This window comes from Bombus vancouverensis, chromosome 2 (genome assembly GCF_051014615.1).
Source record: "Bombus vancouverensis nearcticus chromosome 2, iyBomVanc1_principal, whole genome shotgun sequence".
Taxonomy (NCBI): Eukaryota; Metazoa; Arthropoda; class Insecta; order Hymenoptera; family Apidae; genus Bombus; species Bombus vancouverensis.
The window spans coordinates 8,043,087-8,179,884 of record NC_134912.1 but is presented as its reverse complement, the minus strand read 5'-3'; the positions used below and the strand labels follow the sequence as shown (position 1 = coordinate 8,179,884).

General features: G+C 39.3%; 3 protein-coding genes and 1 long non-coding RNA gene across 4 annotated transcripts; 2 read left to right on the top strand and 2 right to left on the bottom strand.

Moving 5' to 3' along the window:
* Positions 1–89,490: 89,490 nt before the first annotated feature.
* pck (Claudin superfamily protein pickel) lies at positions 89,491–90,898 on the top strand. The gene is made up of 4 exons (XM_033350460.2): positions 89,491–89,811; positions 89,874–89,940; positions 90,086–90,423; positions 90,493–90,898. The coding sequence occupies exons 1-4, from the start codon at positions 89,775–89,777 to the stop codon at positions 90,753–90,755; spliced, it is 705 nt and encodes a 234-aa protein (XP_033206351.1). The 5' UTR covers positions 89,491–89,774; the 3' UTR covers positions 90,756–90,898.
* Positions 90,899–90,974: 76 nt separating this feature from the next.
* Positions 90,975–91,536, bottom strand: LOC143303669 (uncharacterized). Its single transcript, XR_013060190.1, has 2 exons — positions 91,410–91,536; positions 90,975–91,319 (listed from the first exon to the last, which is right to left on the bottom strand). It is a non-coding gene; the product is annotated as an uncharacterized LOC143303669 (long non-coding RNA).
* A 42-nt stretch (positions 91,537–91,578) lies between these two features.
* Positions 91,579–94,600, top strand: Kdsr (3-ketodihydrosphingosine reductase). Its single transcript, XM_033350457.2, has 4 exons — positions 91,579–92,283; positions 92,484–92,913; positions 92,990–93,231; positions 93,300–94,600. Exons 1-4 carry the CDS (start codon positions 92,167–92,169, stop codon positions 93,510–93,512), a joined length of 1,002 nt encoding a protein of 333 aa, XP_033206348.2. The 5' UTR covers positions 91,579–92,166; the 3' UTR covers positions 93,513–94,600.
* Positions 94,601–94,787: 187 nt separating this feature from the next.
* On the bottom strand, positions 94,788–118,424 carry LOC117166473 (neurotrimin). Its single transcript, XM_033350459.2, has 5 exons — positions 117,746–118,424; positions 109,174–109,325; positions 104,602–104,812; positions 103,187–103,483; positions 94,788–102,368 (listed from the first exon to the last, which is right to left on the bottom strand). The coding sequence occupies exons 1-5, from the start codon at positions 117,813–117,815 to the stop codon at positions 102,184–102,186; spliced, it is 915 nt and encodes a 304-aa protein (XP_033206350.1). The 5' UTR covers positions 117,816–118,424; the 3' UTR covers positions 94,788–102,183.
* Between the last annotated feature and the right edge of the window lie 18,374 nt (positions 118,425–136,798).

Below are 136,798 nucleotides of genomic sequence, written 5' to 3'. Positions count from 1 at the left end.
GTTCCGACATATCGCGGCAGAGTCGGCGTCATCGTTCCTCACGATCGTCATCTTCGTCAGATAGGTCACTGCACGTGTGACGTGCGCTGCTTTGCAACGTTCACGGCGCACGCGTACACGTTGTTTCGTGTTCTCGCTCCAATTTCGCACTTATTACCCACCGATAACGCCGTCGCGACCATCGCTGTCTCGACTTTCGTTCGTTTCAGCGGACGAACAAACACATCATTCGTGGCAATGCGTTCGCCATCATCTCCAGCCACTTTCGCTAACGTTCGTCGAGTCGATCCAAAGTTAGAGCAGAAGAGATCGCGACGAGTCGATTCGTTCTTCCGTTGCGTCGAGCCGCGTGCTAAGGGTGACGATTGCCGTTTTTGTTCTCAAGGAGACAGCTTTTCGCTAATCGAGGTTGTACGTTAATCTTCCTCCTTGACCGTGTACCATCGATTATAGAGTATCGATCAGACGCTAGACCAGAAGGGTAGCGAGATTTGCAGTGCCATACGTGAATCAAAAGTTGTTCGCTATGTTCTTCTACCAATAAATGTCGATTTCGACTAGCTGCTATGTTGTTCTACGATGGGAAGATTAGTTTAGCGATGGTGTTCATTCTTATCCGGGCATTTTTTTCCACGCGATTCACCCACCGCACGCGCCAATCAATCGTTTCTTCGATGAGTCGTTCAGCAGGAGGAGAGACCGCCCGATCTTCTTATTAATCGGTTGAAGTGGGATAGTTTGGAAGCAGAATGATGAAAATGATCGCGTAGCATTTTTCCGGGGTGTTCTTTCTCCGCGAGACGCGAAACACGGACATTGTCTGGCCCCGCAGTTCCTTTTTCACTTAACGTCGAATCGTTTTCAGTGATATTAGTCAATGATGTGTCAGACGTACAAAGTATTGTACACTTGCGGTGTGATTATGTTCCCCTGTTTATCTTCCTAATTCGACTTTAATTCTATTTTACGCGTTTTTAAGTTGTTTATGCGGTTTTGAAAGAATTATTATGAGTAAATTACGTAAATGCCATTAGAAGAGTGATATATATATATATATATATATATATATATATATATATATATACACATATATATATACATATATATACATATATATACATATATACATATATATATACATATATATATATATATATATGTATATACAGTATATATATTTTTTTATAGATATCGCGTGTGACGTGTTATTTTATTGTTATTTATTCTGTTTGTCGTTGTCTTATGTGGAGCTAATGAAATATTATTTTTTTATCGAGTTAACAAACAGAAAAAGCGACAAAATTTACTAAAATCGAAACATTGGAACATTATCAGTCGTTTTGTTAACCGTATTCTTAAAAAGTTCGTTTACTTCATACGATTTTTCTTTACTTTACTCCTTTTTTCTCTTCTCGCGTGTTCGTTTCCGCGTTTCTCGCGAGTAAAAACGTCTAATCGCGACGTTGCGTAATCTCTCGCGGACCTCTCCCCGTATGATCTCTGTTGCTGTTTTTCAACTTCGCTACCGACAGTTTACGACCGTCCCGGGGCGCCGCCGCTTTCCTTCTATGGAAGTGGTTTTATCAGATCGATAAAACGCGACCAGTCTGACACATTTCATCGGCACCAAATCGTGATGGATCACGGACAGAGACACATTCAGGAATATCAAACTTGTCGGTGGATCGTTGCTCGCGGTGTGTATCTCTCGTTCAAAGACGAATCACGCGACCATTTCACGATTTACTTCTTGCTTCCCGTGGAAATCGATAAAGCAGGAAATCGTGGCGTTGTCCCTTCGAACGCAACGCTGGTAAACCCTCGTGGCGGCTTCGCCGCGATCTGAGTGACAGGGCATGCTGTGTATTCTTTGTAGCGCGTTCTTTGTAGGAGGCATTTACCGCGTTTTAACGTAACGAGTAATAAAACGTCGTCTAAGGTTAACTAATATCGTAATAATCGTATTAAAGCGTAACGTATAATGATTATTGATATAGCCATTGGCTGTGACCGATAACTGCCATTTTCGTAAAAAAAAAAGAAAAAAAAAGAAACAAAGACGAGAGAAATAAGACGGGAAGTTGTTTTAAACGGGTCTGCGAACACAGACGTCGGCGATCTCACTGTCGCCGTGTCGTGAGAATACCAGTACTGTGCGCGGACACGTGCTCACACCATACACACGCACACACACACGCACGAACACATCTACACGTACGAACACACACGAACACGTTAATGAAACGGATACACGCGATTGGGTCGCCATGTCGAGATAAACGCGAGAATTTCGGTTTCGAGGAACGAGACGACGAGGAAACCGGGGGGGATTTGGTGAAACGATAACGGGGGACGATATGACGATGGCGAAAATGAGATACGAGAACTACTAGGAAGGATCCGGAATCGTCGGTTTTTCCCGGAGTTGTAGCGATCAAAGGAGAATTTCGGTGCGAGATAGGAAAACAGCTCTGGCAAGATAGAGACGCTTTCAGAAAGATGGTTGTTCAACGGAATAAGGTTCGAATTGACGCGGAGAAAGGGTGAAACGACGCGAGTATCGAGCAATTGCGAGAGAGAGAGAGAGAGAGAGAGAGAGAGAGAGAGAGAGAACACGTACACCCACACGACGATACATATCTCAAAGAATAATAACTAAACGTAAGGGAGATTAAATAAACGTTAATAGATGACAGAGTAATAAGGAAATCTAGCCACTGAGGAGAAAAAAAAAACTTCGATGAAGGCGGATGAAAACGGATTATAAATTAATTATAGGTATATCGAGACGTATATATATATATAAAATATATATATATATTATATATATATATAATATATAATATATATATATAATATATATATATATAAATATTATAGAAACAGAGAGAAAGAGAGTGAAAGAAAGAGAGAGAGAGAGAGAAAGAAAAATAGATGATCGTTGTTGCTTAATTTGTCCGTATTTACTATATTATTATATTCTATTAAATAGCTATATATTTGATTATTAATTATTATTAATTATATTATTAATATTATTATCATTGAAATCATTATTATTATTGGTCTATATATAGTATGTATGCATATATTTCATATCTATTTCTGTACTTGCGCATAGTGGTTCGCTGGATCGGTTTAAAGCTTGGCACGGATTTATATTTTTTGTTTGCCGTTTAGTTGAAACGCTGTTTAAAGATTGTTTTATCCCTTTAGAACAACTACTATCGATCAATCGCAGCCGATAGAGATTCTACTCTCAGTTACATAACGAACTGAATTTTTCCTCGCGAAAACCAAACTTCGTCGCTGCGACACTTTCTTCTTCTATTTTCCTTTATATTCTTCTATTGCGCTCTAACCTGGTTATTGCCTTGTTTTCGATCGTTCTCCATCTTTTTCATCTCCCTTCGTGCGCTGTGCAAGCTGTCGATCAACGATGGATAATGATTGGATATGAGTGAGATCGTTCGAATATATCTAATATATTATATATATATATTATGTATTATAGATACTATATACACGCGTTTGTATTATCGCGGAGAGGAATAAAAACAGAAAGGATGCACGTTCGAGGATACGAAGACGCGCAGCTCACTGTATTATTCTATATGGATCGATATAAATGGCGCGGTAGTACGTCGATCATATCGCACTCGAGTTCTCGAACGTGCCACCGCACAATTACTTATCCGAACTACTTACTGGTCTACTTAATTGTCGTAAAGGACGAACGAAAGCGTAGCTGTGCTCAGTTTACTGCGTTCGCAATCGTTGCACGCGCGCATCACCGTCGATCCATCGAGATATCACGTAGCGGGCGTAGCCATTTCAGTTTCCACAGCGACTCCGTTCGTCTTGCGTTCGTGTCAAATCTGTTTGCGCGCGTTTGCACAAATTATAATTTATTTTTGTTACCGTATGTATTGCGCTGCGAGTAAAGGAAATAATTGTTATACGCAAAGATTAGATTCAGTGGTAGATTAGAGAGTGTTCGTTTATTCCCAGCGAGTCTTGTCCAATATGAATAAATTTAAGTTGGTCAATTTGCTACAAGTTGATATTGTTGCGAACTATGGCTACGAAGTTATTGAAGAGGTTATATGGAAGCTAGATGCAAATAGAATATAGTCACGTAATTATAATGTGAACAAATTATGTTCTTCAGAAACGGACAGATACAAAGAGCGGTCACTGAGCTTTGCAATTATCTGTCGGTAAAGGAAAGATAAACGAAGGATGAAGAATAACGAACACACGTAAACAGATTCAGATTGGCGTAGAGACGATCGAACGAGGACGATCGCGGGGGAATGTCGAAAGGGTTAAACATGGTGAAACAGAAAAACATTGTGAATTCTGGAAACAATGATTCTTCGATGGATCGTCGAAATCTCGTGCATATCGATCCTCGTTCTTTTCGACTTTTATTTTGTTCGTTTGTGTTCCTATATATGTAATCTCAAGTTTTCTTATATTAATTTTTTATCCTCGTCTACCTTTTCATTTTATAATCTCTATATCCTAAGGAAAACTATATTTTGTTTTAGACATGAATTATTTAAAACTAGTTTTAAGAACAATGAAAGAGAGAACGCTTGTGTGTTCGCGAGAAAACAAGGGCGCGCAGTTTTCATGTAGATGCAACGAGTTACGATACGGCTTTCCTTTCTTCGCCAGGGGGAGAGGCGTTTTTTTTAGGCAATAGGGGTGTGCGTGTGCATCAATGGCGTGCGTGTGATCATTTGAGGAAGGATTTTCCTCGTGAACGCGACGCGATCCGAGCGTGGCAACCGCTCCAAAAACTAGAGAATCAGTATTTCAAAAATCTCTATAGTATATATATAAATGTAAATGTATATTGTAATATTAATATTATATTATTAAGAACAGTGTCGTGTGTAACGTTGAAACTCAGTATGTTTCCTCGTTAACTCGAGAGAGATCGACATAAGACCGAAAAGGCTGCGAAAACGCGTGTCGAGAATGAAAATCGATATACGAGACTGCGGCAAAGCGCGAAGAGAATAAGATTGCGACGTATTACCTGTAATAATATTTTATCTTTTTTTTTTTTCTACTGACAGACCGAAAAGACAGGCGACAAAAGGCGGATGAAATTGAATTAATGTACGAAGAAAAAGGGGATTACCGTGAAATTACGACGTAGAATTATATCCGTAGTTGGAATAGGGTGGGAAGTAAGACGGGGGTGGGTTTGTTAGAAGCAAAAAGAGAAGAAAGTAATTAATTATCGAAACAAATCAGAAATTCATTGAAAAAGAGAAGAATATTTTCCAGTGATCGTATTGCTGAGATGCATGTAAACGTATAGCGCATTATCATAGTTGTCCCATTATTACGATTACGATATACATATTATCTATATATTATAGATTATATATATTGAATGTTGTGCTTAGTATTCTTTCGAGATCCTCTGCGAGGCGACGAGCGAGGGGAAAAGGGAGAGAGATAAAGAAGTAAAAAGAAAAAAGTCGATTACGGAAACAAGAATCTTAATATATGTAGCGAAAAGTATTTTATATCCGATATTTTATTAACGTCACGATATTTATCAGCATTATTATTATTATTATTATTATTATTATTATTATTATTATTATTACTATTATTATCATGATCATTATAATTACTATTATTATTAATATGATATTCAACTATCGATATACAGTATCTATTCTTAATTAGAGAAATGAGAAATTAAATCGAAGAAATCGTGTATTTTCGTCGGGCACTGGAGAGCGTGAAAGTGCTACCGGCTTGGCCGGGGACTGTGTCAGATGGACTTGGTGATTATATTTTCGAAATCTTTTCTTCACCGGTGTCTCTGTTCAGCTCCGATTGCGGTCATAAACACGATTTAGAGCTCGAGCATCGAACAATCCCTTGAATGCGTGCACTCTGTTCTCGCGGTCTCTTTCTTATATGATAGTCTGTATATATAGTCTGGTCCAGGTTTTCTGCCAGTCAGGTAATCGAAACAGAAAAGAACTAAAAACCAAAAGTTCTCGGGAAACGAACGGGAAGAAGTGTCGCTCGCGTCTCCTGTCACGTTTTTACATCCAACTTCCGGCTATTCCGCCCTTTTTCCTCGTTTTTCCTCTACGTTGATTGCATCGGCCGCCCCCTTCCCGTTCTTCTTCGACCCTCGTGTCTCGTTCAGTTTCTTCAACGAAACTTCCTTGTTGCTCTTCGGAGGATCCTTCAAAATAGAAAGTTGTTGGACTTCGAGCGAGGAAGTGACGATTCTTCTGGTTCGTCGCACGATACACACGTATTCCTACCTCTGTATCCTCTTCTCCTCGACTTCTTCGTGATCCAGATGGCGGCATATAGATCTACTGTCTAAGCACCCGCGTTAGGAAGAAAAGGTACGAATTGTAGAGCGGATAGACGGAAAAGAAAGAGAAACGGTGGAATCGCTCGCACCCTTCGATGATGACGAGTCAGTCTGGGCATTACGGTTTCGCGAGTCCAGATGATTTTCGGACAGGCTCGCGTATATCAGAGAAAAAGAGAGGAAAGGGAGGGAGAATAGGGAATGGTTAAAGCAAGATGCTTGGTGAAACGACGACGAAGCATGTCGCGTATTGACGGGCCACGGGAATCGGTCGCCCCGCTCCGACGATAGCTATAATTAATCCCGTAACGACGTTAACCGAACCAGCAATAATCCATTTGCGACTCGATGCGCCGTGGCCGACGAGAGGCACGGAGGGATTCGCTTCCGTCAGCGAGTTGCGATCGAAACGATCCGGCTAAAGCTGATCGAACCGATTCCCTCTGGTGGTCGCTCGTTTCTCCACAAATTTACCGGCGTTTGCGTGTTCCGGTCGTCGTCGTCGTCATCATCGTGCAACGTCAACGATTGATATTACGATACAATATGCCTGACCATCCGCTACCGCCTACCGTCGTACCGAGAACGAACTATATACACATAACCGCAGGATACACGACATTATATCATGTACATCATTATATGCATATACACACGCGTAACATATACACGGATCTCACCATACCGCAGCATACCGAACCGTATTGAAATAGAACGAAAATTCTAAAAAATTATTGTATGTAACATCGGTAATATATTATATCAATAACGATCACCGCTATTATCCATCGCGTAATCTGAATACGTAATTGTAAACGTGTTTTCTTTTTTCGTAATGAACAGGGCCGAGAGTGAGACAGAGGGTGAGGTTCATAACGAAAGCTATTTTTGACAGCATGCAAGGTTCGCATGGAGAGGTAGAGGGGGAGAGGAAGGCTTTTTTGGATGAAAGGGAACAAGGAAATTAATCTCCCGGGAAGAGTGTATGTGTCTGCGAGTGAAACTGAATGAATGAAACAAAAAAAAAAAATATATATATATATATAAATATATATAATAGAGAAGCTACGAGTTTATTATTTTCTATATTTTTTTATGTAATTTTACGGACATGCGATAATATATTACTATTATTATTATTATTATTAATTTTATTATTATTATTAATATTATGAATATTTTAATATATAATATGATTTTCATATATCGTGTACTTATGTTTTCTTTCCTGTGTTCTTGTCTGGTTGTTTATAAACGCTTTGTGTTTGATTGATTATCGTTGTATCAACATGAAATATAAATAAATTTGTCACATTGAAAAAAATAAAATAATTAGAATTATAAAACGAGCAAGACATAAGATATTTATATATGAATATATTATATACATATATACATATATAAAATAATATATATATATACATATATATATATAACCACGTAGTCGTTCATAGATAATTTTTTCATTCGGTTCTCCCGCGTTGATTCGTTGGTGATGCGATCATTTTCTATTATTATCTTTGTAATATCGCAATCAAATGGAAGAAGCGGAAAGTGATATACAAAAAAAAAAGAGAAAGAAAAGAGGGAAAAAGCAAAATCAAACACATGTCAGACGCGACAACCTGACCATCCTGTTTTTTAATTATTAAAGCAAATATATTTTATAATTATTAATATACCATTACGATTATAATTATCAGTACTATTAAGTTTATCGCTATCATTACAATATATATATTATATATATTATTATCATCACCGATATTATATAGTTATTAACTACGCATACTATTATCAATTAACGCCTGCGATTATTAAAACTATCGAGTAACGATTATAATTGTTCACGATAAGGACACGGATCCAAGCTACTTATCGAAATGCATATTTTATCCCGTAATATATTTTTGTCGGATGATTTTTTATATTTATATAATATATATACATATATATAATATATATTATATTATTATATTGTGAAAAGAAAAAAGAAAAAGGTTGAAGACGAAGCATTTTTGAGAAATAATCTTGTAACACGATGTCGCGAGTGCCCGGAGACGTTGGATGTCGTATTTTTTCATAATTTACATCGCGGACATCCCCGTCGACTGCCAATCCTACTTCCAAAATTGTTTATTTTTATACGATGCGAATAGAAACTTGTGTTGAAGTATCCTGTTCTTTTGATTAGAACGTGGCTGGACACGTCGTGTGCTTTTCCTTTGTATCAAATTCGATCTTGCGAATGACGTCGGTTATCCGCGATCTCTTCGACAAGAGGGAGAAGAAGTAAGAGGAAAGAATAATAGAACGAAATCGATATTTCTGTGGTCTAAATGTAAGAAGTAATACCTACGAAGCGGTATCCGATATTTTATTAAACGAGAAAAGAGTAGGAAGGGTTCGAAAATGAGAAAAAAAAAAAAAAAGAAAGAAAGTACGAAACGAAGAAAGCAACACGTACACATGCATTACACCTACTGGAAACGAGTTTAATAAAATGTTACGTGATTTTTATACATCGACTGTTAATTTCTCATTTTTTCTTTTCGTGTGATTTGCGTTTCCCGAACCGTTCACGGTTGCGTTTCTCATTTCTCCTCTCTCATTCTTATTTTCTGTCCATATTTATCTTATTTCTGCGTTTGAAATCGTTTTTTAATAAGTGCATAGAATTAAATTGAACGTGGAAATTCACGATTACGATAATGTATCTATTATTTTTATTTATTTTATTTCCTTTCTTGCAATTTCCATCTGCGTTTGTCAGTTTCTCCTTTTTTCATTTCAGACTGTTTAAACGCACCGTTTCGAACTTTATTAATCATCCAAGTGCATTAAATCTCGGACATCGTTAATCATCACTGTCGAGGATAAGGGAATTATGGTCACGTGGGTTCCGCATTCGATGACGCGGTGGGGTCGCGTGTCCGCATCTAATTAGAAAATCACATTAACCTTTCGTTGCTTCCGTCTATATTCTTCACAGTTGGTCGTTCATCTTGTGTACTTTCCAAACAGAATGTCAATTTTCAAACATCATTTATTAATCTACTGCCTCTAAAGAACGAAGAACGTCTATCTATTTATATCATCGTTTTCTTCAAACAATCTCAACCACCTCTGTTTAAGCTCCATTAATTACGTTCAGCTATTATCAAGTTAACATCGTGAAAAAGCGAAGAAATCGCCGCGTGGCTTCTGACATGGTCGTCACGGTCCTGGGGGTTGCGTGTCCACGATTAATTAAAAATCGCACGTCAACCTTTCCTTTTTTCCATTTAAAAGCCCAGTCGTTTCTAACGCGTAAAATCACCTACCAGTTTTAACTTAATTAATCACAGATACGTATTTAATATCTTTCTCGATTTCTAAACTGAATTTCATCAAACTTTTACTTCTCTATAATCTTTTGATTTTAATAACTCTCTTTTAAGTTTTATCGATTATTTACACGTTTATGTTAGGTTAAGTTTATCTTACGTTTGCGTATATTAACTTCATAGGATAGCATCGTGGAGTTGTAAAGATGCCGGTGCCACGTGGTATCCGTGTTGATCGCGACGGTCCTGGGGGTCGCGTGTCCTCACCGACCAATGACCGGACGCACGGTACAGGAGCGTGCCGTGAAAATCTGGCCATGCTACCACGGCCCCCGGCGCGATTCGGCCGCAAGGGCTGTTGCCCGTTGGGATGGCAACGTCGCATTGCAGCGTTGGGGCTGCGGTCGATGCCGCCGTCGTGACGGTGGCGGCATGTCAGGGTGCGAGGTTGCCGTTCTTCGACACGTTCGCTATCTTTTTCTTTCTCTTCTCATTCCGTTCCCTTCTCTGTATCTCTGTATATCTTTCGTACAAAAAATCTCCGATTTGGAAGGACCAACATCGATCGTCTCCGATCTTTTCCTTTTTGTGTCGGGTGTAACGGGACAGGTCAGAAGGACAGGTAGTTCGAAACAACCGTACAGTCAGGATAAACCGTCGAAATCGAGAGTTATTAATAACCGTGTCTCGAAGCGGTGTGTTTGACCTCGACGAGTTTGAAAGTAGGTAGCTTACACTCTGAAACGATGCCAAGGAGACTCGCTTACTCTATTCGACATTCGTGTAATACATTTATTTTTTCCTGGTGGATCGGTTTTGGGTTTACATCGGTAACCGAACGTTACATTGGTGGCGAGAAAGAGAATGAGAAAAAGGGAAAGAGAAAGAGAGAGAGAGAGATAGAGAAATCGGGATCGTCTCGGTTGTTTTTACCTATCAGGCAGAGAAAAAACTCGAGAGGAATCGATCTCTCTCTCAGTCTTCAATCTGTTGCTGCTAGCTTTTCTCGAAAGCTCTTCGACGCGGCTTCGATCCTTTGTTCAGGCAACAACCCTTTTCGTAACAACACACACGCCGGTTGCCAGTTCATTCTCCGGTCGAGCCACCGAGTTTGTTCGACAAAAACGAGACAGCGCGGCTATACGCGCGCGTTCGAGGCCCCCCCGATGGCCGCGCCATTGTCCTAGCTCAGGGCCGGGAGCCTCGACGAACACGAGTAGACCACGCAGAAAGACCTGGCCGCAAAAATAGCCCGATTCATACAGGGTGAGTCGAACTCGGTGCGACGGTAGCTGCACTCTTCCGGCAAACTCGACCGGCTGCCGTGCCATGCCGCGCGACTCGCCCCTTCGCTCTGGCTTTTCCCTCTTTCTCACTTTGCCACCCTCGAGCTTCGACTTTCTGCTCTCTTTCCTTCTCTCTCTCTCTCGACAGCCTCCGTTGCTCCGCAGTAGATCGATAACGGCGACCATGCTCTCGCCTCTCGTACTCTGATATATGTAGAAGCCGGCACACGTTGCTGGAAAATCGCAGAGAACGCTGCCAGGGGTTGGAAGGAAAAGAGATGCATATAGAGGAGAGAAGGGAACGTAAGATATACGGTTCTAGCATCTCGAGGCCACTCTCTCAGGGCTGTAGACGGCTGTTCGCCGTGCCCAGGTTTCTTACTCTTTTTGTCTATAAGTTTCCTTCGTCCATCTTCTCCGAGATTCGGGATATCGTCGAATCGGTGAATTTCGTTCGAGGTCATGAGAAAAGCGGTTGAGCGTGACGTTGAGGTAACGGTCTCGTTACGTAAGGGGCGATGTATCTTCATTGTTAGAAGCGCTATTAGGATTATGACGGGTTAATCTCGTTATATGACGCGTGAAAATTCAGTACCGTGTTGTTTTATAATTAGACTACGGACGTTTCTGTAAATTCGTACTTTTAGAATTGATTTGTTTCGTTAGATATTAAAAAGAGTACTATACTTTGAATATTTTATACATCCTCGCATACTAAATCCTCATATATTTGAATCTTCTATAAACGCGTAAACATCCAAAGACTGTTGGTAATCATGATGATAAGATAGATTTGTGGTTGGATTACAATCTCGAGAATACATGACATACCTGATATGTTTTCTTCTAACATAAAGCTATGAGATTGATATATCATTTTTGTTATAAAGTTGGAATAATGAAGCTTGTTCATATGAATTGTTTCATTCGCCGCATTTCGTTTCACACATAGATATTTCATAAAGGCAGATTCACAACTATCGGTGATTATACTTTCCAGAGAGAGAGGGAGAAACAAAGACAGAAAGAGAGAGAGAGAGAAAGGGAGAGAGAGAGAAAGGGAGGGAGAGAGAGAAAAAGGGAGAGAGAGAGAGAAAGGGAGAGAGAGAGAGAGAGAATATCCCCGTATGAATATACCAAACCGTTCTTTTCAACCGGTTTGTTGCATTCAAGGGTCGAAGAAGAGCGTATATCGAATATCTAATATTAACCGACAAAAAAGGGGGGAAAATATATTGAATTTTTAATATTAAACAACAGAAAAGAAAGAAGGAATCTATATCTGGCTGTCAGACGGAGGTCGTGGTTGTATAAAAATTGGGTTGTTCATAGCGAAATTAAACGCAAAGTATTTTTATAGAATTAGCTGTTAAACAATTTCCGTTTGCTATCTTTCTTTATTCACCAACAAGATTTATTCATCGAGTAGATTTTACGCATTTTACCTTAAATGCGTCAACATGTGTCGTTTACTGGTCAGTATTTCATCATTTAATAGAAATTCCTAATAAATACAATACAAGCGACATATACTTTATGATAAACACCACGAATTTACCGAACAACCGAATAGATCTTATGGTATCTTTCGATGAATCTCGATTTTTGTACGTAGCTCGTTGCCACGAGGGTCATAGGACGGGGTAAAGATCCTTCGACCTCTGTATCCGTGTCAACCGTTCGTTCTCTCTTCTTCTCCTTCCTGCACGACGAATCTTCCCCATCTCCATCATCGGGACACGGGACCTCGTTAGAATGCAGACGCGTCCAGGAGTTTAAGCCTGGTTTTCAAGGTCGGTACTGGCGGGTCAGCGTCACGACGCGGTTCCATGGCGCTGATCTGGATCGTGCGACGATCCAGGGTGAAGCCTTAAAACGACCATGGCTCTCTCGTGGTGAAACCAATGATCGTGCCGCGATCTCTAAGATACCTTACAGCCGGATACACTTTTAACGTTTTAACTGCCACGCTTTATCGGTAGAACTTATTTTTATTACGGACTTCGGTGCGCACGAGATTCTCTCTGCCGTTTGGAAAAGCAAATCGCGCGAGCGATATCGTGTTCACCTTTCACACGTTCCCGCGTTTCCACGTTTATTTTTTCAAACGATCGCGTGGCTTCGAATCGTTTCTCTTCTTCTTTATTGTCCTTTGGTCTATCTTGTTTTCAGTCGTTTTCATGTTCTTCTTGCAAATGGATAGGAGAATTCTGTGCTTCAGTGGAGATAATATGAAATGACAGATGGTGACGGTTTGGATATTTGGCAACTAAAGTACGTTCGATGGGATTCGCGCAATTGGAAGAATTTTATTTGTTTTATTCTATCAATGAAGATTACTAGGTATTATAATTATTTTTTTTATTTACTGCGAAAACTCGTCCGCATATGGACATTCTATCATTGACTATAGAAACTCGTCTATATATATCCATGTTGAAACTTATCTATTCATCTATGTTACCTCATGTCTTTAATTTAATATCTTTCTACTAACGGCTTCATAAAAGGTAGCAATAAAATACACACAAACAATATAGTTCGTTTCAACCAAAAATTGTCTTCTATTCTAAAATGGATGACTTCTAATAGAAAACGTGTAACAAGAAGGTCTATTGTTTATCTAACCGGATACTACAATTTAAAAAATGTACGAATCTGAATGAATATTGTATTCTCACAGCATCTTCGTTAGTTCACCCCATTCGATTTAACGATTCTCCAATTAATTCAAGCACTTCATAATTCTTCCTCCACTCGTTTCTCTTCTTTTTTCCATCTTTCACAATCTCCCTTCAACTTCCAACGCTTACTCGCGTCTCCCTTTTCACATCACTGTAGCCATTATCCACAACCCGTATATCGTTCCCTTACGTAACACTCGCTATACCGTGTCCTCTAATTCCTCCCTGTAAATCTTATTCCTTGCTCAACTCTCTCATTCAAATTACGATTCCTTTAATGTTTCATCTCTCTTTGTTCTCCACATCTTCACATTCATTCGTTATAGATTTTGACGCGTCATTTTTCTCTTTCTTTCTTCGAGTTCTCCTTTAAGGGTGCGAAGTGTTCCACGACGACGACGACTCACAAAATACATATACGTATATATAGGTTGTAACTGTTTTGCGCGACTATAGTAAACGCTGCGTATTGCCTTCCTGCTCGCTCCTGCACAGCTTTATTTCTCTCTTTCTTTTCACCCAGGTCCCCCTTTTCTTCTGTCGTTGTTACTCTCCCACTTCTCTCGCTCTGTCCGTCGATTCTCTTTCTCGCTTCTCTTTCGGTCGATAGCTCGTGGGGGTGGTGGAGACGCGGCGACGCCCTGCCAGACCACCCCCTTACAACTTCCCCAGTGATTCTCAATCTCGATCAGATTGACGTTTTATCGGATCGACGTTTACATGGCGATACAAATAACTCTAAATATCGCGTACGTTTCATCTGAATGAAATATTCCATTTCTTTCGTCTCGACCGCCCTTCGAAGATGGTTCTTTTCATTTCGAGAATGGACCTGCTTCTTGCCTTTTTTGTGTCTTTTAGATTGTCCACATGCACAAAACTATTACGATCAACGACTTTCTTATAATTAGATATAAATTTTCGTTTGGTTGGAAACCGTGCGGGAGGAAAGTTTGAACGTCGTAGTTCGTTACCGAGCTAACGTGGACGCTCTCCGAAGCGAGCGTCTAATGGGGAACGTTTGTAAAACGTATCGATGTCTAGGGTGCATTTATTAGTTGAGAGCGTGAGGCTCGTCGCCAACAGTGGTTCTCATTTATTAGTAATTTATTTCGGGGAATATGCGTTCGTGTAATCGTGATCGAATAATGCGTACGTTGATAGCGTTCCATATTCGTTAAAACATTTTTAAATGGTTTCCGTATGTTATAGTTTCTCTATGCTTTCGTTCAGTCGATTCCCAAAAGGGAGAATCAATTGAACTATGGAAATTTAGCGATTTAAACGCAACTAATGTCTTTCATGGGAATAATTAAAGATGTTATAGGTGTCTTTCTGTATTTTTTGGCACCTGGATTTTTTTTTACCGATCATTGAATACTCATTTCGTAGTTTGACATCGCGTATTTACGGTTCTGTAAGTGTTTAACGATGTGCAATGTTTACGAAGCAAACGACCGAGCATTTTTTTTTTATGGCGCAGATGCTAGTGAACGTTGAACGAACGGAAAGAGGGTTGCCCACCCCCGTCCGCATCCACCCCACCGAAGATAAATCGATGCTTTTTTTCTGACTTGCCATAATTAATCTTCGTGTTGCACGGTTCGTGTGATCGGCAGTGTCGATGAAACGATTCGAAAACAAGCCGCAGTTTCTTCGCCTGTCTCCTTCTTTACAGATTTAATTTATCAACTTCTTGCGTAAGTTTAACCTTATATATTTTTATATTTTATACTTCTCATGTGTAATTTCATTTCAGTCTCAGTTTGACGTTCGACTCGTTTGAATTTCCCGCGTCCAACAATCGTTCGCCGAAACGAGTCGATTCATTCGTCATGAACCTGTCTGCACTCCTGACCGTGTGATTGTTCAAATTCCGTGAAAGAAAGAATAAGAAAAAGAAGAAAGAGAAGAGATATATATAGAGAAAGAGAGCTATACATATACGAGGAAGGAAAAAAAAAAGAAATACAAACGACTTAATCGAACGATAAGATCAGTGGGGATGACGATCTTGACGATCCGTCTCGATCGATTTCGAACGTTTGAATATTCACGAGCATTATTAGGTATATTAGTTAGATTACGAATACGCGAACTCGTTTTTAATTGCGTAGAATTAATCGCAGGTGGTTCGGAGCCAACAAAAAAAAAAAGAGAAAAATAAAACAAAACAGAGAAAATAAGAAATTCGTAAAAAAATGTAGCTGGCAGAGAGGCGTATGCCAGAGATATCTGAAAGGTGCGAGGGAAAAGAGGATGAAGAATAAATTTAATATTAAGCAAATGCATAAATATATTAAAAATGAATATATGAATATAAATATAAAGCAAATATATATATATAAAAAAAAATTACATATTATGTATGTAAATTATAAGGCGCGTATTACATAGATATTTATATATATATATATTATATATTATATATATATATTATTATTACATCATGATTATTATTATTATTATAGTATAGAGCCGTGACCTCTGGTGAAAATGAGGTTTTTTCTATTTTATTATGATAACGATCCTAGACGATAGAATACATTTTTGTCTATGCGACGTGTTTTCGAGAAAGATAGAGAGAGCGAGAGAGAGAGAGAGAGAGAAAGTGTGTGTATAAGATGCAAAAGAGAGGAACGTACGTATATATAAATATATATATCAAATAATTATATTTGTCGGAGTAATTAAACGAGATGGGACACACGAACACGAGCGTGTAGACGACGAGACGCGCAATACCGTGCAATTGACACAAACAGCTAATAGAAGCATGCACACATACATACACATACACACACACATTCATATACATGCATCCACGCGGGCAGTTGAAAAATGTACACGTAAAACACGAGAACGAGGAAAAACACGCGCATTCACGTTTATATGTAACATGTATCGATTCAAGTGTATCTGTATATACATATTACATATATTATTATATACACATACTGCGTAAATAATCACAGTCGTTTGGAGAAGAGAGAAAGTGGCGTGGGGGATCGAGAAGGAGGACTTTAAAAAAACAAAACAAAAAAAAAAATAGATGATGCGAAAACGAGAAGCGGAGAATATTTAAGGAGAGAAGAGAGACACGCGCGATATTAATCGAGCAAATTAATCGAAACTCGAATGGCTCGGAAAGGTGGTGTAAAATGGGGAGAATGAGAGACACCGAGTACGTGATTTAAAAAAAAAAAAAAGAAAAGAGTAATTAATTAATTTTATACTTTCTCGTGAACGTTGCGAAATGCTCAAACAAAACAAAACAAAGCATAAGAAAACAAATAAAATGACAAAAAAAAAAAAGATGAGAGGAGAAGTAAGAGTGAAAAGGTGGAAGCAGAAGTAGATCTTATCGATCGTGATTAACGAACTGGCGCGTATGGCTCATTTGAATGTTGGACATGTGATTCACGTTGGGCTCAAATCGATCGGTCGAGGATCGTCGGTGTGCTCGAGGAGCGTTTCGACGAATGGCGCATGAATAAAGTAACAGAAGAGCGACAAGAATGAATAAATGAAACGTATAAGAGAACGAAACGATAACCGCGACGGCGACAAGACCAAATTTAATAATTAACAAAGCTTCGTTCTGTGAAAGTTGCATTCAAACAAAGTTGCAACAAAGTTAGAGGAAAACCGATGATTTATCGTTTCAACGGCAATAAATAAAGATGCAAAGTAGAAACACGTATGTAACTGCGAATATATAAATGTGGAAATATGTCTCGTAAAAGTCTGCGAACAAAGAACGAAGGAATCGCGTGACTCTTGAACGAACGCGTTGCTAACGATCGTTCAGCTGTGATCGCCGAAATCTGTCGACACAACATACGCACAAAAGAAAACCTCCGCGGGCAAACGGTGAACGAATGAGGTGATAACGGTGTTCCAGATCAAACAGCGTACAATAGTTTATGATAGAAAGGGCTGGCTAAAGAAATGTTCGTCGAATCATTCCTGGGTACACCGGTGATTCGAGATGTAGGTGAATAGAGGTGAGTGAGGAGAAGGAAGACAGTCAGAGAGAAAGGAGAACGAAAGATGAAATAGAAGAAAGGAACTAAAAGATATGGTATGGTGGAATTAGACGAAGAAGAGAAGAAGGGAGGAGAGGAACGGAGGAGAAGATGAGAAAAAAAATTATTAATACAAAAATATTAATACCTAAATGCCCGGTTTATTTTTATATTTATTTTTCGATCTATGAAACGTTATAAAAGTTTAAAAGTAATATTTAAATCTAAATATATATGACGATAAATATTATATACTTACGCTCTGTGTATGATATATAAATATATATATGATTATTAATTACTATGATTATTATTATTATGATTATGATTATTACTTATTGTAATGATAATAATAACAACAAAGAGAGGAAAAAAGAAGCAACACGAACAACGGATGGTTAAACATTATCCAGGACTGTACCGTATTATTACTAACCGGTACGATGCCATGTGAGCAGGTTGATATTAAAAAATGAAAGAAAAGAAAAAGACAAAAAAAAAAAAGAAAAGAGGGGAAGAAGAAGAAATAACGCGTAACCTTCCTCATAAATGGAAACACATGCCCTGCTATACCATCCCCCCCGTAAAAACAAGTCTACCAATTCCCTTTATTGATTCGTAATAACCCCTCTAAATGCGTAAGTTCGTAAGAGACATCGACCCGCTCGTGTAACATTCCCGACATTAAGAAGAAAAAAAGAAAAGAAAACGAAAAGAAAATTGTACCGTAGAATTAAAGAATCCTAGTTGCTGTAAAACAAAATCATAAACATCTATATGTATGTGTATATATATATATATTTATATATTTATGTATATATATAAACACACATATAAACATATACATATATATTTATATCAATGTAGCGTGGTTAATCTTTTAAAAGAAAGACGCGTATAGTGAGACATCATAGGTTTTTAATTCACGTAAAGACTATTAGGTGGACGTGTTTTCAGTGATCGGTCAGTAGCATCATAGCAATAAAGAGGAAAGATAAAGGCTTTATCGAATCAAAGAATCGAATCGAAATGGGACTCGTCCGATCCGTTGGGGAAAATCGTCGGTTTTCTAATCAGTCGCCTTGTATAATATCGATATTAGTTTACAATACTATTGCAACAGCTCGACGATTCTTTCTGTTCACTTTAGATTAACCGTATTTGGTTTATGATTCGAAATTTTAACTTGAAATTAACAATTTATATAAGATCTGTAGTTGCTTATTTCGCGGAATGTTGCAATAAATTTCGCACACTCACAAGTTGATATTTTGAAATTTTCACTTTTAAATTTCTAAGCTTCTCGAAGTTTCTAAGTTTCCATGGCAGTGAAAATTCACACGGCTATAAATCCCAACTCGATATTCAAAATTGTAATACCTGCTTCGTCGTCTTTTAAATTTTCCGTATTTTCGATCTGTGAAAACCTTGTTCGTCCCAAATTTCGTCGATCTCGGTCGTGGAAAGTCTCGCGGGCCCACGCCGGGACGCGCTCTTTTTCCCGATTCGGGAAAATCCTGTAGTCATTAGTCGGACGACGGTCGATCCGGCGATTACCGGGTCGTGGCCGGTTTCGCTGCACAACGAGCGAAGTCAGCCGTGAAACGAGCGGCGACGGATAGCCCCGATGGGAACACGATGGCGGAACGAGGCCGGAACGGCAGGAATTCGTTTACCGATAAATCCGTTCGTCGTTGCCAGAACTGGATGACGGCCGAATGGCTAACAAATCGCAGCATTCTCGGTATTCGGCACACACTTTTACGCCACTCGACTCGATTTCCGTGCCGTGGCTCGCGTATCCTTCTAGCGGATCGAACGCTCTAACTGGCCCGCAACAACGAGGATTAAAGAAGAAAAAAGAGGCGAATAAACCGAATGGAAGAAGAACATAGGATACGGGAGGAACGATTCGTTTCATTCACAAGAAGATGCTACTAGACTGAAGTGACCACGATGAAACGTCCCGTGCTATTCGATAATCCAGTGAAATAAAAATAAAAAGAGAAAAAAATCGAAAAAAAAAGGAAAGGCAACGGAGAACGAAAGATGACGGTAACGGGGAAAAGGGAGAAAGGTAGTAAAGGGATAGAGAGGGAGGAAATATGCCACGTAACTGCCCAACGCTCCTATAGCCTAGTTACTTAAGTAAGACCGCGTGTACGACGAACGAGAGACGCTGACAGATCCGTTATATTTCGTATTCGCTAATCGAGTGTGTAAGGGACAGAGGGTGAGAAGGTGGTAAGAGGAAAGTAGGGCAGCGCGATGGTCTCGCGGTGAACGGTGGCGCGCGTCGACCTACCCTCGGTGCTGGAGGCGAAAAATAAAAAAAAGAAAAAAGAAAGAAATAGAGAGAATATGAAACGGAGGAAAACGAGGAAAATAAGGACAAACGGGATGGCCGTTGGAAGTTGGAGGTAACGATGAATGGTGAAACGATAGAGGCATAGAGGAAGGAACAATGAGAATGCATCGGCGTGTATGACGGCGAACGGACGTTCAACCGAGATGAATCGCGACGCGGAACCTTTAGATCGGCACACGACTCTCCCCGAGTAACGTCGTGGCCCGCTATAGAGTAGAACTCGAGAATTTTCATATTCCCGGATCGCTCGCTCGCTCACTCATTTTCGCACTCGACTACCTAATGAACGTAATGGCTAAACGTAACGATCGATTTCGCGCTGATATAAGGTGATATACACACGTAAAATACATAGTATATATATATATATATATATTTAACGTTATCTTGTATATATATATTTATTTACATACGTATATGATATATGGTACATGAATATATGATATTACGCGCATAGCTTTTCGACTGATTATCGTAACGATAAAACACACTTTGAAGGGACGAGAAGTAGATACACAGACACGTATACACACGTATGCACATATATGCACGCGAAAAGAGGCAGAACACATACAAGACAAGAGAAACACACCACCCTTGTACGCGTTTCGAGTGGAACGCAAACAAGTACACGTTTCATCCCCTTATTCGGTCCTCCGTGTGTCGGTTGTGTCGCACGAAATCTCTTTTTTCTTTTTTTTTTTTTTCGTTCGTCGTCGCGAGGGTGTTCCATGAGATCGAGATCCTTGCTTGTTGCTGTTGACTCACGGTTAATCGGCGGATAAACGTATGCCAGGAAGCTGTTTGCGAAGTACGTGGAACTTCGTTCGCGTCTACGTATGTCGGGGTATTGATTTTTCAGTCGGTAGTCGAGTATTTTAAGACGTGAAGAAAAGAGTAGAAACTTAGCGTGTAAACTTACGAAAAAGGCAGGTGGTTTTTGTTCTTGTCTCCGCGGAAATCTTAGCGTATTTTCGTCCGGATACGAATAATGGCAGGAAGCTCCGAATGTTTGGAAAAAAATGGGAATATACTGATTTAGAGCTGCAATGTTCTAGGTTTCTTCTCATATCTCTGCTATTAAACTATCTACTCGATGGCTAATATTTAGTAATATCTTTCAATTGATACCTGAAGATCACAGGTGGAAAATATGATTTTTTTTTTATAGAAGAACAATCTTAAAATTCAGTGCGTTGTCGATCAATTGCATATCAAAGCTATTTTTTCCTTTGATTTTGCGATTAACTACGCGTTTTTATCTTCTCCGATATTTAAAAGATATAATAAGTGTTATAAATAATATAAGTAAGTATTAATAAGTTAGTTAGACAGACTAATAACTTTTATATTTACCAAATGCTATAAAGTCAAGAGAAATAATTTATCAGATTTTCTTAATGTGATCTTCATTTATAATTAATAACGAGACTTTGCCGTAGTTTTATATAAACGAATTCAAATTACCAACAAAAAGTCTACCATCATAGTCTAGTAATTATACTGTATCTATAATTCTTCGGCGTAATACCCAGGTTATTTATTGAAAAATCAATCGAAGTGATGCGTGTTAAGAGCCCCATTTGTCTGTAGGATATTTGCCATTTTAGCGTCAAACGCAGATGGCGATGATCGTTGGCGCCGCTCGAACAATTTCCGCGCATCCGGACCAATATCGAGAAGTATTATTCAAATAAGTTCCAATAGACGAAACGTTCGAATAACGACAATATATATTTTTCTAATAAAAAGTACCATCGATAGTGTGCGCCACACTCGACATTGCCAATTAATCCGTATACTAAGGTTTGAATGGGAGAATCGAGAGAAATTGATTAATTAAACCATTGTCTTCTTCGTGATATTAAATCACGATTCATATTTTTGCATACAGTTTCTATATCGAAGGCCACAAGTGAAAAACATAATAAGACACATTTCTCATTTTTTTTTTTTATAGACAGATATAGAAAAATATTAGTAATATTAATCATATAGACTAACTTACTACTATTTGTTGCTTACAAAATATCGTGGATTTGTTATTTATTTTCACAAATTTAAACCTCCGAATCTATCAAAATACTTCATCAACATTTTTCATATCGGAATGTTCCTTTTTCGCCATTAAGTGATACAAAAGTCAGAAAATTAACAAAAATAGATTAGATTATTAAAAATAATATATATATATAATACTCGAAATATAATATCCTTTACAATCTTTAGTAAATAAAACAATTTTCTATGTAACTTCCACTTTTTCTTCTCTATCTTATTTCTATATATCTTTATACTTATCATACTTTTCTCATGTGGTCTTCGATATAAATTCGAATTTATAGAATCGATGCATTAATGGGCGATTTAATGGTAAACTCGTTGAAAAGGAACATCATACCTCACTGAACGTATGGTTTCCGTGAGAATGGTATAATTTCAGCAGGATCTCGTTTATCCACAAATTATCGTTCGGCGGCACGCGTTTCGAGTGATTTTCATCAGGAGAACGGATTTTCACGATGCGCGCGGATTGGCTGCCGTTCGAGCGGCTCCAATTAGTCTCGCTGTTTAATGGTCGACGCCGGAGAGACTCTGTTTATTAATTGCCGTCTCGTTCTCCGCGATTTCTGCTTATATAAAAATCGAGGGGGCTATCGGATTATATTTTTACGCGAGTAAACTTGTTACGCGGTAAAAAAAATCCCATCGCAGGTTGATCGTTTGTAAGTCCGTCGCCAGCTCGTCGGTCAATCGATCGAGCTCCTCGATTCTAATCTCTGCGGCGATATCGTATTTTAATATGTATCGTAGGTGATTTGAGAATAAAGTTTCAGTTTGTTTAGAAATAAGTAGGCTGCCGCAAGGGTGTATCTTGAGGAATACGGTTATTTATAAAAACGGGAAACTTTGCGCAAATGGTGTTACACGTGGGAAAAATATCTGTAAATTAATACATTATATATAGAAACATTTTATATGTAGAAATTTCAGTACTTGAGGATCAAAACATTCGGATGTTGAAAGATAAAAAATGTAAAAGTTTAAGTATTTAAAAATTATAATATCTGAAGATTTGAGCACTTGAATATTAGAAAATTTAAAAATTCTAATAATTAAACAAATCTTGGACTCTTTAGTTTGTTTACTTCAAGCTATCAGTTTAATATATATAATTCTTTTACTAGTAGCAGAGAAGCAGTAAAATTTACCAATTAGTTCTCATTGTTGAAATCGTGCTTGCCAATTCATCAGTTTTCGATTCATCGGAAAATTCATTTTACCGACCCTTTACACTGGAATTTGCCTGACCAAGGTTACGGAGAAGTCGCGAATCTGACGAATTTCCACAGGATTTCGAAACTAATTGACCGGCAGAGTCGGTTACAAAAGCTCGAGCTTGAAAATCTGCGGAGCTCCTAAATCTGCACCGGCAAAGAACTAAGAGGATTCTAGTTTCACCCCCGTAATATCGCCACACAAAGAATTTAATGCTATTATTTCTGCTACCGGTTATCATTTCCACCAGTCACGCCATTAAGGCATTCTCGCTCAAACTTTTTTACACAAGGTTCAACGTACTCTATCGATGAGGAGGATCTAACGAGCACCATTTCCGCAAAGTGTCGTCATTAATTTCGATCTAGATTCTCCTGCTTTTCGTCCAAGGTATCTCGACGTTGATATGATGGAATTCGAGTAAATTCACTGGCGGTTCTCTTAATAAGACGATAATTTGTGAAGGCTCGTCGACTTCAATCAAGATTATACGTTCCCAATCGTTATTTTCATACTTTTCTTAATTTTCATCGCCAAGTGTACTTAAACCGTAATTCGAGCATAAACCACGATAAACCGAACTTGAGATTTCATTCCGCCGCTTTAAAACATGAATTTTCCAAATGAAAAGCAATAACACAATGGGACAACATACCATACGTCAAGACATCGACGAACAAGGATCGACGAATTTTGCGACACGTTTCCCGGTAGACAGCACCGATTAAGGCCTAAGAAGAGAAAAACATCCACACATGCGCGTGCGGGCCGACACACGTATGGATACATAAATGACACAATAAAGAAAAGACGATGATGTAACGCTATCAATTATAACAGTACAGAGTATAACGATACAGAATACAGAATACAGAACGATACGAATAGGTAGGCGCACACACATACACTCACGCACATACACGTATAAACAGGCGTACACACAACATACACACGTAAAAGCAGAATATAAGAAGTATATATAATAAAGAATATAAACATTAATGACATTTAATACGCTAATAATCAACCATCTTTACATACGTTACATGGTGTCATCGTTTACCACTTATCTAACGAATTTCCCTTCATGAATGTTCCCCCTGTTCTCCCTTCATCCCCCCTACCCTCCCCGCCAATCTCAATTGACACGGAAAGGCGAGACTTTTCAGTCACCCACATCCTCGTCTGCCTAAAAAAAAAAAAGAAATAAAAAATCCCACGTCGCCCGTCCTTTCCCACACACGCATCATTCTCCACGTGACGTTTTATTCATCGGCCAAGACGAGCCGAGAGAGTTTGCGTCTTCAATACGGAATTTCAAAGCAATAAAAGTAAAGATGAGACTACTTAGGAGTAGGCGAACCATGTATGAATGTTGTGTTTTACGCGAGAGGAGGGATGAAAAGGGGCGGAAAAATGGTAATGGAGAAAGAAAACGATGAGAAGGAAAAGGTGGATAAAGAAAAGACGGAGAAGAGAAAAGAGAAGTGGAACGAAAGTCAGAGAAACAGGCAGATATTTCACTCAATTTGATCGTTTGACGGCGAGTGAATGATGCGTACCATTGCGGGTTGCCCACGTAGACGACGATCGACGTAGATCGCGCGCCTAAACGCGGAAAGGAATTCCTCGTTTTTTTCCCTTTCCTTTACCCCTCACCACCCCTCCCCCAATATTCCTACCCTCCCTTTCCCCGTTTGTCGTTCCCTTCTCGTTTCCCCGTCGAAGCAATCGAAATCGCCCGATCTTCCACAGCGACCCTAATTCCCCGAGGCTCTCCGCGTTTCTCTCCACCGGATTGCGGCTACGCGGGACCGACGTCGATCTCGAATCGCGACGCAGATTGACGAACGTCGCGTGTTCTCTTGCTTTCAGCCGAGCTAACGATCCGCTCTATACGAATGGAATCCACGCTGGTTCACGTAGGACGGAACGCAATGGAGATTTACTTTACAGATCAGATTCACCCTCTTGGTAGCCGATCACGAACGAAACGCGAGGATCCTTGAGAGTGTCTCTGAATTCTTTAGTAAAGCGTCGGGATAATTTGGTATTTGGATTCGTGGAGGCAGTTTAAAGGAATTGTAAAGGCTTTTCTCGCATACGGGAAGAAGTGTTAAGGCTTGTTTAGACTAGTCAGGTTGTTTGAATTCAAATGGCTTAATTCTGTATGGAACCGCGGTGTCGCTTTATGTTAAAACGAACAAATTAAAATTTATGCGAGGATTGTATCTGTTACTTTTTTCAAATTCTCTCCGAGATTGCGTAAAACGGTATAAAATTTTAAAGGTGGTATAAAATGGTTACAGTTTATGGATGCCGTATTAAACTAAGTATAAAAGAAATTTTGTCATATGTACAGCGAATTACAAACGAGTCGATAAAAGAGCATGTTCTCTTTTTTTTTAAGTGATTTTCTTTCACTATTACCGATATTTTAACGAGCTCCGTCTTCTTTGACATTAATTCAGACGACGTCAATTCAGCATTTGAAATCAGTTCGCTTGAATTCAAGCTATTTAATTCGAGCAAATTAAACTTTTACGAACACAAACTTGAATCGAAGTTACAATAGAACTCCATTTATTGGAATGAAATTTCAGTTAGTGTCTGACTAAATGTACATCTATCGATCGAATCTATTTATCTATATAACATAGAAAATTTCTGATCTTCTGTTATGTAAACTGTCCGTTTTCCAATGACATCATATAAATAATTCTACTGTGCTTGAATTTAACCAACTTGATTAACCTGAACCAGACTTTAACACGATTCATCGATCCCCAGATATTGAAAGCTATTTCGAGCACCATAATTCCGCGACAATCGATTCTACGTAGCCGCAATCTTCCTTATCTGGCCGTTCTTTCACACGCATATAAGATGTCTCGTCGTGCATCCCCTGTCAATTTCCGGTCGTACCGCGAAATAACCCCCTATAGCGATCGAGTCTTTGGAGCTTCTTATACTTCCCTCGAAAAACGATCTACTTCCTTGTAATATCATCGCCGTTTTGAAGGCGATAGGAATGCAGAGAGGGAGAATTTCGACGACTCGTTGGATGTCGTAGTTCCGTACGACTACTCTAGAACGTTCGTGTTCCGAGATATTTATACTTGAACAACATTTGTGTTCTAGAAATATCCGTATCGTGAAATGTCTTTGTTCGTCGTGATGTATCTGTCTTTGTAACCGCGATTGCTCGCGAATATTCTTAATATATTCGTGTTCGCGGAACATCCACGTTATCGGGATGTTCTCGAAAAGTATTTACTTTCGATGAATGCATGAATCATCGAAAAACGTATATGTACGGAGAATATTCATGTTGCAAGGATATATCCACGCTCGAAGTTAATATTCGCCTATAAAGCGTACGTTCATGTTTAAATGACCAATTTCACTTTACCGAGATCTTGTCGTTTAAAAGATATACACACTCAAGTGGCGCATACATATGTATATCCACATTCCAAGGATACTGACTTTCGAAAGAACATTCAGATTCATAATATATGTCCTTTTAAACGATACCTAGGTTCGAGAGTCTCGTTTAAGAGATACCTAGGAGATACTTAGATCCGAGAACACAGTATTCTCGTTACAGGACGTTCTAGACGCCGCCGTATGGACGCCCGAGAGAAGTGGATTGCGACGCGGAGGCGATCGCGAACAATCGTGCGAGAGGTTAGGGAAAAATGCAGGTGTAAACCGCCGCAGGCAACGATAACAGAAAGACAATCGTGGACAGCAGCATCGTCATCGAACTAAATTGCTCCTCTCTTTCAGAATATATAAATGTATACGTACATTGAACGTGTACGTATCTGCAGTGCTGAACGAAGGTATTGGCACAGATTTTTATGTGAAATTCTGTGTAAACTGTGAAACCTATAATTCTTCATTTACGGTTTCTGTAGAACTATCGAGTCTATAAGTTTAAGTATATATCACAATTGATAACGATGAGTAATAAAAGATGCATAATGTACTGTCTTCGTGGAAACTATGGGATTTTAAGGATTATAAAATCAAGATTAAAATTTGCCTAGATTCGCTTTGGTAGAGGGATAGAGCCGGAAAAATAATGATTCTGGAGTTCATATAAAAACTAGAGGGAAAGCGACAGAAGCAGATAAAGTTAGAACGTTTTAGTTTCTCGTAACAATGATTAAAAATGAAGATTCTAGGTAAAATATTTAAATGAATTATTTTATTGTGTCTGAGGAAATCGCAGTCATTAACTGTTTTTCATCCCTGTTTCTTATATTTTACAAAGGAATTAAAGAATTTCTTACAAATTTACGTAGCAGTTTACAAGGAAATCTGGTCTGTGCCAATACTGTTTGTTATTCAGTGATGATTGCGTTTGTCCGATACTTCCTGTTTTCGTCGAGAAGATCTGATCGCACACGCGTAACGCGGCTATAGACTGGAACTGGATAGATTACTATTATAACGATTGCCGTAATATTTTTATAATTTCTCGGGAAATAATGTCGGCGAAAAGAGAAAGCGCGAGAAAAGAAAATGATTTAAAAAGTACGGATTCAAAATGGAATAAAGTGCAGAGAGAGAGAGAGAGAGAAAGAGAGAGAAAGAGATGAAAGGAACGAAAGGAGATCGGAAAGAAGGAAAAAGTGAAGGACGGAGAGAATTTTCGTGTGCACGTGTGCGCGTAAGGGGAAGAAAGAATGTGGAGAGAAAAAGAGAGTTTGTATATTAGAAGCGTGAACGTACTTTACGTAATTATATGATGTATATTTAACGAGTAAGCCGAGAGCGAGGCATCGGGATATTTTGTAAAATTTCTTAGTGATCGATTTTCTCGCGAAGAGAGTTTAAACAAAATAAACAGAAAAAAAACGAGATAAAAGAAAGAAGAAGACGAAGAAAAAACAGAAAATGCACACGTACACGTATATACACGTACATATACACGTACACGTAAAAAAAGAGAATAAGAAGAAAAGAAAACAAGGAGAACATTGAAACGAGTCGTCATAGGTACTTCGTAAAAAGTTGCATAAAATTGCATATCCTGCCTGTAATAACGTATATGTGTTAATTTGAATGATTGTGTCGTATATCGATTATATATTTATATATTGCTTTATGTATGTAGGATATATATATATATGTATGTTTATACATATATATATATATAATAATAATAATAATATATTGAAAGAAAATATATATTATCTTCTACAATACGGTGTAATTTTTCATTTCGTTCGCCACGTCTGACTGATGCAATCTGTTTCTCTCAATACGTTTCCGACGCAATATCTTGTATCTAGTCGAAGTTTCTTCGCTTGTCGATTATTCGACACAACTCATCTACGATGTTAGTAATTCTGATGCAGTTCAATTTTGGGCTATTATCATATACTGAAGTATCGATTTTAGTAATCGAGCAAAACTTCCACCGTTGCCTGCGATGCATCGTTGACCGCCACATGTGGATTCTACATGATCTATAACCACATTTTCATCACCAAACACGATTATCAGCTAAATGGAAGGGATACATTTGGAAATATTTAACGTTATCGATCGAACTTTACTCTGTGGTTCGATGAATATCTTAAAATAGTAAATAGATACTTTGTAGTGGGAAACATTTGAAAGCTTCCTGTATCTTTTATTTAATATAATGATTCCTTTCATAATTATTTTACAAATTAAGTGTGTCTTTAACATCCTATCATATACTGCGCTTCGATATCAGCAGTGCGCAACAAAATTCACTTAGCAGCTCTCGTAGTAAATAATTCTATGATTTCGATTAGTTAGAAAATAGAAATCGCTCGAAAGAATCGACATTGTGGCTGGCCAAGTTCATCAGACTGCAAACGCATCGAGATTACGTCCCGAAGTCGAAATGCGGTACGGCCGGACGATAAGGACGGCAAACACACGACGATAAAAGCATCGATACGACAATACGCGACACGGACGGTGTTTATAACACGTTCCCCAAGAGAACTTCGTGGACGACCATATCAAAACTCTCTGTGATCAACGAAGACTGATCGTCCGTTTCCGCTAAAAAAAAGAAAAACGAAAAAAATTTAAGGAGCAAAAGAAAAAGAGAAGAAGACGAAATGGATTTAAGACCGATTTCGAGATGCCGTGGCGACGCACAATTTTTCGTAACGAGCACGAGCCTCGTGGCTCTACTTAACACGTAGCGTTAATAGGATGACGTAATTAGGAAGTCGAGAAGTAATGATAGCGTTTCGAAGAAGCTGCACACGATTCTCTCTTTTTATCGATTTTCTTCGTCTCCTCTTCGGTTTCTTATCTTTATTTTTCTCTTTCGCTGCCCTTGCTTGCGACTCTTGCTTCTCTCGATGGTTGTAACGAGAAAATGGGAGGGCGAGTGACAGACAGGGGGTTGAAGGATGAAACGATGAAAAGAAAGAGAACGAAAATTCGCCGTATACTTGGAACGTGTGTAACACGTAAACGTGAGAGAGGTTCGAAGCAAGTATTCTACTTTTGCGTAGAGAGATATTAAAATAGATACGTACTTGTCTAACGAAAGAGCCAAGATTTAAATAATTACGACATATTAAACGAAACTATACGAGTTTACAAATATATAAATATATATATATGATTATTAAAAAAAAAAGTATATATGTATATGAAGTGAAAAATGAATATACATATAATATATATAATATATATTTATGAAGAGATGGTATATATCGTAACATAAAAATACACTCGTTTATGTAACAGCGATTTATACATAAAATCGTACGTATATATAAAGAGAATATAACTTGTGTATAAATCTCTGTGATTATTTATTACACAGGATGTCCTATTTTAATCTTTCCAATTATATCCCAAAGCATTGGTTATCGTGAAAAATGTTTCAAGTAAAATTTATTGTGTTTCAATGGGTACAACTTGTCTAGATAGGCAACTTATCTAAGTGGACGTGTCATTGAAATTTCACGCTGATTGTTGCCTTTTTAAGTGAAATTATATATTTTTTTCATACACCAATCGATACATTTTTAAATTCTCTACAAAAAAGTGTTAGGTACCTCTGTCGAAAAATGTTTAGTTTAAAATATATTTTAACTTTAATCTTGTAAAACTTATCGCGTGAGAGACAAAGAAAGATAACGCAGTACTTTTATGATCATGTTCTTTTTATCTTTCATACACTCAACTTGACGAAATTAACGTTGAAATATCTTTTTAACTAAACGTTTTTAAATATAAGTACCTTAATACTTTTTTTTGTAGAGAATTAAAAACTACACCGAACAATGTATGAAAAATGTATAGCTCTATTTAAAAAAGCCAAGGTCGTCTTGAAATCTCGTGGTCATCATAAGATGGACATATGCCGAAACATAACAAGTTTTATTCGAAATATTTTTCCCGATAACGAATACTTTGACAGATAATTGCATGGAAAGACTAACATAAGACATCCTGTATATTCATAACGTAATACGTATAATTCGTACGAAGCGTAAAACTATAAAATATTAATACATTCCATAGATAATAGCGTATCCCTAATTTTCCGACTTTATTATGAAAGAACCTAAATATTGTATTTATAGAAACTGTGGATAGTATGTGGATTAACATGGACTCCGTTCGTTTCACGTGACACGATTTCATTCAATTTCACGAGGCATTTACTGCCTTCTGTTCCACAATTGGAACGATTCCGCTCGAGATCTCGGATCGCGAAGGAATCGTTCGTTCGACAATTTCCTACAACAGGTTCCCACCTTGCGAAACAACAAACGGCTCACGATCGAGGGAATTACGTGCAAAACGACAAAGCAAAACACGGAGAAAAGGTAGGAAAACTGAGCGGCATATAATTTAGCCTCGCGTAAAGGTTGGTCGATGGGTACGCTCGAATTAAGAGTTCTCGTCTCGTTCATTAGAAATTAAGAATCTTCGCTATTTTTACGAATTTAAAACGCAAGACTCGAAGACGCGCGCCGTTTCAACCCCATTTTGCAGCGTATTCCCTCGTATTCCGATCGTCGAGTCATATCTTATAATCCCGCATTAGTTTTACATTTTCTTATTCTTATTACTAAGTTGACGAATATGGAATTTCGTTTCCTCGAAATGAAGAAATTTGACGTGCTGTTAAGTTTCGTACTATCGTCAAATTGATAAATTTAATACGAAAAGGATTTATGACAAAAACACGAGAACTCCATTATCGGCTATCATGAATAATCAGAACGTTCATACGATTTTCTTACGTTGGTTTGAGTTTGGAATGTGTGACGTGAATGCGGCTGGAAATGTAAATTCAGCGTTTCGGAAATGTCTCGAAAACTTCTTCCGCTCCACTTGGATAAATATCTAACGCAACATTATTTTAAGAAGAAGGCGCGGAGAAAGCGAAGAAAAGTTCTTGAAATTTAGAACTAAATTATTAAATCGTTGGAAAACTATATCGATTCATGTAGAAATTACTTTTAATATGTTAAATATGTTAAATTTAAATATGTGATGCAATTAACACTAACTTTATTGTAGAATTCACATAATATTGAACAAACTAATATTTCGTATCCACCAATTTAATATATGTCACTCGAAATTTTCATTATATTATTTTCTCCTCCTCTCGATTTTCATAGATACTTCATCTTTTCGGAATTTTCATTTGGTTCGCGAAAGACAAAGGCTCTGCTTTTACGGCGTTGTGCGAATCGATTTCAGTTGTTCGTTGATTTCCAATCTATCCACCACCATGCTCGTCTCCCGTATATCAGCATAAATCGTCCGAGAATCCTGGCGGACTACCATTGCCGCGACCAACCCCTCGAGCACACCCTCGTCGCGACCAGCCAGACGCATGAATCTTCCCTCTATTCGTTTATCTCACAGAAACGAACAGTAAGAATTCTTTTTCATGACACGACTTCGCTTCGTGCTGCAATTGGGTGTAATTCTAAATACGGGAAAAAGAGGGAAAAATTGAGAGAAATATTTTTTCTCAGGCTAGAGGGTATAATAAAATCTTGTTTATCTATCAAAGTAAGATTCTGAAGAAATTAATTATCTTCAGAGATATTGAGGTTTTAGGAATTTAATACAACGATATAGAGACAAATTTAGTTTTGGAAGATGCTTCAATGGGAATACGTGAAAACGATGATCGATTTACACTGAGTTGGTTCTACTCTATAAGAATCAAACAGTAAAATAATTCGTAAAACATAAAATTACTGTGAAAGGTAGATAAAGCAGCTTATATGTTATTTTATTAACATAAAACGAATAGATGTTTTACAAAAGTCTATCATACAAATTAGTTATACAATAAGAATTTTCCTTATTTGAAAATTAAATATACATAGCTTCGATTTAACTTGATAAAATTCTAGAATCAATAAAATGCTAACCAAATCCTTTAAGCTTCATTTTGTAATTACAATGTTACAAATAGCATACGTTAACGTAAATTGACTGAAAAAGAATTGCGAAATTTCAAAGAAATATCGTACTGACGCAACGTTGGCCCTTAATAAGTTAATAACAAAAAGGAAATCCGCGTAAACGTAATCGTGCTCGATTCCACGATCGGCAAACATAGTCGGAATCGTCCGAAATCGCCGAAGGGAATGTAGGAATCGAATGAAACTTCTGGAACGTGGTTGGGAACCACATAATCGAAGGGCCTGCATCCTCAGCCCGATCTGTTCGTCTCTGTTATAATACAGATTCCTATACGCGTGATAAATGTATTACGTCTACACATACAAGCATATATATTTTCTTGAATCGTCAGTTCCTGAGTCTGAGAGAAAGAAAGAGAAATTGGAAAGGAAAAAGGGAGAAGAAAGGAAGAAAAGAAAATTCGAACGGGTGACTAAAGCTGGAGGGTCTGGTTTCTGAAAGGTTCTTTACCTGGTGGGTTCCTTTGCTTTTCAAGTTCCTTCATCTACCCGTTCATTCGCCTCGCGTTTGTTAATTCGTCGTTCATTACCGTTAACGAGAGGTTATCGCTTTTCAGAGCTTGCCATAGCAGTCTATCGCATCGGTTGAAGTGCATTCGAGAATCTTGCGCGTATCCAACTGCACGAAACGAAGAATCAAAAGTCTCTGTCGATTCTGCGTTATTTGCACATAGCAATCAGAGCGTTTTATAAAGTTTAACATTTTTCTGTTATTACAAATTTATTCAAATTCTTGGTATAAAATTACGGGAACACGTTATGAGTTCAATTATCAAACCATTTTATCATTTCCATTTGCAAATTAATTTCCCTACCTCTGAGTTATAAAATCTCTGTGATCTAGAAACCCGTTAAAATGTTTTAATAAAAATTTTTCTTCCAGAACGTGGGAAGCCATATTTGGCACGTCCTTATACCTCGAATTTGCAGATATTAAACGTGATATTAAATCTTCGTGATACAGAATTTGGTTAAAATTTTATGATAATCCTCCTGGAAACTCGAGTATCATTTTCGCATGCCTTTACGTGTAGAGCTTGTGGATAGATTGGACTAATATTCTCCGTTTCCACTGTTACTGCCGCAGTATTGCAATTGGTTTATGCTTTTGGTTTCCATTCTTCCGCCGTTCTCGTAATCTTCTAGAAATTTGCACATATTGAAGATTAAATACCAATTAAGAAACTGGATAACTAAAAAATCTGATAGAATTTATAAAACCAACTAACAGTGTTTTTTTAATCCTCTAATCGAACCGTATTCGTGAAACTTTCAGCCTGTAATGTCGATCGGTACTTGTTATTCGATGCTTTTAAAATGATTCCGTACGGCCATTGTGTAATTTGATTTCTTCCTGTAAATCCTATTTTTTCTCTGTTTTGGTCGAACAATGCGCGCACCGCACGAAAAAGTCGCAGATTGAGTTTCCAACGAAACAAACTTCCAGAGACTCGTAAAATTCGCATTTGTTTTTTTATAGAAACAGGAGAAAGAGATTTGTAGACGCGCTCTAGCAAAAGCTGATTTAATTTCCTGGAGAATAGGAAAGCGTGCGAGAATATGAAATTCTGAGGATATGTATATAATAACAATGTTTATGGTGTTGCCGAATACACAACGTTACCAGCCATATAAATAGAATTCTCGAATTGATCTAACACCAGTGAAGAGGCTAGAATGGCGAAAGTAGAGCGCGATGAGGATGCGAGAGATCGTGATTAATTTTTCTGTCTCGCGTACTCCAACTAGAAAGCAATTTTATTAATAATCATTTTGACATTTTTCTCCGAAATTCGATATCACGTAGCAATAAGCCTAATTTACATTGCGTATGATCTGATCGTTCAAACACAACCAAACATTTAAATAAAGATTATGCTCATCCGCGAACTCAATCGCAAGGAATCAATCCTTTTCTTCTTTCAGATCCACTCGTGAAATAGAATTAAAGGAGAAAATAATCGAGCCAGAGATATTTCGATTTTTTCATATTCCTCTGTACTCGTAAGCGTGAAACCTAGGAGGCTTCAATCCGTATTAAATTAATCGATTTTTGCTCAGCACCGTTAGGATCGATCATATTATAAAATGTGGTCGCTAGAGATAAAAATAATAAGAAGAAACACACACACATACACACACACACACACAAGAAGAAAAGTAGAAAAAAGAACAAATATAGGAGAGAGAATAGACGAAAGCAATGGCGCGCAGAGTACTTTGCCGTATCCGAGCTTCGCTTATCACCAACATTGGCTAATTAGCGAGCGCTAGCTGGACGGGAGTATTCTCCCGCGATTACGTCGAACTCACCCTCTTCCTGTTTCTCTTCGCCAGTTCAGAAAGAGCAACGATGTACACCTGCGATACACACGTGTGTGCGTACCTCTATATATGTATGTAGGTGTATGGTTGTGTACACCTACGTATATATAGGATGCGTGTATAAAAGAGAGAAGCAGATAATGGTTGTACAAGATGGAAGCCAATAACGTACGTAACAAAACAAAGGTAATTAAATAACTGGACTGAGTGGTAGTAAACATCGGGAGAAAGCAACGAGTGTGGAAGGGGTGGAATGAGAGGAGAGAAGAAAATGAAAACACGCAAACGAATACTCGGAGAAATCGCAGTCACAAAGACGGTGCCAAACGCAGAACGCGATTCTTATATGTTTTAAAAGGAGAAAAGCGTTCGAAAAAGTGGTGATCATCGTAGAAACGCGGGGGCAAGCCGGCTCGCGGACACATGCACACATTTGCACGCACACGTACCAACGAGAGTGAGACGCGATATCATAATCGAACACGCACACGCGACTGCGTTTTGCTCGCGCGTTCAACGAACCCCGTGAGAATCAAACGAGCAGTAGGTCTGGGGAGGAAAGTGGTCGGAAAACGTAGAGAATTCGTCGGGGAGGGAAGTTCGACGTTGAAACTGAAATTTTAACACTATTATTTTTCGGTAAATGTATAGGCAGTTACAATATTTAGATTCGAAAGTTTATGCTGTCGATGCGAAAGGTTTCGCGTAGGAAGAAAAAATAATTGTATTTTTTGTATTTTTGAATGAGAATGTTCGAACAAAGTATTATGGGTTTCACATTATCGAATTTTCATCCCCGACGCTTCTATATCCATAGCCTAAATTAGCCGATCATCTTCGAGGAAGCGATCAATCGGTTTAACAGGTTGTCGTGAATTTTGCAATATGTATACTCCTAAACAAAAACCGAAAAATACATCTATATGATTATATACATATAAATCTATATAAAAGTAAATAAATAAATATATATATATATAATACGTACACATACTTTCGATACCTGTGTGTCCACGTTCTATCGTATCCGTTTTCGTAAAAAAATAAAAGAATGCAACACGCATACACGTACGTATCTATTCGCATGTATACACGTTGCATACACGCGTATATGTATGCGTCTGTGTTTCCAAAACACACCGGCATAATTATACACACGATAATTGTTATTATCTAATACGTAATTATTATATATTATATATATAGATCATATATATATTCTTATATATACATGTGGGTGTATATGCATAAAAGCAACCAAAAGAAAAAAAAACAAAAAAAAAAAATAGAAGAAAAGAAGGAACAAGAACGTGTGAGTGAAAGAAAGCAAAGAAACAGAAACTGAAAAAGGGAAAGAAAAATAAATATGTATATACGAATGCGTTCGCGTGACATGAATGTTTCTTTAATTTTATCGTGCAAATTCGTTCGCCTCAGCCATACGAGTCCCTCGATGATCGCGAGGATTGACATTATCTACGATGACAATGTCATACGTACGTAGTCTCGAACCGCGAGTTCGTACAGCGCGCATCCACAACTAAGCTCGATGAAACAATAATATCGATATTTGAGCCATTGGCGCGTGCCGTGACCTTTGAACCGATGACACGTGCCACCGACCTCCAGGTGCGACCGCACTTGCTCGCAACTTCGCCAATACACCTGTCGAGACCGGTGCATCGTATACACGAACATACGTTGTGCAGGTCAGGAGCGTTTGGTGCCGAAACGTCAGCATTGGCCTATTAACACGTTCCGCGTGCATTGGCCGAATTTTAACTCCTCACCGCGACCAATAAAATTAGAAATATTCTCCAACGTGTTTTCTTCTTTATTCGTTGAATAGGTAGTTTGTTCTAAAATAAAATAACTTTTTGTCAGAGAAGATGATAAGAATTTCAGTATTATTTAAGAATTTAATTATGTTTGATATACTTTATTTGCTGCGAGCAATTGCGATTGTTATACCTGCAATGTGAATATCATCACTTGGTAAAGGGTTAAGTTCCAATGAACAAATTATATCAAAATATTTATTCAAACAAAAATTGGGCTTATATTAAATTCCTATTAATTCATGTTCTTCTTCGTAATTAAAGAAAATTTTACGTTTTTAGAGGAACGCAGTGACTTTTGAAAGTTTATATGGCGTGGAACGTGTTAAAAACGCGCATCATTTTGTCGCACCGATAGAAAATTGATCGACTCAGTTTTCCTGCGTTTCGTTCAGAGAGAATTAAAATTCGAACTCGTAGATATCATTTCGAAATGTCAATCTGGCATGTCATATCGACGTGATTTGGGCGATATTCAATATAGCAGGAGTCGTTGGCATTTTATTCGGACTCTGCAGTTGATATTTTATTCCAAGTGATCGAGACTATTGCGTAGCTATTTTCGAAATGGAATATTGAAATCGCTTTTGTCGGCATTGTATTATTTTTTAGTTCGATGTACGAAATTTCTTCTTTTCATTTCATATATTTACTTTTGCAAACTATAAAGCGAGAAGTTTGCGAAACTGTAAAAAGAAAATTTTTCCCAAGAAATAGAATTTCGAAATAAAAAAATATAGAGAAAAGAGCAAACATTTTTGTGTAACATATGGAACGTTTATCTGTGAATGTATCAGAGTCTTCATCCACCTGGTACAATCATAACATAATTGCATCAAAATATATGTCGTATGCCTGCGGTATAATTAACACAAAATTGAATGTCTATTTATGCTCTTTCCTTGCACATCCTTCCTTCGAAACAACGCTAGACATTGTTCACAATATTTTCTTCACAACAGTACATCTCAGTAACACGCAGGAAATACAAATAATTTCCCTTTACAAATTCAAGATCGCAGTAATAATATTATTTTTTAAAACTACTTTCCATTTACTTAATTCAGATACTTACTTGCTTGATACTTACTTTACTGAAATACTGATTTTCATTACCAACTTTCGAAATTTTAAGATAACAAATATTCTATAAAATCCAAAATAATAATATCTGTCTTTTAAAGTACCTCGAATACAAAACTACTTTGCTGAAGAGCAGACTCTACTCTAGCCGAAGAGGACAGACATTCCATGTGTTACGCTCACATAGAATCTCTCTACGCTATATTTAATACTCTAAAACCAAACACACACGTTTCCCATTAAATAGCTTGGACTTGTATGTCGTAACGTGATCAGCGATTGAATACACCCTCATGATAGGCTCTTGTTACGAGCCATATACACGAAACGCATTTCGCATGCCCTAGAATGGGAGTGTTCGAATAAACGCTCTTCCATTTCGAGGGTTCGATCGTAAGGCGGAGTAGAAAGATTGCTTTTGATCGCGCGCTTCGAATTATACGTCTGGAGCCGATCAATTTTTTATTTATCGTCGTTGCTCGTATTCCCGCGCTCTATCGGTATTTTCCATCTGTAGTGGAAAGCACTTGCGCTTATTTATCTTTGAAAACTCGTCCAGGGGGCTGTGTGCGTGCTGTGTGCGATCGAATGCTATTTTACTTTTTATTAAAGAAAATTCTACGGTCTTGATTGTAAAAAGAAATTGGGCTCGACCGCTGCTCGAGGATGGTGAACGCAGGTAGAAGGACGATATTACCCCGTTTTAAGGCCGACATTCACATCGCGAGTCTACACACGAGAAATCTATTTTTGCAATATTATCACCATTGTACCAGGCATCTCGACGAAAGGAGGTATACATCAGGGGCGGCGATCCCTTCGGGGAGTCACTCTGGGAGAGCACGTTGGATGGGGCGTTCACCCTCGTAGAATCCTCGAGCAGCAAAAGTTTGCGTCGAAATCGGGCCTGAACGTATTTCTAGCTCGATTCTAATCAGCTTGATTAACTTCTTATTTGTATCGTTTAAGAAATACAATATTAACCAAGCTTATCTTCATCTATACTTTGAAAAATGCCCTCCTTTTCTCATATTAAACTTGGGGAGGAGGAGGATTCTTTTTAAGAACATCGAAATAATGGTGTATCGTTTGCGAAGGAGTGTATTTCACCAAGTTTTTCTTAATATTTCTATTATACATGTAACATTAAAACGTCACTTGCAACACATACGTCTTCCTTATTATCCTAAACGTGTAAAATTTCGTCTGAAATATTCTGTTGTATGTTTACAAAAATTCATTTCTTATATGTCTGTCTTAAGAAATTGCATTAATATTTAAAGTTCATGTGATTCTATGTCAAACAAATTCACCGAAAGTTCATGGCAAATGTAGTCAGGTCTGTTCGGGCGAAGCACGTCGCGCAGATCGCGCGAGCGGTGGAGGCAGGTCAGTTCCGACGAGCAGCGCTCCTCTATCGATCACTTCCGGGCAAGAGGAAGAGCACTCCAGACTCGTTACGCGGCAAGCCTGATTTTTTAATCAGCTTTAATCATCTTTCACAGTATCATTCGCCGATAGAAATCGACAAAATCCCTTCGATCGAGGACGTGTTCTATTTCCACGAATCGATACGAAAACTTTTGTCGAAATTTTGCAACATCATCCTTGTTCGATTATCAAGTTGCTGTTTTCATGTTATAAAATGATGGATGTAGAAATTAATTCGGTAGCTTTACATTGAATTAATTTCCTTTTACACTTGTCCTGCTTTACGAGAATATTTGAATATTTATATTTACATTTTATATTTATATTTTTCAAACTTGTTCCACGTTTCTTGCGTGTCTAAAAATGCTAATGTAATTTCTTAAAAGAGATCTACGTGTTTTCCAATACTTTCACGAATCTTTACATATTTTTCTCCAATTTTGGAATTTTAAAGTACCTACCAATCCTATCATACGTAAAACACAACATAAATGCGAGAGTGAGGCAAAGATCATTTTCTATTTGAACAAATTAGCGCCAATCCGAAAAAAGCCGATAAATAAACGATATAATGGAACAAAGGCAGCCAATTAATTTCTATCTAATACTTCGAATTCGAACGAAGGCATCCTCGATCGTCGAAGACATGAAAATCACGAGCATGAGTCATCGAACAATTGAACTTAACTGCTCGAAATATTTCAATTTGATTGTCGCGCTTGCCTGTGTCACGCGACGTTTCGCTAATTCGACGGTTTGGTTCTCCATCGAAGGGAATCGAGCGGGCGTCTCGACGTCTGGACGCTGCTCGTGGTGGAACTTGCGCGCGCGTGCCATCGTCCCGGTGACGGTTCGTCGTGCAAAACGTGTTCCACGAGACGGTTCGTCGCCGTCGTTAAAAAAGTTGTTATTTAAGCCATGCATGTGTGCGTATGCTCGAGCGTGCATGAAGCATGGACAGGGCGCTTGACGATGATCAGTATGAGCAACGGTGGCGATTCGCGTATGCTAAACGTCCCATGCACGCGGTGTGTGTGCATTCCTTACAATTAAACATCAAAAGCTATCGAGATAGGAAAGGAAATGGAAGGAGTGTATGTGTGCATGACAATGTGGCTATAAGAGGAATGTGTGTATGAGTGAGAAAAAGGCAAAGTGTAACACAGTTAATCCCAATCTATCAGGGTTTCACGTATGTCTAACGATACGGAAGAGGATAAGATAAATAAAAATGAATAAATATATAGATATATAATTAAAGAATAAATTTACATACATACATACGCACCCACTTATATATGTATATATATTACAAAATATATTATATTAATAAATAATACCATATCTGATGAACGTCTGGTCGATATTCTTTCCTGTCTTTTTCTCCTTATTTGTATCGAAATTCGATATCGCCACTGTGAAAGCAGTATCACAGCCTCGATGTTTTTATCGAGTTATTTATTATAGGGTTGCCGAGAAAATTATACTTTTTTTAGAATAATACGGAGAAACAAACTTTCGAAGAAAGCCTTTAATTGATAATCTTCAAACGGAGATATTACGTACTCTTCAGTTTTAATTCATTTGTCCCTATTCTTCTTTCAATATAGTTATATAGCATTATAATTTAAAAATTGGCTTTCATTTATTCCTCGATTCCAATCGGAATTGAATCAACGATATTTATTGCTATCAATGATCAGAAAGAAGATCAGCAGCAAGAACCACTGTTCGGGGTGCAACAAACTTACCGGTTGGCAGGGTTGAAGCACCCGCCACGGTGGCTGTTACATTTCAACCGTGGAGAACCACTGGCCCGGCGGATTCGGTGCAACAAACGACCTGCCAGACAGCGGGGGTTGCAGGACGACGTAGGAGGGTCGGTTGGAAGTACAGCGGGTAGTTTCGGAGGGATGAAGAGTGACTCTTTCCATTTCTCTTCTACCAACGCTCAGTTCATCCCTCTCACTTATTCCGCATCTCCTATTTCCATCCCTCTCGTGGCTACCCTTTCTTCTCTTTCTTTTCTGCATCTTCTCTTTCCCGATATATCAACGTCTCCCTTACACCCTCTCTCTGTCCAGAGTTTCTCTCGTTCTCCACTCCACGCTCTCCTCTGTTACTCTTTCTTTTCCATTCTGTGTACCTCGTCGTCCCACTTCCTCTTCCTATCATAGCCTGTCTCTCTCTCTCTCTCTCTCACTCTCTCTCACTCACCCCCTTCGATTCTGCATTCGTGTGCCCATTGCCGTCGGTGAACGCGAATCTCTGTCTGGTCTGCTAGAGCGGAGGTTTCGTCGTCATGACAACGAACCCAGGAAACCCAGCCACTCTCTCACACCCTCTCTCGTATCTTCCGCTTCTCTCTCTTCCCCGTTCTACCTCGTGCCCACGACCTCTGCATCCTACTCCCCGCCCCACCTCTCAGCTACACCGATTCTCTTCTCCCGCCCCCGACCGCGATATCACCACCACAATCAGCGGCCGCCTCCCATCTACGCTCTCTGTCTACGTCTCGCTCCGTGTAACCGTGTTTTCGCGTGTCTATCCCTTATGTACGCAACCGTAGCGCTGGCGCGCGCGTATTGCCCTCGTACACGACCTCCTCTACGTGAATGCAAGGGAACGACGTGGTCGCCGTCGTCCCGGCGATGTCGTGGTGTCGGTGTTCCACAAGGATGTGTGGGTTCGTCGCTGGCTAGGACCGTTGTGCGTGTGTACCGGTGTGCGCGCAACTCTGCAGACTGCCGCCCGGTTCATCCACCTCCTCCACATCCTGCTCCCAGGCTGCTGCACCCCCGCCCACGAAGTCTGGCGGAGGGTGGCCGGTGCACGCAACCCTGCGCTACGCCGGGTCGAATGTGCGTGCTCGAAGAACGAGACCCGGTGTCTACGCTACGGGGAAATATCGAGCGGATTGTCCGGCTGATCGTCACAAAAAATGCTTTTCACGGGGATCGAACTCAACACCGATCGAATCTGCTGGTTCAGGGAATACGCTCGAGGATGCGATGCTTCGCGAAGGTCGTGGACCGCGACAGGTTGTTGACACTTCGCGGCGTAGATACCTTTTGCAAGGATCAGCTTGCTCGTTTGTTTTGAGATCGTGGCATTGAGGTGATTAAGAAATTGGTTGTTTGAAAGATTTTAGGAGGATCTATGGCGTCTTTGGAGATAAAGAAAACGGCATGTGATGAGACGGTATATTTTAATGATACAGTTACCATAAGATATTATATACCCTCATTTTCCAATGAAACGCTTTCTTATCAAATTCTATATTTCACTTTTATAATATCAAATTTCTGCAATCGTGTAAATGTTATAATAAATAAAATGGTGCAATTTTGTTCAGCCATTATATGCGTTCGTTATAATTTTAATTGATTCGGTCGTTGATATAATAACATCGATTTAAATCATAGTAAACTCATCAGCCCAAATATTTGAACAATTGCGCTCTCGATTTATATAGAATTAAATTCCGTTAAATTACTAACGCAAGCTCTTATTTTGCCTAATTGACTTCGCTTTCAACTTAGTTTTACGGAAGATTGTACCATTGTAATGAATCAAGATTATTACCAAATTAATCCTATTATTTTAACCCACTTATTCTTCAATTACAAAAACCATCTGCAACCTACCACACCGCAAATCCTTGCCAGTCGCGATTAATCTAGAAGAACGTTGAATGTCGCGTCTAAGCTGCGCAACTAACGTCCCGCAGAATTATATAATTTTCTGATCAGGCAGTCCGACCGGTCCCTAATCAGACTCCGCGACGAGGATACATTTACCACGGGGGTGGTTCGCGTCTGCCGGAATCTCCCTCGTCTATCCATCGTAGCAGCCCCTCAACCTGTTTACACACAGTCGCCAGTCTCGTGGTGACGGTGCTGAGACCAGAGGGGTAGATCGGCATTGTTCGAGATTCCGCTCTTTTTATTTACGTTCCGCCGTTTCGTCGCGCTGCCCATTGAAATAATCGCAGAAAACTTTCGCATTGTCCGTTCCACGACTCTGCCTTCCCAGGACGATCGCGTCCCTTTTCGTTTCGCTGTTACCCTTTCCACCGTCTCTCTCGCTCTCGATACCAGTCCCACCCTTGTCGCGCGTCTCTTTCTGGCCTTCGATGTTTCTACCCCCTCCTATGATTCGCCATTCACCGACCTCCGTGCGGTTCATCCACCTTCGCTGCCGGGTTATCCGCGTCGCTCTCGATGCTTCTGGCACTCTCTGTCTGTGTCGGTGAGTGCCCTCTCGAAAAGAGGGTGGCTCCGTCCTATTTTGCGGATCCGCATCCGAAAACCGCAGTCGTTCGGGAGGGTGAGAGGGAAGAGAAGAGAAGATGCAACTTCCAACTCCTTCTTTTCTATATGTACATATATATATGTGTGTGTGTGTGTGTGTATATGTATGTATATATATATATATATGCTTCTCTTTGGCCATCTTAAAGCTCACAGTAGTTTGGTTCGTTTTCTTTGTCCACGTTTCTTTTAGTACAGAGATATCCAGTATCGGTGATAACGTGCACATGACCAATTATGTTTCATCTATAGCCGTGCTGAATTCCCTTTGTTCGTTTGCATATGCCACCCGTGTATCGATTAGGGAACTAACGGCCGTTTCTATACGCACGCTGCATGGATGTTACAATTCGATTATAATTATTATTTATATATCTGAAGGGGAATGGACGTTTATTTTTGGGATGTTTTGAACAAGGAGCGTGAAAACATGAAAAAGGAACGGGTACTGTGAAGTGGATATATGACGAATCGCACTTTATTTTGTTGGAACAAAGCTTCAGACGCGCGGATTTTGGGCGAATGCCAAGCAGCAATTTGTACGCCGGCCATTTTTGACGGGTTTTAGTGCAGTTTTAAGTAAGGAACCGTGTGTTTCCTTGCATGCGGTTGACGCCAATTTTTACACGAAACTTTAGACGTCAGCGCTGTTAGCAACGATAGTTTTATAAATATTATTTTCTATAGCTTCATGATATGTACGATATTAAATTAATTGCTATGTATATGGTAGATATATGATACTGTTAAATGCAATTTAACTCTTGTTAACTCATGTTCGATGATACGTATACGCAACATTGCACTTCAGTAAATCGTTAATCAACTGAACGATAAATGTATTCATCTTTGATCAAATTGTATTTCCGAATTTTTCTCTGCACGACCATCCGAAAAAATAAATTTATACTATTAGTAATTAATAAAAGAAACAATTTTTTTGCGGATTAAACGAAAATTCAGCAAGGAACAATTTAAGCAAGCGTGGAAAATTTGCCATTATGAAAGCAATTTTCATATGCGCTTCCAATTCGATTAACAGGACCTTCTTGCACGATTAAACCTCGTTTCTTTATATTTAAAACTTCATCAACTTATATCACTTACTCTTAAAAAACACATCTTTGTGTGTAACAAATCGTTTAATCGTAAACTGACATTAAAGCTAGGAAATTAACGAAAATATACACATCATGTTTCTTCCTATAATCTTTAATTTTGAATTTTCAAAGAAAGATAAATACGCGTAAACGAGCACCTAATGTAGAGGCCATCGCATTAGCTTACTACCCGAGGATATCGACAGTTCAGGTATGCTTGAGATTAATTAGCACGTGCACGAAATGCAGATGTGCCGTTAAAAGAGCCGCTAATCGTAACTGTGATTTAATGTAAACGCATAAGCCACCCCATCGCGACGTTCGCTGCGTAGTCGATGTTTTCGCGGTTAATTACCCGGGGAAATGCGTAAACTGACTGGTCGATCGCGTTTGATCCGCCGCGACTTGACCATTCATCTCGTCCACTTTAATATTTCCAGGTATTGTCGACAGACGAGTTTCGTTTCGAAAATGTAAATGAAAGACGAATGACCGCCGCAGGCCGATCTAATTACGCTGTCGGGCGTTATTAAGTGGCGAGAACACACGCGACATTATATTCGCGGCGCATTGAAGCCCGACGCCCGTCGATAGATGTAATTAATAATCGTCACTATCAGCGTTTAATCGATTGATTTAATCGTGCGTATCGATGGAAACTTCGTTTTAGAGCGACGTACGCCTCCTTTCCTTTTCAATCGTTAATGAACACCGGAGGCCGTGTTTGTTGCATGCATTCAAATCGATTTTCAATTATCGAAGTTAGCGATTTTAGAGAGAAAAGGTGTGTATTTCTCGAGTTAACGAACTTTCATTTAACATCCGAGCGGCTCAAATGAAATTCAGTAATATTCGAAGACTTCAATTAAAAATCAAATAACGAAAAATATATATAAAACATAAGAACTAATAAACGATCCACACAATACGATTTCACGTCCCGATTCGTGTTTCCGTTCTTAATAAGCGTTCCATTCTATTAAGAAATTACTCAGCTCATCGATCGCCGATTCTCCGTGCGTTACACACGTAATTCCGGTGTACTTCGGGAAGCAGCGCGGTTCGCAAATATCACGTGATACAATAGCCGGTGCGAGCGAATGCGAGATGAACGTTCGCGGTAGCAGTTGTCGATATTATGTCTGCGAACGGGAACAACGGAGACAGGTAACATCGAGGCTGATAGAGTAACAAAGAGGAATATCAATGATAGAAGGAAGGAGAAGGAGGCAACAGAATGGCAGTTAGTGGAAAAGTGATACGAAATGGTGAACCAGAGTAACAGAGAGAAAGAGACGTGTCCACTGTATGGAGAAGAAGGAAGAACGGTGGAAATCGAGAGAGAAAAGCCACTGGATAGAACAGAGAGTGGCCAGGCAGTGTCAGTATCCAGGCATTCGCCGGCATCCCCCGTATCCCTTTGCATCCTCCTTCAGCTGCAACCACCCCTCTTCCAGCTTCTGGTTGCTCCTCTTTCTCCCGTGCAGCGGCATCAGCAACGGCAACATCAGCCGACGGCGGCGTTACATGCGCAGCAACCTCCTTTTTCAACCATCGAACTAAAGGGAGCTTTCACGCTGGGCCCTCGGTTTACAGCACAGCCGCCTATGGGCTACATCGTCGCGCTCGCGGCCAGCCACCGAGTACGACGAACTGCCGGCTGCACTACGCGCTGTTCCAGGTGCAATATCGACCAGCGTTCGTTCCACCTTCGATCGCGACACCAACGTGCCTTCGCCGCCTCTGACGCTTCGCGCCTCGCTGACGCGCGATCCCTGGCCGACGCGCGCCACGCAGTGTATTAACCCTTTGCGCTCGTGTTCGGCTCTGATACGGATACTAGTTAGAATTTGTTTACAATTTTGTTTTTTTATTTTGCAAATAGTAGCTTGTATAAGTTTATTAAAACTTGTATAAGTTTATTAAAAAGTTGCGAAACTTAGGTATGCACCTTCCTGTATGTATAATACGTAAGACAATTCACTTGGAGTATCATCTTTTCAAAAACTCATCAAAAAACGAAGCAAATGATAAAAATCGTCAAAACGACCTTTAAATGGTATTCTTTCAAAAGACAAATATCATTGACTTCTATTTAAATACCCATAACGATACCCATAAACGATTTTTACAGGCGAATAATATTCTAATTAAGAATCCCTAAAGATGTAGCAAGTAAAAAAGAAATAAAAATATATTAGATAATAAAAAATAATCAAAATTATGTCTTTTTTCCAGTCAAATAGCCATTCTAAGACACAATGCACGGCGGAGAAGCTCAACGACTTGCTCCTCCAGGAGACGATCGAGTAAATCAGCCACCGAGTTCGAGTAAATCTTTGTCTCCATCGCGGTGTGGAAACGTAAGATCGCTGGTCAGCCAGGGTTATAAATGGCAAGTTCGTATCGAAGCGTGATTGCTTGAAAGAGAATGAGAATGGTTTCTTTGCTTTTCATTGTGTGTACTTTGTTGAGTGGAGGAGAGAATAAAATCACGTAGAAGAATAATATTGACTGTTTGTGGTGAAATAAATGTTAGAAATACGACTGCAGCGGATGTTCAATCATAACTAGAAGGTCCATCGTTTTTAGAACTGTAGAGGTTGCTGGGTTAATTACGAAGTTCATTTTGACAGGGAGATCCCTTGGTTATTAAGAAGGTAAATTGTCTCAGTGTAATTGTCTTGATATTAAATCTGAATACTATTGCTAATCAAACGATTATTGGACTAGCATCGTAATCGCAACTAATTCAATTTGTATCAGAAATGGTTCACAATCTTTCTTATTTAACATCGAGAACACATTAATTTTCGTACTCTTCGTAAAACGTGGTTTCCAATATCATCTTATTCTTCCGATCAAATAGAACGAAAGGAAATGAAAATTTGTTAACTAAGCTTGTTCAGAAAGAAATACACAAACCACGTCCGTAAATTTGTAGCTTATTGAGATCTACCAGATCCCTTGGATACTTTGTTCAACTCTTAAGCTGCCTCGACCGCCGCCCCAATAGCAAAGTCGTAGGTTCACCGTTTCGAACTTCAAATTGACTTTCGAACTTTGAGTGGAAAATGAAACGTTTCTGCATTTCGAAAGCTCCTAACCTGCACTTTTACGATACTTCCTCTTCTCAATATTCCCTGACCTGGCCGCTTTTCGATCATGCTTATTTCCACGTTAATATAGCAAACTAGCTTATTATCTTACAGTCTCATATCTTTATAATTCCCATTGTTTACATAAAACTTACTTACTTATAAATACTTTTCCAACCTGTTAATCGAGGAAGACGATTTAACTTGTCAGTCGTGTTAATAATCGCTTGCACAGAATAATGTCTCTCTTTGCACATCTCCTATTTAAATTTCCTTTGTAACAGGTATCACCTCATTTCTGTTAAAAGTAAATTCTATCGTATTTACATCTTTAAGATTTGATTGACGATGTACTAACTGAGCCTGATTTTTCTGCATTAACTTCATCAACTTCGACTCTATAATTATAGAAATTTATAATTAATAGACTAACTATATATATAGTATATATATTATAATTGTAGACAATATATATATTACATATATTATAATTATAGATAATATATACATAGTTTAAAAAATGTTTAATATATTAAAAGGTAAGATTCCACAAGGAAATATTACGTTAAAAGCATAAGTCGTCTGTTACGAACACAATACCGTGATGCCGACTGAAGACGTTTCGCAATTCGTCCACTATGCATTGAGATCGGTATAACCCAATAACGAACGTCTGTGAGAAACGTTTCAATCAATGGATACCAAGTCGTACAAAACAGCAACGAGTCTTTCTGTCCGTGAAATCGACGGAACATCGGCAGCCGTGAAACGTATTCCAGTAGAGAATGCTTGTTCGATGTTGCGGAAGGTATTTACGATGAATTGAACGTCGCATCTGTCAGCATGAAATATACTTCTGCCGTTGCGTACGAGCCTCGACAGGTGCTATAAACACGTTCCCCTTGGTTCAGGTGCGACGTGCATCGTTGTCGTCCCCTTGATCGCGATCATCATCAACCCGGACCGACGCGATGAGCTCTTACTTCGCTTCGCGAGGCCACAACCCGATTCAAGCAACCACATCGCCGATATTCCACCGATGATTTACGCTAATGCACTTGCCGCATAGTTTGACAGTATCGGATATACGCCCACCGCGTGTAATCTATGACTTTCTTAGTTCCAACGAGACGATACTACTGGGGATTTTGCGTGGTCGCCTACGAAACCCGGTTGAAATAATTTACACCGCGAATCGAGTTATTTTCTGCGGTTGAAAATCATTTCCGATTCCCAATGATGTGATGGATGTGATTTGCTTTCATATCTTTTATGGTGTATATTATTTTTACGTAACAAAGGAAATGATTTTGCTCTTTGACTAATAAACACGTAGATTAACCTTTTCAGAGATAAATGGTCTTTGGAAATGAACGTATCTGAAGAATTTAATGGAATGAGTATTTTGTTATCGGCTCTTCGTATTTGTTTAATGTTATCTCGTTTAGTAATTCTGTCAACGAAAATGAAATCTATGAATGTTTGATATTATACGACACAGAAGATGAAGTGTTATACCAAAGAATAATAAAATGTTATATCAAACTTATTGGAACTGTAATCTACGGTTTAGATATCTTTCTTACATGATATTGTTCGAAAGAACTCAAATGAATGCCATTTCTCCTTCAAAATTCATAGATGAAACGATATTATGATTTCACGTGTCGACAAAAGAATAATAATAACAGAACGCATATTAAATCACCCTGCGTATATATATGTTTTGTATTCTATTTGAGTAATATGTGTCTAACCAATTCACTGAAATGGTTAATCTCCTTTGAAATATATATTCATCTGCTACCAATATATCAATACAAATTTCTGTTAACGTAGAAGATACCAGTAGAAAGCAGGATTAAAAATTCAACTGAAGTTAAATGTCTGTTGTTTCTCTTACTCGATTCGCATGGACATTGATTTAGGACTTTTCGAAGTTCCGTTCACAAAGCGCCATACATCTTCGTTTAATTTTAAAAGCCGGACCTCGCGATACCTACCACGAGATTCGATCAGAAAGTTTACCTCAGAAATTTCGTTCTGTATATGTAACTTTTACTAACAACATAAAATTACGCATCAGGAATTTGTTACATAAGAATCCGTGTTGCATTTCGAGGCAACGAAATTTCATAACGTTTTCGTAATGCTCGATGCTCGATATCCTGCTCCAAATAAAATAATCATAAGAAACGCCGCAAACCCGTTTCGATATCGGCGAAACAATAAAACTGGCGTCGTTCGGCCTGTCGTGGCTGTCGTTTTGCGTACAAAAGAAACAGTAGAAATGCGAATAAAATTCTCGTGACTATCGTACGATTAATTCTTACCATTAATCCAAATACCTACTGCCTCTTTAACCTATCTAGAAAGCTGTTACTGCAATTTTCCGATTTTTCCTGATAAAAAGTATAAAATTAAAAAAAAAAAGAAAAAACAAAGCAAAATAAAAAACGTACGTGTTTTTTCCTCTGAACCACAACATCCTGTCCTATCTCACGCTCATAGCGTGACTCACGGTACACATATACTATTAATTATAAAGCGGTAAGTCTACCATCGCGACGACGAGCTCTCGACTTCGTTACAAAATTAATTATCCTCTTTTCTGGTTTTCGCGACGTTCTTATTTATAGCCTGGCAATTAAGAAGCTCTCGTACAGGCTGAATTCGATGCTGCAGTCACGTAATGGGTTAACATCGTCGTGCGAGACGCAACGTTTTCAACCCTTCGCTATCTTCTACCATCGGACCGTTCACCAAAGTCTACGTTTAGTGAAAACGTAGTGGATCACCGGCGTGAACCCTTGCGTCTCAACTCCTCCCCTATAACGGAACGTTCCAAGGGCAGACTGCTGAATATTTCAAGGGGCAATTTCAACCCTCGCCCCCGGCTACGTTCCCCGCGACAAAGACAATGAAATTAATAGGCGCTGCCTCTCGCCGATCGTCTTTCTTCCTTCGATTCGCAAACGCGTTTCTCCAGCGAGAAACCTTTTAGCGAATCGATGACTCGATACTCAAAGGGAACGAGGTTGGCCCCAGTGTGCGCTCTTTCTTCGTATGGCGAGGCTTAATTCGATCGGTCGATGATTCCCGAGCGAGCGCTTTATTTTCGACTGGCGACAAAGGTCGTCGCTTTCAGTGCAAAGCGACCTGTCAAAGAGGTTTCCGATACTCGTGTTTCTTTCGTCGATGAAGCTGCATGATGCTGACGAAGGAATCGAGCTTTGCGGCTGATAGCTAGAACATGTTTCGAGGTAAAGTGGCAATTAGTACGCACGGCAAATAGGAGACGCGTGTATTAGCGGCGTCTCTTGTGTCATTGCGATTCCTTCCCTCGAGATTCTAGCTTTCTGGGAAATTTAATCAAAACGTTCGGAGAATTCAGCGTTCGTAGCTTACCGTCGCGTGAAACGGTCTGGAAGAGGCTATTAATACAAAATATGTTTGGTTTACGTGTTAAAATGGAGTATTTCGATTAAGAGGGAGAGGGCTGGTTGGAAAGTTTGCTTCGTCGAAATAATTGTCATTTGTCTCCGGAAATAACCCTGGAACTAATTACGACTTTCCGAACGCTGTTTACTTTCCCTGCTAATTAGTTCCATCCTCTCGCCAACGAGATTGGAATTCCGGGCAAATAGGCTAAAAAATAAATTAAGAACAGTTTTTGCCAGCCGAATCACCGCATGCAAAGAAGCTGCAGCGAAAGAACGTTAGTTCTGAATAATTTAGCGGATGAGTAGTAAAAAATTGAGATTCGTGAAGGGACCGGTCGAATATTTTCCATCCGACCATTAAAAATCGCGCTAGTGTTAATACGTTTCGTATAAATGAGTTCAATAGGAGTCAGCAAAGCTCGAAACATTCGAATCGTTGGAAATCGACCGAATTTACATCGCTTGGTATTTGGGTTTCGCGAATATTAGATTTTGCAGCCGCAGCGATGTTACAAAGGTAATTAAATGGCGAGCCATTGAAGTATTAAACTCCTTGTATATCATGTGTTAGAGAAAAGCGAATTATCGTATAGACTAATGAAAGAATAGATATGAGCAAAGTTTATTGTAACTAAGAGTATCTATTACAAATTGTAGTATTTAAAATGAAGAATGTGATATTTCACTGAAGAATCTTATGTCTTTGTTTGCGACAGAATTCTAGTACACAGTATGTTAAATATTGTTAGAATATATTGCAGTACATTTATATAGATTTTATATTGCACCAGAATATTTGAACACTAAAATTTAAGAAAGAAGACGAAAATTATGCAGCGATGTTATTATACGTACTTGAAGGTTTGTAGATGTTATAAAACGATTCTCAATGTAAATTTAAGAATATTAAATTAAAAAGATATTTAATATCGTTCTGTTTCTGATTTCCGAGAAAAAGCACACTACAACATTGTTAATTATCAATTATTTCAAAGTGCTAAGGATCTGAGAATTAAAGTTCATGAAAGCGTATACTATACTACTTCCAGGAATTCCAGCTTGGTTGTATAAGAGCTCTCGGAACATTGTCAGTAAGTATTCTCTTTTAAATTTCAAAAACCTTGCGCCACGTTAAAAGCTTTGTCTCGGCCAATTAAACAGTAGTGCATCATATTTACATATTAATACCTGCAACTATAATTCAAAAGCGCAGTGTAACGTCCACGTGTCATGACTTCATTTATCAAAACAATTCTTAAAATAACATACACCGTATTAACAAATTACAACTTTTACTTCGTCCTGCTTTTCAGCAACACACAACAATTATGTTGGTAATTTTCAACTTCTGCGAACACAAATATAGCAGTATCGTGTGAAACTTCCTCAGTATCGAGACCTAAAAAAACATAAACTGGGTGCGTCAATTATTATATCGACCCTCTTAGAAGCCGAATTGATCAACTTTTCTTTTTATTAACTTCCTGATTTTATTACATAAGTGCATGAATAATATTCAGTTATCAAAAAGACAAATGATTTATTTCCATAAGTTGATCGTATCAATAATGGTAAATTCTAATTTAAGTATTCCCTACTTTTCCCTATATCATCAATTTTTACGAGTTTTCAAACACATTCGTTTCATCAATCAAAATTTTCATACTCTTATTACGTACTATGTTTTTACTTACATTTATATTAGATATCCTATTACGCCTTCTATGTCATTTGTTATTAACGATTCCATAAATTGGATAAAAATTTCTGAACTATTTAATTTCGCTTTAGACCAAAAATTGTATAGTTACCAACATACATTTGAAGAGCACAGACGAAGAACGTGACAAGTCACACTTTCTACTAGTTTTATAATTCGCTTTAAGTTCAAAATTCAGTATGTTATCAATTCATCCTATGATATCAAAACTTTCTTTTCACTTTGCTTGATTTTGTATTTTTACATTCTCTTCATAATTGAAACGATATTACTTGTCACGACGTTAAAATATTAAAAGATATTCAAATATTGAACACATCAAATCCTTCCTTTTTTTACCGTTTTCCAATATTGTGAACTTTATCGTTCCACGAAAGTTCGTGCCTGCCTTGCAATACTTTCGAATTAACTACGTATCTATAGGTGATTTTCGCGAATGTAGACGTCGAGCATCGAACATCGGCGTGCAACGAAAGGCGACGTGTAGAACAACGCCGGACGTGTGTAGAAAAGGCAGAGACATATAAGAAAACGTGATGGGAAAACGGCGTGTGAAATAACGCTGGCCGACTGGAGGAAGGGTTGCAGAAAGACCAGGGGTGCCGGTTGCAGCTAAGGAAGGTGGGGATAATAAGAAGCAGGTGGTGGCGCGTGCTCGTTTATACAGACGGCGCTCATGCCACGTGGGAGCGATGGGGGAACCGGAAAGAAGAGGGTGCCACGAGAGACAGAACGGAACGAAGAAAGAGAGGAGTGGAAGGAGGGAGACGTTGGCCACCAAGACGAGCACCAGAAACCGAATGGAAGAAGAAAACGACGTTGCTCGACGGCTGTGCCAGCGTATAATACACTTTTTCCCGCGTCGGCCGACGAAATTGAGCCACGAGCCGGTCCAACGTCGGCCACTCGCGTTTTCTTGCAACCGTCCCTCTTTCCTCGGTTCCACTCGTTCGGTCTGATTTCAGTCTACAGTCCGGTTTTTGCATGGGAGGAGATGGATGTAGCTTGGAATTGTTCTCGAATTGTTCTGCGATTTTTGATGGGCAGGACGCGACGCAACGACTTTTCCAAGTTTTGATGAATTGATCGGATTCTTTTAAGCAAAAATTCCGCATCCTTTGTTTTTGCTGTTGTAAGTGTAGATTTTATACAGAAGCAACATTTATTTATAGATCGAAAAGCAGAGGAAAGGGATGGTGCAACAATGATGCTATTTCTTTGCCTTGGATTCTGTTAGATATTGTTTGCATTATCCTCAGACGACAGATTTTGGGGAACTTAATCATTTGGTTTTGTAAGTTGATCGGTAGTCGCTAGACAGCGGGAGTTTCTGGATTCATGGGAAATTTAAGAGTATAAAAGAATTGTACAAAATTTACATAAGGACAGAAATGTAAAAAATATTCATTGTAAAATATTTGTTATAATACTTAGTAAACGAGAAAAATTATTATGTGGCATTTGTTTCTCTGTTTATGTTCATAAAAATATGAGTTTGCAAAAACGTTTATAATTTGCACAAGTTATATGGAAATCTCACGTTTAACGTTAATCGTGTTCCTGTATAAAAAAAATCGAAAAATTAACAAGTAGAGAAATTGAGGGACCCGAGTATCCAAAAGATGCAGCTATAATATTATTCTCAGAGATTTCAGTTAACGTACAATCTGTTAATGGTAAAAGCTCGGTTTGTAAAACTCTGATATTTCCTCAGCGTGGGAAGAATAGAAACTGTTAAAAATTTACGACGAGAATGAAGCATATATGTTGATAAGCATACGTAATACCGCTGTTGAATAATGAAAAGCAACAGCGAAAGAATGACGGCGAGTCGAGTAGGATGATGCAAGGGAATTTAACGTGACACCTGCTTTTTACCCGCATGTAGCCCGCGTTGTTCTTCCTGTCACGGTACTAAAATGTAAAGAGGAAGGAACAAGTAGACGTCTTAAAAGAAAAATATAAATAAACGCAATCTATAATATCAAATCTATCTATTCGAAACATCTTATCTCCTGTATCATTAGCGTCTATCAATAATACTAGCGCACCACCTGTAATAATTCCTAGTAATTATCAACCCAGAATCCAGTCTTCAGTCTGCAGTCTGAAATTCATCGATATCATAAACGAAACAAAGGCTCGACACAAGCTTCATTTTCAGTCGTCGATTAAAAATTCGCCCAAGAGCTTCGCCCGCGGCCATTTAGCGCAGTTCGTATCCGGTATTAAGAAATGAAGCGGGTACCACGCGTCAGCCGTGCCCCGTGCTGTCGAAGAAAAGCACACTAATAATAGTAATGAAAGAAGCAGAAGGCAGAGAGGGAGGTAGTGCAAGAAAAATGCAGCACCTGCCGGTGCACCCGCATGCAGGAGGCCAACGGTGCGCCTCTTCTCGAGGAAAAAGAGAGAAGAAGATCATCCAGATGAAAGAAGCCAGGAAGAGAAGAGAAAGAGAAGAGAAAGAGAGAGAAAGGTAGGCCTTCGAGCAGATAGGCGAATCCCTTTTGGATCCTCGAAACGGGTCCTGTCCGTCCAAAAAGGAACGAAGAAGAGCAGGTGTTACGGCCGCCTGGCAGCTGCCTCCCACCTGGGACTTGCCACGATCTGGCTTTGCCTTTTCCGTTTGCCTTGTTGTTGTTGTTGTTGTTGTTGTTGTTGTTGCTGCTGCTGCTGTTGCTGTTACTGCATTGCCCTTGTTGTTGTCGCTGTTACCGCAACATTGTTACGTTAGCGTTGGTTCACGTGTTACGTGCGTTACGTACTTAAAAGACGTGGTGTTGGAGCCACGTTTGCGCAAACCTTGTAATTCGGCCGCCACCTGGTTGATGTCGCTGGCCTGGCACGTCCTTAACCCTCCTCACGCACGAAATTTCTACCTCACGTCGGAAGTTACACGTGATCCAATTGCTTAACTGCATGGATAGAGGCGAACACGCGTTTAGACGGTGGATTTTAAGTAGGCATTTAGGAATGCAGATAAAAAGTTGTTTGGAGCGGAAAGGGGTTGATCGAGGTGTACCACAGGTGTATATAGTTATATGAGATGGGTAGATGTGAGGAAGGAGTTAAACGATTTTCGTTGGAAGGGAAAGATTGCATAGTTGGCTACTAATTGGATACACGTGGTTTGGCGATATGAAGATTGAGGTGTGAAGCATATGGGTTTGGTATCTCTGGTTTTGGGTGGCGCGGTGAGACGATCGTTTGAATAGGATTACGAGTAAGCCTTCGAGAGTGGATTCTCAAGAAAGGTAATATAGTGAACGAGTATAGAATTAGTTTGTTATATTAAATTGGAATAATTTTCGTCGATATGATTATTTTTATATTACCAATTATTTGATAATAACGTCGTTTCGAAGATCAACTGTAATTCGACGAAGGAAATTCTATTCTTCGGAAATATATATAAAATATATATAAAAGCTATGCAACATAATTTTTACCGATTTAACAATTTGAAAAGATTACTACCTCATCAAGGTGATAAAATTTTACGGTGTACGTCTTATTTCGCGTGTGTCGAGACTGAAGACAGTTATTTCGACGATAATAGCGTCGACGTGTCGTAAACATACCGCTGCCATTTTCACGCGCGAGATTCGCGTGAACGTCGCGACGTCTTAAGAAATGTTACGCAATGAAACGCGTCAAATTCGAATTTGACACGCGCTACGTTGTAAATCAGCTGGAATTTCAAGGTTCTTGGTGGTTTTTCAGCCAGACGACGCCCTGTAGCGTTCAAGAACGAACTTGAACCAAGAATCGATCCAACTAAATCGGTAAGCGAGAAACTCTGTCTGTTCGCTTTTCAATATTTCAGCGTGGACAACTTCATAAATTTTCCACGTTCGTTTTGCCAACCGTGAACAAATTGCCATTCGTCCACTCTGTCGTAGCGTTTCATTTTATTTTTCCATTCGTTTTGCAGGAAAAAAATAACGGTTTTCTAATTTGCGGAGAAGTCGTATCGCGGTTTCGCGGCTAAAATTTCGATCGGTTTCGGGAATGTGTTTTAATGGGTGTGCGCCACCGCAATTCCAATCGGGCGATTCTTTTCGCCGGAAGTACCGAAACGAATGTCGGTTTGGCGGTGATCACGCGCCATGTAGTTTTTGTTAGCGTCCGCGAACGTCAAATTGATGAACCGTTATCGACGAATTCACGCGACCAAATTATTCGTAATGAACGATCAAGATTCGCTCAATGTTTTCAAAACTACCGCGATATCGCGAAACTTTTGTTTGGGTAAACCCAAATGAAGCTGAAGAGCGAAAATTTGAATAGATACGATTTTTATGGAAATAAGCTTGATGCTTGTTACGCTGGTAATTGACTTAAGAGGATTTGTTTGTGGTTCAATGATACTCGTTCATGTGGTAGTATGCATACGGGAGATACATAAAAATATGAGATAGATAAAAATAAGATAGAGAAGAAATTCTTAACATGTATGATAAATTATATAATATGTAGCAACCTTATACCGTAGTATGATTTTTTATTCTCTTATTATCAACTACGTACTCTTTTATTCAAGGATAACGATTCTTACGATAATAACGATGCTTTTCCATTATAAAATTGCGAATGTTGTAAAGTTGGAAGAAGAATCGTGTAATCGTGTAATGACCTTCGAGCAATTCAAGGTCGGAAGAAACAACAACTCCAGTTGGCTGTTGATGTCATAAACTTTGCACGTGTCATGCAAATGAAGTACAGAATGAGATTCCCTGGCTCTTCTAAATTACTTCTATTCTCTGGCGAATTTCCCGATGTGAGATATTTAAAAGTTTCTGTGCGTGCATACGCTCAACCTACTTCTTTTCCATTGCGTCGTCGTCGATATTAAAACCGAAAAACCAGTATTTTATTTGAACAAAACAAAATAAAAAAGAAGGGACGAAAAAGCAAAGCCAACACCGAACTAAACAATTTTACGAGACAATAAGAGATATTTCTTTTTTTTCCTTTTTTTTTTTCAAACGTTCGATCCTCGATAAAACAAAATGTAACTATTTCACATGTGCCTTGAGATATCCCGCATATCCGCCGACACATTTAAATATTTGCCAGTATTTTACCCTCCCTGTCGCGTCCTCCTCCATCTCGTAAGCGTTTACGAGACAGACAAGCTTTTTCCATGGTAAACGAGATCCTACACCGTTTACAAAACCTGTCGTCTCTCTTGTGCACGACGACGACGATGAAACAGCGTCGCCCATTCCGTTAGACAATGAGGGAAAAACGTTTCAACCGTCAGATCGTTACAATGCATTTTCATCTTCGCGCGATACATTTTTCATCGGCGTTATCGCCTCGAAAATCCTGTCCTATTGTTGATGCGCCATCTCGCTTAGGCGGAAACGTAGCCGTCCCTCCCGAGAAATTCACCGATGCGCGCACCGGTTCACCATTCTGCCATTATACGTCGTCCATAAAACTGATGAAATCTCGTGACAGGACACTCTTCCATATCGCGCTGTTCAAACAAATATGCGTGTGCAGTGTGCATTGAAAGGTGACAATTAATCTCTCTCTGTTCGGGCTAACGGATTCGCTCACGGTCGTGAGATCGTGTAAATGTTATTAATTCTTGCCTGATCGATGAAATCCAGCTGTGTTTCATGTGGATAATTGTGTGCCTCTTAAGGCGCGTTTACATCGTCAGAAGAAACAACAGGAATTCTTCAGTGTTTTCGTACTTTATTTTAGATTGAGACACACGCGGAAGAACAAACGCGACTGAGGATTTGAAAATATATTTGAAATTAGAATTAGTTGTTTTCCTCGTTTTTCTTTAATTACCAATTTTTTCTGCTAATGACAGTATTTTGCATCTGTTGGTTATTAGTAAGAAAATTGTCCTTTCTTTAACGTTGAATTAATAAAGTGATTTGACGGAGATTATAACGCCTTTTAACTAATTTAAGCTAATTTTTGTATCCTATCAATTATGCAAATTTGGTACATTTGAATTTATCCATCTGGAGCAACTACGTGTTACAGATTGAAACATCTATATGGTTTTGTAATTTCACAAATAAAGTTTGGATTTTGTCTTAAAGAGAAGCGAATTAATATAATATTTGTCTTAATATAATATAATATTTGTCTTAAAGGGAATAGAATTTTTACAGAACAATTTTCTATAGCAGCATCCATGTGACCAACGTACTACCAGCATCGGTATGTCTTTGATCAGTTAAGTAATTACTATAGTAACAAGGTTTCGAAAAGCACTTTCAAAAAGACAAATCACGTACACGGAAGTTTCAAACTGTTCCTATACGCGTATAGTGTATGCGTTGCAACACGATTTCAACCTCAAATGGTTCGCGTGCCTTGCCTGTGTACTCTCAGCGTGTGTAACACGTGTGGAAACTCGCCTTAACGGGCAACAATCCAGGAACTCGATACGCCATCGACGTCCCTCTGAATCGTATACAAAATCGCACGCTTCCGATTAATTCCTATAACCGCTAATTAAAAATATCCCTTCCCTTAAACTCAATTTTTATCCGACAGGATCTCGAAGTACAAGGAAGAACCGTACACTGGATAAGAAGAATGTTCGTATCGGAGGTTGAACGAGTCTGAATATGCATACTCGCGGACGTGGATATAGAAGTCCTTAATGTACTTTCGATGCTAGTAACAGCATGGAAAAGAAAAGACGCGATTCTTCGAGAGGCTTCCTCTTAGCGTACGCTAAAGACACCACGATTCTGCTGCAACCTTCGCCAATCGAACACTATCTCCGTCGTATTTAATTTCTTCCCTTCCAAAGCTCCGTATAACTTATACGATTTTCATGTAAATGCGACTAGGTAATGAATAATATTTAGTGGCGCTCGGCAAAATAAATATTCATGTTTACGCGTGGCTCTTGCGCATCTATTTATGCGGGAGCGCCGGTTTGACGATGTTGTCCGTGCGCTGGCGTGGTCGCGCGCGCGTACGCGCAATTATTATAGAGGATGACACACGGATCGTATCGAATATGCGTCGGGCCACGTATACGTGTAACCAAGTATCGACATGGTGTATACGAGGACTTGTAACAACGGTGTTCTCGTGCACGTGCACACACAGCTCCGTCTGTTTGCGCGCGGATCTGCTTGCTCAGTGTTCATTTGCGTATCGATACGTTTACGCGAGCACACAGACCTGCACGGCAACTGCGTCCATGTGTACTTAAAGCTGTATGAATAATTCTTGCGACTTCTAGCGTTATTTAGTAGAGACGCGTAAGCTTCGAATTCGTGGTGTCGCATAGCGCGTGTGTGTCTTCGATTGATCGGCGGATTTGCATTTATTGGCATTTGATAGGTTTTATATTTTAAAGACGATGTGAGCGACGGGTCGATTCAGGTAGAAGAACGAACAAGAAAAAGTTTGAACTGGATGGCTTAATTGGTCGAGGCGAAAGAGATACAGGTTTCAAATTTCTAACTAGATTGGTATATTGGTTTCTCTTTCGGTCTTATTTCTTTAGGAAAAAAGAAATGATTGGAAAGTTGTTGGAACATTAGCTTTTACGGACGGATAAATCGTATTGCTTCGTTTTATTTCCTTGTTTTTATTTGCTTGAGAAGGTTTCAAACTTTGTAATACAGAGTAACTTACAGATTGTACAAGTATACAAATATTCGTATCTTATCATATTTTATCGCTTTATTGTTGTTTCTTTTTTCAATGTATATCATCAACAAGAGCAACATTATTGTAACAATGTTATTTACCGGATATCGCATTAACGCGAAGAACTGTAATCTCATAAGGAAAGAGAATATTTTGGTTGCAAAAGACTAATTAATCACCTACAAAGTAAATTATAAAACAAAATTTGCAACTTCTACAAATTGACATATATATACCATAATTAAATATTACCATAATTGTGCATATCTCTCGTTAATAAATTTATCTTAGTTCATTAATGTTATTTACGTTTTATTCCTTGCTGTATTAATTATTACACGCGAATTTTACACGTACAGTATTATATATTCCATGAATTATGAAAAATTTTAATAATCCATTTACTTTGAATCGTTCATAATTTATGAACCTTCAGATTGTTTGCAATCAAGCTTCCTGGTATATAAAGTTTCGATAACAGCGTATTTATCAAAGCCGCACCTTTGTAGCAAAGCGATATTACTGTATATTGTGGGGCAAACTTTTCCATCGATATTAATAAATCACTGAATATTCTTTTACGCCGTCTCTTGCGAAAAATCAATTAAACACAAATAAATATTTCCATTTTAGTTGCAGTGTTTCGCTTCAACCGATAACATTTAGGTATACTATCGTTCTGTAAAATGCAGAGGCTCACAAAAATATTCGAATACATATGAAAACCTTTTCTGAATATATTTTATCAATGTATGTTTTACGAAACATTTTGAAACTTCATTAAGGTTGTAATGGGACCCGATTACTACGGTTATATTGCTAAAATTTGGAACAGATCTGAAAATGCATATAAAAGCTACAAGATATTTAATATCAGTAGTAAGTACATATTTCGTAGAGATCGCAAAAGTGTTTAAACAATCCAATTATTCGTCATATTAATAAGCCTGAATATTAAATGGGATCATCTTCAAATATTTACTCGATGTTCAAAATGGCTATTATATTACACAGTATACTAATTTTATATTAAAAGTATATTTGTAATAAATATCTTGCAATTTCCATGTACATTTTCATATGTTTCAAACTCTGCCAATATAATCATAACAGTCATATCTAATTACAGCACTGATGAAATTATTTGTATAATATAACGAATAAAATGAATATATTTATATCACACATACGATACATACATAAAAATGTTCCGCGGTAAATATTCAAATACTTACGTGAGCCATTGTACGCTGTAAAATTATTCCATTACATAATGTAAACTGGAAAACTGATGAGCAGAAATTTAATCATGCAAAAAATTAACGACGTGATATAATATCAACATCCCATATTTGTTAATCAATTTTCCAAATTAACTTTCCTACGTCCATTTATGTAATTAATAAATATATAGTTGAACGTTGAAGAGTAAATGTGCTTTACGTTACGTTCTCAGCTTCTGTTCCACGAATCTTCGGCTCTTCGATAACAATCTGTTATAATGTAATAATGTCATATCCCGAAGATGAGCAGTGGAGGCCGGAAAGGCGAGATGCAGCCAGTCAGCTTCCAGAAAAGGTACGCGCAGTCGCGTGTAAATCTTTGGCGCGTGAACCGGTAGGGTTGTATTAATTATTTTGCGGGCATCGCTCGGTCCCCGGATACACAGACTTCGATTTATAGGAAACGGAGTAAGAGAGTTCCTATGTTTAGAATCTAATTAATGGGGCATGGTGTTGCGCCACGTGAGATATTAGCTCGATTGGAATATATATTTCCAGTTGCGTTTATGTTGCCGCCATTCGTTTCGCTTTATAATTCCGTTATTCGATCTGACTTAAGCCTGCTCCGTTCGTTTCTTCAATTTGACGATCTTAAGATAAAATATTTATTCTATATGGTAGTGGAAATCCAATAAACAATAAACGTCAGGTTCTTAATTAATTTCCACGTACAAAAACAAAAGATTACAATGCTGTCTGAAGAAAAACCTATAGATCTATCTTCTTGTCGAATAGCTGAGTTATTACGAAATTTGTATTTATTTGACAAATGTAGAAAGGATTATAATTATCAATTCAGACGTAGCTAATATTTTAAAACATAGAAGTAAAATTTGCGAAAAGGTTTTATTCTATTTATCGTTTTATCTTATTTTACTGTTTCTTAGGAAGTTTCTCATTTATTTCAAAACAAAATGATTAAAATAAATCGATTTAAATAAAAGTGGCAAGACGAAACCAAACTGAAAATGGTAACATATCTCAATAGCAGAAAATATAATCTAAAAACTGTGTTACCTGTTAACCCAGGTCACGCATGATGAAGGATACACTAGACGTATCGAATAGGACTTGTAATATTCCCTTTTCTCCTTCCATGTTTTTTGTTTTAATATGTAAAAAATATCAGCCACAAGAGTTTCCAGGTTTTGGTTACAAATCTTTTTTCCAACGTAATAATATACTTTCGTTCGGCAGATTCCTGCCATTCAGGGACGAAACTACGTTCCCGAATGTTTCGCTGGCTGATCGTTCCGACAGGCGGTCGAACTTCGTTTGTCGGGACGAAAAAGAAACAGGAAGAGGGAAGAGAAAGAAGAGATCGTTGAGGAAATGGGTTTCATGCTCCGCGAAATTCGAAACTGGCCTCGAGAAGGCGGCCACTAGTTTCTTTTCTTTTTTCATTGGGCTTATAGTTTTAATGGACTGTTCGTTTTGTATTCGAAGACTTTGGTCCGACATCTAGGTTTTAATAATTACCGACGTGCACTATCCTAACCTTTGACCGTGAAAAAGATCGTACCATAATCATAACTATAATAGGGTTTTATGTATTAGGTTGTCGGAAAAATTTCTTTCGTTTTATGAGGAAATAATAGACGCACAATGTTTTTTGTTTTATATTATTTTGTAGAATTACGTACGATCCATTTTGTTCGGTTGAGATAAACACCGTGACATTTCACAGACTCGGTTTCACGTTTCTATGAAGGTGCACTGTTGTAAAAAACACGTTTACGAAAAAAAGACACTTTTCCCACAACCTAATATTTGTGTTGTAAACAGATTCCGCGATCATTGATTTGATAGAGTAATAATTATTACTAAATAGTGAAATTATTGCTATGAGATGATTATTATGTTATAAATCATACAGATACATCGTGATTACTAATTGCGTTATGTTACGGGATGTATGGCTGAATGTGTATGGATAATTATTGGATATCAAGCAAATAATTTTAAATGTTTTGACAAAGGTTTGTTCGTGAAAATATATAGGGTGTTATTAGTTAGTTTGAAAAATATAGAACATCTTGGATTTCGATTAATTACTACTAATAAATATGTGTTTAATTATACGCATTTGAAATTTAAATGTCTTGTAAAGTATTTTGCGTTACAAAAGAATCACTGATAAATAAAATCGATCTCTTTCACGGGTTATATCTATTTGATTACGAAGTTTGTTAAATGTAAATGGCGAAATCAAAAATTTGTAGCGTGTCTATTACGCTTAGGATTAATTGAAATCTTCTGTTCCGAAAACGAAATTCAAAAAATTAATTAAATACTATTGTAAATATATGTACATACATACACATTCAATGTATTTTTTCCTACAGAATTACGTCCGCTGGTTTGATAACATTCATATTAAAATATCATATTTCTATCCAAATACATACCGTTGCTGCGATAGCTGTATTGTTTTTTCTCCAAATTTTATAAATATCAATCTAAAACGATCGTTGCAATATCAATCTTTATATTTATTGTTCCCACGGCAGATCAAATAAATCATCGTAACCGGCAAAAATCGTTCCCTGTTCCCAGCAGAAGAAATAAAACAAAATAAAAATGTTCACACTCCGTTCTAGAAATTATTAAAAAAATATCAATCCACGGAACGTAAACTGCAAGAAGTAACGCTTGTGAAAGCAATTGGTGACAACTTTACGGCGTACTTAGAGTGTTACCGCACGAACCACGACTGTTGCTAAATTTTATCGACCGAACAGGAGCACGAGACGGCGTGTGAACGACGCTTCGAATAATCCGTGGAAGTTCAAACTTCGTGAAGTTGGTACGTTTCCCTTGGAGGCAAAATGAGGCGAACAAAGGGAACGAACGAAAACGATGCCCTCAGAAATTGTGGGTTCCTTCTTGTTGCTCGATTGAAGAAAGAGTCTGCCGCCACGGGAATACTGGCTGAGCCTCCGGCGACGAAGTCCTGTGGCTAAGACAAACCCGAAACTCTTCTCGGGCTTCGTTGCTACTTCGAGGCTTTCTTCCAAATCCTGCGCAAACACGAGAAACATGCAGGCAACCAACATCGATTGGGATTAAACGGCGCATTAACCGCAGCTAATTTCGTTTCCACGTGATCTGAGGTAACGGCGGTTCCTTAAGTCAGAGTTTCTCTTATTAAAATATTTCGTTTCCTTTGGTTTGGCATTTTTATAGAAAATTTTTTTTGTGAATTTTACTCGGATTGATATACATGTAGATATATTTCGGTGTTTTTGTATAATTAATTGTGATTTCTTGTTTTTAACATTGAAAATTCTTATAATTTAGAAAAAAATAGTTTCCAAGATCTTTAGATCTTCGATCTAAACTCGTTTCGTTGTTTCTAATATATTGTAACTAACGGAATAAAATTTTCCAATGCAGTGAAGCAAGAACGAGGAAGGCCGTAGACAAAACCTATAAACCCGAAACGTGACACCGTAATTGTTTAAACCGGGCTCGTTCACATGCACCAAAGCGTGCATATACATGTACACCAAAAGATAGAAGAAAAAGTTCTATCCTGAACTATCTATTTGTTGGGTAAAATAAAAATAAGGTAAAAAGTAGTAAAACGTGGTAAAAAAAAAGTAGTACAAAGTATTGAATAACAATACAAATATTTACATCTCTATAAATTACCACCACATTGTCTCGTCGATATACGGTAACTATTTTTTTATTTACACGTAGCCTTGTTTTCGAATAGAGCGTTTTTTAAATTAGCTTCTATCGTCCATTTTCATAATATTCAACTTTTGTTGACATACTCGTATGAGTGTACTTCCAAATGATGCAAAATTTAATATACTTGGACCTAATTAATTAGTACGTAAATGGTGCACTGAATACAATGCTGCGCAATTTTTATAGCCACTATATTTCATACAACACGAACCGAAAGCAACACGACTACTACATACATGTGATTCGGCCAGCTGCTGAAAGGGGTTATAAAACCAAAAATATCATTTACATCATGCCGCTACCAGGCAAAAAGAGAGACAAATATAAAAAAAAAGAACACCAAGTATGTTAAAATAAACGGCCGCGCGTAGAAGATAAGGATCGATGCTCGATCAACCTGGTAACGATAAGACACGCAAAGGTTCGCCGGTAGACGCGTGGCCGCTTTCCTCCTCTTTCCAATCCCATGTCCTTGAAAATCGTCCGCATGGCGTACGCGATGTGACCGCTGGCATTCATCGTCGGTTCGCATCGTCGTTGGCGACGGTGTCGTCGTCGTTGTCGTCGTTCCTCTCGCGTGCTTGCATGCCGGTGCATTCGCGCGAAACGTACAAACGGACGAACTCACGAACCCGGGTGTACACCGTGAACGCGCTTGTGTGCACACACGCGTACGAGAAACGCGGGCACGGACAAGCGCGAGGTAGGTGTACTCCACCTGCACCGCGTACGCGCGTTTATTATCCCATATCGATGCGTGTGCATGTGCGGATCGAGCGAGAGACAGACGCACCGATGACTCGGAGGGAGAAAGAAAGGAGGGTAGAGAGGGAGAGGAAAGGGAGCGAGAGGAACCGTGAGAGGAATCGAGAGAGCAAGATCATGAGCGGGGTGGAGAGAGCGCATGGAAGGTTGGATCGTTCGCTGCCGGTAGCAACGACCCTGGATGCATCGACTCCTGGGGTTGTTGGGTGGTAAGGGTGGTGGATAGAGCGAGAGGAACTCGTCGGTAGGAACGGTAAGAGGAACGGAGAAGGGTAGACGTAGATAGCAGAGAGACTAGGGGAGTCACCCTTTGTCTTCTGTCTTTCTCTCACCCCTTAACCAACCCCACTGTGTCCAGAATCCGGTCTTTTTCTAGCTACCCTCTCCGTTCTCTCTGTTTCCCTTTCTCGCTTCCTCCCTGTCACATGTACGCACACCAATACACGGACTCTTGCCAATCTGCGTTCCTCTCTGTTCCTCTCCGGTCGTCTCCCTCTCTGCCAGCTCTTCGGCTCTCCACGCTATTGATCCCGCAGCATCCACCGCGAAATAACGACGTACGCCCCTGTATGCTTCTCTTCTCTTTTCTCTTCATCTTCGGCTTTCTTCTTTCTCTTTGCGCCCGTTCACCGGCCAATCTCATCGAGAATCAGATGAGGAACGAGTAACGAGCAACGTATCGTCGCGTGGTGGCTACCACCGACGCGACGCCGCGCTGTCTTCCCTCGCGCGGTTCTCTTTCCCGAAGCTTCGAACATACAGGGAGGGAGTTTGCCGGCCGGACGGGAACACGTTGAACTCGACACGGTTTCGAGTCGTCTGCGAAAACGAGGAAAGTTCGGGACGTACGCGCGCTGCCTGGGTATTCCCGGTCGTCGACACGACCGCCGGTGTTCCCCGGGGATCCACGCTCCATAACCATGCTTCTCCGGAAACTGTCCGCTACTGATTCCGGCTCGCAATTTCCTAGATCAGACGGTTGGTTTCGCCAGCGAAATCTGCTGAAACGAGACTGACGTCGAAGGATGGAGGAATCGATGCTCCTCGGTGCTTTATAGAGAATCGATATTCGCTTGGAAAAATAGATTGGTTGGTAATAAGAGCGAATGTTTATGCATTTGATGGGAATTCAATGGTATAAGAATACACAGAATTTATGTAATATGCTAAACTATGCAAAATATCGAGAGGAAAGTATTTGTTAGAATATTTAGAGAAAATGTGAATCGTTATTTAAATTCCATTTCTGTGCTTCTTGTAAAAATTTGAATTTATGGTCTGCTTTGTACATTTATAGCAACTAATATTTAGTCTTTTTTTAAATTATGTAATAGTTTTAGATTTTGAAATTCAGGGTAGAAATAGAGGGCATTAATAAATTTAAAAGCGTCATAACGATGGTGCAAAAAGTGTAATTGCAATGAGTTCTTCACAACTTCGCTTTATTTTCTCTCTCGCACATTTAATGAAAATTACGCTTCTGACAAATACTACAGATTAGCGGCGTCCCATGTGACGTGGAACATGTTTCAATATTTAGTTACACAGTATGTTTGATTACAGGAAAATTGTTTACTTCATTTTTAAGTGAACCAATATAACGCGAATTTCTCCTTGAACGTCTATTCGAATCATTGTATTGGATATTAAAATAAGATATCTTAAACAAAATGTTCATAATAATAGTTTGTAATGTAAATATCATAGTCATGAGATGATACGAAGAACTGTAACAATTAGTGACAAAGACAAGATCACTGATTGCTGGACTTTAATCTCATAATGAGGTTAAGTCTTTGTGGACGAAGCGGTACCTGTAGTACCTTACAATCAGGTAATTTTGATTGAATGACACTTTAAGTCATCCTCTGTCTCTACCGACAAGTGAATCTCTGAGAGGTATTAACGCTTTTATCCGAATACTTTTGAAAGTGTACACTATCTTGAAACTAGGCACTCGAATGTTTAACCAGTGTTACTGGCACTGTTCTCGAATTTTACTAGACCTTAAAAGGTTCAAAATGGGAGAAAATCAATCTGAATTCATTTTCACTACAATATAGTATATATCTTTGTATATTCATAAAAGTTCTATTAGCAGAAAGGAAAGGAATTAATGAGGAAGCGTCGCTTAAGAATGGATACGAATAAGAATCTGTATTTGACTTGCAAATGCTAGACACATATGCTTCTATTCTCCTCGATATTTATCATATATCGATAAAATATTCTATGATATTTGCGCGGTTCATGAACGATTCATGCGCGATATTTATAGAGTAGAACTGCACTTAATGAAATGGAATTTTAATTGTGTCTGACTAAATGCATTTTTACCGATTAAATCTACTTATCTAAACATGAATTCCTGGTATGTAAACGGAAAATCACAGATAATGAGGAGAATCAATGAACTTCAATTATATAAAAATATAGAACTGTTTGCTCTCTGATGAGTGCAGACAGGTAAAATTCTGCCGTAAAAATATAAATTGACCGTGACACTCTGTATATAGCCTAATCTACCATAGCGTAATATAAGTAACAAAATACAATAACTTTTAAAATAATTCTCTTACAATCACTCCCATTGCAGGAAGCAATTTATAAATTAGTTTTCTGGGCCAATTTCATTTCCCATAATTTCTTCAGAAGCCATAAATTTCCGCGAAGAACTTTATAACCACGGCATCGAAGTGAAATTAAGCGAACAGGAGATTGCATTCCATTTCCAATGCCAAGGATACCGGAAAACTCTACTCGTCAAACAACAAGCGCTCGTTCTCGAATTATTTAAAGCTCCTTTCCCACACAGGCTTCCGCGTACCTCGAATCACACCCTCGAAGCGACGAGCGGAACATGCATCTCTTTGTCGATGACTACCGGCCGAGGTATAAATCAGCCGGACGCGTATCCTTTTCACCGCTCGGAGCGTTTACTTTGTAAATAGTTCGGCGCGAGGGAACGCGATCGAAAGGCGAGGAATGCCGCGTCTCACGTCTACCAGTCACGTCCGCGAGCTCATTATCCTAGCCTGATCGCCCGGTCGCCGTTGAATTCCCGGCAATATTTCTCGTTCGCCTCGCGTGGATGACGATAATCGTCGGTAATTTCTTCTATCCTCCCTGCGGCCTGTCCTGCCCGCCCAATAAGACGACCTTTTCACCAATACGTGTGTATAGGAGCGCGTATTCCTTCTGCTCACCCATTTATCCTGAAGAAGACGAATGTCGACCGACGTCGCGCACACGGATCTTCGAAACAAGGGTTGAAAAAGCAGAAGGGGAGGAGAACGATTTTCCGGAACGAATTCTCGCGGTCGAGCAAACGACAGTTTCGTGATTTCGTGGGCCAGCCACGATGCGGTTAGGCCGTTGTTGGACTGGCAGAGAAATGGAAAAAGAAACGTGGAAATAGCGGAACACCGAGAGAAATAAAACGAAGGAAGAAAGAGAAGAGAGCCAGCCGAGCGTGGAATAATTTTTGAGCCTCGGTCGACTACCCCGAGCCCGACCGTTGACAAATTAGCATAACAGGGAATCGACCCAACCGGCGGAGTCAACCCCCACTGGAAACCCCCTGCCAGGTCGTCTCAAGTGCTAGTTATATAGGCATCGGTGGAAGCCAACATCCGACATTTAACGTTCGAAACCGCGACAAAGGTTCCCGTTTGCACCAACCGACTTCGTTCGTGACTGTCGCCAGACTTGGCGAATTGAATTATTTTAGGCCGGCATTTTGATCTTTGACGCTTATCGCCTGTCGATACTGGTTGGTTTGCGGATCTAGATTACAGGATCTACCTCCGAGACTACAGAGATCACAGACCGTTATGCAAGCTCTGAGAATCGACAGTTCTGCGATTTCTGCTTGTAAAGATGTTTAGTTAGGGAAAGCGGATAGAGTTTCTAGGATTAGGTAATGGAATAATGAAGCTTCGTGCTTTGCCTGCGGATAATATGTCATTTATTACCATGTCTAAATGTCGAGGAAATTGTTATAATGGCTTGTTCAGCGAAAGGTTGGACGTTTAAGTATTTGAACACTTACCATGGAAAAGTTCAATGTCTGTATTGTATATGTTGTACGAAACATTTTGAAATTTCATTAGTACCGGAATGAGATTTTATTGGTAACATTTGAAGGCAATCTGAAGATGTATGTGGAAATTGCGAGATATTTATTGCAAATATATATTTAGTAAAAAGTTCGTATACACTTAACAAGCGTTTGATATAACCCTACGGAATATCGAGGTTTATTAACACTTTGACTGCCCCGTTGGTCATATATGACTGGTCATGGTTTTTCTTGTGACACCACGGTGGTCATTGATGACCGGAGCGCTTGAACTTCTTACAATTGTAAAAATTGTATATGAAAATTGACAGTTAGGGCATTTTGAATATAACCGATAAATAGAAGATACTTTGAAACAAAAAGTGCCTCATTGAACAATTAAACATTTTTATTAGAACATCAATAAAAAAAAAAAAAAATGAGAACAAATCTTGCATCTAACGATGCACTGTGTTTGCATCCAAATCTTTGAGGGGTAATGTACGAATATTATTACAAACACAGCTTAAAAAATAATCGTAAATACTGTTTTATAATCATATATATAATTGAAGTTAGAAGTGTGCACATACTTTACTATTATATATAGAATGAGCAAATACTGTTTACTAATATCTTCTACACATTTCAACAATATATTACGACCAAATAACGAATGCGAATGGTTTGTTGAAATAAACGAAGCCTTGTTATAATATGTCGTTATCAATTGTTACCAAAGCGCCACGATGGTCACCCGTGACCATCAATAAGATAAACGGTCCATTGGGGAAGAATGTTGTCTTACATCATCAATTTATTATTATTTTGCCATTATATGCTTTGAATAATAAAAATACTCCCGTGGCGTTCTGAGCGAAACATGTAATTTCGACGTGGCAGTCAAAGTGTTAATATACTTGTATTAAATACCTTGTAATTTCTGTATATATTTTCGGGTTCGTTTCAAATTTTACCAATTTATTATTATTCTAGATAATTAATATTGCAAACAAATTTGAAAATCTAATTTGTAAGCATAACTTTCGAAGCTTCTGATAAAGATAGGATTCTACAATTAATTCTACTATAGAATTCTACAAAATAAAATAGTCTGAATTGTGAATGAAAAATTTTTACGCTTAGGTTTCCTAGACCTTTATGCTATTTTGACGCGAAGTTTTGATCGCGGCGCGAAAAGGATGACATTTAATCGAAAAACCAACGACTCTTTCTACTATTCCCCTTTGGTGGAAAAAGCAACTCCACAAAACGAGACCTACTTTTCCCAAGAACGATTCTACGTCACGCAGTTTTATTTTTGCGCATGCCTTTCTTTCGAGTTAGACCGACAAAAAGCGACAGCCGTTTTCAGGGTCGACCACGAACGATTCCGAGAGGGTAGCGACCCGAGGGGTTGAAGAACCCGCGTGGACCACCGCGTTGCGACCGATACTGCGCCACTCTGAGATCCTAATCTGCCGATTAGGTGGATGCGTTGTGAAAGCATCGCTGAAAATTGAATGAACGCGTCCATCAATAAAGTTGAAAGCACTCGCTAGGCTTAAATCAAGCGTAAGAAGATTTATAATTTAGTTTCGATATTATCGTTCGTTTTCTTTCTTTTTTTTTTTAAAATAACCGATATCCAACATATAAACTGGATTGTATCTTAAGAGACTTTCACGATTGCTATGTCTGATGATTGTGAATGTTTATGCAAATTCAGGTTCTTACATATACAGCTACACTAAGGAAAGAGTCTTTTCATCTTGTAAATATTATGAACACCTTATTTATATATATCGTCTACTTTGCATATTTAAATTTCCTATAAATATATAAAATGCAAATGACTAATTGAAAATTCGTAATGATGAATCAATCTCGGATTAATAGGTATTTTCTTTAGAAATATAGATATCATCAAATTTATTCTCGATTGAAATAAAAAAATATATACAGAAATAAGGGATATGTATCTCAATAGTGAAATTATTATATCGAAGATATTGACGAATTAATCGCCCGGTTAATTCGTTCTCATTTCAACACAAGAATTTAATTAACCTAAATGCCAAAAAGAATGTTCTCGCCTGTACATTTCCGTTATACGATCGAGAACATATTGCAGAGATAATGAAATATCTGGCGATAAATACCGAATTTCGAAAGAATGTTCGATTCTCGTATAAACGCTAAATCGTAGGAAAAATTTCAACAAGCAGAGTAGATTCATTATTGCCAGACGTTGGAGCGCGGAGCGGTTCGAACATTTCGGTGAGCGTCATCCGTCCGTACGATTGCTATTCTACAAAGTGGCGACCCTCGTGCACAGGGCCGTAACTCTGTAAACAAACGCAGCACGCGCGATTAACGATATCGTGATCGTTGTGCGGCGTGCGCGTCCGTTATTAAAACGGCCACCGTCCCGCCATTAACGTTTAATTACCAATGAATAATAATCGACTTTCCAGACGACTAGCCGGAGCACGGGGACCCGTTCCATTTACCAGCCACCTTTGCAGTTGCCACTCGGGCCAGGTCCAAGCCAGAGGCTTTATCGGACGCCGAAGGCCCACGCGCCATGCATCAAATCATAGCACGGCAAAGACGAGCCACGCCGTGGTAAACGGTGGGTCCAGGTGATTTGTGAGAGGTGGATAATGGTTATCCCGGGCCACGATGCTGCTCCGTACCCTCGTCGACGGTAGCTACGCCGATATCGGTGCCGATACCGGGCTGACGTGGTGGTGGCGACGCGGCGATGGTAGTGGTGGTAGCACAGAATCAGTCGATGTCGACGGTGCTGGGTATAGAGCAACACCAAACGAGGGTGGAAGAGAGAGAAGGTGTTCGGGGACGAGGGAGAGAAGCTGGAGGAGAGTGAATCGTCGGAGGGCTGGTTGCAGGGACCGGCGGGCTCCTACGTATACCAGGGGTGTAGCCACCTCGGTGCACCGATGGGTGGATTCTCCGGCTCGGGTCAGTGCCCTCCCGTAACATTGAACCACCCTGCGGTGCAGTCAGGGCCGAGGCAGGTACGCATGCGTCCCCAGAACGCCCCTCTGACATCGCAACGTGCGCCACCCAGCCAACTTCCTACCCTCCGGTCCTCCCCGCCCCTTCTCATCCCTCGTCCCGATTTATCGCGAACGCATATACACGTACATATTACGTACACATCCATTATACCAGCGTACGGGCCGGCACGTCTCGGCGTTTTAATTTCTTCCACCGTCCCGGACACCCTCTTCCTTGCCGTCTCTCTTCGACTTTACTTCGTTTACTTAACGTCTTTTTCTATCTTTCTCTGCGTCTCACCTTTCGTTTCGTCCGCCCCCACGGTCTTTTGCTCGATCCCGTTTCTGTTTATCCATCGTTCTCGCTTCTTCGCCAAGGTTCCCGCGTACCTCTTCGTCTCGCCTCCTGTGTTTCACCCCATCTCGTGCTTGTACGTGGGTGTACTAGTACGGCGCAACGAGCACCGCTGCTTCTCTACGTCCTCGCATTTACATACGTCTCTTCCGTTTTGTTTTGTAGCATATAATCGAAACGGAGGAAGATCCCTCTTTTTGGCGATCGAACTTCGTGTCGAATTTCGTACAGGGTGTTCCGAAGTGGGCTGATCCCATTGCGCAGATTCGACCAGCAGAAGTCACGCTCGGCCGTTGCACCTTGCCGCGTGACTGTCGCCGCGCGCGCGGACACCTGTGCCCGTTGTTGCGCATAGACAGGTGTACCGGCCGGCGGAGAGTTTGCTCGGACCCGATAGAAATCCCCGGGGCTGATAAACAAGGCGGCGCGCTCTCCTCGTCCAGGGAGAGGAGGAACGTGTGCCGGATCGGGCCGCCGCCGCGCCGAGTTACGACACGACGAAAGCATTAAAAATTCCTGCTCTCCACTGTGCCGGGCAATCGATATTATCGGGGAGAATGTGAGCTGAACGCGACACGTGGGACTTTGTAAACAACGATATTTTGCCAGGTGCCGGCGATGTCTAAGGCACATCTAAGACATCACGACACGATGTTTCGACGTATCGAATGGTGGACGGTGAGAGAAGGAGGGACAAAGAACGTGGATATATCGTCCTGAGAAATTTAGATGTTGGAAGCAATGGTGTCGTGGAGATTTTATTGGTTTCACGGTTTTATGGCTCTACTGTTTTACAGAGATAGCTTGAGTTGATTTTTATGGGAGAAGGAAGTGCGTTGGGATTTGCAGTTCTCTTTGATTCTAGGGTCAGTCGAGTGTCTTATTTTTTGATGACTAAATCTAAGGATATTGATATTCTTATTTTAACGTGCTCTGGGAGATCGAAGGGATAAAGAAATCCATTTAGTACGTTGTTGGCTGATCGTTTGTAATTTTCGAAATGCAAGTTCAAGGGTCTGCCAGTTATCACGCTACGTGAGTTATGTAGGATAGTTTACAAGGTAGCCGGATATCATCTCCCGAGATACTTGTTTGCGAATTGTTTGCAAGTTCATCCAACTCTCGCTTGCGAAATTCGTCTATTAATACCTGCTAGGAAGATCAAAGTTTTGAATTCTAAATCTATGAATCCCCAAAGTTTATCAAATTTCTCTTGTCTTTTGCAATTTTGACCGCCATTTTCATCTCTTCCAACACTTAAACCCTGCTTTTGCTGTCGAATTGCAAAGAAAGATAGAGAAGAAACAAGACTTCCCAAGCGATAACTAAACGAAAGCAACTTTTTAACACGAAACCAAGCGTTATTCAAAATTACGCTCTATTTACCAACAAAAACGTTCGTCTTCAATTTATCCGCAATAATCAAATTTCCCGCCAATGAAGTACCCGGTGAGAAATCGACGTTGGCGTGATCGAAACGGTTCCGGTTTCGTGGATCCGCACGGCGATCGGATGCTATCTTAATTATTGATTCAACGTGGTTGCTGAGGCCGCGATGTCTGGGAAATGAGCGCATGCGAATTATAGGCGGGGCTGCGAGGCCGACCACGAGTTACGCTGACTGAAACTAGCGGGGTTGAATTACGATTCATGTAAATCATCGCGCAGCCGGTTTTCGCGTATGGTTCGGCCCGTCCGCGGCTGGCGGAGAACATGTAAATAATTCGCGGCCATTAACGTTTCTCGTAATTTTTCCTCTCCGCTAAAGGGACATAAGTTTTGGTAATGTTACACCGGCGCGTGATTACAAGCCCTATACGGTTGAGTGTCCAGCGCGTCGTCCCCTAACGTAATACCTTGTCCTCAGGCATTTTTAACAATTAATTGCCAATTCTCTTTTCGTCTCTCTCCTCGTCCAGAAAAACGAGGAAAGAAAAGATTCGAATCGTCGGATAGCGTGGCAATAATTTCGATCAAACGTATTACCGTGCGCTTTTGCAGATGATCTTACGGAAGACAGGTTTCTGTAATCAATTTATTTCAGGCTCCAAACACGAAGTTTGTAGATGTTTGTTTTGGGCGATCAGCAATAGGATCAGTTTGTAAAATGCGTGTGCAGAGCAAAAATTGTTTGATAATCGAGGAGTCACTTATTTTCTTTTTTTTTTTTTATTACAACGAATTTTATAGGTTTTATTGCGTAGGAGTTTCGTAAGGTCTCGGAATGAAATCTATTTTGTTGTTTATTAGTATATAATTTGGTATGAAATATTTATCTGTCGTATGTACAACGAGAGAAAACAAATTGATCGATTCGAGGTATTTAGGTGGATTTAAAAGCAAAATTTGAAAACCAAAAGATCTCTGAAAATTAGTGTTGATTGCTTTGGCTCGTATAACATAAATTCCGTATACATGTAATGGAAATAAGAAATGTATGAAATAATTTTCGTCTTAGAAAATTACTATTCAATAAATATTCAATGGGATGTTATAGTCAATGATTACTGACGATATTAAGTAGATACGCGGACGATATCAAACAGGAGGGAAATAATACAAAAAGGAGGGAAACTCTTATCGGTAAAGGGTAACGCCCCAATGTAGGACGACCGCTGCAGCGGTGCCACGACCGATCAGTTCGATTTAATTCGAAACGCAAATCCATTAAAATACCGTGATCTATTCCATGCGAAACGAAATCTATGATATTTAAATTCCGCTGTAAACTGATCGCATGCTCTACTACCATAATATCTATTCAACGATCCATCGCTTAATTAACAAATGCAGTACAAAATCGATATAAAATGGAAACAAGTATAAATCTCAACTGACACGAAAGCGATCAATTTTTGGAAAAGCCAAAATTTACAAGATTATTCAAAGTTTCAACTTTTGCATCAAAATATCAATTTTATATTTCCATTCGTATCTTTACTAGTTACAAATTTTCAATAGCTTCTTTATTCTTTTTTTGTTTTTTAATGAAATTAACACATTTGTACAATATATTCGTAAATATCAGTTTTAAGACTTTTCACCACCATCGATCGAGGAAAAAGTTCGAAAAAGTCGTCAACAATTCCGAACGATCTTCTTTCCGAGCAAGTTAACAAATTGAATACTTCGAACACCCTTAAAGTCCACTTTAACAAGCACGTTTAACCATCTACACTCCTGTGGAAGAGATACTCGTCCGGATCATGACCTTCCCTTATTAGTTTACCCAGCGTTAAGTCTAACCTAATAACTTTCGAGCAACCTTCACGTTCCGTTTACGTTTTGTCTTGGTCGAAACGTCCGGGATCTGCCTGTTCGCTCGTCGATCGAGCGAAAACCGGCGAAACTTTTCCAGTGCAATGAACTCCGAGCTACTCCGCTACAGACGCGCCCTTAAGCAGAGGCACGGCCAACGTTGGGGTTCGTTTTCAACGATGTGACTAAAGTGGAGGCAATCACGCTACCGTTATAACGCTGCGTATATTTCAGTCGCGTAATACAGCGTAGAAATGAATTTGAATAGCTAATGATACACGAGCTCCAATTTGGAGGGTAAAACGTTGGGGCGTGGAGGGTGACCGTATGGAGCAACGAGCTTTCGAAATTGTGGCTGACGCGGATTAGGACATATACATGGCTGGCATATCGGCTGTTTGTATTTTTATTTTGCTGCTGCTTGCTCGCCTATCGATCGAACGATCGTCTTAGAGGCCGCTTATGACCACGCAAACGGAAGTTACCAAAGATTTCCGAATACAGCGTTTTCACGTCCGTGTCGTTTGTGGGCTGCATTCGAAATTTCTGAATAATTTCCGCAAGCTTTATGTTCGAAGGTTGTCTCGTCGATAAATTGTTCGCAACGAATTTGGTAATTTATTTTCGTACAAGTGCGAGGCGAGATTGAAACTTATATGACACACGTTATGTAAGCATTTTGCTTATGTAGATTATGTCATAATGGAAGATTGCAAGGTGGTGCTGAGTTTGGGATTTGTTGTGAACTTTATGTATGCGAAGATTAATCATCCGTTTTGAAAGATAATTTTTGGAAAACTATATAGTTTAATTGTGTTTTAGAATATAAATTAAACAATCTGATGTGGTGATCGTGATCCGAGTTGAATTATACTATGCTGAAATTACAATTATTTTAGCATCGAGTCCCTAAGTATGAATATAGCTTTTCTCAGAACCTCATAACTGTGTTTAAAGAATGATACAATATCATTCCGCTGAAAAGAGAACAATAACACATTGATAGCGAAGACTAAAGTCGCGACTTAGATCTTAGGATTGTAAATCAGTTATAGATCACTAAGAAATCATTTTCCAAGTCTCAATACCATGGAATCATGAACTATCCCAAACTTTAGACACCAGATCCTAGATTCCAAATTCCAAATATCAAACGTTAGTCCTGAGGACTTGAAACAAATTTCAGACTTCGGATCACAAATATCAAGATCGGAAGCTTTAAATCTCAAGATATCAGTTTGTGTATCTTTTAACGTTTCGTACTATCTACTATAACTAGGTTTCAGATAAACCGAGATTTCACGATTATCATGTGCAAAGTAAGTACGCGACACAGATTAAACGATACGGATATCGATGTGTCAATGTCGATTTTTCTACGACCGTGGGAAGTATGTCCTTATACGCAATTGGTGATATTTACTGTTTGATCGAAGCGTTTACAATATAAGCAATGTTACTATAAATAGTCATACTATGATATTTATTTATCGATACAGACTTTTAACTTGTGTTCTGATATTACCACTGTATTCCGTATTTCATTATTTTAAGCGTGGGCTGGTTTGTTTTAAACATGCGTCTTCGATATTGATTTTTCCTAGATAATCGTGTTTTTATATAATATTGTCACACGTATTATTATATACAGCTATTAGGTCGTCCGAAAAGTTTCTTTCGTTTTATAAGGAAATAATGGATGCACAACATTTTCCGTTTTATATCATTTTATCGAATTACGTATGATCCATTTTGTCCTATCAAAATAAAGATCACAACGTTCGATGCGTTGTTGTAAAGGACGTGTCTGTAAAAGAAAGACACTTCTTGGACAACTTAATACATGTACCATTACACAGTTATTTAACACTAGAACTACCACACCAGTCAAATTGTCTGGTTTCACAATTTTATTTTAAAATTCCTACTTCATGTTATATTTTTTCCGCAATGATGTAATGACTTTCGCAACGAGAACCAAAAGAATAATATAATGAATTTTGTTTTATTTTTTATGTATTCAAATCGAAAATAATTTTGTATCAAGGCTGCTTATACCAATACCAGTCAAAACGACTGGTACTTGTCAAAGCGTAAAAGGGTCCAGCAATCTGTTTATCGAATCCCAATTAACCAGTTTCCTCGTTTTGTACAACTTCCCACATGCTTTTACAATTTTTACTGTGTATCATTCGATATGATGATATCAGTTATTAGGAAAATTCCGAATAGATCGCTAGATGCTAACACTAGAAATACCACACCAGTGAAAATGACTGATTCTACAATTTTATAAATGTGTCAACCCTCGTTTAGGGATCATGGTCCCAGATGGATTAATAATACCAAAAATGTACCACATGACATGGAATTCCTTCTGTAAAAAAGTAATAAATCAATAAATATACATATATTCTATTATTACGTATTTTTTAAATACCAATCATTTTGACTGATTTTGGTAGAAATAGCTTCGTATCAACTATCGGTAGTTCTAGTGTTAATTGTTTCAGATATGAAAAATTCTCCATTTTGATCGTTATACTTCTCGACTTTCCTATTAGATAATTTATTACTTTGTTCTAAGGTGGCTTGTTATAATGCATTGCTTCGTCATAAGATTACTTCTGCTCTTCGATACCTTTAAAACTCATACCTACGAAATATATCAACATTTGACTTCTTCCTTTTCTACTATCGATGCCATTAACCACTAATAACATCCTCGCAATAATTTTCCATTAAAAGTAGCACGATTCTACGTCAGATCACCGTGTCGTACATCGTCCAATCAGCCTAGCGATCGATCGAGAAGCAGTGTCCGTTACACTGGTGATAAGCCTCGTTTCCGCCAACAGGTCGCCGGTGTCACGATCTTGGTAGAAACAAACCCGGTGTCGCGCATGGTATCGCTGAAATTTCAGCGGCAAGTTTGTTCCAAAAGCGTGAAACTTCGTTATAGTCAATTGATATTCCCGCGACGAATGCGCATCCGCCGGGAAAAGGAGTTCGTGGAACTCCGGCCTGGTGCACTGAACTCTCTCCCCCTGATTGTTCTCTGCAAAGCGTTGACGTATCTCGAAGTGGAAAAAGGGGACGCATCGGTGGCGTGACGGTGCGCGGCGACGACACAGGGGAGAGAAATGGCCTCATTTCGCAGCTAGAACGACGTGCGTCGCTCCTTCCTCGCGGAACTCTGAATCCGCGCACTGCTACCGCGCAACGTTTGCCTCGTTGTAAAACGCGCTCGTCAGAATGCGGACCGATGATGTCGCAGAGAGCTCACCGGTCGACTGTGACTGGACTGCGGATTCTGACGCGTTTATGAGAAGTTTTCATTATTCGTTCGATCTGGCAAATGGCGGCAGTTGCAGGGTTGTTATACGGCATCTTCGTTTTGCAGGGGGAGATTCTGTATTGGTTGACTAGAAAAACAGAGGAATTAAGAGGAAAATAAAGTTAGAGTTTCAGTTTGATGGTTATGCGCGACAGGAGAATTGAGTTTCTACTTTCAGATCGGTATCACGTATTTCACTAAAATTACGAAACTCTTCGTTGTCTCATTGACGTACCTATATATAAAATTAGAAAATCGGCAGATTCGCAATCGACACTTATCAGTATCGTTATTGAAAATCAGATTTGGTTTGAAAACTGAAAATACGATATCGTAAAACTAGAGTCGTAGTCTTTGGCCAATAATGAAACGTATTGCTTTTTATTTCAACCACATATTCTCTACGTGAATATTGGCCTTGGAAATTTATTTTTAGCCGTTTAAACGATAATTGACGAGCTTTATCGCAAGCTTCATTAATAATCATTTACTTACTTCTGATCGTTTGGGTTAGTAAGCAAATTACCGAACAAAATATCGGAAATTAAGAAGCTGAGATAGAGGTATTAATTATTTGATATTGCTCGATATGATTTTCCTATAACTTCTTCTCATCACGATTTTTAATCCACGTATTCCCTTTTAACGTCGTCCTACGTACAAGATAGGTCACCGTAGGTCTCTTTTCAGTGCAGTCAGAAAAAGATGTTATAGAAGAACATGAATTAAATTCCTGGAACCACGCATTCACAGAAGCAAAGCTTTTTTCTTCACATTGATCGAGCCCTCTCGTTATTCTGTGTAAAAGAAATTTTAGATAAAAGAGAAGAAAAATAAGATTTTCCATAAAATATCACTGCATCTGTGCTTTGGAACGCACACTATTTAATATCTCAATTTTATTGGGATATATAAGACAGAATGCTGATGTCGATAAAGCACATATGTATAATAATATTTTGAGATTGCGTTGGAACCTATACAGTAGGATTCATAAACTTTAAATACTTAAGGTTTCAACAATTTAAAAACCCTACTGTATGTATTCCAAGGATCTGAGGATCCTATCATGATTCCAATGATCTCGAGATCCAAAGAAGTAAAAGAGTTCAACAACCTCGAGGTACTAACGAAATCTACTAGATCAAAAATTTACTAATATCTTACCAAGTAATATCATACTACTAAATTCGGTAACCTTCATGGTACCAACTAAAAGATACTAATCTAACAATGATACACCTTTATATATACATTATCTAATCATTTATATATTTTAATAATATATCCTATATATTAGGTTGTCCGAAAAGTGTCTTTCTTTTACAGACACGTCTTTTACAACGACGCATCTTTATACAAACATGAAACCTAATCTGTCGAATATTGTAATCTTTATTTTATAAATAATGTAAAACAAAAAATGTTGTCCATCCATTATTTCCTTATAAAACGAAAGAAACTTTTCGCACGACCTGATATATATATGAGGTTACCAATGACAAATAAAAGCATGTGGAAATGTTGGTCAAAAAATATTAACAATCTAAATACCCAAAATAGTAAGATTCTAACTATTTTGCCGTTCGACTAAAATAACTGGTACAAATTAGAGAACCGATGTATTCTTGAATTGTGTTTCACGTAGAAAAATTGCAGATGTTTTTTAAATCCGTTGATTTTCTGAGAAAATCACTCTAGATAAATGAGTTCTACTCTTCCAAGAATTCCTTCGTTCCTAAAAAATACTCAGAACCGATGGCGTTTAACATGTTTTCAGCATGATCACGTCGTGAGAGTGCATCGATTCAATTGGATTAATTACGGCCGGAACGTACAGCTTAAAAATAACGAGCAACGTGTCGCAACGAAAATCAATACACGCTGATGGTGTGTCGGAGACGCGGTGGTGTATTAATAAGCCAGTTATAAATAATCTATAATCGTAAAAAGCAATGCACCGAATAGCTACAGATTAAAGACTGTGATTTTTTTATTTTTCCAAAAACGCAACGATAGTTGCAATTGTAAAAGTGCTGCGACGAGGGATCTGCGTTGGGCAATAGCACGCGTTTCACGCACGCTGGTTCTGAAAACGATTTCATGAGCGATCGTAAAACGCGAAAATGTCTAGCATGGACAAGTAAGTCATCCAACGTTGAACAGATGATATCGTTCGTTCGAACGTATAGATATATACGGTAATTATTCGAGAGACAAATCCATCTACGCAGATTTCCACTTAGAAATTTAGATATACCGACGAGACGAATATTTGTTCGCAAAGATAGCTCAGAGATTAGGAAATTCTAGTTACATTCGCGACTTAGCTGTAATTGCGCAGAGAGCTGCTACAATGGCTCTGTTCGAAGCAAGAAGCAAGAGTATTTCGTTGCATTCATTCCTTATGCGGAATGTTGCCAACGATATTACCGGAATTTTCATTCATCTTGGTTGATAATAGTAATTCATGTTTTGTGCTTGTCGTTTGCTGTTTATCATTCGTCTCGCAGTTGATTCGTTATTGAAAATTTCGCGGAATTTGTTTACAAATAGTCGTTGTCCGAAGCTATTTTTTTTATGAATACTTCTACATGATATACGTAGTTTTAAGATGTTCCCAATATTCGATTACATCATGCCTCTCGTACTCAAAAATAAGTTTTTGATTTATAGAAATTTATGATTGAACACGGAATTTATGATACTCATCCTTCGTTATATGTAACTAATATTATACATAATATCTATATAAAGAATATTGTGTAATGTTTTCAAACATATCTACGCCATTAGCAACAAACTATTAAGTATCGAAATGTGTTATATTCTTCGAATCAAAACCAAGATCTTTGCAATACCAAAAAAAAAAAAAGAAAATTAATTTCAGATAATAACAACAAGCTTCGATAAAACTAGGCGATTAGCATCCACGGTTTCGAAGTTTGCTGCGATACAATCCCATTCGATTTTTTCTATTTCTGTTGCCTTAATCCGCTCCAGACATCCAGCAGAAATCAGTCACTGGCGTTACACCGGTCCGCTTCTTAACCCTCCATTCATTATGTCGCATCCATCAAAACGCGCCGTTATAAATAAATAAACAAGCAACGTCGTGTCGCGTTTCCTTCGAACCACTCCCACGAAGCTGGCTGAAAGACTGCGAGAGCCACGGAAATATCAGGACAAGAGGAAGGGAGAGAAAGAGCGAGACCCATCGAATCCAACCCCGCGTCACCGCCACCCCCTTTCCACTCCCCCCTTTCATCCCCCTGCTGTTTCTGCATATCTTTCTTTCCTCGGTCGTAATATTCCGTGGAAGCTGGCGCGCACAATGTCTCGCAGACGGCGCTGGCATAATGTTCCCGGCCACGATAGCGATCCACCCCTTCGAGGTGGCGAGCACCAGCAGCAGCTAGAAGGCGTAGGAACGGCTCGGCTCGTTAAAAAGTCCGTTGGACCTCTCGTAACGGCCACGGGAACCAAGAGAAAACCGAGAAGAATGCATCGAGCCGAGCTGCACTTACTTACTTACGCGGCGTTGCACCCTTCGCTCTCCTTCTCTATCTCTCGTTCGAGTGACTTTTTCTTCTGGTGCTGCCACCGCATCGCTTCTCTCCCCGGCGGCTTCTCACCCCCTGCGGATGGTGGATGAAATCGTTAGCCGGGGTAATACACGCACAGGACGCTTCGATGCGCGTCCCTTTGACTCGCGCCACTCCTATAATTCAGTCGCGACGGGGCCGGTAAATGACTTTCTTTCGCTCGCCATCGGAAGCGTTTTACGTGGGATATTATTTCCTGGATATTAATGGGAACAAAGACCAGCCACGGCTTCTGCTTTCGCCTTCTATCTCGTCTCTCTTTCGCCTTTTCGGTGGGTTGGTGCTTCGTTTGCGGGATGTACGGACAGTACTTAAGATGATGTACGAGTCGAAGGGACTTCGCAGGGATGTAAATGTTCTTTAGATGGATGCGAATGAGAAACGTTTTCGATGGACTTCAGGACTGTGTCTTTTTATTATTGCACTAATTTTGTTTCACTTTTGCTTTACTGTTTCACTAATAGCGAATGATAATTCGCGAGATGGATTTGAAATTAGTGTCACTTTGTTTGATTGTTCAGGTTTTAATTTTGATATAGAAAATGCGGCGATGAGCTGCGGAATCGATATTATAACAGTTGTATGTGTATAATAATTTTGAATGAAGAAATATTTTGATTACGAATAATGTGATGGATAATGGTTTAAAACTTCTCTCTGCGTAAAACTTTAAGAGAAAAATATGATTTCTTTCAGGTATATTATGCGGAAAAAAAAGAAAAGGAAATGTATCATTATGCTTGGAACTTCAAGCTCTGGTAATACTTCGTATAACTCGATCCATAATTTTATTCGTGACAAGAAAATTAATTTAAATAGTGGCTCGCTTTCTTTCAATTTTAAACACTCGTAAGAGTGATAAAAGATAAACCGATCCCGGGTTTTGAGCTGCCTTTTTAATTCACCGTCGTATATCATGCGATGAAAACTTCCCACCGTTTCACACCCTGAGGACACTTTAGGAAGCCTGTCATTATCTTTGATTTATTTTCATTAGCCAGCTCTTATATAAAGCTCACGCTAATAATTTTATACGAAGTTACGGTGCTTCGAGTAAAATGACCGCGGTGATATTGCAGATAATGTCTCAGCTACAATGACGTGAAACCACTTCGATGTTACTTTTCCTCGTAAAGCAACTGTTTCATCCCTTGACGTTCACGGTCGTTCAATAAAAAAATAATTCATCCATAACCGCGTAATTTTGCTTGATTCACTATCATTTTCCAGCGCTTTTTTTTCCTTTGTGTATAGATTGTTTTACAAAAATGACATCCTTACGTCACTCAGATATCGGCAAGATAAAATTACGTAGCATCCTTAAGAATTTTCATGGCGATACGAAATGACACGCTGTCCAACCACTATGTGACTATATTTGCAAGCAGCTTTACACAGTTACTTGGCTTGCACTTGTTACTCGGCTTGAAATTACGCGAACGCGATACGAACACGTGGAACTGCTTACCAGGGGAAAATAGATCGGCGGTCGCTTTTACCCGGCATTCTATAGATCCTGCCAGGATGTTCAAAGCTGCGTTTAAACCTATAAGAGAGAGAACGTTCACTGAAATAGCACAGTGTTAACAATTCACGAGCTGCAGAGGGATGCAAATAGCATATATCCATCCATTAAAATTCTTTCACGTTATACGATCCCATGAAATCGGTTTCGATATCTGAAGGCCAATGATTTTCGAAGAAACTCGCGATTTTCTATCTCTCATTCTTGGTTTCTACTGTTAGACGAATTTGCATAAATTCTCGGAATATCATTCGATCAATATATTATTGACAGGGGTGAACGAACGTTGAATAAGTACAATCTCATTTAAGAGAAACAGAAATATTCTGCCCTCCCTGAAACATCGCTATAATTCTACCTCGTAGAAGACTCTAATCGAACATCTTTTTGAATTCTTGAAAAAATATTACCACCTACAACTGTAAGTATTGGCCGTGGCGTAAAAACGAAAAGAACAGAACCGCAAATGGCAAGGGTGGTTTTCTTCGGTAGCTCGAAGACAGCAGGCCCAGCCACCGTAGCTGGGTTTCTTTTCTTTTTTTTTAACGTTCCAGGGAGCTGGTTCCGTGGAGAATTCACGAGTGTGACGAGCCTCCCTGGGACAGAGGGTGCCTCGGAGAGGTGGTGGGGCGGGAGTGAGGGTTGCCAACAGTGCAACGAATGGAGATCGATTCTGAGTCTGGGTCAGGCGAGGGCGTTCACCCCCCGGTGCAGCCCGGGAGACACGGAACCCAGGGTCGTAGCTAGGGTATCACAGGAGGGGTACTGACGCGGAGGCGGTGGCGAAGGACGGAGGGGAGGGGTGGGTCGCACGGGACACTCCCTTCTGGCGAGTGCAACGTACGCTTCTCTGTCCGAAATCGTACCAACGCTGCTCTACGATCCTCTCCTCGTGGCCCGGCTCTGTATCGGTTTTACCCGTTCCGTAAGCCGGAACCGATGCACACAAGCAGCTCACCACGAAAGGGACAAGGTTCGCGTCGCGAATTCACCGCAGGATGTTCTCCTGTGTCGAATTTTCCGCACGATCGAAACGTTTCGACGACGGAGAATCGCTGCTGGTGACCGCTTAAGATCCATTCCGGATTTTACGAGGGCGTCGAGAGTCGGAAACTAAGTTGCCTCACCTCGAGGATTAGCGACTCCCGGTGGACGTAGGTTCGTGTTTCCCGGTGTTTGCGGTCCCCTGTCCGTTTACGGACATCCAAGGGACACAGAGAGTTACATCGTAACGCTGTTACCGTTACGTAATTTTCACATGGCCACCCACGTTTGACGTGAGACCAGGAGTCGTTGCGTAATAAACGGCCATTACGTCCGAAATATACTCGTGACAAATATAAAATTCTAGAGTATCGAGCGAACGATAATTTGTCGCGGTCTTGAAATAGCGCGCCGCCGCGCCGCGTCGCGCCGCCTGCGCCACGGCGGCCGACGAACGACACTGGATATTTCTTTCGTCAGAACGGGGAACATAATACCGAAAGGGGTTCATTGTTTGCCACGTCGTATTATTCCTTGTCTTTGTCCGACGTCGAGAGTTTCGTACTCGATCGTCCGTTCGGAAGGTACGAAACACGATATCGAAGTCCATCGAACTGCTCCTTGTTGGCCATGAGATAGCAGGATCGCGTTTACGCGATGATAAAAATGCGAATGACACGTTATTGAGTAAGAAAGTAACGAGTAAAGTGCAGGGACAACTTAATCCGTTTCCCTCTTAGGATATTATAAACGATATTTTGAAATACATTTCTTTTTACGATTTTTGAAACGTTTTTGTTTGTTTAGTATTGTTTTATTATTCTCAAGGAATATCATATGTATGTTACCGTGCGAAACAATAATTCATGACATGGCGATCTGTGAATGGCGTACAATGTGTTAAAGAACTAATACATTATGCTTTTGCGCAATACGTTCAAACATATAATGGATAATTTATATCGCGAAGCGTACGTTTACCTTCTGTGAAATAAGCATCAGTGACAATAAATTTCTATCCCGTATTAGTATAATACGTAATCATTTATACAACACATTACCTTACACTTTCGTTCACCTCAGATATCACTTATTTATTATCATTTATAATACATTTAATTAACATATGTGCAGACATACGTATATGTATATATATATGTATATGTATATATATAAATGTAAATTATGTATACATATACATAATAAATTAATAATAATTTCCATCATTATTGTCCTTTAAATATAATTCACGTGGTTATATTATAAATAACATTATAATGCGATTACTTTAAAAAGAAAAGTCGTATAAAACCGTAATCCATGCTCCTTCATTAGTATAATTAACCTAAACATCCTTGCAAATCTGTCCTCTAAAGTTTGTTATTTTCCAGTTTGAAACGACAGTGGTTTACATTTAATCAGGTAGAAATTGCTAGGAGATAATGCGACTCATCCCTTTTCACGTTCGCGTCGTTCATATCCCAAGTGCAAAGAGGTTCTTCATACCTTCCGCTTTAACCTGACTACCAGGAGTGACTCCCAGGACGAGGTGAACGATCGACAGGGTGGTGGTACGTGACCTTTTGCTCGAAGGATAACGGCAAGGGTGAAGCGGGGACTTTGCCCCTCGGTAACGGGGGTGAATGCACGTACGACCCATCTACCCCCACCCCTTTCTACGAGCACCGAACTATTCAAGTTCCCGGGGTTGGCTAATTAATAATCTTTCCGGTCAATTCGCCATCGGTCGATAATACACGAGTTAAGAAGAAAAAGTCAGATCATGCACAGACAACAGGCTAATTTTATTTCAACAACTTCCTTAAGTTGATCGTGTTCCGTCGGAACCTATTTATATGCAACCCGCCCTGGAGCCGTGCACCGAGCGCAGGATCGATCCGCATTTCGGAAGCTTTTTCATCTCGACTACGGTTCTCGTGCAATGCATTTAAGCTACCCGTTTGAATAATGACACATATATTCGGACATATATTTTATTATGATTTATGCTTCAGATTTTCCTCTTCATTCAACGAATATTTGCCAAGAAAAGAAAATAACGAACGTTAATAAAAAATATATTTCGTTTTATGTGACAGTCTATATTAAAAACAAATATATTATAACTGATCTGTGTATATGTTTCATGTCTTGTATATAACAGTTACGTTTGGAGATGAATAAAACAAAGAAAGATCATTAATTTACTAATTAAAGATCTTTCTTTGAAAGAGAAGTTACTAATTTTGCTGTGAAAAATATTCTTATCAGTGGATTATGGTTATCCTGAGAACAAAGAGGGAATATCGAAGAAGTTTCTAAAACGAACGCATGGAGCCACCTGTCAATAGGTATCTAAGATAAACATACACGACTGTAATTTATATAATATAATAATTAACGATGTATACACGTAAACAGTGATAAGAATGGTATAAAATAAACTTCAGGATGTTGTAAAGTAGAACAATATATTGTTTCGTTACACCATCCAGATTCTCTCATACAATGTTACAATTTTTTCTTCATTTTCAACGCAAAGATGGTAAGAAATAAACTTATTGAACAATATGATATACCTTTACACAAAGTAGTGCAACAAAGTAGAGGTGCAAATGATATATAGATTTATAATTTCATGGAATCCCATGTTCTGAAATACCGACCGTGTTGAAAATAAGAAGTTTTCTTATGCGCTGTACATTTTAGAGCGGCGAGTTTAAGAATTATATTCAATCATAAACGAGATATATAATAGATCTGATACGCGATACTATTGTTTGTCACAAGATTTCGGGAATCACCAAACCCTCAGATCATTTTTGCGTTACATGCGACGTTATCCATTCAGCGTAAGATAAAATTTATGACTGCAGTGTATACGAATGTACTTATATGGCTGTGGATCTGGCTATAGTATGTCAGCGTCAAGCAATAAGTTATATTATTACCATTGTTGGCAGTACTGAAACAATGCAAGGTGTGGCAAGTTTACGATAAAGAGAATATTTTTGGGATTTATAAATAAACGATTTGTGACGTCTATATACTGATAACATCAAACAATCGGCATGTCTGTTGATAAACAAGATTATCATCGTGCCTCAAGTAAGCAATATCATTTTTTAGACCTGCATTGCATTAAAAACATTCATAATCTCTTTTTTTAGACGCGGTGGTACTTGGTGGAGTAATTACATATATTGCAGGTTTATTGTTGGTTATGGCATTTACTAGGTAATAATTTTCAAACATTAAAATTTGATACATATTATTAGTTCTTTTTATAAGAAAATACATGTTTTTAAATACTATTCAATACATAATAAACTTTCGTTAATTTTGTAAATATATCTTGATTGTTGAATTAATTTAATTTCAGCCCCTATTGGATTGAATCTTACCAAGAGACTTTCAGTAATTTTAAACATATGGGACTATGGGAATATTGTTTCGAACAGTTTAGATATCCATATTATCAGTTTGACAAACAATTTGATGGATGTCACCATATTTTCTCAGAAGAATATTATGTGATCAGAGAATGGTTATTGCCAGGGTGGTTAATGGTTGTGCAGACATTTGTTACTCTTTCTCTTTTACTCTCGTTCTTTGCGCAAGTTGTGATTGCATTGACCTTAGTCCGTTGGCCTTTAAAATTTGTGTTGAATTATGAATGGTTGCTTTCAGCTTTTGCTTTTGTGTGTTGTATCACAGCAGGTAAATGGAAATTTTCAATAATGTAACATTACTATAGCAAAAAAGTTTCAACTAATCTTTAAATTTTAGGAACCCTATTATTTTTAGCAGTATCAATATTTGGAGGGCAATGTTGGCGCAGAGACTGGTTGATGTACCCAAACTTTAACCATTTATCATGGTCATATGGTTTGGCAGTTGTTTCGTTCATGTTCCACTGGTTAGCTTCGAGTTTGTTGTATCTAGATGCGAAAGCCGGTTATAGATTGCGTAAGGAATCTCGAAATTTAGTAATGCAAATGCAGCCCAATCTACAAAGTCATCAAGGATTATCAAGGGGAGGATATATATAATCGCTCGTTATATCGATAGTATCCAAACAAGATTTATTTATAGAATAAGTTTCAAACTATTTTTGGTAATGTTAATTTTAAGCAAATATTTGTAGATCTGTTTTCAAACTCTTCTGTTTTATATGACATTGTTTTATAATTGAGTTTTCAGCGATAGTATTTAATTCCGTCCATTTTTTATAAGAACCTGTATTTATAGATTAAGAGAATTATTCTTACATTTCTATATATATATATATATATATATACACAATATAAATATATACATATTTTTAAAATATGTTAGAAGCTACAAATGTCTAGTAATACAACAAAATGACAGATTGAAATATCACAAAAAATAACGTACCTCTGTAACTATTTTTTATTGCACAGTTTTACATAATAAATGTTAGTATCATATCAAATTTTATATCATATACATGTTTTAAAAGTACAATAAATATTTTATGAGATTAATGTATGAATAAAGAAAAATACCAAAATGAAGCAAAATCTTGTGAAAGTATCTACGAGCTATTCTCAAATTTTAGAAATAACCATTAGTTTTTCTTGTAATCAAATCTGAAATTAAAGAAGACGATTCGAGGCACGTTTTATACGAAATATGTACATGAAACCATTGACTGAATACTTCGTCAATGGTATACATACTATGGAATTTGCTATGGATATTAAATTCCGCGAACATGGATGTGATATGATGTGGAAGCGACTTGACTTTTGGTCATATTATGGCTTTAGTGTGTGGCGCCACTACCGTTTGACTGGTAGTACTTCACTCTTCTGTATTCCCTTTCGCAGTCGTAGCACTCAACACTTTGTCACTAATGGACACGACGTGGGACTTCGCGACGTTGCGTGCGCGAAGAGGAATACTAGAGAGTAAAGTACACCGGTTAAACGATAGTCGCGCTACGTACTAAAACCAGAATATAACTGCGATCAATTTGTTTCTTGCGGTTTCATGCAACCTCGTATCCACAGTATACATACATATCTGTGGGTATATCCTGTATATATTTTGTCTATACTTTTACGTATCGTCTGTCTATGTGATACCAGGTGATACAATTATGAGAAATATTGATATCGTAAAATTATATATCCGGGGTATAAAGATTACAAATTACATGAAATTATAATCCGTCCGCATACAATTCTACATACAAACTTAATAAAGTTCAGTTATGATGATAAATGAATGTTATCAGTTTTTTATTCATTTTTTACCGGCATATCAAGAGATATGACCGCTCCAAAGATTAATTTTAATATAGAACGTAATATTTAATATAAATGAAGATATTTATATAAGCTGTTTTTTAATAATAGTAATACTTGAATGTATGAATTGGATTTGTTTTTCTTCAGGAGTTAATATTGTTAAAAGGTTCATAGAACAAAAATAATGGTAGTGATATTTAATGTAATATTAATAATTATAGTGTTACTAATTGCTGTTTCGTTTGTGAGATATTTCTTTTGGCGAAGACGACCAAGAGATGTTAATAAAAAGCATGTTGTTGTAAGTAATTAAAAGCTAATGTATACCTAACCCTTATTAAGATTTCTTATTTTTTAAATATTTTTAAAATGTAAATAAAATTACTTCAAATTTTATTTTAGTAATAAATTACACAATTGTATTCAAACTAATTATAACTGCATGATTTTATAAGTTTTAAATGTTTACTTACAAAAATATTTGTTAATATTTTATGACAGGTGACTGGTGGATCAAGTGGTATAGGAAAATGTGTTGCAATTCTTGCTGCAAAGTGTGGAGCACATGTAACAATAATTGCAAGAGATGTTCACAAATTAGAAGTTGCAAGAAATGAAATCATTCATGCATGCAAAAACAAGGATGTTCAAAAAGTTGAATATCTATCTTTAGATATTGGTGAAGATTATAATGCTGTTGAAAAAGCTCTGAGTGATTTAGAAAGAACTATGGGTCCAATATATATGTTGGTGAATTGTGCCGGAACTGCAATTTGTGGCAAAATAGAAGATACCTCTATAGCAGATCTACAGAAAATGATTAATATTAATTTCTTAGGAACATATTATTGTATCAAAGCTGTTGTCCAAAGAATGAAAGCTTCTCAGGAAGGAATTATAGTATTAACTTCTTCTCAAGCTGCATTATTAGGTATTTTTCGAATTTCTCAATTAAATAGATTTACATTATATAACATATTTTTATATATGGTATTTCTACTTTTTAGGTATATTTGGCTATTCTGCATATTGTAGTACAAAATTTGCACTTCGCGGTTTGGCAGAAAGTATATCTATGGAATTAGCACCATATAATATTTCTGTAACTCTTAGTCTACCTCCAGATACTGATACACCAGGTTTTGCTATAGAAGAATTATCTAAACCACTCGAAACAAAGCTTATATCTGAAACTAGTGCTCTTGTCAGTCCAGAAGTAGTAGCAAATAAACTTTTTAAAGATGCATTAGTAAGTAAAAGCAGGACTGTATATTAATTACATTAGGAATGGATAATTAATAAAATAATATATTTTAGGCCGGGAAATTTTTCTCTACTGTCGGTATGGAAGGATTTATGTTAACTGTTTTATGCTCCGGAATGTCACCGCTTAATTCGATTCGAGAATTATTTCTGCAATCGATGCTAATGGGTATTTTTCGACTTGTAAGTGCCTGCTATCTTGTACATTTTCGAACGATCATTCAGAATTGTATGAAGACACGCGATAGAAACAAAAAATCTGAATAATGATTTTTCACAAGCCTATGCGTATATATACGCGTATGATAGATACCGAATATGTATGGCGATTCTCGCGAGATGCAGTATCGCGATACTCATTTCGTGTATCTTAGCAACATCGGCCTCTTGGTCGGTTTCACACGCTGATATGTATATTGCGATATGCATATGATATATACTGAATATATGTATATTGTTGTACATGTATCACAATGGAATCGCGATACTAATTTCATATATCCTAAAAACCTCGGCTGCTGGTGACACTTTATAAAGTCGGTAGACAAAACAACAGAACATCGAAACAAATTGTGTCATTCATACGGTAGATTCGGGATCGTTTTGGTCCTACAAAATAGCACACCTAATTTTTATGTTTCTGTTTTTTTATAAACTATATGCATTCAATTTCGTTGTTTAATAATTTTTAGTGAGTAACAATCTATTAACTATAAAAAGTTGAGTAATGGAGTTTTATTATTTTAATACAAAAGTACTTGAAAATCGGCGCGATAAATAGATTGAAAAATTATGATAAATATGCATGAAAATTTTGTTATATTTTATACTTCCTTCTTTAAGAGGGATATATTTTGTTTATTAATGTATTTTGAAGAAACTTGTGCCTACTTCCTCACAATATAGCTTTTTAAATCTGTAACACTTTTAAATTACCTTCCTTTTTCTTATAACAATTTTTTATGCGTTTGTGTCCACTTATTTATTTATATACTAAATTAGTATTTCCTTTTCACTCCTTTTGTTCTTTTATCTCTTTTATATAACATCATATAGATGGGACCTCAAACTTTTGCATTTCTAAAAGAAAATATCTTCGTTTAAAATATATGCTTGAGACGAGCTACTCTCAATTTCAATTAAAGAATAAACGAAACAAATGATCGACACAAAGAGACAAATGAAATCATATTTCATATCTCATACGCGTATCGCGACTCGTTTCACACGACTCGGCGATACATGTATCGTCGTGTGAAATCAATCTACGTGTAAAAGAACTTATATAATAGAAATAATACACTGCATTTGTAACTTTTACGGTATATGCATAATAAACAAGCGACTATGGAAAATGTTGTTTTTGTATTCTCTTATCAATGTGATCAGTTCATTTACTAATTTGTTATATCAAGAATTATGAAGCTGTTATATTAATAAGTAAACCGTCTATTGTAAATGTTTAAAGATAGAATGAAAATGTAAATAAGACGGGAAACATATCGATTGATTACACGGAAGTAAAAAGACACATTGCAATCGTTAACGGTTTGGCTTACTTTTATTTAGTATCCCGTAAGTTCATAGTATAATGTTCTTCATTAAGCTTTATGGTTCTTACACACATAGAACGGGACTGTTCTCCTCGTCCCTACCGTCACGATATTTTGAAAAAACGGAAACGCTGAGACTTCGTGTGTAATGTATATTTCAGTGTGGACGATGCCCCATTGATGATAACGCTTGCATCTGGTCACTTTCCGATGCATTCAAAATGTCCTGCGCACCGATGTTTGAATATCTCTAATAATTTATTAGCTCTTAAGTCTTCAGAAAAGAAAAAAATCCACACAAGCATCGGTCGATTCAGTTGTGATCTATGCTGGCGGGAGGGCAGCGTCCAACGTTTGAAACCGAGGTTGAACTTATGCAGAGAAATGGCAAATAACGAAGATGTGTCTCTCAGAATTGTAAATTGGTAATGATCGGTTTAACATTGATTTTATTACCTTTCTCTCCGGTTCTCTCACTCTCTTTCTCTCAACCCGATCATTTTCTTCACGCACACATAGCAGCTACGCGTTCGTACTTCCCGCTCGTCATCCTTCGTACATCCACGCAGTTTTTTCCTCGGCATCATCTCGCGGATTCGTTAAAGTCTATTCCGATTTATCCTAAAGCGCTCAAGGTGTACATTAGGGAATCTGCGAGACGAGGCTTAATTTGAGGGACATTTTATTATTTTCTTTATTTTCGAGTTCTGTTTTCATTTAATTTATTTACGTTTATTTTAAATCGATGTTCGCTTATTCGGGCGCTCGACAAACGCTTTCATCATTCATTTTCCTCTCCGTCGATTATCATTTTATCTCCTCGATATACCCTTCTTTTTCTTTCGATCGTTTACATCTTAAATCGATTGTACGTTGCGTGTGGTTTAAATTGTCATCAGCTTCGTCGAACGTTCGAACCGGCAAACGGCACGCGTTAATGATTAATTAGACCCATTGCTACGTGTGATCTGTCGGGCATTGTAAACGTAACTATCGTTATGGGAGGTTTCTCTGAAAACTGAACACGTTCATGATAGATTGATCTTCTCCTGCCGCGATCGAGACTCCTGATAAATTAAATCTTTCACTTTTTCCATCGAACAGAAGTCATTCTTTTATCTTGCAAGTTTGTTGAAACTTCGTTGTGTAATATTGACGAACGAAGAACCGCGGATATCAATGAGTAGTCAGGAGCCTCAATGGCTACCTATTTATTAGTCGTGTAACAAGGAAAGCGCGACGAGTCGTATATTAATATATCGCCGATAATGAGGGATTGATAAAATCTTCTCCGTCCCGAGGGTTTCGATCGACGACTGTATACCTTTTATTTATTTCTAACCCTCTACAGCTAACATTATTTTTTGCCTCATTTACAGTTCATCTATATACAGAATCAATTACTACATACGAAAGATATAAACACAATGGAATAGTGTGGAAAGTAAAACAATTATGTACATATAAGTGAAATGATAGATTTGTGACAGACGTAGGTATGTTAAGATAGAAAGAAAATTAAAATTAATACGGATGAAATCAAGAAAAATATAATCACATTGTTAGATATCAAATAGATATATGATTATATAGAATTTTCCTACAATACGTTTCATTTTAAAAATTATTTACAAGACGTCAAGATATCGCCGCAAATAAGTATAGCATATTTTACTAATAATAAGCGGTAGAGGGTTAAAATCACAATAATCATTCATGCACACTCTTCACTTCACGAAATCAATAACCTATTCACTATTTTGCAGGGAATTAGTTCACGCCGCATCAGTATACAATGTTCTTTTGACAAAATTTATTTTTTTATGAAATTGTCTTACCGGTAATCCAGTTTCCACCATTGATCACGACTTTTATCGTATAACGCACTAACAGCATTATTTTTAATGTTTATCCTTTTCTTCTTTTAATAATCGAATCGGCAATTATTTCACATGCGAAACTGACTTCCGGCTCGTTGGTTCCGATTTATTTTCGGTAGAATCGCATCGCCATCTGTTACTCGTATTACTTACTATCGAAAAAACTAACTTTGAATATCTACGCGTAAGAGCACATCGACGAACTGTCAGGACGGTCAATCATCACACGAAAAAGGATCTTTCGATATTCGCGTACCGCGACTCTCGGGAACGGGTACGTATTTGTCGCTGAGGCGGATTTGATACATATAGTTGATTTTTTATTATAAAGATAGTATAATTATTTTTTATCCAAAGAAAAACTAACTTTCTTCAACATTATATAATTCAGAAAGAATTGTGAAGCAAACATTAAATTAATGAACTATAGATTGGCAGTAATAAATCTTGCTTATACATCTATCAGTGGTTCTCTATTAATACTTTCGTCTACATTTCTATCTTCTTGATTGTAAAGAAGTATATATTTGAAATAAAATAGGAAAATCAAAAGCCCACATTCGTATTTCAATTTAATATATCAGAATGTTATAAATCAATTTTAGGTTATATTTTAATCAAAGAACCACTGATATAAATTTGATTTCAGAATAAATATTTGACACAAGTAATCGACTTAAAATCTCGATTGACGTCACTAGGAATGAAGATCAATATCCGCCCAGCGAGCCATCGACAAAACCGAGAATACATAAGTATGTATACGTACTCAAGCCTACAAAGGCGAGCATTTTAAAAACAGAAAAATTCGCGACACTTAAGAGCTACTATAGACAATGGTACAAAAATTCAATGCTGCCTACGACGTTAGTATACCTTAGACAACGTTTTTATTTAAATCATCATTAATATAATCACCACCAGCGTCATCATCATCATTTTTATCTCTCTCGTCTCCTCTTTGTTAGCAACATTATAATAAAGGGGCGACGAGGACGAGCGTGGAAATTACAACTTCCTTCTTCCACCTGGCGAGGGGAGGCCTCGGCTGTTGTAAGAAGAAAAAGGGTGCAGGAAGCTGGCAAGCTTTAATTGTGGCCTCGAGGTGAGCCCTATCTTTAGCCCTTTCTTTTTACCTTTCGTCACGAGCAGCCTCGCGAAGCGCGGGAAGAAGAAAGGGAAGAAACGTTACAAGAAGGATTGTTCCCGGTCGTCCCTTTTTATCTTAAAGTGCGTCATTCGACCAACGCCTTAGCGCGTCAGTCCAACGAACAACCCTTTTTTTACTTCTTGCGTGTGTATGCATTTCTTTTTCTTTTACTTACCCATTCACGCTCTTTTTTCTCTCTTTCTCTCATTCTCTCCTTCACTTTCATTTCCTTTCGTTCCTTCTTTGTTCGCATGTACACACCCACCCATACACTCACGTGCGCACGCACGCACACGCACACATACACGCTCTCTCTTGCCTCCAATTTTTCATTCGTTTCTTTGCACTCATATATGACACGCGTGTAATTTTTCATGCACGTACTGTCACCAATTGCCGCGAAAAATTCAATTATACACGTGTACGTCCACACCTGGTTATATTATGTCAGATAATATAATCCTTCATTTATATCCGTTAGTTCTTACGCTAGGCGTTAATTAGTGTTACATCTAGTCGCGTGTGGCCGGCCCGTGCTATCCAGAAACGCTACTGCACACAGTTGCGCTTCTTTTTTGTTGCTCGATGCACCGATGTGCCAGAAAAAGCATGCGCGACGGTGCTACCCTCTATTCCTCTCCTTCTATCTTTCCTGTCTCTGCACTGTCGTCCGTTAATTTCTTTCTTCTTTCTCACTTCGTTTTCATCCTGTTTTGCTATATTTATTTTTGCAAGCGTCTTCGCTTAATCGAGGATCTCTTGAGCATGTTATGCAATAAATTCTAATGAGTTCGTGGAAATTGTACATAAATGTTCAAGGGTTATCGATCGAGGTAATAAACAGAAGTCGATGATGGTGCGACAATCGATCTATTACAAAATCCGCGTAATTTAAGAGAATCGAACGGTACGAGAATTCTCGATCGTGAATTCTATGTAGCTCTCACAATCAGCTGTTGCCTTCAAAGACGATCTAAACGAGCCGGTTAGCACGGGCGGCCAGACCCATTCGAATGCGTTTACGATCCGAAAAATTACACAGTAACGTTATTTATTTTTTTTTCTTGTTTGTTTCTTTAATGTAACACGTACGGCATATCGTTAATTAACGTAATGTTATTTATATACTATGTATTTACAATCACATGAATCGTAGATATTCTAACGTATCGTTCGTCTCGTTCGACTAATCTCCTATCCTGCTTTCCAGTGCCATCTACTCTTCGACTCACTCTCTCCCCCCAAAACCTTGGATTTCTTTCATTTTCTTCACGGTTATTATTCACAGTTATTCCCGATTATATTCCCCACAAAACGTTTTTATTTTTTTCTCCTAACTTTAATCCCACGTTGTATCTTCTCGCTATTTCTCCCGTGTTATTTATTGCGCCACTCTTTTCTAGTTCGAGCTGAAACTTGTTCAATATTTTAACACCGTTGTGCAACGTATTCTCGCGCGTACACACATATACATATATATATCTATCTGTTCGTTTGTATATATATATTTATATATATATTTATATATAATATAAAAAACAGTACTTCCTAATGCTTGCGAGAAGAAAGCAAATTTATAGGACGCCTCAGGCGACCCAAAAAGCTGTCCGTCCGTATGTTTATACAGCCGAACATGCAGAATGAGAAAACGGTCTGGGTCTTTGTTAGTTATAGCGATCATCCTCGTTATTTCGTATCAGATATATTTCGAAGCAGATTAGAATATGCAAATTACGAGTTTTCTCATATTTGTGGGTACCTTTATCGATCGACAATAGCAACCCTTCGATTCAAATATTTATAAAGAATTTTAAGAATTAATAAAAAAGGCGAAAGAAATCGTTTATACTATTTTTAATATTGGAATGTCGCGTTGGAGCTTGTATAGTGAACATGTAGCGTATGTACGTTTTACGTGATAGCGTTTATTCGGTAGTAATTATTGGTAATCTTATTTTTCTCGTGCGACCCATTCCGTTACGAAACTTGACACGCATGCACGGATATATAACACTTTTTTATTGGCTTGTGTTTATACTCAATGCGCTTCAAGTACCAAAATTTGTCACCGTGGATCGTCTCGAAGCAATCGGTACGTTCCATTTACGTCCTCTCTTTTTATTCGGTTTTCTTTGAGAAAAACGGCCAGCGATATTATTTATAGAACGAATCTCGTTGAACGTATTTTGGAATAGAACACTTTTGAATAATGCAGGCAGTGATATTTTTCGTCGTGGAATCGATAAATATGACAAGGACAAGAGTTACCTTTTCAGTCATCAAACATCAAACGATTTTAGGTTCGTGTAAAAATATTCAGGAACTATGAGAAAGAAGAGTCGATCTCGTTGTATGATATAAATGGATTCTTAATGCGATTAATGGCTTCTTCCCAATTAGTGAAAATGATCTTAACTCTACGTCTTTAAGTAAATTACATATAAAGTTACGATATAGAATCACAAGCGATTTTTAAAACTAAACAATTCCTATTCGTTTGATCTTTCGGAGAAACTTTTCAGTACATCGACTTGAGAGATAAAGACACAAGCGTAATTTCAATAATTCTAATACTGCAATTCTTTATCATTTTTCAGCTTCTGCAAATCTCATTTAATTTCGACTGATAATTGGCAATCGTAACGTTACTCTATTGCGTTTCGAGTTACGTAGAGAAGCTTCCATATTCTTATTAATTACGCTTCTTATTCGATGTATAGAATGGCCGTAAAACATCCTCGTAGCTTAGAAAAAGGATTAGGAAAAACGAGGAAATTATTTGTACCTCATGCTGTCGGACGATTTCGACGGACCGTCTATCGGAGACGATCGTCGAGATGCATCTCTTTCTCTCGAGACGATCCCGAGTGCATGCGGTACACGGTCGAGTATAGACACATTTCGCTAATCGTCTCTCTAGTCGAATATAATTAATCACATCGCTTTTAAAAATTTCATCGAACAAGTTTCAATTCTATCGAGCGGCGCGGACGAAGTTCTCTGTCGGGATTCTACGAATACCTTGCGCGTATTTTACTTTTTTGTTACCGCCCCCCTTCTTTCAACCCTCCCAACCCCATCTCGTCGATCTATATCCAACCTCATTTCCCTTTTCTTTCTGGCAAAGTCACACTCGTTCGTCGTCGAGTTAATCTCGATGTGAAAGAAACTACGAAACCCTCCCGACAGAATCTCGCGATCGATCACGAAGACTTCGTTACTGTTTGGCTTCCCGCGAGAATGACACGAAGATCGCGAAACACCTCTGACAATGACGGATAATGAATAAGAAGGGTGAAACTCGTCTCTCAAACTTACGTCTTAGTCGTCGTTTGTTTTCAGCTACAGGGGGGTTTTACACGATCCATTCTCACGATGGCATTTCGTTTAGGCAAATATGTACAATGATCACATATGATGTTTAGCGATTAGTTAGAATGATTGTTTAGAACGATAGAGTTGCGTAAAACTTGAGGGTATAAAAGGTTTCTATATCGCGCGTGTTTGAAATACTTGGAAGATCGTGTATTTATATATAATTCCTATAAAAAATTCGTCTTCTCGTCCCGCTTTTGAAGGAGAGGAAGGGTAATTCGCAAGCTTCGTGTCGTTCGTTTTCCTACCGCGACCAAGTAACCACTTTTCGACCGCGTGAAGAACTCGCGCCGAATTCACGGGTACTCCCCCGAGATTAATTAACCTCTAATTGCTAACGGCCGGATCATACTATCTCGACATGCTAAACGCGTTCCTTCTCGCCCTTACACCTTCGAGCTTCCCTCGTACACAGAGTAAAATCGTCGTTGGGACACCCGCGATCGACGATTGTCACGTTCACGGATGTCTCGATCGCGCACGACCGTGATCACGATCGAGTCGTTCGGAAAGCGGACTCGATCCTTCGTTGTGAAGATTTCTCCCTCAAAACACAGTAGTTTTCGCTGTACGATCATTTGTTGGTTAATCGCTTAGAGAAAGGAAACCCGTCAGTTATGTGTGACCGACAATAAAAATCGACTATTTTACTAGCTGACTGAGAATTTTAAGATCTCCTTTGGCTTCCATGTCTCTTCGAAAGTAAAACGATATAGCAGCTTGCCAAAATGACGTAGATTATTACGTCGAATCGTTCGTGTTATTTTCTTGTCGTGGTTCTCTTCTCGCGGTTGCTCGCGTCCTTCGATCAACTTCTCTCCTTCCATCGTTCATCGGGTCACGAAGTCTTTCCGAAGAAGCCTCGCACGTACACTTTCTCTCGTCTCTTGTCGCTGGAACGTTCCTCGAGGCGCCTTCCAGGTCTCGTAGCAGGAGATAATCGATCATTTTTCGACATAGTCCTCTCATATCGTTTCTGATTATCGTTCCGGCGCGAAGTAAGATGGATTCTTCGAATAAAGGACCATGAGGATCAAAAGGGTGAGGACGAATAGGCGACTGCCGTGACTCGAATATAGCGTCACGACGCCCGCCAGCCACCATAGCGTCGGACAGCCACCCGGTGCCGAGCTGATCCCTCTTTGAATCGCGGCAGGATGCTCGCCTATATCAGAGAATCGATTTTTATATAGTTACTTTTATCACGACGGAAATATGACGTATTTAGCAATTTTCTTTCCTTTAACGCGATCGTCTTTTTTAGCGGACGTGCAATCATAAAGAATTTGGAAAACTTCCTAGATAGGCAGATCGATATGTTCGTTTGCAGTTAGAAAGTTGACCTTCTTTCTTGAAATTTGAAAAATATGGGACTTTGAAGAGTGTTTGAAACTTTTAATAAAGTTGAGAGTTTGAAATAGCATAGTAAGTTTAGTAGAATTTGTCTTTTTGACGTTCCCATTTTTACTTATGCTCGTACGAAATACTTTTATATTTCTATATACTTACAAAAATTAATTAATTTTAAAGACATTCGTAGTAAAGGCCAGATAAAGATTAATGAACCGTTTCTAATTTTCCGTTGTCCAAAGATTGTATTTTATGTCCGTTCCGTTTGTACTCGCGATTAGATTTAAGAAGTTGACGAAGGATTAAATAGAAACTGTGTTAAATTATTAGCGAACTAATTTTGCCGAGTTAGTCTCTTTAACAAATGCAATTTGTATTTACCATTATATTTCGTTATAGAACTTTTTCAAACAGAGAGTATTAAGTTTCAAAGTAAATCTTTAAATCAGATTGATTTTAGCAAAGTAATATCGTTAGAACGTAAAAGATTTCCCTACAAACCTTCCCTAGTAAAGTTCCACGTTTACCAGGAATGATCCATTAAAAAGGAAAGGATGCTTTTTCGTTTCGTGTCACTGCAACGTAGAGCGATCACGAAAGTAATTTAAGTTACTGAAACGCGAAAATGCTTACCATTTAACACGTGAAGCTGCACGCTCGCGCTGTCCAAACTACTCGGACTGCAGGTGTAATTGCCCGAGTCTTCCCGCCTCGCTTTATGGATCACGAGACTGCTGACCGTGTCGTGATCGATTCTCTTCGTTTGGATGTCGATTTTGTTTAATTGGTAATCCAGAACGCGATCACCCTCGTGGTACCAGAAAACATAGAAAGGACCCTCAAGGGACTGCTTGATCACGCACCGTATGGCAACTGTGCTTCCGGTCTTCACGTACATGTCACGATCGCCTATGATTTCGATCTTTGGCACTGAAAAATCGGTAGCCAATATTTATCTTTTCTTTACGATTTAATGAATGACAGTGTAATGAAATAACAAAGAATTCGAAATAATTATTTTTCATCCTTCAGATCTTTTGTATTCCTGCTATCAAATATGAAAATTGCTATAGGGAATAAATATTAATGATTCCCTTATATGATGCCACTTTAGATACGACATTTGGATTACTCTATTTGACAACATTCTCTCGTGCTAAATTATGGAATGTCTAAACAAAAAACGAAACTAATTCAAGAATGTTGTACTAAAACTTGTTCTGTATCTTAGCAAATTTTTAAATGAAATTATAAGAAAATATTATACGTTATAATAAATATTTAATATGATATCGTATATATAGAGGGAGCATAACAGTTTTGCTAAAACATTGTTATGAATGATCTTTTCTTTGATAATTTCAACATAATAATAAAGAATATGTTTGTTTTTGCGATGGAAAGCTTTATTTCTGCTGATTATCGTATTATTAACGATAACCAACTACATATCGTGAGACACGGAACATGTTAATCAAAGAAAAATAGTAAGTGTATTGTACTCACGATACTTTAATCTTTTATTTAAATTTTTTCTACTTAAACAATATATCAAAGAATATTTCTCTACGGGGTTAATACAAGTTGAGAAGTGGTAATTGCCGTGGGTCATCCGTGGCCCATGTGGCATCGAACGTGTTAAATGTAACGCAAGAAGGTGATCGAACGACAAAGAAAATTAATTACTAAATACACCGAGCGATTATTCGAGCGAACATTTTAGCGCCTCGCACGTACGAGTTACGTGAAAGAGAGAATGTCTGTATTTTACGCTCGTATAATTTTTTATCACGTCGATGGAACATGGTTCGCGAAGTGTTCCGTCGATCGATGACAGAGCTCTTCTCTGACAACATAAAAATAACACTGGCGTAGAATTGAACGACGATGGTCAATGGTTAATTTCTAAATGTACCGGAAATATCGATATGTCATTGAAAAAAAAAGGATATTACATTATTTACACTTTCGATCGTATCTTACTAATTATTCATCTTAATATTGAAAAATATTGTTATTGTTATCAAAGAATGTTCACGCGATCTCACCGACGATGTTGAGCTTGATGATGTGACTCTTCTTCGGATCGGTCGAGATTTGGCACTCGTACTCGCCTTCGTCACGTGCCTGCACGTACTTAACCTGCAGGGTCCAGGTGTCCGACGCGTCTACGAAAAGCGCCTGGAACCTTTCGTCCGGGATAAACATTGTTCTATCTACCGAGAGGATATGCGAGTCCCTTCTTCTGATCCACGACACCTTTCATATTTGAGGAACAAACAGATTAATTTTAATAATATCGTCAATATATTATACTCGTCTGTTATCGTCTCATTATTATTGTGATACAATGGTTTGCTATAAATTCTGAAGCTCACAGTATTAATATTTCAATATAATTATTATTAACTCTATTTCTGACCAACTTTAACTCTAATTCAACTGTGTCCTGCTATACTCTGCAATGTTAATGTTACATAAATAATATTAAGGATTTAATATTAAAGATTTGATGTACCATGTAGATATAGGAATGTGCTATAAATTCAAAATTTTCCGTCCGAAATACGTGACCGAACTTTAGAAGCGTGTCCTACTTATTTTAAAGCTAACAATAGGTTTGTATAAATATGAAGCATTCTTTAGAAGAAATACATTTTTCTTGGAAGATATTTACGGTCCAGAGGAAGATAATATGATCTGAATTATTTCGTGTGACAACATACTGATTATTTTTCAGCGGTGTAACATATCAACACACAAGGTGATAAACTTGCGAAGTGTTCTTACGAAACTTTGACACAGACGAAGAGTGTTTAAAACTTGTTTAGAACTCGGACAGGAAGAGTTTTCCGAGTCATGTTTCTATGGTCTTTTTTCATCTTTAAAGTGACTAGAACATGGTTTGAAAGTTTGGTCACCTACTTCAGAATATTCTATATTCTTATATTTGAACCGAGATAGTGTATACTTCTATTTTTTTTTTTTTTTTAATCTAAACGTGTAAAGTATACAGCAACGCTTCTATTGTGTTTTAACATGCCAAAAGAATATAAGAAATTCTATCTGCATATCTTATTTAACTTTGTCTTTACATAATATCGATCTTTCTCTTTAACTTTTAGTTCTTTCTATATAAATAACAGCTAACATAAATATTCAAAAATTTAACTTTCTACAAGTTATTCGATATTCATTGATATCGAGTATACGTTTGTTTGACTACTTTAACACGAATAAAGTTCTTACGGAGGTTTTATACCTTCGCAATTTATATGTTTCGAAACTTGACAATCCTTCATGTTACACAGTATTACACTTTAAAACTTTTTATTACACTTTTTACGATTTCTTTCGTTTAAAAGTAGACACTCTATAAAACAAGAAAGTAACTGTAATCGAAAAACGAACTTACATAAAATACTCTAACTTCTTTTATTGTCTTTGCATATTAGATCCGCCGTACTCTGCATCATAAACATGAATTTACAGTAAGCTCGGAAATTAACAAACAACGTAAACATTTCGTCCCACTTTTATTTATCAAACTAACAATATTTTAGCGAAACGAAGCAATTAATATTCATTAGCGATTGAAGGAAAATCGAAAAGCAGGAAATAGCAGTCGTATATGATCCCCCTCATCAATCCGAGCAGAGGAAAAATCCGCTCCAATTCGATGCTTTTTGCTCGGCATGGACGCATTGCGAGAATTATTAATCCCTTCTCCAATACGTAGCGTGGCTCTATTGTTAGATTTTTGGTCCAGAGCGCGGCCGTTTCTTCCACGTCGTGGCGAACAAAAAGCGAAATAAAGCAACAGACACGTTTCCAGTGACGAAGTGAAATTCAACCGTGTCTGGCTGAAAATTCGCAAGCTCCTCCCTGGACTGAATACAGGACAGAGAAACCAGGCTGCGGAAAAAGCGCGGAATACGCGAGCCGGCCGAGATGGAAAAAGAACCCCTGGCACGACTTTTCGATCTCGCTCGATCAATCTTCTTTCCCTTGTCTAGGGTTAATTTATCGTGCGTCGAACGGTTTCGCGGACGTTTCTTCCTTTCTTTTACCGTCGATTCCAGGCAGTTACACGAAAGAAAACCGTATTAGAAGTACATTCAATCTATCCGCGCGATAAGTATAGCCAGAAACAGGTCGATTCGCCGCACGTTACGCGATGTTTTCCCTTGATGTGACGTCGACTTACAATCGAGGAAAGGTTGTAATCCACAAAGTAGAGTAATTGCTTCTTTGTTCGTGTCTGGCGATCAAAAGATCAAGAATAGAGTTTACAATTCAAGCCACGCGCGAAATATTTGCAAGCAGTACATACTCGGCTGCATCGATAGTAATCGGCGAAATGTAATCTCCTGGTCGGTTTCTGAAGCGCAATCGTTATCTGGGAAATTCCAAACCGAACGGAATTCGTTTATCTCGGCGAACGGCGTGCGTTGAAACCGAGGAGAACCGACCTTCCCATCTTTTTCTATTTCTCTCTACCTTTTTCTCTGGCTCAATTACGATTGTCGTGCCATTAATTTCCAGGAAGAAAGCAATAAATTAGTAAATCCCGTTTCTAGCTTTGCGTTACGTTCCATCGATCGCCTTCCGGCTTTTCTGGAATTTCTTTCGAAACTTTTACGGGACTTTTAACTTCGCCGATCCCCAGATACGAAAGGGATTTAATTGCATCGACATGAATCTCGAAATCCTTTCTTCGAATTTCGCCGACCATTCGGTTGCGCACCCAATTCCACGAACACGGACCGATTATCCTATTTTATTTTCTATTCCAATGCAATATATGAGGTGTCTTATAATTACAGATCGATTAAAGGACGAATGGATGAACGAATGTTTAGTATGCGTAATTTGTTTAGTATACATACGTCCATTTTTGTTCTATACTTTAGTGTTGTGGCAAAACTTCAAAAAGTTAGGTTTTAGGAATCTATAAATAAGCAACTGTTCATATTTCGATTGTCTTAGCAGAAACTAATAAAATTTCATGTAAAAATAGATCTCCTATTTTTTGATATATCTTCTCATTTTTGGCCAAAATAAATTACATCACATTTATACTTACGAAGACTAAAATCAATCTATCTAAATTTCAATTTTAATATTATTAATAATTTTTAATTCTACCAAGTATACACTGTAGAAGTTAGCGAGTTAACTGTGAAAATGAAACAACATAATCTTCGAATAAGTATATAACACAATACAAAATGTTTTATCTAAACGACCAATGTCCAAGAATTGGATTTTTAAATTAGTTAAAATGTAAAGGAAGATCGAACATGTGATATTGGACAAAAATATTCCGCCTTCCGCCTGATTGATTTATAGCTCAGGTACGTCTCGTATATTTCCACTCACATTCCACCGAACGAAAGACGTGGAAACAAATGCAAAGTCACCGGCACGACCGTGTTCCGCAAATCGTCCGTGGAGAGTAATCGCTTTCAATCGTGTTTCTTGGTAGCGTGGTACAATGGTCGCCGACAGAAAGTCAGTGGTAAAGGTACGTTTAATTTTACGCGCGATAAATATCAAAAGAATAAAAAGGTAAGGGGGTGTAAAGGGGTCGCGACTCTATGGGTTCGCGGCCCTTAAGTACGCAATCGGACGATTATACAAGGGTCGCGTGTCGCCAGACACTTAGTCCTGCCTGTTTCGACATACAAGTTTCGTTATTGCACACACCAGTGAAGGTAAAATCTCACTAACGAGTGATACAGGCCGCGCACAAAAACATTTACCGCTCTGTCCTCTTGTCAGTCTCCCAAAAGAACCAGCCCCCTGTCACCGTTATCTGGGTTACTTCCATGTGGGGGCCATTTCTCTCTCTTCTTTTCTTCTTTATTCCCTTTCAATCTCTCTCTCTTCCTCTCTTTCTCTTCCTCGCCTCTCTCTCTCTTTCGTGAATCGTAAAATTCACGCGGCTCGTATAATCCGCCCTAACGGTCGTGAACGCAGACAGATTAGACTTTTATAGTTTCGCATAAATTCCCACGCAGATAGAGTCAGGATGTGTATCGGGATCGGCGGTTTATCGCGGCCATTTCGATTATTGTAATAGCGCGAACCGGACGGTTTAGCGACGCGGAATATCGACGGAAACGGAGGACCGATAGTACAACTTTTCGATGGCGAATCAGCGGCTTCATGGAAACCAACGGCACGATACTATCGGTACACCACCGTCACCTCACAGAAAACTGGGTATTCGCGTGCAAATAAATTCGCTTTATCTGCAAGCAGGCGGCGTCGGTATCCGGTCGTGCTTTTTGCAAGGAACTGGGATGAGATAACGGCTTTCCCAAAGTTTCTCGCCGGAGTTGAATCGAAATTAAGGAATCTGTAATTTAGGGATTCGTAATTTTGACCGCGCACCATCCGCAATCGTTCACCTGTCCTGTCTGCCGCAACTACTTCTTTTTGTACTTGTTTTGAACGTTTGCAAACGTTCGTAGAACTTCCAGTAAATTTTGTCTGATCTTAAGATCCGTATATAACGAGAGTTACGCGAATGTTCCAAGTTTTAATTGGTAGCGTTTTGTTGTATGGAAGGACACAAAGGGGAAAATGAGAATAATTAGGGGCAAAGGACTTACCGATTTATTACCAAGCTGTCGCACTTTGCACGGCAAGTAAGCATGACTTCCCAGTTGAGCCGTGATGTTCGTGGGGGTGTTTGAATCGAAGTACGGCCCCGTGTAAATCCCGTCGAACCTCTTCACTAACGAATGGGATCTTGTGCTCACCCCTGCAAGATTTCATCGATTTTCAGACGAAGACGTATGTACACAGGCTAAATGTATATTCTTCACAGGTTTAATCGAAAACTTAAATATAAAGTAGTAAAGAAGTTCCATTTTAGTAAATCAATTTATTTAATTCAGGTATTTTAGATATGTTAAAATTGTATCCATGTTCTATTAGACGGAATGTTTAATCTTCCACGAATGTAGAATCAAACATAATATTTTCATCTGTAGGATTTGAAAAATTAAACAGTCGAAGAACGTATTTCTGTGACTGTATCTTAATATAAGTTCCGGTATTTATATTCTGCTCTTCATTTATTTGACGTAAGGTATGTAGAAAAGCCATCTCTCTGGTCGCTAATTTAAAATATCCGTTTCAAACTTAAAAACATCTTTCGTGTCATACTCGTCGTATTTTTACCAAAAATTGTTAAATTCACAAAATGCCACTGCAACACTCAACACCTTCTCTTTCCACATAATCTTTTTACAGGCACGAAACATTTGCACGAATCTCCGTCAAAGTTCGCTTCTAATCCGAACGTTTGTTACGTTTAAGAAGAATACATTAACACGGCGGCTATACCGCGAGAGCTGGTTATTCTTGACGAATTTACATTGTACGGGTAGCGTTTCCATGATGGAATAATAAAAGGATCGCGGTACTATACTGTATTTCGCATTCGTGACGTCCATGTACGATGCCATCCTGTCTCGTTTTCTCTCTGTGGCCGCATCTATGCTCCTTTTCCCTTTACCTTCCGGAATAAATCCTATCAGAGAGCTTCTACCAGGCCATCGTGCATCGAGGAAATGGATACTAATCCAGGGGATTCCGATCCTGGGTATCCAAAGTCGGATCAGCATTCGCCCCGGGAAAGCAACCGTGGGCTTCGTTCCAACGACCTTGAGGACCCACTTCCGGACTAGCGTTCGAGGGATAAAAGGAAACCCGTACTCGTTCATGCGTTGCACTGCGATATGGTATCGTATGTATTCTGCGTTTGGCTACGTTTATTTTTTCGAACGTATCTTCTGGAAATGTATTCAGAAAATCAACGCATATCCGGAAATTACTAGGTTCGACATACGGGTGCTTCGTCGAGAACGTTCATGGAAAGCTTAGAACGATATCACGGCGCGTAGAAAATCCGTGCGTCCCGTGTGTCTGCGGGAATTGAAAGGAGCCTTTCGATTTATCGTCGACTGAAAGTCTCGAAAGTCCGCACGAGAACATGCGAGAAACGTCGAAGTGGAAGAACTCGATAAAACAGCTATTCGATGGAACTTTCTTGCACTCGCTTCGTAAGATACCGTTGGCAACTCGTCGCACGCTTAACAGAGGTTTATTCGTTTTTAACGCCGATGCCAAAACGACTCTGCAGGATGTTATGCAGGAATAGAGGAAATATTCGATGAATGTCGACACATCGTGATAAAGAGTTTATGGTAATAAGGAATTGTCTGAGACCGAGGTATCCATTCTTGCTGTAATTCACGAATTCATAGTTATTTATATGGCATCCGTAACGAGAAAAACAATTGGCCGACGCGGGGACTCGGATACGGTTCCTTCATTTATTGGACGACCGCTCTATTGATTGAGTTATTCAGGTCATCAACAACTTTTTCTTCCCGGTCTGCTGCTCGAAAATAGCTGCTATCGACGTATTACTTTTCACGTTTCCTTGCTGTATTTTTGATGCCCCGGTGACAAATCGTGGAACCTACATTTCGCTGCTCTAACTGGTATTATTGTTCTTTCCTTGGGTGTCATATTTCTTTTTATTTGCTTTTTATTTTTCCTATTTATTCTATTTCAGTAGAAGAGTAAAGACCTTGTAAGTTTATCGAGATTAATTAATAACGTAATATGACGATTTAGTTGTGGCGTAGTGATTTTTCCTTTAGACGTAGTTTTGCTTCTAGCAAGTAGTGCCAGTCATTGCCGCATTACAAACAAAAAGTTCCGGGTCGGCCGCAAATGACGTCATTGCAGGGAACGTGTTAAGGGAGTATAAGAAGAACGCATTAACCGTATTGCTGTATTATTCAACATATTTTAAGCGGCCGAATGAAAGAATGGTAAAAGAAACTGATATCGTGTTCGTACTTTCTCTTTACGTTGGCGCTGCTCCGAACGAAGTATAATGAGAATGTATTATGACAGCCGACGGAGTAGATAAGGAAGTTGACGATATATTTCAGTTACACTAATTTCTGTACATTACGCCTAAGGACTGAATAACATTCCCTCGTCATTTTGGATATCTTGTAATGACAGAACGTTTTCGTTGTTGAAAATATAAAGATAGCATTTCTATATTTAACCACGAACGAAGTAAAATGTGAATGTATCATGACACGCTACATAAGTATCTGTTATATATCTACTGATTTCTACAAATCATATAGAATACCTGAATAATGTTTTCGATATTTTAGAAATTGTATAATAATAAAGCCCATTTGCTGTTAAAAATAAGAAAATTGATTGCCATTAAAATTAGTTTTATAAAATTCATCGCTGATAGATGACATTAATAAATAATGTAAATAAATAAATAAATTCCAAGATAAATTTGAAAGACTAATGTCACTAGATATTGCAGATAAAAATACAATTAATGAAATAGAATTTACATAGAAACTTGTTTCAGACATTAAGCTATTTATTTAGTGTCTAAGCTAATCGTCTACTTTCCTCTATTTTTGAATTTATGACTATAACATGCCTGGCTTTCGAACGACTTATATATCATACAAATACTAATTTTACATTATCGTACAGATCGATGTTACCTATATGATAGAATTATATAGAAAAGGATTTAGTGAGATCAGAGACAAAACAGGATCAACGAGACACGGTGAATTATAGGAACTCCTGCGACGTTCAATCGATCGAAAACGCGGCATCGCGCAGAGCAGTGTCTGCAAAAATCGAACGTCCGCATTGGCAAATAACATCCGGCCAGATAAATCCACACCCTTTCAATAATGCCGGTATTCATAACATTTAGAGTGCACGGATTATTGCATTATTGGCATCGCTTGATCGGGGTAAACGTTCGAGCGGTCGGGTCGAGTGTGTCAAACCGGGCTCACGTCGGCGCGCGGCGCCCGAGTTTTCGCCAGTTGCATATATCGAAGGTCCGTGATATCCGCAATTGGCCGATGCAATTCTGGTCTGATATTATACTACTACGTTTCAACGAATGCTTAGCTGCTCGCTACTTACGTCCCGTTACGGAAGCGTTTCGTCGTCTAGAGCGCATCCGGTTTTTAAGAGCGAGGCGAAATGCACCGATGTGACGCATTACGTCGTCGACGAAATAGCTCCTATTTTCGAACGTGATTTTAAACACACGGAAGTTATCGTTTCTGTCACAATGGCTCGTACACAACCGCAACGAGAATACAGGGCATTAAACGGCGTTCATCTTGCTCATCGTTGTTTGAAAACGATTCGAACTAATTTCGAGCGAGTCAAGCCGCCTGGGCACTCGGAGGATGAAGTTCCATTGACCACTCGAAAGAATGAGAAGCTTAAAGGAACGTCGCTAGAATCCCGAGGACAAAAATACCATCGCTGACATCGTGAACGATGGCTTTTCTAATCAATAGAAAACCAGTAAGAGAGAACTTGGTAACAGACAAGCGTCCAAGTCGTGCGAACTCGATGATCGATCCGTGAACGAGTCTATCGGATCGTATCCCGCTAATTCACGGTTTCGAACCGATATCCTTTTAACTGCATCTCGGGCAATCGCTACACGCTCGATGAATCGATTTGCCAACGCGTTTCCGTTCAGACGGCGCGAATTGGATTGGCAATCAGTGCGCACCGACCCGGTATCGCGAATACTGGAGACGCGCACGACCAATCGAGGCTCATCCTTCTAGGACACTCGGTCCTCCGATTAAAGAATCCTTCAGGAATGCAAAATATTAGGCGCAAGGGTTACGGTTCGAACTGGAATCCCGCAAAGCTGAGACTCGTCGTAAAATGAATATAAGTAGACGTGAACGTAGCGTTACCGTGTGTCTCTATTCTTTTTCTCAGAGTCGTTCTAAGCTGCGAGTTGAATTATTTCGACGTGCTCGGTGATTATCGTTCTCGACATTCCTGGAAATCATGTTTCACGCCAAGATTACAGAGAAAGAACAAAGGTGGGATGGGAGGTAGAGAGAAAAGCAGGAGAGAAAGAGGAACAAAGCGGCTGATTGTGTGGTTGGTGCAACGCGTCGCTTATGACCGTTCGTAAATTTCAGAGGGAATGAATCATTCACGAAGGCAAACAGAAGGGGGTTGAAGTTGTTAGCGATAGAGCTGTGCACTACACTGAATCGTAACACGAATTGCACGTCTGCAGGTGTAATTATATTTCTATCTCTGCTGCATTTATAAGGAATATGTAACTAAGAGTAAGTGAGTATTTCTTTGAAAGAAGATGAGTATAATTATGAGAGAGATTTTTGAAGGAAGCGTACCGAAAAGAAAGGTTAAGTACAAAATGAAATTAATAAGCGTTTGTTCTTTAAACAAAAGAGATATAGTTACCGCGGAAATGTACTTACATGAATTGTATATTCATCGGGTGATGAAACTACATTCCTATTTTTGTTACGGTTTAGAAGAAAGAGTGTAGCTCAAAAGAGAAAGATTTTTGAAGTAAATATTTACAACATAGAGACTGATAAAAATTATTTGTTTTAAAATAAAACGAATATAATATTGTGAGAGAAACTAGTTTGAAGTTTCATAGTAACATAGCAAGTTCATTCAAGTAACATAGCAATCTATGATCAACAGTACTAAGCGTGTATTTGCGGAACTATGTAACCATCCTCTTACCCATTACGAAAAAGAGTATGCGATTACAAGAGAGATTCTTGAAAGGTATAGGTTCAGGAAGGAAAGATGAATTGCAAACTGAAGATTAATAACTATTTGTTTTTCATACAAAGAGAAATAATCGCGCAGAGAGAATCGAATCTGTAACAACACAGGAATCCACGATCAAAACTGTTAAATGTTTTTGATCCATAAATTATGTTGTTTTAGAAAATAAATGGCCCAACGATACTGCTACATTTCAAATAACCTGGTAGATCTGAGAATTCATCGGTACTACGCCAACATAGAGAGGTTTGCATATTCCATAAATTTCCTTGAGTAATGTCGAATCTAGATTGTTTTGACATGAACGATGGTTATCCGTGAGAAATTTAAACGCGCGTGTCAAAACGAAACTCTCGGCAAAGTTATACATACGTGTATCTTGTTGCGTTGTAATTACGATTGAGTGAAATTACGAATTAAACCGATATGTAATTAAAACATGTTTATGGTTTATCTGCGTGTCAACGTACTGATTAATGTTAATGCGCTTATCGTGCGTTTGAGCGCAAAGAGAATGATGCACCGATAGATTATTATTAACTGTGAACCATTATAAATGCGGATAGGTTTCTGTTGGATGTTGCGCAATTAAATGAAATGGTCCGTAAAAATAATAAAAGATAAAAAAGGAAGGGGGAAAAAAAGAAAAATACCTGAACCTACGTCGAAAGATGGGTGAAAGTGGAAATAAATTTCTTGGAAACAGAAAGAGGATTTCTGACAGATATTTCCCAGGAGACGATAGAGCACGGTCGATGCGGAAAATCGAGCATCGACGGGGTTGCGTTTTCGCCGCTTTATTAGAACTACACGTACAAGTGTTCGATGTAATTTTACGACGTCATCGGACACTAATCTCAGACATAAATCTGGATTCTCGGTTCCCTCGAAGATCGTTCTTCCTAGCCCTCCCAGTGAGGCTAACTCGATTTTCTGTCTTACTAGTTCATCAAACATTTACGTTCCACTACTTCCATCGTACATTTTCCACGCTGCACGCCGAGTTAATGGTTATCGTTCGATTGTCGCTTAAAACAGCCGATATTAAGCGAATAATTATTTACGTCCCCAGCGATATCGTCCGATTTGGTTCAAACAAAATTCAAAGTTACGATCTTTAATTGTATAAGAAGAGAAATAACAAGGAATGCTCGACGTTTTCATCTCTTTTCATTTTCGATCGAACATATTTGCTTGCAATATCTCGAAGAACATTTTCCTCACTTTCTAGTGACTACTACGAACGATCAATCACCGATACGCGGTACAAAACGCGTTAATAATTGCATTTAATTTCACGTTGTTTGATAAAAATCTGTTTGAACAAGAGCAATGTAACGTATTAACGCAACACAGAGTTCATGAATAATGGAACCGAAACATCGTGTAAGATCTAACCCCGATACAGTTTAGACGAGCAGACATCCGAGAAAGCGATTTCCTGTGGCGATGGTTGAAACACCGAAATTCTCATTCGGAGGTAACAATGTTGGTCGGTTAATCATCCTGGGGTATAATCAGTGGCTGTGCTACGATTATGTTACGAGTGGAAAGTGCATAATGTATCCCGTCGATACGTACAATAGAAATTGTTTTCGTGTTGCGGATTCGAGTACGGTTGGGCGTGTAGACGAATCCAATTAAGAGTATGAGATGGGGATAGAAAACGACGTGGGCCAGAATACGGTAAATTGTTTAACAAAATTACCGACTGTACGTCAGTTGCGTTAATGGCATCGATTTGTGCTCCGTTCGCAAGTTCTACGAGTGTCGTTTAGTTCGCGGTTTGGCAGCCTTTCGTGTGTGTTTCAACGGTTCCCGCTTTCTCTCTTACTCCGTCGCGGTTCGTTCGATAACAGCCGCGTCGAAAGCGACGAATGGAACGTATTTATAAAGCGACCGACGCGGATAATGAACGACCCGATCGACAACAACTTGATGCCCACTTTGCATACTGAAATGTTTCCACGTTACATGCATCTACGTCGATCGATAAGAAAAAAGCACCGTCTGATACGGCCGTGCTTGATAAATCCTTTTTATCGGGCCTCTTCTCTTTTTTTCTCCTGCAAGATACAAGAGTCCTGAGAAGAGTTCTCCAATACAAAGGAGAAATTATTGCAAGACCGACGAGGGTGCTGGTAGTCTCTGTATCAAGGGGAAACGGTATCCTGGAAGATCATTAAGATAAAACATGTCGAGGGTAGCGATCCGTGAATTAATGGACTATCCATTGAATCAGCAAAAAAAAAAAAAAAAAAAAAGAGAAGAAAAGAACTAACGCGAGGAGGGAAGAAGTAATTAACACGCTTATGGCGCGACTAACAGGGATTTTCATAAGAGTTACATAAGCCTCGAGATCGACGCTTCGCTGCTACGAAGATGTGGGTAATTGCACGGTTATCGCGGCGTGACCTGTTTAAGAGACGGACCATCGACTATATTCTTTTGATACCGGCGTAACACCATAAACGGGAAGCAGTAAACGCGAATAGCGTTTTAACTGATATAATTAAGTTTGAAGTTATTATTTTGTCGTCAGGAAGGCTATCAGGTGCAAACTGAGCAACATAGATACGAGCGGTATTACACGATCGACTGCCACGATCTTCGTTCGCATTACTTGTCTGTGATGTTAGAGTCGGTTTGATCGACAAACTGCGAAAATCTTCAGTGAAAAGTGTATATAAAAAGGAGCTAACCGTATCATCGCGATGCAGCCGCGCGAGAGATGAAATCGATAGACACGTCCCTGAACGACGTCAGAGCGAAGATGAGGGAACACGCTACCCTTCTGTCATCACCTCGCCCCCTAGTTCACGATGACGGAATCATCGAGTCGACACGGTGACCCGACAAGGATGGCGAAGAATAAAAAAAATCTAGCGATCCGAGAGACAAAGGGAAGAATAGGGAAAATACAATACTGTCGCCGCGACAAACAAGGGTGGCGCTAGATACAGCCCTGGACCGGGTCCGGAAGCAGCCCCTTCCCTCCTCCTGCCTATGAGTCCTCCTTTTTCCCTCCACTCGCGTATCTCGATCCTCTCGCGTCCATCGATCGCGAATACACACGATCAGCTGCCGAATTCTTCACATTTGAGTCGGACCTACGCGACACAGGTTTGTATGCACGCGTGCTAATTCACGTACGCACAGTTACACCCCAAAATCTGATCGATCCATCCGCAGTACAAGTCTTCAGTACAGCCCCGCCTGGCCCCTTTCCTCCCCCTCGTCGTTCTCACGTCACGCGGCCCCCCCTTATCACCCTGAAAAGACGCGCGTGTTGCTAGTCCATCAGTGATCCGAACCTAGGATACGCGAGATTCACGATTACCAGAAACCATCTGGTTAGGTGATTTGCCAGCCATCCTATGACGCGACTACCAGACGTCAACGCGTGTGCACTTTCCCGCGGGAATCTCGAAAGATCGATGCACGATCTGCGAGAGCTCGAATCCTCTTTCGAGAGCGAACGAACATATGTCACGCGGGTGAAATTGATCTTACCGGTGATGCCTAGGAGAATCCAGCACACGAGGCACAAGACGTAGTAATTCACGTAAGAGGATCTCCTCATGATGACGAAGACAGTGACGACGACGACGACGACGACGAGAACGACGACGCAGTTGCCTTCGACGGGTCCACTGACATCTCAAAACAACCAGCACACCAAAGATCGGTGCACCCTCTCACTCCTAACCCTCCGTCATCACTCTGTTCATCCTCCTTGACTCGATGCTACCAGACCTCGTGCATAGTACGATTCTTTATCACCCTCGACGTTTTTTTTTCTCTTTCGTTTGTCACGCACAATGCCTCTTATACGGATACACCACCGTGGTATCGGTGTCGCACTGATCACATATTATCTCCCAATTAGTCGTCGATTAGGCACGCCAATCCTGAACGATGTACCTCTTATACACCGTGTCGTGTTTGCTCGAGACGACGTGGTACGTTTTCCTCAACGTGTGTGTTTAAAGGTTGTAGCACGTTTCCTCTCGATGGCGGACAACCGAAACGCGACGTCGTATACGCGAGGCTGTCACTACGGGGGCTTATACGTCGTCGCGTGATATGGCCCCTTTTCCGACCGATCCTTCAAACACGGCTAACTACGACCGAGTTTTGCGTACGGGTCGTCTGCGGTTCGTCGTCCCGGGCGAAGCTCTGAAACCGCCGGGCCTCCAGTGGCACTGCCCGCGCCCGCCCGGGGATTCCGCGCAGGCGTGCTCTTTCTCCTCTACTCTGCCGATCAGTCAGCCTCCTCCTTCCTCCAGGCCTCCTACTCTCGTCCCATCCTCGTCTCTTCTTACTCCATTCTCCTTCTCGATCTTCTTCTCTGATTACTACTACTACCGCTACTACTACCACTACCGTCGTTGCCGTCGTCGTTGTCGTCGTCGTCGTCCTCGTCGTCGTCGTCCTCGTCGTCGTCGTCGTCGTCGTCGTCGTCGTCGTCGTCGTCGTCGTCGTCGTCGTCGACGTCGTCCTCCTCCTCGCTGTTCCCGTTGTGTCGTCGTCACTACTGCCACCGACAGTGCTACTGCTGCTCACCGTATTACTACCACTGATCAACGTGGCTCCTGCTACTGCTGCTTTTGCTGCTTCTGCTACTTCTGTTGCTGTCCCGTTGCTTCGTCATCTTCCACGCTTCTTCCTCTTTCCAACCTTTACGACGTCTTTCGTGCATCCTTTGAACAAATTTTACGCTTCTTACAATGTTAACCTTCGTATTCTCGTCTCGGCTCGACCGATCAGGATTACCCAGCTTGAAAATAACAGGCTCCGAAAAGTTTTTGTTGGCTTTCTTTTACGAAGTCTCGGGGAGATTTGTAAATTTGCGGTTCGTCGATTGACCAGGAGCGGTTTCGTTAGTCAGCGGCTTCGAGTTTAAACAAATTCTGACCGATTGGAAGCGACTCGGCCTGCTTCGTCCTCTACGACAGTCTTTTAATCAGCTTTCGCTTTGGCTTGCCTGGTCTCTTTCGGTGTTTACGATTCTTAATTTAGCCGGCTGATTACTGTTCCCTGACGCTTTTAATACCACCTCCGTTTCCATGTAGCTTCCTCTCGTTCCTTTTTAACGTGGCATCAGCCTCCCGCGGAAGTTCATAGTTTCTTAGCGTCGTTTTATCCTCAATGAGTTTTCCACGCTTTGTATCATCTTTAGTAGGGAGCAACTGGAGAAAACGATCCGCGGAATTGCGGCCGGTCAGCCTGCCTCTTATTCAATGGAATTTTATCTCATCGAAAATATCGCGCGGCTTGCCGCGTCTATTTCTTTTTTTGTCGCCGGTGAAGATTAACTGGTAGACGGCGTCCATGAAAAGCACAATGAATCCTCCTTAGAATTCTTTCGACCTATTTTTCGCCCACGGTCGAGCTGTCGTTTCTTCTTTTCTTCCGTTTCTCTTCGACTCCCTGTGATTACCATTAGTTTCGCCGTTGTTATCTCTCTCCGTCGTTTTCGGGTCGCTTAGGATTATTGCATTTTTCTCCGGTAGCTCGGCTCGCGTTGTTCCGAGTTCTCGCTCCTCCGCCCATACCGATCTCCAGCTTCTTGCCGCGTTAATCTTATTCAATTGGGAAAACCGGATCGGCCCACGGTATTAGAGATACCTCGCCGGCGAAATTAATTGATCTTCATCGGCTAGAATTCGAGGGTACATACGTTTAAGGTCGATCGTGATTAATGACCGGTCTTTCGGCCCAACGAGAGGATTTCGAATTAATTTCGTTCTAATAAAAGTCAGACTCTGTTCTCTATTCTTTCTATCTTCAATTACGCTCAGTCTCTTATTCGATTCTTCTTTTCTTTCCTCCTATTCGCCGCTCTCTTCTCTCCGATATTTCTTCTTTTCTTTTTCTTTCGATTCTTTCTCCGCTACTGCTCTCGCGTCGACTCTCTTCATTGTGCATTATCCGTGCAAGTTGGATTGCACCGACTGTTTTTTCTCAAAAACAAACGCGGAGAGACCTCGCCAGCGTAGACTGATCATTCCGCCGCTCGGTCGGGTGGTTTATTTAGTCCCCGGCTTAATTATGACAAACATTACTTCGAGTTCAGCATTTTGAGCGTTTCTCCGTTGCCGGTTTTTCTCCTGTAAGCCCCGACTTTCTTTTTTGTCGCGGACAAATTGTGTGTCCTTTACGACGTTAACCTTATTCCCGGTAGACCGAAATGCTACATATTTTCTCGTAAAAGAAGTACTTTCGTTTCTTCCTCTTCCTTTTTTTTTCTCCTGCCCCTAGCACCAGCACCTCCATCTTCCTGCCCTTTGCTCGACGAAACATATTTTAAAAATGTCTTTCCTAAAGAAACGCCGTCGCGTATTCCCGCGAGAATGAAATATGCAACGGTGTATTACATTCCACCGCGTTGCATCGTGAAACGCAGAAGTGCTTTAATTGTTCGTCATCAACTTCATTTTAGATGCCTTCATCGCGACAGCTTAAACGAATACAATGAAAATTTAATCACCCAACTTTTACTTCGTACACTCGCTTCTGCCTGTTTCTTCCGGAAATTTTCTCCCCCTTGGAAATTATTCTTTGCCACCGAGTTAATTCTATATACCCAGGTTTGTTTAACTCCTCCGAATCTCCGGCCCTTCGACAAACTTCGTTTACTCGGAGATAAACATCTACCGCGGGCTAGCGTGGCAAACGTTACAGGTGCCCACGGTTGATGTTAATCCGGCTGACAGGAACGTGGGTCCCATTAGGGCCTGCGAAAAAAGAGCCGACCAACCCCGTTCCTTTCTCACTTTCATTGTCGTTGCCCGAACACCCCTTCGTTCTTTTATCTTTTTCCTTGGTTCTTTTTTTCCTTCGTTTTTCCCTACTCTCATCCCGTTCGTCTTGCGCTTTTCCACAATCTTTTGTAGCCCGCTGAAATTTTTACGCTTCTTTCATCCACCACGCCCGTGTGCTATAATTATTCGGCGAGAAAAGACACTCGGCCTTTTATACGGTTTATTCTTATCGTCCGCATAGTTGATTAACTCCACGTTTTTTGTGCCTATGCAATGATTCACGTTCAAACGAATACAGGATCCCGGTGTACGCTGCCGACTATGTAAAACTTTCCCGTTTGATATAACATTTCGTGCAGCGATACGACGCGTTCTTTCCAGCGTGTACGAACTACGCAAAAGAAAGAAGGCAAGAAAAAGGACGCTGGCTGTTGACTAAATGAGAAGAAATATTACGCGCGAACAACGCGATAGAGTCAGTGATCGTTTGCTTTAAATTATCGGTTATTTGCGAAATTGTTCGTTTGAGCGTGCGTCTCGGAGCGCGCTCCGCGTAATTTTTCACCGCGTCGGATGATTACACGATAATATGCGAATTCGCTTGGATCACGGTGAAACACGCGAGAATCGAACGAACGACCGAACATAAGGGGACCTTGTCTGACATCAGGACCGCGACTGTTTTCGGCAAAAATGAATTGGAAGCCAACGTTTACTCTCGTACCGTTTCTCGGTGGCAGGTCAACTTGACTTCTTCGACCTTTTTGGCTGCCACGCGACAAAATGTAACCGTGAAGACATTAACTTTCCAGATACGGCGGAGACCGTTCGATCAGAATTCGTAATTTCGAATAATCGACGACAGAAGGGACGGCCTGCTCTGCTCGCCGGGGAAATTTAGAGCGGGTGTCCCGAATATGTAAGCTCTTTCGTCCCGTTTCCTCCGACGCGGCCCGTCGAGATTAACCTTCATCGTCGGAAGTAAGTTTTCGAATCTCGGTTAAGTTTCCGACGTCAAGGAATTTGCATGGTGCGGTAGACTGGCATTTAGTAAATTACGGAACTTTTCTCCGTAGACGATCTATCGTTATCTTTGTCTCGCACCACCTTTTCCCTTGTTCTTTCCTTTTTATCGATCTATTTCCCTTTCTGTCTTGCTCCCCGTCGTCACCCTCCCATCCACGGAGACTTATCCGACGTCGTTCTTTTAATTTTCCAGCCGTTTCTTTCACTTTTTTCTAGCCGCGCACTCCTTTTTTATCCATTTCTCTTGTGTTTTTCATTCTTCCCTCGTCCATTCCCTTAGTAGAGTGCGTTAAAAAGGAAACGTTGAGACATTCACGGGTAGAACAGTAATGCGGGCTAAGAGAAGGAAAGAACGTTTGATTAGTGTGTGTCTAGAACGATGTTCTTCTAGACGTGGTGATGTATGCCGTTTTTCTCCCACTTGCCATACTTTCAACGATCTTCGTAAATATACACATGTACGCTACACAAAAAAGCTGCCGACACTTTCACAACCTCGCACAACTTCTTTTACATCGACGTTGTTACGCTCGTGTTTCTCCATTCACCAACTTCTTTTATAAATTCATTCGATCTGCCTTGTACCGCGAATCCAACAGAATCATTCGTGTCGAAAATAAAACTCAAACAGCAACTATGTAACATCCCGCGTTGAAGGAGTTTCAATTCAATTTTTAAACCCGCGAAGCAGTACGTATCTTCGAAGTTAGACCTTTCAACGTGCCGCGCGTTTCTTATCTCTTTCCTCTTCGTTCTTTCATCCTCGTTGTCTTCTCCTTTTAGCGCCACTTTCTATCCCTCCGCGTCTATCAATCCACCACTTCCATTTCTCATTTTTATTCCATGCTTTTTTCAGCCATCGCACGCGTTCGCTCATTCTACCAATTTTCGTGGCTCGAACAACTTACCTTACGCTCAGCCAGGGATTTATTCCCCGAAACGCGACATCGCTAACTTTATGGAAACATCGCGCACGTCGTTCACGGATTCCTCTTTCGAGAGGCTCTCTCTTCAAGACGATGCGATGTGTAGAAAAAAACTGGCTCACCAGAGCTCAAATCGACTCGCCTCTTCACCTCCAGACGTTCCACGGTTGCGTGGCCAGTCCGCTGGAAAATCTGCCGCTTTTCAGCGACATCCTCGGTCGAGGGAACACGACTCTTCGGATTCCGTCTCGCGACGAGATTCGTGCGACGCATCGATAAAGATAAAGTTTGCCAGACGATAAAGTTCCGTCCGCGGCAAAAACACCCCTCTCACCCCGTAGCTGGCTATTCATTTTCCTGGAGGGTTGTCGCGCGCTTTTTAACGCGCTGGGGTTGCGAGCTGCACTCCCCCGTTCGCCGCTGGTGCGCCGTTGAAAAATATTAATATCGTCGCACTCCGCGCCGTGGAATACACCGGGGTTATCGACGCGGTTGATTCTTCTGTTCTCTGGCGTTTGAATGAGAAAAGGGGTTGCGAGCTCGCCGTGGAAATTAGTGGAGTGTCTGTCGAGTATATTTCGACGTGTATGGTTTGGGGAAATGCTGCTTTGGTTATTGTCAACGCCGAGGATAATTCGAATTGTTGATAATTTTATAAATAATAAAAGGGAAAAGTAATGTGTCATTTTTCTTGGGAAAAATCTAATTTTTGGAGAATTTAATAATATGATAAAGAAATGATAAAGAAGCGAGAATGAACGATTTAAAAAGTAAACGGATCTGTAAGTTCGTGATAAATATGTAAGCTCGAGTGTACTATTTATCGTGATCAAATAGTATAGTATATTTCATAGCGTATATTATAGTTAAATCGTTATGAAATTTTTAATTATTTCGTAAATATGAAAAGAACGAAGCATTTTTCAGAGTAAAGTTACCAATTAAAGCTAATATTAGAAAACTGAAATTTCTCATGTTATTAATAACTCGATCCATCATTTTGTCTTACAAACCGCTTTTTTAAGAAGCTTCCCGATTATCTCTTTATCTTCAAGATTTTCTTCATTTTTGACAGCGATATTGACAATATACGCTTTCGATCCTTTTCTACGAAATAAATATTAATAATCACGTTATGCATAATGACATTTAACACGTGAAATTTATAGCTTGGTTGATATTTAATGACTTGTCCAAGTATTTCTTCGTTCATATTGTTAAAAGCCTAATAAGATTATAAATGGAGTGAAATCATCAAACAGATATCAAGTTGGCGCATGTGAAATATCGTATTTTTCAATAAATTAAAAAATTTATTACATATGCATGAAGTTTAAATTATCAAGCGTTTATCATGGAAGAAGAAATTTTCTGTAAATCACGTACATATATTCAAAGATAAGAAGATTTATAACAAAGATATTAAAATGTCGTTATTGATCGTCATGAATAATCAGAATATTCGTGTGATTTATACGAGGCCAAAACAGCTGCAGGAGACGAAATTTTGTTACATCTACGTCTTAAGAATTTTTGAATTTTACAACTTACTGATCTAGTGAATCTAAGATAATGAAACTATGTAGCTAGTTTGTAATCACTTTCATGAAATGTTTGACATTTTCGAGAAGCTACTCACTCGTGATCAGGCGTTTATTTGTAGGAATAATATTTCGCGTGCATTAATCTAGTAATATTGGGCAAATGGAATTGGTAGAATTGGTTATTTTACGGCACTAATTGTTAATCTCGGCTACACGTCTATATTCCAAATTCATGCGATACCATCACGATGAAATACCACGTGAAAATAATCGAAATTTGAATTACATTGTGTGTTATCATTATGATAGGATGTAACTTGCATATTCATACAGAAGTTTGTTAACCAAAATCTCGATTTGTACCCTTATCTTCTAACATGGATTACCACGAATTCGAGCGTTAGTTTGAATTCTAACTTTAGTTACAAAATTGAATAATCAGATAGCATATTACTAAAATATCTAAAGTATGATACTCTACTATGTTAAATTTTATATGATATTGTGCCAATTAACGGTTAATAGGAATATTACGTAAACATCGAAAGATTACAAAGCAGCTAATTAATTGTCAAGAGCATTCAAAGAAGCTTTAATATAACAGCTAACTAAAATTCTGCAAACAGATTAGCCAATTACGCGAACAACTATAAACGACCAAAAACTCATCTACTTAAAGAAAATTCGCAAATTGAATAGCAACTTGGTTCTCAAGGGTTATAATAAGCGCACGACGAAATATGATATAACAGGTGCAACCGTAACGAACCCGTGGTTTGTTACTCTCCTCCGTTGAGATTTATCATCAGGCGACGCAACAAACTGCTACTTTGATACGTTTACGCTTTGGTGCTTCACCGACTAGAAGGAAGAGGAAACAAAAAAAAACGGGGGCGGGGGGGGGGAAGAAAAGAAGAAATGGAAGGAAGAAGAAAAAGGAAGAGCAGAGATAGAAAGACGGAGAAACAGATATTCGGTAGACCTGTAAAGTGCAACAAAGCGATTGTGGATCAAAAGGAAGATCACAGTATGACATGTTCCGCGTTTCCTTTCAACTACCGGTGTTCGTGTACAAATTCCTGCCACTTTGTGTGTTTCTATCGGCGGCACCGAAACAGCCACCTTGAAACTCCATCCGTTGAAACAACGAGCGCGTCACTCGATTCGAAAACAGCAGACCCCGTGGATGGAAGCCAATATCCGGCGACACTGTTTCGCGCGTGTTTTACACCGTTACACACCAGGGTAGTAGCTAGCTGGATTTAAATAATTCTTGACCACGCGTTTATACTCCGCGTCCCTCGCAATGCAGATGGGAAGGAGAAAAAAACACCGTCGCCACTCAATGACTTGGATATACTATTTCGACAGAGTGAAACTTCTGTTTGAATACTCGTAACGCGTCGTTCAGCCTAAGAGTTCTTAAGTGCGGATGAAAACTACCCCTGAACGAGGCGAGAGACGGGAAAGGGGGACGCGAAGCCAGAACGAGCCAGACGAAGAAAGCAGAGGAAGAAGAAGAAAGAGTGAAAGAGGAAGAGGGGAAAAATGGATACACGCGATACGAGTATAAACGTCGCACGCAGCTACAGCTGCATCAGACTTCTCTGCATCTTTCTCATCGCGCACTCTTCGAAGCGAAGAAAGAGACCGAAAGAGAGAAAGAGAGAGAGTTGCTCCGCCGTTGCTTTCCACGCGTCTGCCTCCTTCACTTCGTCTCGCTGAATTTCTTTCGTTCCTTGCTACGTCTCGTCGATTGATAACACCGTCGCCCTCGACGGAAATATTCTTGTACGTTTATGGCTCATGCATATGTAAAATTTCAATGTCGCTGCACCCTCTCACCCCCCTGTTTTATTCCACCGTTGCTCTTTCTCGCCGCACTATCTTCGCCCTTTCCTCTGCGTTCGTTCCTTAATTCTATGCCAGACGGAATATACGCGCCGTAAAAACCGTCCGTTTGTTTTTACTGTTATACTCTTGTCGGAAGAGTTGCAGCCTGCGTACCGAATTTGCATCATAAATAAGGCATTTTGAATGGTAAGAATTTTTCTATTTTCCTACGAGATCGTAAAATCGCTCGGACGATGGAAAAAGCTGATCTTGTACTTTCTCGTTCCCCTTTTCTTTCTTTTTTCCTTTCTCGTCCTAGCTAACCTTCTGCGACCCGTATCTCTTCTATGATAATTCGCTGCTGAATAAGCGAACTGTATATCGTACCCCTTTTTTTTTCTCTCTCTCTTTGCTTTCTGTCCTTTTTTCCTTTTACCGACCATGTTAATTCTAGGATGAACATCGATATGACTCGTCGTTTCATCGTTGTGGACAACGCAGTTATCACCGACGTTGTTTATTTTCGCGTAAAATAGTGCTTCTATCACGCGGTTTGATACATTCGCTAAATAGCGAGCACGAGTTCTTTTATTGCCACGTGATTACCGGTTGGACGGTTTCCAGAACGGACTATATCGAAAGACTACATCTGTAGATGGAAACAGATAAATTGTTTCGATGCATATTATAGGAACGATGGATTCGCGATTCATCATGGCACGAGAACACGGACAGAAATATAGTTTACCATTGTCACGCGATGTTTCTCGTTACGATCCGACAAGACTGACGTTTCAAGATAACATAACGCCATTTAGTTGTACGGGCCGAATGTGTTAGTCGGGCCGAATGGATTCTCTGCGCTCGAGTTAATGTCACGTTAAGAGCGTACTGTCGCAAATTTGGGTGTCAATAAACGCTACTGTGGAATGGAGACACCTTAATATTTGTGTGTTTGATCGAAACGTCCATCGAATTGTTTACATATAAAGTATAACAAAATTACTTCTTCCTTACACGTGCGTATAAAGTGCATATTTCTTTCAAATTCCAATTTCATGTATCATTGTCTTATTACAATTTTTAATGGAATATTTATAGATCTAGTGGTGTTCATATACTATTTTCGCGTTAATTTCAACTATCACAAAAATCTAGAACACGCTGTATAATATGCGTTTTATTTTTTCTCCCATCTATTCAAGATTTCGTTCAACCTGGCTCAGCTGTATTTTTAAAGTCGCGAGAAACAAATTCAATTTCATAAACAAAGTGATTATTCAAATATCGAAGAAGATATCAAATGAAAGACGAGATGATAGATTGCCGCCATCAGCAGCATGACTAAGCGTTTATCAAAATTTTCATAGAAAATCTGCTGGTTCCACGAGAAGTCGATAAGGTGATCGTGAAAAGCTTTTCCACAGAGATATTTTAGAGTCGCTGCCGAGAACGAGAAATTCAAAGATTATTCCTAGGTAATCATTTTATCTGGTATCGCAGCCCGGCAGAAAACATCGCTATAGATTCATCAGACTTATATAAATAAGCCCCGCAATACGTTTAACTTAATAACGCTCGAGTTTATGTAACTTCATACATCTGGATTCCATGCTAGAACTTCCAAAGTATAAAACTTGTACCTCTGAGGTACAAGAAATAGCAGGAGTAACAAGAAATTACAACGAGGGTCGTATGTAAAATTGCATAATGCAAGAGAAGAAACAGACCTCTCTTCGTATACTTTACTCAAATTCTTCAAAATCCACTGACACAGGTCTGTAAAATTTAAACAGTTAATATAGAAATATAAACTAACTTACGAATGCACTTGAAATAGTACTTTTATGTCATCTTGAAATTTCGTCAACTACGAGATATCTATTGTATGTAGTGCAAGTACAGCGTCCCGTTACAATGTTCTCTATAACATTTGTAATAAGAATATATTCGTGAAAGGTGTCTACAAGTGTTCGAATACACACGCGAGCTCATGTACGTATATCATATTAATACCTTAAAGTCACTATGAAAAATGATAAATATATCGTTCTGGTAGTTGCATCACTAGATTTAAATTCCTCGAACAAATCATCGAAACACGATTATTTTATAGCTTCGTTTTCTCGTAACATCGCTTTGCTCACTACGGAAGATTTCGCAACGTTATTTTATTTACAGCTGATCGAACCAAATACTCTGAATGCCTAACGAGCTAAAACCACACTATCGTTCTGCTTTATATAAAAAAGAAGTGGGAACGAGTAAAAAAAAATAGCCACCCTTTAAAACATTTTCACGCCAGCGTTGAGAAAGAAACTATCAGTCGTATATGACATCGAAGCTTTTAGAAAAAAAAAATGTTCCATTTTCACCGCATCGCAACAACGTCGAAACACCGAAGCCACGTTTTCCGGTCTCGCACCATCGGGGATCGGACCGGGGCGGAAACTACAACGGCCGAATCGTTGGAAGAACGGACAGAAACGATGGCGATACGGCAGAGCGTTGGCGGCGTGCGACCGTGATCTGGCAAAAACGTGAAACCATTACGGTAAAAGTGAACCGTTGGGAACCGCCGCCGGTTACCGGGAGTTAAACTCGATAATTTGACGCGACGAGCAATTTTCGTTTGCACGAGACGTCGACGCGACGGTCGGCTTTAACTTTTCCATGGATCGTCGCTGAGAGAAACTGTTCCCGTCCCTACGATGGATAATTAAGAACGTTACGGTAACGTACGTGATTCGAAGATAATTGGATGCTGTGTGACAGGTACAGTGTTTTGATGCAGTCGTTTGCTACCCATTTTCAACCCCTTACACTCTTCTGTTACAACCTCGTTGTTCTCTATCCTTTTCTCCACTTCGTTTCTTTTCTCTCTTTCTTTCTGTCTCTTTCTCTTTATCTTTGTCTCTGTCTTTGTCTTCACGCCATCACTGGCAACGTCCCGCCCCGGTTACCTATCCATTTCCGTGGAAAGTTAATTTGTAGAAACACGCCAGTGAAACACATAGAATAAATACGCCTCTCTGTTTAACGTGCCGCTCGTGCAGGCATGCTATATCAGTCTCGTTTGTCATGCACGAAGCAACAGCAACGACGTTATCGCGCTCGCGATTAATATCCCTCGACAAATTGAGGCGGCAGGCAAAAAAGAACACGGCCATCGGGAGAAGGAGGATTCGAGTGTGCGGATTGTTGTTCCGTTTTCGACGTGTTCGATTATTCCCGAACGAAATATTCGCTGATGACGCGAATTAAATTTCCTTTCGTCCAAGAATTATCCACGGGGTTTCGAATGGTACTTCGTTTATTGATTTTGTAATTATCAGCATCAAGGTTTCCTTGTTACACGAGTCGGATAATGGTAATCTATGGATCTATCGGATGTTTGTTTTTTGCCCGCTTGTTTTTCTAACGAGCTAGGTTTTTATGTAGGTTTCTGCTTCAATTTGATCATCGTTAATATGATAGATAATTGTTTAGTATCGACAGTCTGTATCATTGATTAATCTAGTCCTCTGTTAAAAGCTATATTTGCGAGTTTAATAAATTACCAGAATAACGGTAATTTATAGATATTGATAGAAACGACTGCAATTCGCAATTGGGGATTTTCAGTAAGCTTTTTTCAAAAGATAACGTTTATAACTGTTTGTATAAATTTTGTTTGATTAATAAACTAAATTTAACAAAATTATATTCTGGTACAGTTTGGAATTGAACATTGGATACATCGGTTTCGCTTTAAGAAGATTAACAAATTTATATCAAGATTATTTCAGCTGAACATTCTGAAAGGCTGTGTAAATTTTGAAACTCGAATACATCGTGTTTAAAGTGTATCGCAGTTCACGTTCGAACAATTTTTTAGGCGAGCCTTTTAGCAGGTCTCGGGAATGGCGTCAGAAGGCGTTAAGCCTGAACAAGTGAATTTCTCTCGGTAGTTGCGCTCTTTCGTACTTTCGACAGGACGGATTCAAGAGGTCACGCGTAAATATCCAAATTCGACTGGATTGGACAGCAGGTTCTCCTCTATTTTCCCATTCGGTGCTCAATCAAAAAGCACTCCATCAGAATTCCCTTTGCCTCTGGCTCCTCGTAGCCGCCGCACGACAATTAACACAGTCGTTAGAAAGCAGTTCGTGGCCTCGATATCCGACTTTCTATGCTCACTCTTTCCTCGACATTCCAGCGGCAGACATTCCTATCCCTATTGTACTTATTTTTTCAACGCTGAAAATGTCACTAGTATAGCCGGTAAAGCAAACAATCGGGTCACTGTTACGACGCGTTTGTTGACGAGGAACAAGTGGTAGGAACGAAAAAAAAAAAAAAAAAGGAAAGACAGAAGGAAAAGAAAGGGACGAGAAGGAAAGAAAAGAGAGGAAGGAAGAAAAAAAGAACGATGCACAGGAAGCGAGCAAAGAGAAGGTCGCGGGAAGGGAAATAACGAAAGAGAAGAGAACGCAGAAGAGAAATCATGGTGGTGGAAAGGAAGAACGAGAGAGCAAGAGGAGCAAAGATTCAAAGCAGCACGGCCTTACTACGGTAGAACCATTCTAATTGGGGCAGATGTTAATTAAGGCGCGCTTAGGCGAAGACGACGAGACGGCGACGATGTGGACGGGACTTTGTTCGTGAAAATAATGATCTTCCCATTATCTGCCACTGCCGTCTGTCCTCCCTTAACCATTGTCTTCTTCATCGTCCGCGTTATCGTCTTTATTGTTCCCTTCGATGCGAGTTCCTCTTCCTTCTTCGTCTTCTTTTATTTCCCCCTCCCTGTCGTCCTCCCTGATCCGCGAATGAATTTGCGGGGGTAAACGAATAGATCGTTCGAGAAGGAAATGAATTCACCGGGGCACGCGCCATCCTAATTTTTTTTAATTCCCCGGCGAAATTAAGAGAGGTCCGGGCAATTTAAATTCGATTGAACTTTCGTGCTGATCGTTCTCTTTCGTCTAGGGACGGACAGGGAGGGGTGTCGAAGGAGGATGCGCACCATCGACGATCTTTTGTGCCGGAGACCTATTCATCAAACCGCACCGGTATTAGGGGCTATCGTGTATCATCTTCCGTAAGCGGAAACGAAATTACCGTGCATTCCCTTCGGGGCCTCCGTACACCTGCATTACCGGAATCCAAGGCCGTAAACCGTGCAGCGGCATTTGTCCTCGCGGCCGTCCCGCATTACCGTAAATTAATTTACAACTTCCTCTCGGTTTGGTTAATATCCGTGGTAGCCGTGCGTGTGATAGACCGATAAAGTCACCGGTAATTGGATGACGTACAAACGGTGCACTTCAACAAGTGTCATCCGATCTCTGAAAGCAACTCGGACGAGCGGAGCTAACGTCGTTGTCGACGCCGTCTCGTCGTTGCGCCCATCTGTCATCGGGATAATACGATTCGATTAGAAATATCGCTAACAACGTCGCAAGCCTCGCGACGCTGCGTCGAGGGGGATGATTAATGAAAGACACCATCTCCACACCCCCTCAACCCCTACCAACCACTTCCTCTCCCACTTTTCTCTTTTTCTCTACCTCCGTTATCCACCTTCGCTGTGCCTCCTTTGATGGATGAAACTTCTCGACCTACGTAGAAAATACAATTTCAGTATACGCGCGCCGCTGTCGTGATACCTGGCGATTTAACGAGACGCCCGGTGAGCTTGCGTTTCTTTTTCACAGGGCTCAACGCCATCGTCATTAACGCTTGCTTGCGCGTGTACACGCGGAACCGCGTATGCGTGTACACCACGTTTAGAGACAGTCGCGACATTATACGCGCTGTAATTAACGAGAGCTCGACGCTTGCCCTACGATTCCGTTTGTCCTCTTTCCCGTTTTCCGTCTTTTCGCCCGTTTTCCTCGTTTCCCAACGTTTCCCCCCTATCCGCCCCTCTTTCTAGAGACCTCTGCGTGTTTCACCCCACCCCATCGCTTCTCCGCAACCATTCTCTCTCCTGTCTCGATCCCTTGGGGTAACGGTCGCGATTTTATTTTTCACGAGTGCCAAGTGCCGGTAATTGAAAGCGATTGCAGTGTACTTTCCTCGATATCGATTACCGCCCCGAGCGACTTTACACAATTTATCCTTGAACCAGTTCCCCCTGTGTTCCACGTGTTCGCGTTAATGAGTGTCTTCCTAGTCCGATGCACGAGCCACATCGAACGATTGCTATGTTGTCATACTTTCTTTATCGCGTAACCCTCTAAGCGACGGACGACATGCATCGAGGACTTCAAAGACAATCGTTCACACGATGAACTTATCCAGGTTTTTTTTTTACCAAGAACCATGGCAACCTTGGCGACGCAAACGCGTCGACTTTTTCAAGACTGCTACTTTGTAGACAGCTCTGACATAGTTGTCGTACGACCTTTATTTGGTAATTCGTGGTTGGCGGAAAAGAGAGAAATTTTATAAAATATATGCCTAGGCGCCAGTTAGGATTACAACTATTGAAGAGAAATACATATCATCTCAAGAGTATCTATAAGAGTGAATTTTCCGAAGAAAAATGAAATAGAATATAATTATTATTATAAAATAAGCCTTAATTCATATTTATATAAATTTGTTTCATTTTAACCCTCTCCTCCATCTTTCTATGAACGGAAGCTCTCCTGGGTCAATAGCCAGGTCTTGAAAACTTTAATCCGGTCCTATCTACAATGGAAAGTAAAACAGTTTCTAGAATGAAACGTAATAACCTGTCTCTTAGAGAAATAGGTAGAGATATTAATTACATACAGCTTAACGACTCGAACAATGCAACTGAAATTATCGCGTTACCGAAGATGCTAGAAAACAATCTTGCCTAAAAATATTTCAACTGCGGCGACCAACTTTACTGCTCGCGATACTGCCTCAGAGAATAAAACACAAGAAAGAAAATGGAAGTAAGAAAAAGAAGAAAGAGAGAAAATGTTAAGAGAACAATAGCTCGCAGCGTTGTACATCGTATAACGGCAGTACAAGACGGATTCTTTTATCCGGCACAAGCATCAAAAACTTCCTCTCGTGCAAATCCCTCCTCGGCACGATACTCCAATGAAGTCGTACATGTTCGTTTAAATTCCCTGCCTGGCAATCAGATCGTCGCTTTTTCACTGTCAGATCGCGTCATAGAGGAGGCCCATTTGGATAAAACACTATTTTCCTATTTATCTGAATTCGCGTTCATCTTCCATCATCTCTGTCGCGTTTTCCGTTCCTGTCTCTGCTTCAACCCCCTGGCGCGTTACAAAGGTACTTACACGATCCCGCGTTCCACCGGCAGTGTATGCAGGCTGTTTGACGAGAGTCAGACAAGGGTGAAAGACGAGCAGGGGATAAATTTGAAGAGGCGAACTTTCTCGCGGGGTCGTGATAAATTTCGCAGTGCTGTCAGGCCGGGCACGGTTGATTAATCGCGGCATTTCGCGGCGTAACGGGCGCCGGTCGGCAGGGATGATCGCCGAGCTTTCCGACTTTTCGGATTCGTTTGTCGTTCCGGTTGTTCCCGTGGCAGGGTTGAACGCGCGGATTCAACGTGGGTGCTTAATTATACCGTGGCACGCGAACCTCTCGTTATAGCCACGTGCTCTCGAGCATGCAGACGGAACAGCGTGGCGTGTCCCGGAGACAGGCCGTGGCTTGGCTAGCTTGTCGTTAAAACTCGACGAAACCGATGGCCGAATAGACCGCACTTAAACATCGTGAAAGATTAAGCCCGTTTGCCCAGTGTGTGGTGTACGACCACGTTTGCAGTGACCGACTAGCCGTTATCGGGACAGCCTCGTTTTGCTGGCACTGGTGCGTGCTACGAGTTTTCAATCCCTTTTGTGGCATACCGGCGTATCGATGTTCGCGGTTCATTGAAACGCGAAAGTCGACGCGAATTCGACTCGCCCTAAGATAAGGATGCCGTATTCTTGCCGCGAGGAATGCGTTCTTCTACGACGTTTATTGTTATTACATTCCTATAGGGTCAAGAATGGTAAAGATGGGGCGTGCTTCGTATGAAGAAGGGAAAATGATATATATATATAGGTATATATGTATACGTTTTACGTAAAACGTGGGATAGAAGCACAGGGGGAGGCGAGTTTCGAAAGTTCAATCGATGGACGCTCGCCAGAGTGAAAGATGATAGTTTCAGGCGTTTTGTAAATCGAGTTACGCTTCAAGTTTTAGCTTGCCGTCTATAAGAAGGGTGGGAAGACGCTTTGGTCATTCGTTGCCAGAGAGCGTCACATCGACCCTATCATTTTTGTTCTAATTTTAGCACGTCCACACGTCGCAATTACGTCGATTTTGCTAAATTATTGATCGATGCGCAGAACAGTCAGTCGCACGACGGTGGATTGAAAATAACCAGCAGACCTGTCTGCATTGTAACAATCACGCGTTTACATTAAATAAACTCTGCGAACCTGGTAAACGTATCTTTCACACCCCTTTATTTTTATTGTTTCATCATCGAGGTTTGGTATTCTGAAATGCATTGTATGCCAACCTGACATTTTACAATCCGCATCGAAATTGTTAAGGTAAAATTGAAAACGGACGATTGCGGGTATTACAGGTTCAAGTCGGCACGTCATTAGTTAAACATACCGTGTGAAATGTCTGGAACAAGTAGCAATTACTGACAATTAAGTGGACGCACGTTATTTTGATTTAATTCATGAATCCGTATTGTGGTGGAAACAATAACGTGTCGAAATCAGTTCGCACAATACTCCCCGTCACTTGGGTGAAGTATTCTATTACACGAACAATATGTTTCACCCTCCGATAAAATTATTTATAATTGTTCCAATATTATGGAATGCGTTTGTGAGAGTAACAAAATAATCCTTCTTCTGTTGATAGTATTTCTTATATTGGGCTGATTTACATGTAACGTTGATCTTTAAAATAGTATTCGTGCACGTTATTTAAAGATATCGAATATCTAATCAAAATAATTTCAGTATGATACTATGCATTTCTTCAGATCAACGATTCAACGATTGATCAATATCATGATTTCGGATTCAAAGAAGTAGTTATTTCTGAAATAAAGAAAATTACTCGAACGCTACATTCTTACGGATTATCAAATTATTTCCAATGGCATCTTTCAGAATTCTTTCTGTCATCGTGGCATTTAGTAGCTTTTTTTTCGTTCATTTTTAACGAAAATTAATCAGCCTCGAGTTCCACGAACTAACTTTGAACGAGAATATTTATACAATCTTCTTCAAGTGGCAGATTTATTTTTCCAACGATTCTTGCAATACTTTATTCAAGTTAAAATTCATATGAAAATATTACACGAGTGATTCCTATTCCTTTAATAAAAACTTGTTTGCAGTCGATACACGTGTATCGAAATTTAATTTAAGCGATATTGGCTCGTCAAATTTAAATTCTGCTCTTAAGTTCTTTAGTAGCTCGATCTATTTGTCATTCTCCTTAAAGCTCTAGAGTATTTTATATCTGTTATTCTCTTTAAACCTCGACTAAATCCACGCATCGGATCCTTAAGGCTATTCTCTCATACTCTCTAGATACCTAAGTATACACGCTCGTTGTCAATCATTCTGACACGTGCACGTGTTCCTTGGACCCTGACTCTCTAAACATCACAGTCATTCCTAACGAGAAACCTCTTTACTTCAAGTTCGTCATTCACAATATGTCAGTATCATCTTCTCGAGGGTTTAAAAAAATGAAATATTATATAAGTCAATGTCGAAGTCGAATTTGTAATTAACATTCCGTATAACATATATATAAACATATAAAATTCAGTATAATATATTATATGATCTATAGATGAGTGTTGAAAAATATAGTATGTAACTTAGTGTACTAACAAATTCTAAATTAACTGTAACAGACTAGGGTAAGATAGATTTAATTGAGTCAAATTACGTATAAAGCAATTTGACTTGTAACTAGCCAAATTTGCTTACAAACAATTTTCAAACAACCAGTATTTGAAAATAAATTATTTGACTGGTTGTTAGCGATGATATATTGACAGCTCGACAGCCATTATTTCCTACGATTTTATTTTTAATAAAAGTGTAAAAGGTTTGACCAACCAATTGTTTATATTCACAGTTACAATTGTCTTAATATAGTAGCGGAGGTATAAGTATCTTCAAGCTGCCGATAAAAAGTACTATATCACTTGTTTTAAAATTATTTTTATTTATATTCTATGGACTCTGTTTCATCAAACTAATCACATCCGTTTCTTCCCAAAAAATAAGGCGAACATTCCTGATATTTTTATCAGCGATAAATTCTAATTCCAAAAATCATCCCCTGCTGACAACTGTTAACTGTTATGCAAATCTGTGTGTCGCATAAATCACAATCAACTTATGATACAAAGTTCGCCGAGAAAAATCCATTCAAACAATTAGTATTGTACGATATATTCATTAGAGTAAGAAAGAACTCGATATTTGAAAATGC

Bases quoted from the DNA above. Each gene is read 5' to 3' on its own strand.
- pck (XM_033350460.2), top strand. From the start codon at position 89,775: ATGTCTGTTGATAAACAAGATTATCATCGTGCCTCAA. The intron at 89,812-89,873 runs GTAAGCAATATC...CTCTTTTTTTAG, and splicing joins AGATTATCATCGTGCCTCAA to ACGCGGTGGTACTTGGTGGA. The intron at 90,424-90,492 runs GTAAATGGAAAT...TTTAAATTTTAG, and splicing joins TGTGTGTTGTATCACAGCAG to GAACCCTATTATTTTTAGCA.
- LOC117166473 (XM_033350459.2), bottom strand. From the start codon at position 117,815: ATGAGGAGATCCTCTTACGTGAATTACTACGTCTTGTGCCTCGTGTGC. The intron at 104,813-109,173 runs GTAAGTCCTTTG...CAAATATGAAAG, and splicing joins GACAGCTTGGTAATAAATCG to GTGTCGTGGATCAGAAGAAG. The intron at 103,484-104,601 runs GTGAGATCGCGT...CCGATTTTTCAG, and splicing joins CATCAAGCTCAACATCGTCG to TGCCAAAGATCGAAATCATA.
- Kdsr (XM_033350457.2), top strand. From the start codon at position 92,167: ATGGTAGTGATATTTAATGTAATATTAATAATTATAGTGTTACTAATT. The intron at 92,284-92,483 runs GTAAGTAATTAA...ATTTTATGACAG, and splicing joins TTAATAAAAAGCATGTTGTT to GTGACTGGTGGATCAAGTGG. The intron at 93,232-93,299 runs GTAAGTAAAAGC...AATATATTTTAG, and splicing joins AACTTTTTAAAGATGCATTA to GCCGGGAAATTTTTCTCTAC.